General features: G+C 32.1%; 2 protein-coding genes across 2 annotated transcripts; one reads left to right on the top strand and one right to left on the bottom strand.

The window, feature by feature from the left end:
- The first annotated feature begins 35,904 nt into the window (after positions 1 to 35,904).
- On the top strand, positions 35,905 to 52,146 carry LOC114327013 (N66 matrix protein). The gene is made up of 2 exons (XM_028275507.2): positions 35,905 to 36,191; positions 51,390 to 52,146. Exons 1-2 carry the CDS (start codon positions 36,055 to 36,057, stop codon positions 52,063 to 52,065), a joined length of 813 nt encoding a protein of 270 aa, XP_028131308.1. The 5' UTR covers positions 35,905 to 36,054; the 3' UTR covers positions 52,066 to 52,146.
- An 11,137-nt stretch (positions 52,147 to 63,283) lies between these two features.
- Positions 63,284 to 116,505, bottom strand: LOC114327014 (myogenesis-regulating glycosidase). The gene is made up of 12 exons (XM_028275508.2): positions 116,260 to 116,505; positions 112,649 to 112,874; positions 110,567 to 110,792; positions 99,344 to 99,431; positions 98,626 to 98,780; positions 96,890 to 97,046; positions 86,786 to 86,973; positions 83,507 to 83,622; positions 83,291 to 83,410; positions 80,461 to 80,599; positions 76,500 to 76,662; positions 63,284 to 63,502 (listed from the first exon to the last, which is right to left on the bottom strand). The coding sequence occupies exons 1-12, from the start codon at positions 116,372 to 116,374 to the stop codon at positions 63,315 to 63,317; spliced, it is 1,881 nt and encodes a 626-aa protein (XP_028131309.1). The 5' UTR covers positions 116,375 to 116,505; the 3' UTR covers positions 63,284 to 63,314.
- Between the last annotated feature and the right edge of the window lie 27,674 nt (positions 116,506 to 144,179).

Raw genomic sequence — 144,179 nt, 5'->3', positions numbered from 1 at the left:
TTAACTATTTATAAATTATTTTGTTGGATTTCTATAAAAATAAGTTGTACTTCTATTTCCACTTTTGCAGATTGATATGGACTTTGGAGTGGTATTTGGAAATGGAAATGGACTTATTGATGGATGGGACAGCAATTTCGAAAGAATTATTTCGATTCTTCGGTGTGAAAGTCATATCAAGGATAAAACAAATAAATTTTTATTTGAAAAGATTACCCATGAAGACATTACGGAATGTAAGTACCTATTTCATTATTCAATCCTGCGCAGGGGCCGTTCAAGTATTACGTAACGCAGGTTGGGGGGGGGGGTCAAAAATCTTCAAAAATTGCGTTACGCAATAGTTAAACGCCCATTACAGTGCGTTACGTAGGGGGGGTCAAAAATCTTCAAAAATCGCGTTACGTAATACATGAACACTCCCATATCTAGTATTAATTAATTTTTGTTCTCTGTAAATTTTTTCAAAAGCTAATTCGACACATAAGTAAAAGAAAATAGGAACCATTTAAAAATATTTCTAAATGGCATAATCTTGTAAAAGATTAGTAAATTAAATCTTTAGGTGATTAAACCGTAAATAATGAAAAATATTATTAACTCTTGCAGTCGGTAATATCTATCAAAGTAAAAATAAACATCTCAATATCTAGCAATTTTTTTCAGAATAAATTAAAATATTTCTATAAAAAAAGTGATACCCAAAAATACAACTATGTTCAATATTTAGATTTATTTTTTATAATAATTATTAATATAAATTGTAGATGGCTAACATGCAGTTCTTCTTTGGGTTCTACATCGATATTTTGTACGAACTAATAAAATGGTTAAAAAAGAACTTAATGGACAACCAAATATATAATAAAATATACCATCAGAGATTTCCAGTAATCATTCTTACATCGAGAACACCCAGAAAGAAGTCGAAGATCATATTAGATTTTTGAAATCAAAGAAAATTGCCATTCAACCATTTGTTTTTTATATGGGTGGTGATAACTAATCCCAGATTTAATTAATTATTAAAGAATAAATTTTTGTTATATTTAGTTATTCAGTTTTTTTCAAATTACATTATAAAAAGTTGTTTGTGTTAATTAAAAATATATGTTTTTTTTTCTTTAAACTTACAGATACTTAAATTAGTTTGAGAATCGGCACAAAATCGTTGCTTCAACCTGTATATAAAATATTTATGTAGATTAAAATATATATATTATTTTTATTATTTTACTGTATATATATATATATATATATATATATATATATATATATATATATATATATATATGTATATATTAGATATTATAAAATGTAATTTTTTTACTTATTAATCAATTGTCTGGCTAAATAGGTCTTGAACCTAAGGCCAAAAAACAAAAAAAATATTTATATAGATTTTATAATATAGATATTTATGTAGATATTTTTTAATGTTATTTTGTTTACTTATTAACTATTTGTATGTTATATACAAATATACATGAAGATTACATTCACTAAACCAAAAAAGTACGTAAATATAATGAAAAAAACATTGATTCAAAAACAGGGAGCGTTAATTTTCGTCCAAAGGTCAGTATCGTTGGTCCAATGTAAGTAGATACATTAACTAATGCTCAAAAACATTAACTTCTATGAATTAGTACGTTTATTCAATGTACTTTCTAGTTAAGAATTAATGTACCGATACATTGATTCAATGTACCGATAAATTGATTCAATGTACCGATACATTGATTCTTAACTAGAAAAGTACATTGAATGAACGTACTAATTCAAAAAAATTAATGTTTTTGAGCATTAGTTAATGTATCTATTTACATTGGACCAATGATACTGATCTTTGGACGAAAATTAATGTTCCCCGTTTTTAAATCAATGTTTTTTTCATTATACCTACGTACTTTTTTGGTTCAGTGCAGACCGTATATTTTGACTCGATATCTTATTTTGTAACTTTATATGCCTACATTAAATGCATACAAAAGAAGTCCCATAAAATATATTTTCCATTTCACTGTAAATATTTGAAAAAGAAACCCTAAAAAAATAGACCCACTTCAAAATATTCGTTTCTCGGTCTATAAAATGTTTAGGGTAGAGGAAATAAGACATCGTTCGATTTTGTAAGTTTAACGATATTGATATGTTCATGTGTTACGAATACGAATGGGCCTTTACGATTACATTTATGCCGAACAAAGCCATAACTTCACACCTAAATGGAATGAGTTATAGACGTACCTGAACATTTAGGGTAAAACCGTAAATTTCTTTTTATTGTAGCGATAACAATCGGTCCATTCGGATGAGCAATTTGCGTAGATTTGCTATACAAGCCATTCTCTGGATATTCTGCATCTCTAAGGGACTTTTCCAAAGGTTTTATGGCTGAAACAATTGCGGAACTGCAAGCATTGAGTTTAGTGTTGTATGCCTTTGTCCAACTTTTGTCAAATCAAAACAAATGTGTACAAAATAGAAGTAATTTGTACAGAAAATAGATAAAGTTATAGTTTCTTCAGAGCCCAACTTCATTTAACCAAAGGACATTTTGTGCATAAATGGTCCACACTATTTTTTCAACGGACCCACACAAATAATAAAAATAAAATCAAATAATTTCATTTTATAAAATCTTAGAAAATTATTAAATATTATGACAAAATAAGTGTACATAATAATAATATATATGATACCAAATTTGCAATGAAGCATCTAGTATTGCTTCTGATCACAATTCAGTTGATGGTGAAGTCAGGTTTTGAATCTAAAAAATCTAAATAGATCTAAAATATTGTTAAATAATTTTTATGGGGAGAATTTAGAGAATTAATTTTATGTCAAAGACCACGAGATCGTAAATTTTCATCACCCTGTATATAGTCCAAATTTGTAAATCATAGAATTTAGCCGTAAGCAGTGTTTCGTGGAAAGAGGAAATGTTTAGTGGTATACAAATTAAACAATGAACTAAAATACGGTCGGATTAGAAAGTGAATATACTCGCGGTTGGAGTAGGCAATATAATGTTTCTAAATTGTTTCCTAACAAGAAATTATGATAAACAATTTTGTTTAGTTTTAGAATATAGGGTTTTTCTAGAATATAAGAAAACAGTTAATTTTAATATCTCCTGGAAATTTGACAAGGCAGAAAATTTGTATACAACACTATTTGTTCTTAAAAAATGAAAGTAGGGATGTAATGTGTAGAGAGAATGCTTGTGATTGGCGGAGAGATGGACGGAGGGAGAACAGAGTGGTTGAGTCTCAGATTGATGAAGAAAAAAGGATTTACTGTGTAATTAAGATCGGAAGGGAGCAGTCCAGTTTGAAAAATAGTAACTTTGTGTAAAGTGGTGAATTTGATGGCCGTGTACGAAGATTCCTGTTGAGACGGATTCGTGATCGAGTCGAGAAGTACAGTCTCCTCGTGTCCGAGTAGATTCCAGTTTCTGTCTGGAACGAGTAGCCGGTTTGTATCAATGTTGCATAAGATATCGAGCTGAGAGAAAAAACCTTGGAATTATAAAGATTGATATTGTGTGTATCGAGTCGGAGACTAAATAGAGGAGAGATTTCGAGCGAGTGCTGTTTTTTGTTTGTGAAACAGTTTGGAGGAGAAAGACCGTAGCAGCATCCAAGGAGCACCTGTGGGAGAACCGAGGATTACACAATCCATGAGAAGAAGTAAAGAAGATAAAAAAGGTTAGTCAGATTATTTGTGAAAAAGAGAGAGTTGTTGTATATTACATACCATATTTGTTTATTGTCAGTTTAACAGTTTTACACCATAATTTATTCATTCCTAAAATCATAGAAGATATAAGGAATCTATTTAAAAGGTGAAAATTAATTTTTTTTGTATAATAATAAGAACAGTCTAACGAATCATTTAAATGAAATTTTGTTAATAAAAAAAGGAAATGGTAGAATTAAAGATTAATTTATTAAATAAGAAAATTTTACAACAGAATAAAGATTTAGCATACATTTTGAATCTTATATTTATGGTATACTATATGAATAAATAATATTTATAAAATTTATATGATTTTGAGCATATTTAATTTCCCTGTTTTGTCCTGAATAAAGGGAGCAACGAGAAATACTAGAAGCCACAAACTAAAGGTGATACATTAAAATAAATTAACCCTGAGAATAATTTTTTTATTGGAAAGTTTTTATTTGATACCTTTTGGTTTTGTTTCCATGAGTAGCAATTAAAACAATTAATTAATTAATTGAACTAATAAGATGCTGATCAATCTCATAACAGAGAGAAAATACAGAGCATAATAATATACAGGGTATTTTATTAATAATTGTCCATATAGTAACTGGAGAAACCTTAGCACAAAATACGAAGATTTAACCTAAAACACTTAAATAAAATGTGGTTTCTTACTGAGTTACAGGGTGTTTTATCTAAAAATTTAAAAATTATTTTTGCTCAGCATTTTAAAACTAATCGACATATCCTTTTCATACTTGGCAGAAGGTATACGTAGTGTACATACTACTAAATTATGTTGAACCAACGTTTCTGTCTATTACCAGAGGCGTACGACGGGGGAAAGTGAATGGTTAACCCTTTCCAATTTCTACGTCACTGGCGGTATTGCTATTTTAGTTCAATTTTTGGATTCTCCAATACTTTCTATGAAAATAATATACTCTCCATTCGTAACGATAAAGTCATTAGTATTCGAGATCTTTGAAGTTAAAAATGAAACGACACGGTTATTTTGATTAATGTATTGTGTCGCTTCATTTTTAATTTCAAATATCTCGAAAACTAATCATTTTATCGTTACGAATCAAGAGTATAGTATTTACATAAAAAGTATTGGGAAATAAAAAAATTACACTAAAATAGCAATTTCGTCAGTGGCGTAGAATCTGGGAACGGTCAACCAGCCACTATCCCCTGTCGTACGCTTCTGGTAGTAGCTAGAAACGTTTATTTCTCTTAATTTAGTAGGGTGTATGTACAGTACCTACACTTTCTACCAAGTATGAAAAGGATACGTCGAATAGTTTTAAAATGCTGAGCAAAAATAGTTTTTAAATTTTTAGATAAAACACCCTGTAACTCAGTAAGGAACCACATTTTATTTAAGTGTTTTAGGTTAAATCTTCTTATTTGATGCTAAGGTTTCTCCAGTTACTATATGGACAATTATTAATGAAACACCCTGTATACAACATCAATCTTTCCACACTTTACACCAGGAAAACAAGCTTTAAGACCGAAAGAAGAATAAATCAAGAAATACTGCCAGATACTTACAATTGTTAACAGAAAAGGTCAGGATACAAACATCCAATAGAAGAACTTAAAAGGCACAATATTACAAATAAGTAAAGACTAGATGAGCGACGGAATACTTAATATCATGCAGTCTTTTTGAAGATGAGGAAATTTCTGAGTAACCAAAGACTCAATCTGCAAATCCGAATCGTACAGTAAAATGTTATATCCACTCTATTCTTCTTCATTATGCCTAAGCTTCAACTGTTAATGTTGAGTTAATAAGAAAGCTGGAAGCTTTTGAGATGTGGCTTTTGAGGATAATTTTGAAAATACCTTGGATCGATCATATTACGAACTAAATGGTGGAGAATGAATGGTGAACCATATAAGGAGAAGAGAAACAGAACTTTTGACCACCATTAAAAGGAGAAAGACAGCATATCAGCATATCATTGACTATAGCCAACCTTTATTAATGGAGAAGGAACTAAAAGAAGAAGAAGAAACCCAACATTAAAATTAAAAACCAAAGTGTAACAAACAAATTGAGTGAAATTATAAGACTAGCAGGAAAACAAGGTTTTAGATAGGGAAGATCATGCACCGATGCTATATTATTTATAATGAAGCAAGTTCAAGAGAAATCATTAAAATACAACAAAACGGTATCTTTATGTTTTGTGGAACTGAATAATGCAATTGACAGGGTCAAATTAAATGATGTTATCCATTTATTTTTCCTACGCAAGAGAGGTACCTGTAGGAATAATTTAAAACTGTTCAAAGCCATAACTGCACACCTAAATGGAATGAGTTATAGACGTACCTGAATATTTAGGGTAAAACCGTAAATTTCTTTTTATTGTAGCGATAACAATCGGTCCATTCCAATGAGCAATTTGCGTAGATTTGCTATACAAGCCATTCTCTGGATATTCTGCACCTCTAAGGGACTTTTCCAAAGGTTTTATGGCTGAAACAATTGCGGAAGTACAAGCATTGAGTTCAGTTTTGTATGCCTTTGTCCAACTTTTGTCAAATCAAAACAAATGTGTACAAAATAAAAGTAATTTGTAGAGAGAATAGATAAAGTAGTTATAGTCTCTTCACAGCGAACATTTAACCCAAACAATTGTATGCATATTGTAGACACTATTTTTTCAACAGGTTTACAAAGGTAATAAACATAAAAACAGATATTTTCATTTTATAAAATCATAAGATAGAAATTCTGTCAAATCCCCAATGACGTATCCAGGTGCTAATATTTGCTCCGAGCTTCGCTGGTATCGCCAACTAGCTGATTACTTGTCCGACTTCGCTGGAAATTTATTTAGTTCTTATCGTGTATTATTTACAACGCAAGAAGTAATTATATTGTAATCAGTGGTTAATATCAGTAAGTAATTTTCATGTCAAAAAATGAACATGTCAGAACAGAACATCAGCAAAGAGGAAATGAAAACTTTAAAAACTTTAAAAAATGATGACTCCATAACAATCCTACCAGCAGATAATATATAATGAACTATCTTCTAGTAAAGTCGTCCCAGGAACGCAACTCATAAATATTGGCGATATCATTTTAAAATCTTCTACTTTAGAATGTATAATATACGTCTGAATTGCCAATATAAATGAGTCAGATTAAAGAAATTATTAGAAGAATTTTTTTACTTAGCATCAACATTTTTGTTTATTTTAGTAGTATTTTGTATTTTGACAACGAAACCCGATTTGGGCTTCGAAACGTTAATAAAATCATGTTTTTGGTAAAATTGTGGCTTATTTCCCATTAAAAATAGTTTATTATAAAAACTCCACAAGGAAATAGCTTCAGAACAACATTAAAACTTATGAGAGTATCGAAAACTCAAAGAAATAACGAGAATTTCTTCATAAACGTAAACGCCCAATACGCGTATCTTGGAACAGTGATCTACTCCACAGGTGATTATTTCCAGTAAATCAAAATCAGAATAGAAAAGGCTAGAACAAATTTTAACAAAATGATAAAAGTGCTCTGCACAAGAGATTTGAAGTCTGCTAAGAGTTTGGTTGGCTAAAACTACGTTTTTTCGACTTGGTTTTATGGAATGGAAGCTTGGACCTTGAATGCGGGATCAACAAAAAAACCGGAATTATTCGAGCTATGAGTGTACAGACTACAGACGAATTCTGAAAATATCGTGTGAACAGAACACGTCACAAACAAAGAGGTTATGAGAAAGATGAATAAAGAAATGGAAATCCTAAATACCATAACAACAAAAAAATAAAATATTTCGGATATATTACACTTGAAGAGAGATACAACTTGCTCCAATTGCTTATACAGGAAAATTTTCAAGAAACAAAGAAGCATAGGGAGACGCAGAATATCGTGGCTGCGCAACCTGAGAGAATGGTACGGATGTACATACATCAAATGAACTTTTTAGAGCAGTCGTCTCTAAAGTCCGAATAACTATGATGATTGCAGACCTCCGTCACTTGGCACTTAAAGAAGAAGATATTAGGGAAAGTCTAGAGGTGGTACCAATTACTGCCAAATTGGGAGAGCATAAGTAAGTTAAAGGAGATGGGAGTTGTCCAAGGCCGCTAGTAATGAAAGCTGGTTCTAGGAAAGACTCTGTATCCGTATTATTTCAACAAAGGTGTTAAACACTGCATAAAAGGGATGGATGTTTCGTTTAACCACTTTTCCTTTTTAAGTCAATAAAAAATAGTTAATTCCAGATTACCCGCAATTCACTATTAAACGATTTCTTTGTTTTTGTGATAGAATAAATTAAAGACAGATGATTATTCTCCAAGATAGAACGAGACGCATTTTGTCGGGGCATAATTATTTGTGTCAACCTCACTCATTAATTTTATCCCGTCAAAGCAAAACAGAATCAATTATATACAAGTTGGATTGAACCCTTAAACTCAAAGTCAGTGGTGTACCGGTCATTTTGTTTGTTCTGGCATTTCTTTTTCGCAAGACTTATTTTTCGTTTTATCTCATTTCTGAGAGAATTTTCATTGTTAAGAAGTAAATTTGTTTACTACTTCAAAGCTAAAATTTTCAAAGGTAAAATTATGACTTATATTTTTGGCTCTATTGTGGAGCGTTGATGAGGTCTCATCGTTTTCTTGATGTATTTACAACCCCATATTTTTTGAGATAGTTAGTTAAGAAGGTTCTTATTGTCAATTATTTCAATTAAATATTTTCAAATCTGCACAACCTGCAGAGTTGTTTGTTTTGTACTAAAAGCAAAAAGTGTATTCATTAAAAAAATAATGTACCAAATAAAACTCCACCGCAAACCATAAAAAAGTCCATTTCAACTCAAACTGATCCTACAGAAACCCAAGAGCCTTTAGTGTCTTCTCATTCAAAGGTAAATACTGTACCACCTACCAAATACACTGTAAAAGAAAACTGGCATTATGTGGTTGTATCAAAAATTCCACCTCCTTATACTGCTAAACAGATTGCACACTATGTCAAGGAGAAACTTGGTACCACCGATTTTATTCGATGCTTCCCATTGCTGAGGGATACGGATAGACCAGACTCTGACTTTAAGATCGGTGTGCAAAATCAGAGTTTCATCAAGTTGCTGAAAGATCCAAGTTTGTGGCCGCCTGGTACTGTAGTAGACAACCTTAATGACAATCCTCCAGCGCATGCCAATTCAGCTTCAACGACCATAAAAGTAGCTGCTCCAGCATCCAGTACTCCTTACACGACACCATCAACACCTACTAAGGAGGGCATATCCATTCAGATTGGTTCAGATAGGGATGCCATTATTGCAAGTAAGTCCTTTAATAAACAAAATTCAAGTATTGTGGTTACGGAGAAAACTATGAAAAAGGATGATGGGCTTTGTATGGACCCGATGACTCCACCTGTAGTGCGGCTATCTCGTACTGCCGATGTGGAAAATAGTCGTTACTTGTTAGCTAGACTGAGGGACCCTGGAATTTTGAATCCTCTTCGACTCTTCCTTGCCTATCTCCATGATCAGCACCCGAGTACGTGTTACGATGGGCACACCAACACCACCATTAAGTTGATGCTGGCTTCAGAGGGACTTCCTACTGACGTGGATTCCCTGCGTAAGCTGTATCACAGATTCCATGAGGCTTATGGTATTAGTACTGCTGAAGTTGAAGAAGATCTTTCGGCTTTTGGAACCTTCTTTTCCACTGAGACACGCCTCCGACTCCAGAAAATTAGGGAATGTCAGAATAAATATTTTTCAAGTAATTCCCCATCTAGCAAAAATTTTTTTTAAATAAATTGACGCGTACAGAAGATCAAGCGCCTTCTGACAATTTGGACGATAGCAAGCTAAGTTTATTTCTTATTAACATTCAGTCCTTAAGACACAAAACTGATGAATTACTTCTATTACTAGAAGAGCTAAATTTTCCTGAGATTGTTGCCATAACTGAACATTGGTTAAATGTTGATGAACCTGTGTTTATTAAAAATTACACTATTATATCCAGATTTAACAGGAGTAGATTATCTCATGGGGGTACTTTGATTATGTCTACACAAAATGACTTTTCAGCAGTGACCAAATTTGATAATTTATTAATTGAAAAAGTTTTTGAATTCTCCATAATTTATCAGAAATCTTCTGACCTCTATATTATTTGTATTTATAGAACTCCCGATGCGGATGTGCAGATTTTCTTACAACAACTACTTAGCTTGCTAGAATCTATTCCTTCAAAAAGTAAATTAATTCTATGTGGCGATCTAAATATTGACTACTCCAGTGTGTGTGCTGCTCAAGAATCTCTTCATTCTATCTTTGATTCCTTTGGTATAGGTATGCATGTAAATTCTCCAACCAGAATAACTAAAACTAGCTCTAGTATCATTGACTATGTCGTATCGTCTTTAGCTCCAAATTCTACTGACTGTACTGTTTTCAACTCAGGTTTCTCTGATCATGAAGCAGTATTGACTACATTTTGGTTAAAATCAAAAAATAATAGTGAAAACACGCAACGAAAATTGTTCCGTGTCTTTGGAGAACAAAATTTTCTAACATTTAAATACCTATGTCAAACAACTGACTGGGACTTCCGCTCTGTTGATGTCGACATCGAGTTTTCTAGATTCATAAAGTTATTGTCTGGTCTGGCATACGAATCCTTTCCTCTTAGGCCCATCAAAACTAAACATCGTAAACCCTGGTCAACTAGAGGTCTACGTATATCTGCAAAGAACATGCGTTCATTATCGTACCTAAAAAAATTCTCGGACAACATATCCTTCCATGATTACGTTAGGCTTTACAAGAAAATTTACCATAAAGCCATAAAAGCCGCCAAGGAAATTTATTACAATGCGAGGCTGGCTAAATCAGGTAATGTTGCTAAGGAAACGTGGTCTATCGTAAATGAACTGAGAGATAAGACTTCTTCTCCCACCACAATCCCGACTTCTACTGAGACCCTGAACAATTACTTTGTAAATGTGGCAAAAAATTTAACAAATACTATACCTCCTTCTCAGGATCCGATTTCATATCTTTCTCATAGGAATGTAAATAGTTTCTTTTTTACACCCATAGTATTAGGTGAACTACGCTCTACAATAAATGCCATTAAAAATAAATCGTCATCTGGGACTGATGGCCTCACTCTTAAAATGTTTTCTGCTCTACCTGATTGCACTTTAAACCATCTTACTACCTTAATAAACAGGTCATTCGAAACTGGAGTTTTTCCAAGCTGCCTTAAGACAGCGATAATTATTCCTATACATAAAGGAGGCGATAAAGATCTTGCTTCGAATTATCGCCCTATTGCACTCCTGCCCACGTTGTCGAAGATAATTGAAAGTCTGGTAAAAAAAAGAATCTTATCTTTTCTGTTGAAATACAAATTGCTTACTCCACATCAATTTGGATTCCTGAGTGACAAATGCACGAATGATGCTATGTTCTTCCTTTTCGATCATGTTTACTCCAGTCTAAACAACCATCACTCTACAGCAACAATTTTCTGTGATTTCTCTAAAGCATTCGATTGTGTAAACCATAACATCTTGACTGACAAATTACAGCACTATGGATTTAGGGGAAATGCTCTTAAATGGCTTAAATCATATCTTAATAAAAGAAGTCAGTTTGTGAGGGTTGACACGAAGACGTCTTCTTGCATGCCATTAGAATGTGGGGTACCTCAGGGTTCAGTTCTAGGCCCTATATTGTTTCTGATATACATAAATGACATCTCTAGTCTGAACATTAAAGGTAAAATATGTCTCTTTGCAGATGATACTAGTATTACTTGGAGTAACATGGATATTATGGATCTTCGCAATACCATAGCTACAGACCTAGTCACCATTAAATCGTGGTGCGATTCGAATCTCCTGTTATTTAACTTTTCTAAAACCAAAGTCCTACCTTACAACAGTATGATGCAACCTTTAGTACTTAATAACAACAGTCTAGAGGTAGTTGAATCGGTGAAGTTCTTAGGGCTTATTGTGGATAAGTCTCTAAAATGGAACTTGCACATTGATGCCTTACACAAAAAATTAAGTTCTGCTTGTTTTGCGCTAAGATCAGTTGCTACGGAAATGAATTTGTCAACATCTAGGACCGTTTATTATGCCCTTTTTGAGTCTCATCTTCGGTACGCCCTTCCATTCTGGGGTACGTGTTGTGCGACTCAATTTGAGCGTATTTTTAAACTACAAAAGAGAGCTCTTCGTTACTCCCTGAGACTCAATAGCAGAGTTCATTGCCAAGAATTCTTTAAAAAATTTAAAATATTAACTCTTCCTTCTTTGTTTGTTTTTGAATCCGTTTGTTTAATCCGCAAACATGCATCAGAAGGTCCAGAGAGACCCACTCATAACTATCCCCTTAGAAACATGGATCATAATCTTTATCTGCCAACCCCACGGTCTGAGCTGGTTAAGTGCTCTATACTATACAATTCGAGAAAAATGTACAATCACCTGCCATCTAACATCAAATCTATTGCAGCATTTCCCGCTTTTCACAAGGCCTTGAAAGCTTATTTGCTGGAGAAAGCTTTTTATACAGTGAATGACTTTTTTATAAACGATTTGAATTCAGCAAATTGACTTGTAGGATTATTACTTTCGAGTACTTGTGTACATATTTGCAGCGGCATAGAACTTTTGATTTACTTTCCCTTTGCCCTTTCCTCGTTTGCCTTCTTTTTGCTCTGACGTTGTATACTTATTGTTTGCAAAATTTTTAATTTTTTAATGTGTACTTAATAACTGTAAAATTATATTAAGTAGTATAACTCACGCCATTTACTTGGTGTCTGTTTCTGTTTTTGTTTTGTTTGTAGTTTTTTACTATTTTTTGTTTTTTTATTGTATTTTTTATTTTGTATAAGCTTTGTCCACAAATTGTTAAAATTTTTTGACAATAAAGCATACCTTACTTACTTACTTACTGTTTGTAGGTACTTTGTACGCACGAATAGTTATAGTTACGTCTAGAGAGAAGTTATCTAAGAGTTCGATAAGAGAGGGCATTGCCACTAGGTTAATTTTTTTTTCGTTATGTTGGTACCATCTTCATATGATCGAATGTGAAGTGTCATTTCGATTTGTCAATCTATTCATTGTTTAGAAGCCATTTAGTATCAATGTGTCCTAGTATTTTTTACAATGGAAATAATCAAGTATTTTGCCGTGATTGAATTTTTATTTTTGGAAGGTTTAAATGCAAAGAAAATTTATAAACTAATGTTGAAAGTGTATAAGGACTCTTTGCCTTTAATATATTACAGTAGAAAAATGAGTTGCTGAATTTAAACGTAGCAGTACAAGACTTGAAGAGCATCCACGTCAAGAACGTCCAAAAACAGCAACAACATCAGAAATCGTAGAAAAAACATAGGATATGGTATTGCAAACTCGTCGAGTGACTGAAAGTTATTTAGTAAAACCCCTAGGCATCTCATTGGGCAGTGTAAGTGATATTTTGGCTGAAGTATTAGATTTCAAAAAGCTGTGTTTACAATGGGTGCCGCATTCGCTAACAATGAAACAAAAACACATTCGAATGCGACATTCTCAGCAACATTTATAACGTTTTAGAAAGATTAAAGTAGATTTTGTACGTCGATTGATTACAATGGATAAGACTTGGTCTATCACCATGATCGTGAATCAAAACGAAAGGCTAAAAAGCGGAACAACCTGATTTTTCGGCTTCGAAACGAGTTTGTGTCCAGAAATTGGATAAGAAGGTTTAGCATCAAATAAACCAGACAATGCGAATGATCTCAGGTACAATTAGATCAATAACGAACTACTGGCTTCCCATTCTTATTCTCATTCGGCGGTGGAGTCACATTTCACCGTCAAAACTACGAAGAAGTCGTTCTCTTCTCAGAGAATATTGAAAAACCCAGGCTCACCATAAACTACCCATACCCATCCACCATAAGCTTCATATCGAAATTAACAATCTGCGCTCTCATTGTTAAGAGACACCTCCTTACATCAGGAACATTTCGACCTCATCAACGCTTGCAGAAGATAATGGGAGGAGCACAGGAATCACATCAAATGGCCTGTATTGTTCATAAACCGCCAGGCTTTGAACTGCCCCGCAATACGCGGACAACGCTAAACAGATTAAAACAAGCAGCGGTAGATGTGCTGCCAGTTGACAGATGGGAAAAAGCTCTTAATCCAGAGTGTGACTGTGATTCGCAACGATAGACCGTCCGTCACGTTGTTGAAAGATTCGCCCGAAGGCGATTTCCTGGAGTTTTTGATAAGTTCCTGAATGCGACCGAAAATGTTTTAGACTATATATTAATACATTAAAAGATGTTCGTCTGTAATATTGCATGTAATTGACCTGGATCCCGCGTAACAAAAAAAAGTTGGTTAATAGTAAGCTGAAAATTTGTTAATAGCAACGGTGTCTAGTTGGACAAACTTTGATGTATGGGAACACTGGAACACGGGAATTTTTATTTGTGGAACATGTTAAAAATTTGGAACGTCAGACTACGAAAACGTTCCATGTATTTTGTCGGACAGAACTTCCAATTGATTTGTTACCATTTCATTAAACTCTCATGCAAAAATCAGACTGGTGTTTATCAACAACTGGGTATTTTAATGAGTGGAACACGAAGAACATGTCAAATGATAGAAATCATGTTGGTTAGTAATAGCAGTCTGATTTTTGCATGAGAGTATAATGAAAGGGTAACAAACCAATTGGAAGTTCTGTCCGACAAAATACATGGGACGTTTTCGTAATCTGACGTTCCAAATTTTTAAACTATTCCACATTTAAAACTTCCCCTGTTCCAGTAATCCCGTACATCAAAGTTTGTCCGACTAGACACCGTTAAGCTATTAACAAATTTTCAGCTTGTTAATAATCAAATTTTTTTGGTACGCGGGATCCAGGCCTATAACGTTTTATATAGCTTTTTAATTATCTGTTCTTATTGCATGCCATACTTACTATAAACCTAACAAAAATAGTAAATTAAATCCCACTTTTGTTTGTTTTGCACTTTTTCTGCTATTTTTCTACCACGTCACTGAAGAATCAGAAAGTAACTTCACCCTCTTTAGCCACCAGCCTCCGGATAGAAATTAAATTGAAGGGTGGTATCTGTACTTGTGTTCGTGACAAGAATGAAGAGAATAAATGAATGATGTTCAGGAAATTGCTCCCAAATTTTAGTCTAAAGGTCAAAACAGTTCAGGCGGAATCGTTAAGCCCAGCAAGATGATGAAAAATGGTTTGACTACTAGATACTATCGAGGAAAAACACGAAAATACGTTGATGTCAGGGTCTAAAGGGCTGTTCGTGAAAATAATACTGTGTGGTATTTCTGAAATAGTTTGCTATAAGCTATATTTAACAATGATCAATCATTTTCGTTGCTAATGTCAATTTTTATAGGCCTGGTGTATATTGTTTTATTTCTCCCATAAATTTATGGTTATCTATATTTATTAAGGATTCATAATTAGAATATAATGAGGGGTGTAAAATCAAAGGCGGTAATCTCCACTTTTTCTTGTTTTGAATTAGGGACGCCATCTGTTGCGTTTTTTTATTATCCGTTAGACAAAACTATTTGTGAGAACCAAAAACGATCTTAACTGTATACAAATCGCAGTGAAAAATTCATGTTGGGATCAAAAGCGGCAATTTTCATAGCTGACGGCGTACCAAACACGGCAATCTCCGCTGCGGCCAATAAGAGCCACGTAACGCTTGCATGTGATCAACTGTGAATATCTCGAACTCTGTAGAAACTAGGGATGGCGGTTTTTCACAAAACACCGGTTTTCGGTTATATCGGTTTTTTTTGCTTACGGTTTAACCTGGCGGTTATAACCGGCCAAAAAACGGTTTTTGGAAAAACCGGTTTTCGGTTTTTTTAATCCAATAGGTTACAAAGTTACATTTACAATACACTTTAGTTTGCGATACTCCATTCGACTCGATATCAATATGATCAAAATTAGTACTATCTAAAGAACATACTTTAACTTACTTTTAACACGTTTGTGTTAGAGGTACATTTTAACTCATTTATATTTGTAGAATAGGTACATTTTAACCCATTTAATACTTCCTGTACGAGTGTATCATTTTGAAAACGTAGCGAAATTATTGGAGATTCGTATTCGTAATCAGTAATTCGATATTCATATTCATAGCAATATTTTTGGTAATCAGAAAATGTCATTCACCTACTTTCAATGTCAAGAGTTAAGTGTGAAAAATAGATGATGTTTGCGTCTAATTCAACCAGATCACTTCTTATGTAAATATTATGATTACAAATACCTTTTCAAGGAAATATTATAATAAAACTTAATAATTGTTTCTGGCTGATGTGAGATTGCACTTTCAGTTTGCTTCTGTATTTTATAAAATAAAATAAAATTTGAATTATGGTTTTGTTTGGAATAATTACTTGAGAATTATAACTATGATTGGGATCCAAAATAATACCTAACCTAATCCTAATCACCGTAAAAACCTAATAACCGGTTTTTACTTTAAAAAGAAAAAACCGGTTATAACCGGGACAAAAAAACAACCGGTAAAACCAGTTATTGCGAAGTAAAAAAACCGGTTTTAGGTTTAAACCGGTAGGTTTTTCCCATCCCTAGTAGAAACCTGTGAATATATACCCGAACTTACGGATATTTTAGTTTAAGTGATATGCATATAAATTGCATTTACATATATTTTGTTCTTCTTACAGTAACGTCTCCTATCGGAGGTTGGTTACCATCACAGCACTCTTAACTTTGTTGGCTGCAGCTCTGAACAATTGTATAGAATTGCACCTGGACCACTCCCTTAAATTTCGCAACCAGAAAATCCTCCTACGTCCCACATTTCTCTTTCCCGAGATTTTTCCTTGGATTATGAGCCTTAGCAGGGAGTACATTTCCCTCTCATTATGTGGCCTAGATATTCAAGTTTTTTCGTTTGTATTGTTTTTATGCCAAGAAACTTTCATGGCTGCGTAATATTAGACAATGGTGGGGCTGCACAGTAGAAGAATTATTTCGCGCAGCAGCCGATAGAGAAAGGGTTTCAGGAAATTGTAAACATGATGACGTCCAACGTCTAAATACAGACACGGCACCTAAAGAAGAAGAAGATTGTTTTTATGATTTCGCATTCCTTCTCCAGCTTCAGCAAAACATCTTGATTTGTTAGTCTATCTGTCCATGGTATTCCCACATTCTCCTGTAGCACCACATCTCGGATCCCTTAATGTTTTTGATGTTTATATTTTTCAGTGTCCAAGCTTCCATGCTGTACAACAGTACGAAGAAAACATAGCACCTTAACATTCTCGATCTTAATTTCAAATTTATGTCCCGGCAGCATAGGAACTTTTTCATTTTGATAAATGATTGTTTCGCTATTTCTATTCGCCTCTTAATTTCTCTGGCCTGGTCATTAGTATCAGTGAACCGAACCCCTAAATTATATTATTGTTCAATATCAAAATATATTTTTCTTCACTAAGTAGCCGGCACAATGGTGATTTATTAGTTTCAAAACTAGCAATATCCTTATAAAGCATCTCATTCATATCCGTCAATCTCCAATCATTGGAAACAAAAGCGACAATCTCCAAACTAAAATAATAAAAAAAAGGAAAAGAAATAATTTCTTAAGCCCCTCTTTCTGGACATCCCATCACAAACCAAATTTTATATGATTATTTATCATTTTTATTGTTTTAATTTCATTTTGATAGTTTCTACAGTTTTTCGCGGTTTCCAAAAATTATGGAAATGGGAGATTACCGACTTTGATTTTACACCCCTCATCTGAAGGATTATAATATCATATATATTTTTATTAAGAGGAAAGGAACATTTTGACGCCTGTCAAAGTTTTCAATGTATTTTAAATGTAATCATTTTTTTCGAGTCCTGAGAAAACTAATAAATATTTTTGAAAAATTTAAACGCAGAATCAAAGACTAAATTATTACCGAGGGCCGAAAGTCCCTTAGAATAAACAAAAAGTTTATTTTGAATGAGATATTTGAAATTAAAAATAACACTAAATTTTCTCTTAGTTTTTCACCCCTGTAACTTATTAAAATAAACATTATAGAAGTTCTCAGGGACTTTCGGCCCTCGCTAATAACGTAATCTTTCATTCTGCGTTTAAATTTTTCAAAAATACTTATTAGTTTTCTCAGGATTCGAAAAAAATGAATCCCCATTTGAATACCATTGCAGCCGAAAATACGTACCCATCCCCTTAAGGAATGCAGGCTATTATTGCCAGAATTTGGTAATGATATATTGAATTAAGGGTTTACAGGCCATTATTTTAAATTGTCTTTATTAAAGGTAGGAGAGAGAATACTATTTTTCCAGTAATAGAGAAACGGAGATTATGATAGCGACAAATTGAAAATATTATGCACAAGTAAACACAAAACTTCTAGCAAATTGTATTGAAATACTATTAAACCTGTTGTGTATTTAATTGTTAAACTAATGATACCATTACACATGTCATCAAGATCAAAATACCAACTATCTTACATACAACTTCGAAATTCAAAGTCAGGCTAATTCATTTCAATGTTGTGCTTCTTTTTCCTCTTTATAAGTAATTTTACTTGTTCGTTGGTAGATTTCATTGATAGATTAGTGGATTTTAGAATATCGTGGCTGTGCAACCTAGTTGTGCGGAGTGGTATGGATGTATATCAAATGAACTTTTCAGAGCAGCCGTCCCTAAAATTCGAATAGGTATGATGATTGCCGACCTTCGCCGCGGAGATGGCACTTAAAGAAGAAGATTGGTAGATTGATACCTCTCTGGAATGTTGTCTCTCTAACTTTTTTCGCGGTCGTCCAATACACGGTCGTCTGAGGCTTCTTCTGCCGGTTGGTGATTTATCTCTTCTCATCGATGATTTTTTAAATAGGGGTCATATGGTAGCTCATTTCAAAGGTTATTTAATTCTCTATTCAGTAATATAAACATTATCATCATTATTTATACAGGGTGGCCAAAAAAATAATTTTTGAATTAAATTAATGGAGCAAAAAGAAGAATATGTAATTTATTTAACTCAAAATACATTTTAATGCTATCAGAAAAGAGAAAAAAAAATGCTTAATTCACAAATAAACATTGCTTTTCGCTTAAATTAAATATTCACACTGCTAAGAGGCAGGTGGGTGGCTGTTTGACATTTAATTAAAGCGAAATAAAATGTTTATTAATGAAAATTTTTTTATAATTTCTGGCACCAGTAAAATGCATTTTGAGTTAAATAAATTACATACATTCTTCTTTTTGCGTCAATTAATTTAATTTAAAAATTATTTTTTAGCTACCTTGTATAAGTAATGATGTTAGTGTTTCAAATGAGCTACCACGCTACCCTTATTGCCATTTAAAAAATCATCGATGACATCATCACGCCCAAATCGATGACGTCACTATTATGGGATATACAGGGTGAGTTTTTAGTGCGGGATCGGTCAATAACTCCATTATGGTATAAAATATCGAGAAAAGTTATTTAAAAAAAATGTAGGCAATGATACTCTGCACGCTTGGAAAATATGTCCATTTATACAGGATGATCAGTAACTGCGTGGTATATCAAACATATAATTTTTTAAATGGGACACCCTATATATTTTTTCATATTTATATTCCCCTCATAATTCTTGTTCATATAATATATGGTTTTGCATCACTATACAGAGTATTTAACAAGTTATGACCATTTTTATTTCGAAATCACTGTGAGATTAACACCCTGTATATAAAGAAGTAATTCGTAGACAATAATTTGTTTTATGTAATAAGATAAACAATATACTGTAGTTTTTAAATTAAGTCCAATTCACATCATTGACGAATATTTGTATACAGGGTGAACTACAAAACCAAATTACGATTTTCTCTATTTTTTTAGATGGATCACCCTATATTTTATTTTTCAACATTATTGTATTTAATATACTCTTTCATTTTTATATAGCATTCCCTATATCTAAAATGATTACTTTCCGAGATATTTTTAGTTTTCTTCAAATTTCGGGAATACATTCAATTTTTCTAGTAGAAATAAGTTAGTATTGAGTGATAATTAAACAAAATTATTTTTATTAGATAAATAACTAACACAAAATATAAACCATAGTAATACTCATTGAATATACCAATAAATGTGATATTAAGAAATTATCATATTTCCCTACTATACAAGAATCGTAAAATTCCTACAAAAAAAAAATTGTATTGTATATAAAAATATAACAAGATTATTTTTATTCAATAAATAACTTACATGAAACATAAATCAAAACAATATACAACTGATGTAACAGTTTTTAAATTGGTATATCAACAGCATTCTAAGCCAAGAACTTTTTAGTAGAACATTCATTTTTATAAGCACTTTTAAACTACAAAACAAAATTACGATTTTCTCAATTTTTTTTAATAGATCACCCTATATTTTATTTTTTTGAAATATTGTATTTATGATACTCTTTCATTTTTATATAGCATCTCCTATACCTAAACTTATTAGTTTCTGAGATATTTTTAGTTTTCTTCATTTGCCGGGAATACATTCAATTACATATTCTTATAAATGTAAATAACTTAACAAATAAGTATTATGTAATAATATAACAAATATTTTCATTCAATAAATAACTAACAAAAAAATAATAAACCATAACAAAATTTAATGAATGTACCAATTAATATGATGTTAAGGATATAAGTCTAAAGTAAATGTTGAAAATGACCACTTTCAACGTATATGCAATTTTGTAACCGATATTCAAATGACCGAGCCACATTTCTAACATTTTTGTAAGTCAATATTATTAAAACCTTCTTTTATTCCATTTTTCATATCATCAAGCGTTGTTGGATGCTTCTGGTATACAAGGTTTTTTATATAGCCCCACTTGAAAAAATCAATTTTGGAAGAACTGGAGCACCGTCGTATAAAAACCTCAACCGTCAAAAAATGTGGACCAATCACATAATCTCTAACAATATCACCTTAAACATTTATAGATCACCTAGTTTGAGTGTTAACAAAGTAGGGATTTCTTATTGATGCATATTAATGAAATTTAATATGAAAATTATATTATTAATAACTGCGGGTCACAATCTGCTATTAGGAATGTGTTAGTAAAATCTTCTTGGCTTAGAATGCTGTTGATATAATAATCTAAAAACTATTAAATTAGTTGTATATTGTTTTGATTTATGTTTTGTGTGAGTTGTTTATTAAATAAAAATAATCTTGTAATTTTATTGTACACAACATACCTATATTTTTTTGTAGGAATTGTATGATTCTTGTATATTAGGGAAATATGATAATTCCTTAATATCACATTTATTGATACATTCATTGCATATTGCTATGGTTTATATTTTGTGATAGTGATTTATTGAATAAAAATAATTTTGTTTAATTATCATTCAATACCAACTTATTTCTACTAGAAAAATTGAATGTGTTCCCGAAAGTTGAAGAAAACTAAAAATATCTCCGAAAGTAATAAGTTTAGATATAGGGAATGCTATATAAAAATGAAAGAGTATAATAAATACAATATTTTAAAAAAATAAAATATAGGGTGATCCATTTAAAAAAATAGAGAAAATCGTAATTTGGTTTTGTAGTTCACCCTGTATACAAACATTCGTCAATGATTTCAATTGGACTTAATTTAAAAACTACAGTATATTGTTTATCTTACTACATAAAACAAATTATTGTCTATGAATTACTTCTTTATATACAGGGTGTTAATCTCATAGGGATTTCGAAATAAAAATGGTCATAACTTGTTAAATACTCTGTATAGTAATGTAAAACCCTATATTATATGAACAAGAATTATGAGGGGAATATAAATATGAAAAAATATATAGGGTGTCTCATTTAAAAAATTATATGTTTGATATACCACGCTGTTATTGATCACCCTGTAGAAATGGACATATTTTCCAAGCGTGGAGAATATCATTGCCTACATTTTTTCTAAATAACTTTTTTCGATATTCTATACCGTAATGGAATTATCGACCGATCCCGCACTAAAAACTCACCCTGTATGTCAAAAAATCAATATTTGAAAATAAAAATCGGCCTGTCAGAGCTTTAACTCTGAAAATAATTAAGTCCTGAGATAATAGACCGTTTCCACACTTCTTTATGAATGCACTCTATTTGAATTTATATGCATTTAAGTGACAACAAAACGTTTGCTCAAATTTTCAACTTTTCGCAAGTTTCGACAACCCAAAAATACAGAAAACGATTTTATCCTGGGTGACATGATAGACGCAAATTTTCTTAAAAATATATATCCAAACTACACACAGACAATTAAAAAAATACTATTAACAAAGTATGATGTGACCATACAACCATGTACCATAAAACTACAGATCCTTAACTGCGTTATATTATGAGCCTATCAATATCACTCAAATGTCAACAGTAGATAAGTCTGACGCAAATTAAAATTTTCTTGTTTCTATTCTTTTAAAATGCTACGAAATTCTTAGCAAGGACCCCTTCATCTTGGTAATGTCAACTAATTCTTACATAAAGTAAAAAATTGACATGAACATAACGTCGGCTGTATACAATAGTGGCACAATACAAAAATTTACAAAATTGATTTAACATCACCAGAGGGCTTGAAAAAGTCCTATTTATGACCTGCAACCCTCGCACAATAATAGTAGCACGAATAAAAATGTCTGCTAAATGTCACTGGTGTCGCTATGACATGTCGGTCGAGATAAATTGTTTCTTGCAATACCGGCACTTTTGAGTTGTACCATTATATCAGACAATTTAAGATATTTTCAAACTGTAACATATTATCATGACCAGTTATAATGGCCGTACCGGTAATAACAATCTCAGAGAAAATATCTTAAACAAAAATCTTTGATAAAATTATTATACTGCAAACAAATATAAATTACTTTAGTATTCGAACGAGTTTCGTGATTCATAAATATTATTTTAAACTTCTGCGGGCATAAATATTATAATGTTTACGAACCCGCAGAAAATTTACTAACTTTTCAGCTCCCGTGTTAATGTATTATGTATAAGTTGAAACTAAAGTGCAGTGCAAGTTTCCACTAAAAGTGTTCCATAACGAAATACGGTAAAAGTAAGCATGAACTATATAATATGGCGTATTTATTTTAAAATAAGGCACTAAAGGCTATAAAGGAGCCGGTTTCACTTTAAGAATTTGGAAACTCCTTGAGAACTAAAAAATAAAAAATGTACTAAATGCTAATACCGAACAATGAAGATTTTATAACTGTTCAGTATCATACATTTTACAAAAAACCTAGTCTATTGGTTGAATTTAATATTTTAAATTAATTTTGACTTGATCTGCTTTCAAAATAATACCTACTCCTGAAGCGATATTTTGAAACTAAGCATTTATAGTGACATTGTATAACGTGTAAAACGAAAAATCATCATGACCAATATTGACACGTGAAATAGATAGAAGATTGAATTTACTCAACAAGGGGAGTCCGTTATATAAATGTAAACACTTCATTCTATTATAAAATAAAACTATAGATCAAAAATGAATAACCATTTTCAATTTCGTTGTAGCACGAAACTACAGCCGCATTATATGCTAGTTCAATCAGAGAGTGCAGCAAGCACCTCTACCGGTTTCGAAACTTATTAGCTTTTCATCAGGAGGCACATATGCTGCTTTGTCTGACCCAACCAGGACAAACCCCGGCGTGCAGTTACGGATTGCAACGAACGAAATAGCAGGGATGCCCTAGCGGCAACTACTAACAAAAGACTAAGTTTTCAATCTAATAGCACATAAAATAATATTAAAAATACTACTCTACATCCCACCAGATTGAAAACAATGGGAACCTTCTCTGGTTACACCTCCGAGGCTTCTAAGATTTGCAAGCCATAACGGATACTGAGACTAAAAGAAGATGAGGGAATTTTACAATTTATAATTCACGTTCCATCTGCTCATCGCGGTAAAGTTTCAACGAGAATGGTTCCCTTCGTACTCCAATCAGAGTAAACATGAAAATCAAAGATGAATAACCATTTTCAATTTCGTTGTAGCACGAACCTACAGCTGCATTATATGCTAGTTTAATCAGACAGTGCAGCAAGCACCTCTACTGGTTTCGAAACTTATTAGTCTCTCATCAGGAGGCTCATATGCTGTTCTCTCTGACTCAACCAGGACAAACCTCAAACTAAAAAACAAATTCTATAAAGCTGCCATAAGAGCAGCTATGATGCACGGAACTGAATACGGGGCAGTTAAAAAGAGAAAGCAGCAACGAATGAATGCCGACGACATCATCATCATCATTGGCTTTACAACTCATGATGGGTCTTGGCCTGTTCCAAAATTACACAGCCTGTATTCCTTTCTATCAGTTGCCTTGTATTTCCAATTTCGTACTCTTAGCACTTGTAAATCGTCTTCCACCTGGTCCCTAAATCGTGCTCTGGGCCCGCCTCTTCTCCTCACTTCATTCGGTGTTTGATTATAAATTTGTTTCGACGGCTCCATCTCGTTCATTCTCTCTATGTGGCTTAGTCACCACAGGTTGTTTATTTTGAGGTCCACCGAGAGAAAAAAATTCTTGACATAAAGAAACTTTATTTATATTTAAGAAAGATCGACTTGGCATGTTGCCTAAGAAATATACCTTTGTATGTAATATATAATTTTATAAAATATTTCAAATAAATTTTACTATAGCCAAAGAAATATATCTTAAACATGATTGAAATTATCACTTTCTGGCAAACTTCAAACCCATTTATCAGAAATAAATTACACTTGATTTTATAAGTCATATTAATATATTTTCTTGACATTACAAAACTATTCTTTCTGAGCAATAATATTTCTTAGTAACGAATATTATTATCTTACTATTAATAATTAATGTATTTTTAATGTTAAGAAATATATTTCGCAGATATAATCGTATATTTAGAATTAAGTTAATATTTCTTGAAAATATAGTGGTAGGACATACGGCGAAATAAATCATTGTGTTAAGGTAAAATCATTATTTATTAATAAAAACAAGATATAAAACGTTATTATTACATACAAATATTTTCTCCACCCTTAAACCACTGGCTTCTACAAAACAATAAAATGATGGAGAGGCAATCGAACTTCCTCAATTTTTCCATCTTTTGTTAATAGCACTTTGTATATCAGCAATTCACTAAAACAAAGTCGTTATGTAGAAAGAGTGAACTTATTTTAATAAAAAAAAATTTATAAAGATATAGATATTTATTTTGACAAATTTAGGAAACACATAAAACAAATACACGGCCACACATAAGAACCATTAATACTATTAATAATCAATCATATTTAGTTCAAACCAGGCATTATTTAAACTACACATCTTTGTTTATTTTTTTCTTTTTGTTAATGAAATATTAATTCAAAAATGAATAACCATTTTCAATATTAATTAATGTTAAAATATTAATTATTTTTATGTATAATATTAAGTCACAACAATAAACATTGTTTAGCTAAAACCAGAGGAAAAATACAACCAATGTAAAACATTGAAGCAGAAATATATAATAAATTTCCTTTATTTTTATAATCTAAAAGAGACAGCGTACTTAATCATTCAGAAATTTTGCTACGGTAAAGTATTATTAGTTTACATCTCAAGTCATTTAATACATATTAACTAATTCACAGTTTTCGGCAATAAAATTTCTTAACCATTAAAATATTTTTTTTATGCTAACTGATTTCTTTATCACAAATAAATGAACAGAAAACAATCTCAGCGTTGCACCCACTATGTTTGATATAGCGTTGTATTTTATATTTTTATAGAAGACGATACATCCAAGAAATCTATTATAGTTAATACATAAGTATGCACATTTTTAAAAAGGTACTTGGATGTATAAAGTTCTACCATTTCTGGAAGGCCCCGCAGTTGGTTAATAGCTCCTCTTTTAATATTGTTCTGAAGCTATATATTATTATCATTCTGTCCCAGCTTTAAATTGTGGCTTATTTCCCAGTTAGAATAATAAGCTCCTTTTTTTCAGAGTTGTCCACCATTATACCTAGAAAGCGTATTTATAAATATACTATTATGTTTCTTTTATAACAATTCGGATACGCAACAATATTATTATTACATCTTAAATTACTCAATTTACTTTTATTTAATACCTCTATATGTACGTACCTTTAAAATATCCATTAATTTTTAAAGAACACCAACAAATTCAAAATCCATCTATATGAACATGAACTAATATCACGGTTCTTAGATATTACTACGGTTGCCTAAATCGACTAACCAATGAACATTAAGGGTGAGATTACGTCACGAGGGTTTACTGTCATTTGAATCATAATATGATTTTTTTTCGAATCCTGAGAAAACCAAGTATTTTAGAAAAATTTAAACGCAGAATGCAAGATTGCATTATTACCGAGGGCGGAAAGCCCCTTAAAATAAACAAGCAGATTCTATTGAATGAAATATTTGAAATTAAATATCACACTTCTCTTTTATTTTCAGCCCTGTAACTTATTAAAATAAATATTATAGAAGTTTTCAGGGACTTTCAGCCCTCGGTAATAATGTAGTCTTTCATTCTGAGTTTAAATTTTTCAAAAATATTTATTAGTTTTCTCAGGATTCGAAAAAAATGAATACAATTAAAACACATTGAGAATTTTGACATGCGTCAAAATTTTGCATTCTCAATGTAAAATTCTGAACTGTTGAATTCCAGCTTCCCTAATAATTATTTTACATTAAAATACATTAGAAACTATTTGAAGAGGATTCAAATCTGTAGTGGAAATAACTGTTAAAATTGGTCTACGTAATTAAACATATTCCAAAATTTTGTAAAAATGTAATACATTTTAGTTTTCAGCCCAAACTTAGGCCACACATAATGCAATAATGTTCACATTTTTGAACTGTCAATATTTTTATTTTATCATCTATTGTTTAAAAACAATACAGTTGATAAGATACCCTCAGTTGCGGAGAAAGGATTAATAATAAAGATTTTTTTATTCAGTCAATGGTGTGAGCACTGTCAGTTAAATAGTAACGTGTGGCCTTACTTTTACACGCATACCTATTGTGGCAAATGTATCATATTTTTCAAAATTTTGGAATGCATTTAAATCGTAGAACAATTTTGACTTTTGATTTTAATACAGATTTTAATTCTCTACAAGTATTCTCTCATGACTTTTGATGTAGAATAATTAGGGAAGCAGGAATTCAACAATTCAGAACTTTACATTGTGTTTCCTATGGCCCTTTTTACGATTCGCCACCCGGTATAAGATAAAATGTGTACTATTTGTCTTATTATTTCATAATAACACAAATAATACACATATATGCACAATAACACACATTCAATGATCGAAAATAATTTAAAAATATGGGAATGTAAACTCTTGTGACGTAAAGTCAAAAATATAAGTCTCCCCACCACCGTCGGACAAGACAACCGTAATAAAGTCTAATGCTGGCGACTCACGGATATCGAAGAGACCATGGCATGCGGGCCAGGACCAGGACTGAAGGCCGTCATTTGAGTAGTTAAGTTAATGAACTGCAGTTGAGACGCCACACACATGCAGTTTTGTGATCGAGCGTGCCAACGCCTTTACGAAAACTGCGTGTATGTAGTGATTTTGGCTTCAATTAACTGCCTGTCAGTCACCCGGCCTCTTCGATATCCGTAAGTGAGTGGCCAGCATAATAACCGTGAACTAATATCACACCATTTTGACAAATATTGACAATTAAATCAAAAAAAGTTAATCTGCGCAATTCTTTTGCGGAAGAAAATCTCTTTGCAAGTAACATTTCGGCATTAATGATAAAGTTTTTATTTTATAACCACAGTTACTACAGAGGGTATTTCTGAAGAATTATTTCTTGCAGTTTAAAATATTTATTTGATTGCAAGAAAATTTCTTGTTCACAAATATAAATACGGCTTAACTTAACATTATATTTCTTATACTGCAAAATATTTGTAGTTTTCAATTTAAAAAACAAAAACTTTAGGATAAGAAAATCAAATGTAACCATTAATGCATTTCTTAGTATTGAAGAAATTATTTGAGTGAAATTATTTAGTTGTGTTTAAAAAAACTCGTTTCTTTATATGTAAACCGGTACGTTTAAGTTAATATGATATGTTAACTTTTAAGAAAGATGGCTCAAAGAAATCAGTGTTTCAGGAGAAAATAAATTGTTCTCTCGGTGTAGGTCCAAACAATACTAGGCTCACTATAAAAGTGGTCAAACTCAAAATTTTAGTATCTACGCCCCAATCTGTTTTCCTGCGCACCTTTATAAGCAGAGAGCTTTTAAAAATATAAAAACATACAGATTATTACCTTAAAGATAAAACAGTTGGACTATGCTTAACTTGCGTGAATCAATAACCTGTGCATTTAAATTCATGTTAAAAATGCGTAATTGTAGATACAAAAACTAAGGGTCTCAGCGTTTTTATAATTATTTTTTAAAACAAGAACAGAAGTATTCCATACATGGTTTTCACCCTATAAACGATTCATCAATAAAATTCAATGTAACTTAAAACATTGGTATTTTCTACGATTTATAATAGTATATTAGATAACAGTTGCATTAAAGGTCTTTAATGTATATAATTTGATTAGCATGTTCAACGTAATTATTATTTACAAAACAAAAACATAACAACTGCTTACAAATACTTCATTACGTAAATTATATATTTATGTATATCCAAAATTCAAATAACAAGACAGAGAGGGATTACTAAATTGGATAATATTATTACTTGTTTTATACAAGTTCCATATAATTGATCATCATCATTAACCCGTACTCGTCCACTGCTGGACATAGGTCTCCCTCAGCTCTTTCCATCTTTCTCTGTTTTGTGCGGCTTGCATCCAGTTGCCGACAATACGCTTCAGATATCAGATCGTCAGCCCATATAATTGATCATAGAAATGCTTAAGCTGAGCAAGGGCGGGATATTCAATAGTGGAAGCAGGTTTTCAATCAAATTGTTGAGTAGGACAAAGACATAGTTTCAAATAAGTGAAACGTCGATTATATAAGGCACTCTTAAGATCAGATATGTAAGGGCAGAATTAAGGGCAATTAAAAATAATTTAGAACAAAAATAATGTGCAATGTAAAATGAAAAGTTACGTGCAGCTGTAGATGTATATTTACATCATACTCGTTTCTCGTTTACGAAAAAGAATATATTATCATTATATAGTTTTTCATCAATGGTTATTTCAATTTTATCTATTTGTGAATCTGATGGTCACTGAAAAATGCCAGCAAGACACAAAGTGGCAAATTTGGGCCGTCGAATGAATACCGCTACAATCATATTAAATAGAAGTCCACAAAGAACAAAGGAACAAATCCAACAAAATAATGCAAATTTGTGTACGATCGTAGCTTAATTACGTGAATCACAATTACATGACACATGAGCTGAACGAAAATAACAACGACGATTGAAACAAAGAAAACCACAGGTTCGTATTAACCCATTCACTGCCTATCGCAGAGGATGGAACTCAGCTAGGAGCCATTCTGTTGAACAACACCTTACTGAAGTAACCATATCACGTGCTGGCGCTGGATAGACATGGGGACCACAGGCAGAGTCAGTGACAGCAACGCTAACAAGTACAGAGAGTATTTACATCCGATTAGTTCCTTCATCTAGTATTCGAGTATGAGACAGATAAGTATGAGATAAGTAAGGAATGTCCCCTATATCTTACGCTCAAATTAAAAAATGTGCCAATGTGTTGCGCGTCACAAAAAGGGCAACTGCCCTTTTGATTGAAATGACACCCTAACTATTTAAAGGTTTACTTGTATCTATGGATCCAGATTCTAATGTATTACTAAAGTTAATTAGCACAATAAATTAATGCTGAAAAGAGACATCGTTCGGAATAACAGAAATAGTCCAAAGTTGAACGTAGGTCTCCCCCTTATTTTTCCACTCTTCTCGGTTCAGTGCTAATCGTGTCCATCTGGTCTGGTCCCTGCGTATCTTTTTAGGTCCATCTCATCTGTGATCTGCCCTTTCCTCTTTTGTGGTCCCAAGGTCTCCAGTGGAATATCGCTTCATTCCATTTTCCGTCTCTTTGTCTGCTGTTGTGTCCAGCAAATTTTCATTTGAGAGTAGCTGCATGTTTGTTTACGTCTTTCACTCTGGTTTGATTTCTGATCCATGTATTTTTCTTTTTATCACTTAGCCTGATACCAAGCATTTGCCTTTCCATTGCCCTTTGAGTCTTGGCCATCTTTTCCATATTTTCCTTTGTGAAGGTCCATGTCTGTGTTCCATATATAAGTACTGGTAGGACACATTGATCATATACACACACCCAACCGTATATGGAATTATCTGATATTTCTTACTTTTTCGTCCGAATTTAAAAAAACGAACACACGAAGTCAAACAATATTTGTTTTAAAGCAATTTAATAACAAATATATAACAATTAATTAAAACAATAAAGTATTTAACAAACAAATTGAAAGTAGTTGTTTTAAAGTCAATAGCATACAGAATTTCAATTTAAAACGAATAATGTTTAAATTGTTTTTATTTATTTTTTTTTGTATTTTGTGATAGTCAGTGTTATCACCTCTAGTCCTTATGCAAGCTTCAGTTTGCGTGGGCACGCTCCTAATCAAATTATCAACATTTTGTTGTGGTAGGTTGCTTCATCCATTAAGAGCAGCTTCTACTAGCCGTGCGGTGTTTTGTGGATTATCCCGGCGAAGTCTAATTTTTCTTTTAAGCATATCCCACAAATATTCTATAGGACTAAGCTCGGGTGAGCAAGCAGGCCACTCCAAACAAGGGATACCTTCTGCTTCAATGATGTCTGTAGTCACTCTAATGGTATGTAGAGGTCCATTATCATGCAATAAAATTAAGTTTTCTTCTGTTGGACCTCTGCAGAGCCTGAGTACAAGTTATCAACATACCTGTGAGCAGTTAAAGTTGAAGCAGTCCCGAAATTACCATCTAAATCTTTGAAATTCCGACCCAGTTTACAGTTGTAACACTTTTGCTACGCCCTGTATATTGATCTTCCGCATAGTGTGAGTTTTGTCAATTCGACGTTCCCACAATGATGAATATTACGAATTTTATTTATCGTTCCGTTTCTTTGAAATGTGACGTAGTTGTTTTTGCTTGTACAAGTAATGCTTGCCTGGAAACTCACCGCCAAGAAGCTAAAGCTATAAATCTCCCAGTGGAATATTTTTATCGACGGTTTGTCCGGATTTGGTTTATATTATCTCACGCAAAGTGAAGACTAGAATCCTTTTTCCTAGATAGTCAAATATCTAGAGGAAGAACCCTGCAGTGTTGTAGTTTGCAAGATAAAAGGTTTTATGGCATTTGCAGACTAGAGTATAAAGGTTTATGATATTTACAGACAAGAAACCTATTGTATGTGTATTGGAACAAGAAAGCTCAAGCTAGATAAGCCGATGTTTTTAGTAGAACCATTAAATATTGCGTTCGCAAAAACTAACGGGATAGTATGAGTCAGGCATTCCGTGAGAACTTAGGAATCTTGTTATTGCAAAGATATCGAACTCGTAATTGGTCGAAAGAAAAATTGATTCATTTTCTAGGATGTCCTGAGTAAGTTTTCTTGCCACCTGATTGGTAGAGAAATCTTTGGTATGGCCGCTATTAGTCAAGGTAGGAGGTAACTTCTTTTTTTTGGAAGAAGGAGCCCAAGTTTAGAAGGATCAAGAGAGAGCTTAGAAGAGTCAGTTCCATGAGGGCCATCATCATGTTCAGTTAAGTTCCTGAGTGCAGCCATCGAGTTAAGTTTAGTTCTGAGTTCCAGTCAGTTTTTTTTTAAGATGTAGTTTCCAGTTCCCAGCCGGCTGAGTTGATTCAGCCCGGTGTATAGGATGGTGTATCGGGAGCTCCGGCGATTTTCTCGCTGTTTTTAAGCGAGTCGTCGATATAATTTCATACCACTTTTGGTATCAACAAATTTCTTTTATGCAGTCAGAACCAGGAATGATGTCGTATAATTTTTATATTTTTTTTTGTTACTAGTTTCAACCCCCTAGTTGAATACTAAGCTGGCTAGTAAATTTTATTCCAGTTTATTGAACTTTCAATAATTTTGTTCGAGTTTAACTAAATAATTTTGTTTGAGTTGAATGCTGAATTTTTCTATATTTTTTTTATAAACAATGGATAACCTTATGTACTGTTTGCTGTAGCTATTAACAGTGAAGTGTTTTTTTCGCGTAGTAAAATAGCGTTTTGGACTTACCAACCAACCAACAGAAGAAAACAGGACATTCATTGTAAAGGTATCATTTTTATGCTTGTAAAATTTTTTCGTTTCATCTTTGTTTATTTGATAATCTAGATCTCTAATTGTAACAAAGAGAGATCAGAGATTAATTTTTTTTTTGTTTTTTAATAAATCTTTGATTTTCAACATATAAATTTATTATTTCCTTCCTTCTCTCTTGAATCGTAAGAACAATAAAAATTGACTGAGTATATAATTTTGAGTATAAAGTAAAGGAGGTAAGTTACACTATAATATTTTGTATATTATGTTTATTTTTTATTTGACTATGTTTCTTTGTTTTATTTTGATTTATATTTCTTTGTTTTATTTCTATTTTTTTTTGTATAAAGTTTGGTTTCCCTTAGGTAACCAATGGCGCCCAATATTTTATTTTTTGTATTTTTTTATCTTTTTATTCTACATCCTTATTTAAATTTTTCTATCTTTTTAAATTCTTTTAAGCTAATAAGAGTATATCATAACACCTTATAAGAATCCACTCCCTTAAATCTCTGAGACAGTAGCAGCCGAGCTACTAAAAATTATGTAGCACGAATTTTGTCAAATCTAAGTATATCTTTATGTTTACCTAATTTGTCCTGTATCATAAAATGGCTTCCATTCGTGGGGCTGTATCAAAGTTGATTGGATGAAAGTTAAAGAAGGATCACAATTCCTATCCAGAACATTACAGTTCCTCTTGTATATTTGTGAACAGATCTGACAGTTTTCGTTCTTGCTTTTCTTCCTCGACCTCTAAGTACACGATTTCGTGAGTCATCTGATTTTACACAAATCATGACTTTTTTGAACATAGCAAATTTTGTCATTTCCCAATGTTCCAGTTTTGATGGTGAAGACACCAATTTAGGCGATCAATCTTGTGTTGCCTGGATAATTCGGGAACCCATAACTGTCTGCTGCTGTACACTTCTTAGTACGAACTCTTCTTCTTATCGTTTCAACTGAAACAGTTACCCCTGTAGCTTCCAAAAACTTCCTTTGGAGCTGCAGGTGAGAAATGGTTGGGTGTCTTCCAACTAATTGGACAATTAAACGATCGTGGAGAGCCGTTATTACTTATGGGGAATTTTTCTTGCTTATTTTTCAGCTTTCCTAGTTCCTGTTACCTAGCATAGGTTTTGGACAGAACGCCCTGTATTACGCCTAGCTCTACAGCTATATCCCTCTGATAACATTACTTTCTGCACAAGACCAATAATCCTTCTTCGTTGTAACTTCTTTAACCCCACATGAGGCATATTTTCGTTTTTGGACGCACAAGTTAGTTTATTTATTTTCGTTCAATTTGCAACTCAAGCAAATAACCTATACCGTACCGAGCTGTACTATGCGATTGTCTTATATATATGTTTAATTTCAATAAAAACTTTTATTCTTCGTAACAGTAACAACTTTTTTCAAAAGAAATAAATATTACTTTGAAATACATGGTGATTCCATATAAGTTTGGGTGTGTGTACTTTTGTGGGGAGGTATTGGGCATATTTCTGGTTTTTCAGGATATAGCCTATTTTTACTAATGTTACCTTTCTTCTTCTTAAAGTTCCCTCTCATATCGGAGGTTGGATTTCATAATGGCTATGGTCACTTTGTTTGTCATGTCACCCATGCGAGTCTTATTTTCCTTTTTATTTCTGCTGTTTGGTTTTCTTTACTCAGTTTCATTATTTGCCCTAGGTATATGTACTCCTTGACTTGCTGTATTGCACTTGTTCCTATTTGCATGGTATCGTTGTCCTCTTCTACGTTTTATACGTCATATATTTAGCTTTTGTGTAATTCATTTTTAGACCTATTTCGTTTGCCTCCTTGTCCAATTGTGTCATCATTTCGTTATCTTCCGTATTATCTATTATAACCGCTATGTCATCCGCATATCTCAGGTTATTCAGCAGTTGTCCATTGATGTTGATTCCTTTGTTGTGTCATGGAAGTTTTTTGAATATATCTTATGGTGGTTGTGTAAATAATTTTGGGGATACTGTGTCCCCTTGCCTAACTCCTACATTTATTTTTATTGGTTTAGTGTTTTGGTGTGGATGATTTATTGTAATTGTTGCTTTTTCGTAGATGTTTTTCAGCGTTTCTGTGTATCAATTGTCGATCCTTCCATTTATTAGCGAGGATTGTATGGCCCAGTGTTTAATACTGTCAAAGGCCTTTTTAAAATCCACAAAAGCAATATACATGTAGTGGTAATTAGCGCGTTCTCATGTATTAAGGATACAAAAAGGAAAAAAACTGTTAATTACAATCGGATACCTTGGTCACATCATGAGGAACAACGAGAGAACAACTGCTGCAGCTAATCTTACAGGGAAAATTAGAAGGAAAACGAGTAACAGGAAGACGAAGGATTTCTTGGCTGAAAATTCTACGTACGCCGTTCAACACAACAACCACACATCTTTTCAGAGCAGCTGTGTGCAAAGTACAGATTGCTTCGCCAACATCCGAACCGGATAGGTACTACAAGAAGAAGAATGACTTCTTCTCCACACATGTTCGTTTCCCTGCCTCATAAATTGAATACCTTAAAAAGAGAGGAAAGGTAGAAACGATGAAATAGTATATTAAGTATGGAGAACGGTAAGGGCTTTATACCGATCGAAGACAATTGTTTGGAGGAGGAGCGGAGCGACGACTCCAATTATTGTCTGAGATCGGTTACCCTTAACGTTCGACATGCTTATAACGTTTTTTGCACGATTGATACCATTATAAATTATAAAATTAAACATTTTCGTCATATTGACTAGTTTCATTCATTTTATCAAGATAGATACTTTGGTTGTTAGGTAGTAACTAGGGTGCATAACAACAATGGAGAATTGAGTTTTTATTTAGTTGTCAATAATTTTAAGTACAATTTTGATTATTATAAATTAAAATATGAACGAAAGTGAATTTGAAGAAATTGAACGGGCTTGGGAAGAAGGGTGTTCCGCAATTATTCCCGAAAAATCCAAAATCCGTTATCAAAATACCTACCAAAGTTTTAAAAAATGGTGCGAAGGCAAGAATTTAAGAATCGAAGAAAAGACTCTATTGGCATATTTCGTTCAAAGACATATGCAGTTGAAAGCTCCTGGAAGCCTCTGGGCAGAATATTCAATGATTAAATCCACAGTTTTTCTTTATGATGGCATTGATATTTCCAAGTTTTCAACTTTGATCGCGTATTTGAAGAGAAAAAATATTGGATACTACTAATGTATGCGATTCTGCAGGAGTTTGTGTTAGAAGTGAAACCACAGCCCAAACAAGTGGGATTTCATTAAATAATTTAACAAATTGTACCATAAGTTTCAATATTAATAAATAATTCGTTAGTTTTCTTTATTCTTTCAAAAAATAAATTAAAATTAAGAGATTTTTTAACTCGACGGTAAGTGAATTACTTACCGTCGAGTTGGATTACTTACCGTCGAGTTGCTAGTAAATGTCACTACTGACGTAAAATCTGTCACGGTAAACAGTCAAAAATGATCAATCGTGCAAAAATATTATTAATATAAAAAGTTTATCAAAGCTATTATTTCAGATATTTATAGTCCGATCCTGTACGTCCTTCACTTAAACTCATATTCTTGTCTCACCAGCTAATTCTCATTACAGCATTAACCTCTTAATCTTATTTTTGACCTTCTAATCAAGAGTTAGACACTAGAGACCCGAATTTTACGTAGTAGTTAATTAACTTAAACACACAGAGAAGACACACACACATTGTTCAAAAATTACAACAAAAATGAAAGTTTACGTATTATTTATAATATGTGCAATTACTTTGCTTCAATTTGCTGCATCTGATCGCGCATCTGACATGAAAGCCAGAATAGATCAACTTAATAGGCAGAATCAACAAGGATCCTATGGCAATCAACCGTATGTATTGTGTGTGCTATATAATAATTACAAATAATGTTTTTAATGTTTTTGAAAAATCACTACACTTTCCAATATACAAAGACATCACTAACACTAAAACACAAAATTTTCAATACTTGCACAAAAGTTATTATGTTAATGTCACTACAGCTTTTCGGCAGAGTGCAGGGCCCCCGCTACCATATTTATGTGCAAAGTGTGCAATGAACACGGGCGCCATCCTTTAAGGGCGCCAAAACCCAAGGTCAAAAATTGATAAATAATTTACAAAAAAAATAAAAATTAATTTTAAAACAAAAGTTGAGAAATTAAATATGATTATGTATAAATACACACGAAACATATTTAAATCAGGTGACATTAAGCGATATTTAAAAACGTTGTTTTTTTCTTGAAGAATGACTGACAGATCAGGCTAATAAGGATAGGTAGAGACTCCAATGATTTGTTCAATGAAATAAAAAAATCATTTTCATTACCTGATGATACTGACCCTTTAAGTATTTTACAATATATATTTGAAAACAATTTAATCTTCAACCTTCCAAACGTAAGCATTTCACTAAGAATTCTTTTGACATTACCTGTATATTTAGCTGCTGACGAGCGATCTGTTTCAAAGTTAAAAATCATTTTTATAAAAGTATAAATGTTAGACCTGTAATTGATAAATTTGCAACAGCAAAGTCTCAGAAAATATCGCTACTACAATAGCTATTTTTTATTTTTCTATTGTACCTATAGCCCACTAAATGGACGTGAAATACGGCGATACCGTGTAATTTTCAGGGTGGCCAACGAATTGCATGAAAATTTCGATGTAGGTTCTACCCTTACCCTCCACTTCAAAGTTGGACTTGTGTCGTTGGTTGCTTTTGCTCGGGGAGTGAATATTACTCCTTCTCGATGGTAAACAAATATAGGTTTAAAATAAGTCCAGAAGTGGATAAAATGACTAATTCTAAGCAACTTTTGTTCTATAGAGTTTTGTAACTGAATCAATACTTTTTGAGTTATATGCGAGTGAAATTGTTTATTTTTCAACAAAAAAATCACGTTTTAGACGATTTTTCGTAAATAACTCAAAACCTAAGTATTTTATCGAAAAATATTGTTATCAAAAATGTAGCTTATAAAAAAACGAAAAAAGTGGTGTATTCATGAAGTCTATAGACCCAATAAAAGCAAAATTTGAGCTCATGAGAAAAACGTTCGTATTCGTCAAATTCCAAATCGAATATTTCAACGTGAAATAACCAAAAAAATTAAGCACTTTTCGGGGAAAACTCATTAAAACTTATTATGACTTCTAAACTTCAGTTTTCTGCTTTATTTCAAGCACCTACCTATCGACCTACCTTCTAAAAAATAAATAAATAAACATGAACCAAAATGCCCAAGGGACGCCAAAATCCTCTTTTGCACACAGGTGCCAGCAGCCCTTACGGGGCCCTGGCAGAGTGCTTTTCACAAGTGATGTACATATTTTACTACGTGTCTGCACTTTAAAGTCTCTAACTGAACAGGTTGAGGTTTGGGGAGCTGCTTGTCCCAAGTTGGCCCTTCAAAATTATTATCTCTATCTTTATTTTTTAATTTGTTAATTTCCATAGATTCTAATAAACAAAGCTTAAGGCTTTTATTTTGAATTTGAAGAATTTGAAACGGTGATAAAAGGTGATTTGCATACGTAGACTCTTTTTTCTGTTAATGAAAGTCATTTTGTGTTCTGCTATGCGTTTGTCAAAGGTCCTGCCAATTTGAATGATGTAAGTTTTTGGACAGTCATCACCTTTCAGTTTATAATATACACCATTCTGTAATTACTTTTTCTTTAGACTCTTGTTTGTTCTGAAAGCTGATGTTATTCCTTTCTTTTTTATGTATTTGTCTATTTTGTTGGAAGTATTGAAAACAAAAGTCTTCAGTGTGGTATTCTTTTTCTTCTTCTTCTTCTTCTTCTTGTATAGATATGACTCTGTCTGTTTTTTCAATGTGCCTCTAGTAAGTTATCGTTCCATCGTTTTCGTGGTCTTACCACCGATGGTCTTCCTATGGGCGTGCATGATTTAGACGCTAAATTTAAAATTCGACGCTGAAAAATAAAATTACCTGTTTCTGCATACATGATTTGGACGCTGGGTCTAATTGAAATGTAAATGGAAAGTCAGGTAATAAAATTCTAGAGATTAAGCTTGATAAGGTTTATTTGTCACTTTGAAATAAATACGACATACATTTTACGAAATGGTATCGATCGATACAGTTAGTTTGATACTCATGTATCCTATCTCTAACGAACATAATTTTTGAAGTTATACTTCTTTACCGGCGATAGAGGGTGATTTTTTATATGTTAAAACCTATCAGCCCGGCGCATGCGCATTATAACTTTGTTCTGATTGGATGTTCAAATGACATGTCAAAAATTATCCGATATGGCAGCTGTGGTTTGGAGGTAAAGGTAAAGGTAAACAAATGTATAATATATTAGTTTTATTGTTTTGAGGACAGAAACAAAAAAGTTTATAATATTGTAGTGACTTTTAAATAGTTTTTAAAAGCAACAGGTACGTAATAATTGTTAATGTATCATGGGTATAAACCTACCTATTTGATCTGCCAAAATACATAGTATGTAATACTTTTATTTATATAATTTGATTACCATCAAAATTTCTATCAATATTCACCTAATATATTGTTTTTTACTCTATGTTTTGTTGTATTTTTTCAATTCTAAATCATTTCAATTCAAAATTAAAATAATTTGATCAATTTTCAAAATATCACAAGTTTAATCCGTTTAGTTAGTCGATCTTCGTAAATAATGACACATAGTGACCGTGGCTAAGCGGAGAAGGCGAATGAATTCCAATACCAACCGCTCTTATCAGCGCTGGTTCGAGTCCCAATAGAAACTTTCTTTTTTGTTTTTTTTTTTAATACATTTTATGATTGTAAGTATATTTATTATGTAATTGTATTTTCAGAAAATACGTATTTAGTTAAAAAAATTTTCGACAATTAATGTTCAGACATCATTTGTGGCTTGTTTAATGTGTTTGTGTGTGTTTTATTCTTTTATTATTTTAATTTTTGGCACTGTTCTAATAAAGATGTTTGAGAAGTAGTAAGTATAAATTAGTTTAATATTTAAACAAAATATATATAAAAAGTATATTAATTTCGTTTAAATCATATAATAGAAGTATAACTTCTTACGTGCGTACAAAGTACACACACATTCTTTTTTTTTTCTACTCTTTGGATCTTTAAGTCTATTACTTTCATGGACACTATTAATTTTAATGTAAGTTTCAGTTTGAAAATTTTTTAAAACATCAATAAAATGGAAAATATTTGGATGAGCATGGTAAAAATTATCATTAAAACGCGAGTGGAACGATTCACAAGCATTAGTTGTTAATTCTAAACTCTCACTCATCGTAGCCCACATCTCCGGCGGAAATGTTGCGTGATCGCCAATGTAGTTGTCCAATAAGTAGTCGGAAAACTTTTCAATTTTTGCATCCTTTGGTTGAATAGCCATAAAATCATATATGAAAGATTCTTCGACTTCTGAGGGAGGTAAAAATGGCAGCCCAAAAATATATTTCAGCCATTTAGATATTTCACTGTCTGCCAATTTATATTCCCGAATTAAGCCACAACTGCCGATATTACGATACCAAGATTGCATAAGATGAAAACGGCACCCTTTAATGTGCACATTTGGAAATTCAAAACGCGCAGCATTCTGGATAGCAATTTCAAAATCGGAGAAAATGATTTTTGGATTGAATTTCAGACCAATTACTTCACATTTGATTTTCAAAACATTAAATAGTTTTATATACGTTTGTTCCGATTTGTCGGGAAGTAAACAATAACACAATGGTATATAATGTCCGTTGATAAATACATGTATGGTAAAAACTTGCTTGAAATATTGAGCACTAAGCCCGACCGCACATCAAAGAAACATGAAACGTAAATTACGTTTCATGGAAATAAACCACTGCTAAACAAATATACGTCCGGCCATTTATGAGACTCTCCGAAAATAAAAATGTGTCATGAGCATTAATCACACTCGTTTCATTGGTAGGCGGACTTTGAGATTTGTTTAGCAGTGTTTTAGTTTCATGAAACATGTTTTTCGTTTCATGTTTCATGTTTTTCGTTTCATGTTTCTTTGGTGTGCGGCTTGGCTAACTAAATGTACCGTCCATATAAATTGTTTCACTGCCGCACAGAAAACGCATGTTAGTGTTACACGAGAAGATGATAATGTTAGAACTTGGTTCAACCGCAAATATAAAATTCTCGTCTTTAAGTGTTTTGATATTCATAATATTTACCGCAGCAATAGTTTCTTCTTTACTTTTGGGCAGTTTCGGTTGAGCCATTCGCCGTTCACTGTATATTTGATTTCGTATTAAATTAACGTCTTTAACAGTCATGTGGCTCAAGCAATCTACATTTTCTTTCAACGCACTATGTATGATTTTGGACGGCCTTTCGGTCAAATTATCCTTAGCCTTCCTTTTGGCAATGCTACGCACAATCTGTCTATTAAGCGTCTTGATATCACACTCGTGATTATGTTCTAGATTACTTCGGATCACTAACTTTTCTGGCCCTTTCGTGAATATCTTCGCTTTACACGACCGTTTTACGCACCTCGAATACCTACGTTTCTCCCGATTTTAGTACTTTATCTTGAGAAAAGTAAAACTGTTCAATTTGAGTAAAATTTTACCACGATTACTTACTAACGTTGAAATTTCCATATTCACTATAAGTTAATATTTCTGTCTAGTACATGAGTTATTGTAAATAGACACAGGTTTATGGATTACAAACAAATTACCAGTTTGTTTTTTGCGGGAAACGAAAGTAATTAGTTTCGGTAGTACCGTAAATAAATTATCAATATGTCATCAGATGTTACTATACAGAATGTCTCACCGAATAAATCCTATTCTACCTCTTACTCTACATCAGTGGAATTTAGACAACCCGTTGGATGTGCATGATTTGGACGCTAAATTTAAAAGACCCAAAGGAGGAACACCCAACCCTTCGGTCCTAACTTTACTTTCTGGCAGCGTCCAAAACACGGGTACTTTTAAGACCCTCAGGTACTTTAGCGTCGAAAACATGCCCGCCCCTTCCTATTGTGGAACCGTCTCTCGCTGTCCTGACTACCTTATTTGTTTTCATTCGGCTAATGTGGTCATTTCATTCTATTATTTTTTTTTCTTACCCAGTTATTAATGTTATACACCTTGTACCTTAGTCGTATATCTGTACTTCTAGCTCTGTCCCATAAAGTCTTACCATCGATTTTTCGAAGGGTTTTCATCTCTGCTGTTTCGAGCAATATTTTTGTCCTCTGTGTGTCGGGTCGTGTTTCTGCCGCGTATGTCATTATTGGTCTGATAACTCTTTTGTAAATTCTGCCTTTCATTTCTTTTCAGATATTTTTATTTCTCCATATTGTGTCATTCAGGCAACCTGCGGCTCTGTTTGCTCTATTCACTTGATCTTCCACTTCTGTTTCGAGCCTTCCGTAGCTAGATAGTGTGATGCCTAGGCATTTAAACTCCATCACTTGTTCTATTATTTGACCTTCCAGCTCCAATTTACATCTTATTGGATCTGCTGTTATAACCATGCATTTTGTCTTTTGTGAGGAAATGAACATGTTAAATTTTCTGGCGATTATGCTGAATTGATGCAGCATAGAATACGTTGTATCTCATCTTCACTTTGAGAGATTAGTATTGTATCGTCCGCATAGCAGATTATTTTAAGTTGTTTTTCTCCCATTTGGTATCCTTTTCTAGTTCTAACTTTTTTTATTATTTCGTCCATGAGCAGGTTGAACAATAAAGGACTTAAGGAATCCCCTGTCTTATTCCATTGCCGGCTTCAATTGGGTCAGTTAATTCATCTCCACTTTTACTTTTATTGTGTTGTTCTGGTAGATGTTTTCGATCGTTTTAATTATTCCTAGAGGTACCTCTCTCGAGTATAACATATGGATAACGTCCTTTAATGTGACCCTGTCAAATACTTTCTTAAGGTCCACGAAACATAAATTTGCCGGTTTGTTGTATTTCAACGAATTCTCTTGAACTTCCTCATTATAAATATAGCGTCAGTGCATGACCTCTCCGACCTAAAACCTTGTTGTTCTTCTGTTAATGTTATAATTTCATTCAAGTTGTTTGTTATCACTTTGGTTGTTAATTTTAATATTGTGTTTAATAAGTTAATTCCTCTTTAATTCTCCAGGTCTAATTTGTCTCCTTTTTTGAAGAGAGGTATTAGGATGCTTGATCTCCATTCTTGTGGCATTCTGTTTTGTTCTATTATTTTTTGTATCAGTTTTTTAATAGTTGTTTAGTTAGATCTTGTCCTCCGTACTTTAGGAGTTCGTTCGATATTCTGTCTTCTCCTGGAGATTTTCTATTTTTTAATTTTCTTAATGCTTCCTTTACCTCTCCCTCCTCGATGTTTATTCCTTCGTTTGTTGTAACTTCAGGTGTTGGTGGTTCATTTTTGTCGCCTTTAGCAAATAGAGATCGAAAGTAGTCTGCCCATGTTTCCTTCTGAATGTGTTTCGCTTTTATTAATTCGTTCATCTCCTTTCTTTGCTCTCTGATCATTCTCCATACTTCTTTTTGAGTTCCGTAGAAGTCGTGTTCCATCTGTTTTGAGATACTCTGCCAGTGCTCCCTTTTTATTTTCCTCACTAAAGTATTCGTTTCGTTTCTGATTCGTTTGTAGTGGTTGTATGCCTGTTGTGTTTGCTTTGTTCTGTATTGTAAAAAGGCTTTCTTTTTTTCTTCACATTTTATCTTAACTTCCTCTCTAAACCACGGGGTTTTCTTCTTTAATATGTGAGTTTTCGTTACTTTTCTCGCTCCAAGTGATTCTGTTGCAGCGCTGATTATGGCATCCTTGAGTTTTTCCCAGCTTTCCTCGATGTTATCGTTTTCTAGTATTTCATTATCAGCAATCTTCTCTGACATTATTTTTCTATATAAGTACTCCGTGGATTCCGTACTTAGTCCTTCGACTTTGATTTTTGTTTGTGTTGGTTCTGCCCTCTTGGGTGTGAAATATTTCATAATGATTCCTATGTTACATAATACTAGGCTATAGTCGCTACCTACATCTGCTGAGTTGAGGCATCTTACTTCCATTATTTTTGATGGATGTATATCTCCGTTGGTTACAACATAATCTGTCATAGATCTTTGTCCACGGGTGTTATTGAATGTATATTTGTGTTGGTCTTTGTGGTCAAAAAATGTGTTGTTTATTCTAAGTTCATTATTCGTGCAGAAGTTTATCATCAGTTCTCCATTTTCGTTTTGAACATTTTCATTGTGCTTTTGCTTAATTCCGGGTATTACTTGGTTACCTATTCGAGCGTTACAATTCCTCAGTATTATCATCTTCCCTCTAACTTGATCTACTACTTGTTGTAATTCGTCTTAAAGATTTCCCTTGTTGTTTGAGGCTTTTTATTTTCTGGGCCGTATACTCCGATGATGTTCAGGTCTTCCTTTTCCATTCTAATTTTTGTTGTGACAATTCTTTCCGATAAATATTGACACTCTTTGATGTGATTTTGGTATTTTTGATGTATTACTTACTAATGCTACACCTTCTTTGGCCCTGTTTTCTTTTGCTACTCCACTGTAGATTAGTATATATTCGCCTAATCTTGATTGTCCTTTTTCTTTCTTTTTTGTTTCCTGTAGAGCGCATATGTGTTATTGTTAAATAAAATGAGGTTTCATCAAGTAACGGTCGAATCCATCAAATAAATGACTATTTAGATGTATTTGTCTCGCATAAAATGTTATTTTCCTGTAATATCCATATATTTTTTTAAATGTTTATGACATTCATTGGCTTCACTTGTTACTTTGTTGATGTTAAGCCATTTGACAAATATTTATTTATTTTTGTAATTTATATTGAAACAAGTATATTCAAATGGGAAATAAGCCACAATTTTACCTAAAAATGATTTTATTAACGTTTCGACGCTCAAGTCGGGTGTCGTTGTCAAAATACAAAATAATACTAAATAAATAAAAATGTTGTTGCCTAGTAAAAAATTCTTCTAATAATTTATTTAATCTGACTCATTTATATCGGCAATTCAGACACGTATTATACATTTTAAAGTAGACGACTTTAAAATTATATTGCCAATATTGATGATGAGGATCCTACAACCTTCACAATAAATAATACGAGGAAAATATCAATATCATATATAAAAGAACTATCCGAGAAACTTAAAACAATAGGAAATAAATTCAACATATCAACAACATTCAAAACAACAAACACATTGAGATCTATTCTATCTAAAACTAAACCTAACAGTGAACAAGAAAGAACAAAGAATTGTATTTATAAAATACCTTGTGAATGCGAACAATTTTATATAGGTGAAACGTCAAGACCATTAGACGTTAGAGTAAATGAACATCAGTCTTATATAAAAAATAGAGAATTTGATAGATCTCAAATATGTCAACACGAATGGGATAATGAACATAGAGTTCAGTGGAGAGATTCAAGTATAGTCCTAAAAGAAGCAGATAGTAAAAAGAGAAAAATCAAAGAAGCGGCTCTAATAAATGAAACCAATTGTGTCGCAAATTCCTCGGTAGAATGCAGTAGGATGTGGTTACCCATATTAAAGGAGGAAGTCAATAGAAAGAAAATATCACAATTAGTAAATCAGTAACATATTGAGTTAGTACATATTTAGTATTTTAGTATTATTTAAAATTTAAAATATCAAGTCAGAATTTGGTATTAGTTTTGAGAGTAAACTAAATGTAAACCCAAATACTTACGATGTCGGATAGTATCACCAAGTTTTTCCTGGTTTTCCCTCGTGATTTACTATGGAATCTCTAACGCGAGAATTTCAGTGCCACCGTTGCATTTGGTTGTCTTTTTAAAGACAGATCACATGCTATGATTTTTTGTGGCGGATATTCTTAAGTTGGGATTGATTTCATGTAATCGAATGAACTATCTTTTAGTAAAGTCGTCCCAGGAACGCAACTCATCAATATTGGCAATATCATTTTAAAGTCGTCTACTTTAAAATGTATAATACGTGTCTGAATTGCCGATATAAATGAGTCAGATTAAATAAATTATTAGAAGAATTTTTTACTAGGCAACAACATTTTTGTTTATTTAGTATTATTTTGTATTTTGACAACGACACCCGACTTGGGCGTCGAAACGTTAATAAAATCATTTTTAGGTAAAATTGTGGCTTATTTCCCATTTGAATATACTTGATTATAAAAATGCCACAAGAAAATAGCTTCAGAACTATATTGAAACATGTGCACCAATTCGTACATATACGGCATTGAAATAGACTTTAAAAGAAAAACACCATATTTTTGTTACTGTTAATTTACAGATACCCATTTAGGGATCATGGAACTTACAATTTACTTTTTCTGTCATTGCACCAGACATTCAATATAAAGCCCAACATTATAAAAATAAAATAAAAATTTTATTTTTAATTCAGTTGCAATGCGAAGGCAAAACAATCTTACTTTTCAATTAGAATACGGAGCGCAGTCCAGTCCCTTGAATCGCGATTTTCGGCTCTTATTGGAGTCTTCATCGGAAGGAACATAGGCTTGTTCTCCATATCCCAATTGATCCGTACTGAGAGGTTTTCCCACCCATTCCAACTGAAGTGAAAATATTAGGCGACTAGCGTCATCTGGCAATTAAAAAACTTCATCTTCCCAACATTATACTTTCAACAACAAGTATATATTTATTTTCATTATGCTGTTGCGCGTCGAATAATATATCGGCCATAGCATTTCGGTGGCTTTAAAATAGCACTTTCGGGTTTAATGTTTGAGTTAAAAACTTTTATTCGACACCTCAAATTAATATTCTAACTATAGTCTGGGCTGATTATCGGAGAATAGGCCATTTTTGGGAAAAGTTATTTACCAGCAATATTATTGCTGGAATCGAATTATAAGATCCTATATATTAATAATATAGGTATGCAAAGTCCTCAGATAGTGTGCTACTTTTTTTATAAACAAAATGGCGCCCGAAAATCTTGTTTTTTTCAATTATTGCTCTAGAACTCCGAAGATTTTAAATTTACAACAAAAACACTCAAATAAAAATTCACCGTGATTAAATTATGCATAGAGACGTGTTTTTCCCGATCTGCTTCGACGAAAATTTTCCTCGGAAAATGCGGGCTTTCCCAACAAAATCTTTAATTTTCAAATAAAGTTTTAGATAAGTAATTATTTACCAATAATTAAATAATTTGGTGACTTAAAAGCCTTCTTGGTTTAGATTATAGTTCCAGAAGCTGGTGAAAATTAAACGAATATTTTAGCAACAATTCAATTGTTAATTAATAATTTACGGTCGCAATAATAACCAAAATAATTATGATGCACTGATCAAACTTTGAAATCTTATAAAGATGAGATGTATATTTAACATTTTGTCAACAAAATTTAAATTTTTAATTTTTTGCATTATCTTTAAATGTTTAAAAAAAAATAGTTATAAACAAATTAACGTTTCTCAGAAAGTTTTTATTATATTATAATTTTAAAAAATAGCTAAAATGCGCATTTCAAATATCTTGAAAATGAATGCTTTAAAACTTTTTTGCAACCATTTGCAAAAAAGTTATGAAACAGCAAAATAAACATACGATTACTACGGTGTTAATAATTATTTTTAATTCTTTCAAAGCGTAGAAGTGAGTTTAAAGTACAAGCTAATTATTTATAAAACAATATCGATTATCAGCTTAATGGTTATATTTTAATTAAAGATTATAAATATATTTTTTTGTAATTTACACGCGCGAAAGTAGAATAATACAGTACCGTAGCTACCCGCCCACATACACAACTCGCGCGAGTTTAAGCGTGTCAGTCGCTTCGAGTGAACATTTTATCTCCGGCTCTGTATCAAGCCTACTTTCGCGCTAAAAATTACAAAAAAAGTATTTTTCATCTTTGATTAAATTATAAACATTGCACTAATTTTTGACATTCTTTGTGAGTAATTAGATTGTACCATACACTCACTTTTAAGCTTTGAAACAATTAAAACAAATTATAAACAATGGAGATATCGTATATTTATTTTGCTGTTTCCTAACTTTTTTTCAAATGGTTGGAAAATTTTTTTAAAGCATTCATTTTCAAGACCTATGAAATACGCATTTTAAGTATTTTTTAAAATTAGAATATAATAAACAATTTCTAAGAAATGTTAATTTGTTTATAACAATTTTTTTAAACATTTAAAGATTATGCAAAAAAATGAAAAATTTATATTTTGTCGACAAAATATTAAATAGGCATCACACCTTTATAATCTTTCTAAGTTTGATCAATGCCTCATGATTATTTTGGTTGTTATTGCGACTGTAAATTTTTAATTTACAATTGAATTGTTGCTAAAATATTCGTTTCATTTTAACTGGCTTCTGAATTTATAATCTATACCAAGAAAGCTTTTATTTCACCAAGCTATATAATTATTCATAAATAATTACTGGCCCAAAAAATTTATTTGAAAATTCGAGATTTTGTTGGGAAACCCCACATTTTCCGAGGAAAATTTTCGTCGGAACAAGTCGGGATAAACATGCCTCTATGTAAAATTAAATTGGAGTGAATTTTTATTTGAGTATTTTTGGTGTAAAGTTAAAATCTTCGGAGTTATAGAGCAATAAATGAAAAAATGCGATTTGTCGGCGCCATTTTGTTTATAAAAAAAGTAGCACACTATCTGTGGACTTTGCATACCTATATTAATAATATATAAGATCTTATAATTCGATTAAAGTAATAAAATTGCTGGTAAATAACCTTTCTTTGTACTTTACTAATTAGACCAACGTATTATAACAATTTTTTTTTCAAAATTTAAAGATTATGCAAAAAAACGAAAAATTTATATTTTGTTGATAAAATATGAAACAAGCATCTCATCTTTATAATCTTTATAAGTTTGATCAATCAATGTATCATGATTATTTTGGTTATTATTGCGATCGTAAATTGTTAATTAACAATTGAATTGTTGCTAAAATATTCGTTTAATTTTCACTGGCTTCTGGAATTACAATCTATACCAAGAAATCTTTGATGTCACTAAGTTTTTTAATTATTGATTAATAATTACTTACCTAAAACTTTATTTGAAAATTATAGTTTTTGTTAGGGAAACCCGCATTTTGCGAGGAAAATTTTCGTCGGAGCAAATTGTGAAAAACCTATCTCTATGCAGAATTTAATTGCGGTGAATTTTTATTTGGGTGTTTTTGTTGTAAAGTTAAAATCTTCGGAGTTATAGAGCAATAATTGAAAAAAATACGATTTGTCGGCGCCATTTTGTTTATAAAAAAAGTAGCACACTATCTGCGGACTTTGCATACCTATATTATTAATATATAGGATCTTATAATTCGATTCCAGCAATAAAATTGCTGGTAAATAACTTTTCCATGAATTTTGCTAATTAGCCCAGAGTACTATTCTAATAACCGAGGAGTTATGTTGACGGACGTACAAACACATAAATAAATAATTTTCATAATATTTGAATGTTGTAAAATGGTTGAAAAAAAAATGGCTTAATTGACAGCATCCTGAGTACAGTCGGAAAAATGAAAGAATATCCATTTTTTTTTTTCGTTTTTTTTATGGCCTTGGTATAGCCAATTAGCCAGAGAAAAGAATATCCATGAACGATCACATAAATCACTTATTTTGTATTTGCTGTCTTTTTCTATAAATAACAAACGTTTGTTATAGAATTAGACAGCAAATACAAAATAAGTGATTGATGTGATCGTTCATGGATATTCTTTCATTTTTCAGACTGTAGATATTTTCATAAGTTGTACAGGGTTATTCACTATATTTTGCCCCCCTCTAAACTGCTTTATTTACCGAATTAGAAAAAAACTGTAAAATACAAAAGTTATGCGAATTTCAAATTATGATTTACTATGATACTGATATCTTACTAGTGACGTCATCCATTTGGGCGTGATGACGTAATCGACTATTTTTTTAAATGGAAATAAGGGTCGAGTGCTAGCTTATTTGAAAGGTTGTTCAATTCCATATTCAGTAATATAATCATTAACATGATTAATTAAACGGGGTGTCCAAAAAAATTTTTTTTATTAAATTAATTGACACAATGAGAAGAATGTATGTAATTTATTTAATTCAAAATACATTCTACTGCTTTCATAAAAAAAAAATAAAAGTTTATTGAACAAATAAACATTACTTTTCACTTAATTTCAATGTTCAAGCTGTCACCCATCTGCCTCTTGGCAGTTTTAACATTGAATTTAAGAAAAAATAAATGTTTATTTGTGCAATAAAATTTTATTTCTGTTTTCTAACAGCAGTAAAATGTATTTTAAATTAAATAAATTACATACATTCTTTAAAATAAAAATGTATACCATTTTCACCAGGAATTCACCTCTTGTTAGAGGCTCTTCAGAGAATGCATAGGTTGTTTTTCTCTAATCCAGTAAATTTTTCGACATATATTAGTCCCACACTGCAACTGACGTGAATGGATTAGGTGACTCGTCATCTGGCAATTGAAAGATAAAGTTTTTCAATCCTAATAGCAACATTAATAATATTGAAAAATATTAAAAATATTACTAAAAGATTTTTAAATTGAAAACTTATTGGTACATTTCCCTGGTGACACCTCCAAGGCTTCTACAATTTGCAAGCCAAATGGATGCTCCAGTGAAGACAAAAGGGAAGGAATTTTACACTATACAATTCACAACCCCCGTCTGCAACTTGGTAAAGTTCCAACGGAAAATGCACCTAGTTATTCCACGGAGTAATACTACTATAAAATAAAAGTGTATACTATTTTTATTCAGTTGCAATGCGAGGCAAAAAATGTCTTAATTTTTACTTAGAGTAGAGAGCGCAACCAGCACTCTTATCGACGATTTCATCTCTTGTTAGAGGCTCTTCAGAGAATGCATATGTTGCTTTTCTCTAATCCAGTAAATTTTTCGACATATTATTATATTAGCCCCACACTGCAACTGACGTGAATGGATTAGGTGACTAACGTCATCTGGCAATTGAAAGATAAGGAATTGCATAGTGTAGAATTCCTTCCCTTTTGCCTTCACTGCAGGATCCATTTTGCTTGCAAACTGTAGAAGCCTTCGAGGTGTCACCAGGGAAATGTACCAAAAAGTTTTCAATTTAATAATCTTTTAGTAATATTTTTAATATTTTTCAATATTATTAATGTTGCTATTAGGATTGAAAAACTTTATCTTTCAATTGCCAGATGACGCTAGTCACCTAATCACGATAAAAGTGCTGGTTGCGCTCTCTAATCTAAGTAAAAATTAAAACATTTTTGGCTTCGCATTGCAACTAAATAAAAATGGTATACATTTTTATTTTATAGTAGTATTACTCTGTGGAGTAACTAGGTGCACTTTCCGTTGGAACTTTACCAAGCTGCAGACGCGGGTTGTGAATTGCATAGTGTAGAATTCCTTCCCTTTTGTCTTCACTGCAGCATCCATTTGGCTTGCAAATTGTAGAAGCCTTGGAGGTGTCACCAAGGAAATGTACCAATAAGTTTTCAATTTAAAAATCTTTTAGTAATATTTTTAATATTTTTCAATATTATTAATGTTGCTATTAGGATGGAAAAACTTTATCTTAGATACATTCTTCTTTTTGTGTAAATTAATATAATTTAAAAAAATTTGGGCCCCCTGTATAATTAATCATGTTATTGTTTATATTACTAAATAGAGAATTGAATAACCTTTCAAATGAGCTAGAACTCGACCCCTATTCCCATTTAAAAAAAATAGTCGATTACGTCATCACGCCCAAATGGATGACGTCACTAGTACGATATATATGTCAAAAAATCATAATTTAAAATCGAATAACTTTTGAATTTTACATTTTTTTCTAATTCTGTAAATAAAGCAGCTTATAGAGGGTCAAAATATAGTGAATAACCCTGTACAATTCAAATTTAATTTTAACTGATTTTATTTCTACCGTCTCAATTTTATTACATTTTTAGGACTACAAATAAATATGGACAAAATGGTTCATATAATAATGGATACAATAATGGCCAACGTTATCCTAACAGTAACCAAATTGGACAGGTGAATCGCAATGCTTCCAGGGACCTGTACCCCAATCTACCACAAAATAATAACGGAAATCCCAATTGGGCAAATCCTAACTACAATCCAAATGGAGGTAGCTATGGTAATAATAATAACAATAACAATAACAGGTATCCTGCTACTGGTTACAATAACGGCCAGTCAAACCCCAATGATCCGTATAACAGAAATAATGGATATAACTCCAACCAAAACCAACCCGGATCTCAAGGATACAATTCAGGAAGCAATGGATACAACTCCGGAACTAAATATCCCTATAATCAAGGTCAAAATGGTGCAAACCAAGGATATCACAACTCTGGAAGTCCAGGATATCCTATCACTGGAAGTATGGGTTATCCCAATACTGGAAGCCAAGGCTACCCCAACACCGGAAGCCAAGGTTACCAAAACACTGGAAGCCAAGGTTACCACAACACTGGAAGTCCAGGTTACTCAAACACGGGAAGTCAAGGTTACCCCATCACTGGAAGCCAAGGTTACCCCAATACAGGTTACAATCAAGGCAATCAAGGTTATCCTAACTCATACAATTCTGGTAATCAGGGGTCCAGATATTAATTAAATACTTAATATAATACATACAGAGAAGGTTTATATTTAAAATAGGATTATTAAAAATAAATATTTATTCAAAATATATATATTTATATTAATTATACCATAGTTGTAACCTAAGGTTTTCTTCTTCATATGCTATTCCCATCAATGGAGGTTGGAAACTACATATCTCAAAGTTTCTCCCTAATATTTCTAACCATGAGAATTTCTATCTACCTATTTAATTTCTTCTAGCTATTTCACACTACATCTGCAGGAAAATGTATTTTTTTTTTCGCAGAATGAGTCTAAGTTATGCGGTCTTGTATATTTTTTATTGTTCTTAACGTCATGTTGCTCCTACTCATCCTTCTCAGTCTTCCTCGTTGGTGACCCTGATTGGTTATGGCATTCTCAGCATTTCCCGCTATATCCAAAGTTCAAACGTTTCGATCTTCTTAACTATTTGCGCTTTTAACGACCATGTTTATTATCTATATAGTACCTCAGTCTTAACGCAGTATTCAGATTTCTGTCATATAATAATAAACTGAATTTAAAGTGTCAAGAATGCCAATTCAGAGTGGATGTGGGTTGATGTGTGATGTAAACCTTTTTTATATCTAAGTTCGAATATAGACCTCCGTCTCTTACTTCCGTTTTTCTGTCCATTGAGATTTTCATCGATCTTGGACCAGCTCTCTTTAAATCATCTACCTATCTCATCTGTGATTTTCTTTTGGGTCATTTTGATCCCCCGGATCTCCAGTCCAGCACTTGTTTGGTTCATCTGTCGCCCTTCTGCCTGATGTTACACCCTGCAAATTTATTTCACTTAAAATGAAGTAAAAAACAGAGGTACTGTCAATCATTTATTGTAACTTCCGACGACCGGTTTCGCTCTCTATAATATGCAGAACATCTTCAGGTCAACTGAATGAGCTTTTTTTCTGCTGGTATTATGTAAAATACTAAAATAGAAAAATTAATTTTACCTTAATTACCCTAATCGTTTTTAATACCATAATCGTTTTTCGTTTTAAATAATACCCTAATCTGTGTTTGTTTGTTAGTTATGAATATCACATAATATATAAAAATATGCAATGCCGCGTATAATTCTTAGCATGTACTAATATAATTTATTGATCAAAGATATCATATTTCAACTAAACAACTTTGCTCTTAAATGAGAATGCTTTGTTTATATTCTTTAAATTCCTTGCAAGTTGTTAGTTTTGTATCAGCAGTTATGAGAGGAAATGAATGATTTCTAGTAGAATAAACAAGATTGTGATACTGCTTTCTTGCCGCCTGCGCCTGTCTAATTTAAGTATTATATACCTATTAATAGGTATCAAGTTATGTATTAATCCCATAAAATCCCACATACCGGGTGTCCACTTAAATTTTCTCCCATTTTAACTGCCTATAACTTCTAAACGACTCAAAATACAAATTTTATTTTAGTAAAAAAAGTTTTGTTTGAATGGATTGAATTTTTTATATCGCTTTTAAATAAAAAATGGCGGATTTTTGAAAAAAAAACGTTGACTTTTTCATTGAAACACCCAGTATATTATTTTGTAAATTGAAAGAACAGTCATTTACCAATCCAGCGATATAACGTTTTTTAAAATCGGTTGTGAATGACTGAGCATTTAATTTTTAAAATGCGAGATGTAATGTGGAACTCACATAACATAATATACAGGGTGCGCCAAACCTCTGGTCTTCTTTAATTACGACTAAACTATGAGATATACAAAAAAATGTTTATAACAAAACTAATGTGTATCAAAGAGGTCTATAATTTAAAATTATTTTCAATTATACAGGGTGAGTCAGAACGACGGTATGAACCAAAGTTGTATTTTTTTAAATGGAACACCTTGTATATTAAATCATTTTTGAATATATTATTTAAAAATATGAAAAATTTGTATAAGGTCTTATAGGCCTAAAGTTAATAATTTTCGAAATATTTACATTTTTATTGAGAAAATTGGTAATATTTATAGGGCTGTGGATTATGTTTCCAAGGAAATAAAAATTTAGGTGATAGGTCAAAGTTTTTAAAATATAGTGTTATTTTTAAATAATTTAATATTTTTTACTTTTAGCCATAAAATATACAGTGTGATCACTATTTGCAAATAGAAAATTTTCTCATTTTTTTTTAATGGGACACCCTGTATATTAATTTTGCGTTTTGTAGTAAATATTACAACCTTTCTTTTGGTATAAGGTTGTATGTACCTAGCATGTTTCGTTTTGTAGATATTTTAAAAAAACTATAGATTTTACGTTTTTGCGGATTTTTTATTTAAAATTTTTTTTGAAAAAAAAAATGATTATAATCTGGTTTCTAATACACTAAAATATAAAATATGAAAATAAAAACGTAATTAAAGATTAAAATAAATCGTATGCTAGTACAATTCAATTGAATTTAATAACTTTAAATTATTTTACAAAAAATGTTTTACCATATTAATGAATGCATAAATTAGTTACTAAATTAAATAAACAACCAAATTTTAAATCAACCGTAGTAATTTTTCTACTACAGCAACTTTCCTGTACCAAATTAATTGTTAGTTAAATTGTATTTAGTTAAACTTTTTATTTACCTTTTAAATTTACTTACATACATCTTGAGAATATAAAAATTATTATAAAGTATGCTTTGAAACAAATGAATGTTAAATGTATCAGCCAAATTATTTCTTAATATAAATAGTATTTACTGGTGTCACAAAAACTGGTAATACTTTTGAAGTTGAAATTTTTGTAACAATTTTTTATATTTTAAATTTTAATTTTTTAACCAAAAAATTTTTGGATATGACATTTGTTTTGGGCGAAACCATTAGAAATTATTACCAGCTTTTTTGACACGAGTAGGTACATAGATACTATTTACTTCTTAATATACTTCCATAACGTTCATTTGTTTCAAAGCATACTTTATACGTTCTCAAGGTGTAGGTAAATTAAAAAGTTATTAACTGATCTTACTCGTAAATACAATATAACTAACAATTAATTTGGTACAGGAAAGTTGCTGCGGTAGAAGAATTACTACGATTGATTTAAAATTTGGTTGTTTATTTAATTTAGTAACTAATTTATGTATTCATTAATATGGTAAAATATTTTTTGTAAAATAATTTAAAGTTATTAAATTCAATTGAATTATACTAGCATACGATTTATTTTAATCTTTAATTACGTTTTTATTTTCATATTTTATATTTTAGTGTATGTTTCTAAAACCAGATTATAATTATTTTTTTGCAAAAAAAATTTTAAATAAAAAATCCGCAAAAATGTAAAATCTATAGTTTTTTTTAAATATCTACAAAACGAAACAGGCTAGGTACATACAACCTTATACCAAAAGAAAGGTTGTAATATTTACTACAAAACGCAAAACTAATATACAGGGTGTCCTATTTAAAAAAACTGAGAAAATTTTGTATTTGCAAATAGTGATCACACTGTATATTTTACGGCTAAAAGTAAAAAATATTAAATTATTTAAAAATAACACTATATTTTAAAAACTTTGACCTATCACCTAAATTTTTATTTCCTTGGAAACATAATCCACCACCCTATAAATATTACCATTTTTCTCAATAAAAATGTAAATATTTCGAAAATTATTAACTTTAGGCCTATAAGACCTTATACAAATTTTTCATATTTTTAAATAATATATTTAAAAATGATTTAATATACAGGGTGTTCCATTTAAAAAAATAAAACTTTGGTTCATACCGTCGTTCTGACTCACCCTGTATAATTGAAAATAATTTTAGATTATAGACCTCTTTGATACACATTAGTTTTGTTATAAACATTTTTTTGTATATCTCATAGTTTAGCCGTAATCAAAGAAGACCAGAGGTTTGGCGCACCCTGTATAATATCATCAATTTGTTTAGTTATGTGATATCCACGTTGCACCTCTCAATTTAAAAATTAATTACTCAGTCATTTGACAACAGATTTTAAAAAACTTTATATCGCTGGATAGGTGAATAACCGTCCTTTAAATTTACAAAAAAATATACTGGGTGTTCCAATAAAAAAAGTAAACAAAATTTTTGGCAGAAATCCGCCATATTTTTTTCGTAATTGAAAGCGACATAAAAAACTCAATCCATTCTGACAAAACTTTTACTAAAATAAAACATTTCAACGAAAACCGTATATTTCTATCTTGAGCCGTTTAGACGTTATGAGCAGTTAAAATGGGGGAAAATATAAGAGGACACCCGGTATTTAAAATAAACATTTTACATAAAATTTAGTTTAGAGCTCTTTTATTATGTATTTCATGTGATTATAATACAGAATAGTTTGTCAGTTGTACTCTGCAGTTAAAGAATCTAGCGTTCAATTAATATAAAATTATATCTGTTAAGTACTCAACATTTTATTAATTTAAAAGCCGAAAAAGAAGAAATGACACAAAAAAACAATCTTAGTTCTCTTAACCAATTTCTTAAAAAAGTTAAAGTGAAGTTGTTTTGTCAGATGATGGGTCCAATAAAACTGTAACCGAACTTTATTTACCGGGGACATTTGCGGATAGCGGGACACCGATTTAGTCGGTGCCTCGCTGCCCAGAACACATATTTTTAGGACACAAGGCCCATAATCAAGTCATTAATAGTGAGAAAAGCTCTTCTAGCTACCCCTAAAATCAGGTGGTTTAACCACAAAAATAATATAGAGGATCTTCCATTACCCAGGGCATCCAAGGTAACGTTCAGTATAAAGCCTCCTTATTCGTTATGTACTTCGATGGGGAGGTGTGGTGGTACAGCTTGAGGGTCAGATAGATACGGAGTCAGGTTACGCAGTGTGACCGGTTTGATCTTCGGACATCTGGGTCTCATTGTTCCATTTGAACACACATAATGTTCCCGAGGCTGGATTTGTATGAGTATCTGTGTGTGTATGTGTGTGGGGTGGGGGGGGGGGGGCGCCTGTGCTAGTTTTGCAGGCGGGCTCCGTATACCCTAGCGCCGGCACTGGGTCAACGGTTACAAGTCACTAAATGATTCGGCTACAAGGAGCTACTTCATGAGTATTCATTAACGTGATATCTTGGTCAAGTTATGCTAACGGGATATGGTGGAGTAAATGGAGAATGTTGTAAAGCAGTGATTCTCAACCTGTGGGGCGCGCCCACCTAGGGGGGCGCGCTTTTAGCAATGGGGGGGCGCGAAAATATAAAAAAAACACCTAAAACATTGACTAATTTACTAAAATCAAAGCAAAACAAAATTCTGCCAAAAAAAAAATAAACTACCCATGAACAAGAAGCTATACATAGTTATGAGCACTGAATACTAAATCAACAACTTTAATGTAAATTAGTGACTTCCTTGGGCCTGTTTTGCAGAGCAAAGCTTATCGAAACAGGGTGTAATATTAGAAATAGACGCTCTCAGTTATTTCTCTATATTTAGCTGCGATCTATATTTGGTCTTTAAAGCAGCCATCGCGGAAAATCCTGTTTCGCAAAGGTAGGATGGTGAAAACGGTAATAGTATACGGAACGCTCTGATTTTCAGTGCAGAAAACTCATCATTTACCCCTGCCCAAAATTCAAAGAGGGCTCTAATATTAAACTGTTTCTTGATTTGAGCATTTGCTATGAAGTCTATGAAGGTTTCTTCTTCTGCAGTAGAGAGCTCTTCGGGTGTAATTTGAAACGGATTCCCGACCCACTCATAACTATTAGGTACGTATTAATTGGTCGTCGGCAAAAAAATATCTTTTAAAATTTTTTGTCAGCATTGCTAAATGATTTTCAATGGTTACAAAAACAACTTTCACGTGTTGTTCTTCAGCCTGGTAAGTTTTAAAACATTCATCCACATTTTCAAATATTTCTAGGTTTTTTGCTTTAAATTTCTGCTCCACAATTTCAATTTTCTACATAAAGCGGTAACTTTATCATTCGTATCAAATATATGTGTATTGGGCCCTTGAAGTTGTAAGTTCAAAATATTTAGTTTCTCAAATATATCAACCAAGTAACTCAATTTCATCAAAAATAAACCATTGTGAAACATCTAGGCTTGCGGCCTCTTTTCTTCTTCTAGAAAAATGGCGATTTCATGTCTTAATTCAAAACACGTTTTAAAAATTTCCCACGTAATAACCAGCTTGCCTCACAATAAAATAATAATGTTGAATGTACTACATCCATATCTTTTCAAAGTACAGAAAAGATTTCAGTTTTCAAAGGTCTCATTTTTATGTAGATAATTAACTATTGTTACAACCGTAGTTAGCACAATATTCGAGCCAGAGCTTCTCTGTTGATCATACAGTGTCTCTATTTTTGTTGAAAAGTAGTTCTACTACTGATCTGCCATCACAAAATCGAACGTAGGCAATAAAATGAGCATATTTATTGCTACTGTTGCCTCATCAAGCTGAATCGAAAACAGCTTTTCACGCAACTTCCTGATTAGCTGATCCTGTACATATTCAGCTATATCACCAATTCGGCGGGCAACAGTATCATTTGATAGAGGTATACACCCCAGTTTTTTAACAAAATTATCTCCAAACACAGTTTCTACAATTTTTATTGCAGTTGGTAATATAAGATATTCACCAATAGTGTTAGACTTTTTAGATCTGGCTATTTAATATCAGACTTTATAAGAGGCAAGTAAAGCTATTTCATTCATAGTCAAAGTTTTTATTAAAACTAATTTTAGCTTTTCACGCCATTTTAATTTTAACTCGAAGAATTCTCGGGGTTTGCTAATATACTCACTATGAAGCGTTTCCCAATGTTTTTTTAGTTTATTAGGTTTCATGCTGCTCAAGGTATATTATTATTGCATAGATATATTGTTATTGAACGAGGGGGGGGGCGCGGTGAATATAATTATGGAAAATTGGGGCGCAAATGGTAAAACGTTGAGAAACGCTGTTGTAAAGGTTAACAAGTTTATGGAAATTTTTGAGGGAGGTGGGATAATTGGTGAGAGACAACCAAAAAAATCTGTGCCTGCTATTTTGTTTGTGAAGTAGACTGAAGTGAATGTGGTATATACTATTTTAATATGTGATGGTTTTTAAAGATTTTTATTTATATTTATTAAAGATTTTTATTTATATTTATTAAAAGATTTCTATTTATTTATATATGTGTTGGTGTAAGTCTGACAACGTTTGGATCAAAACGGGTTAATATCTAATATAGATGTTAGCTCTGGATGTGCAATTGTAACCCAATTGTTAAGGTCAATACTCCTTGATGTTCTGATCAGGGGAGTAATGGTCGCAAAAGGGATGATGCATGAAATAGTCGGAAAGCTTAAATATTGTAGCTAAATGATTGTTATAGCATTCATGTAATAAAATAATAATAAAATGTGAGTTTTTAGACAACAATGTAGGTACTTGAATTGAGATATACATAAAATAAAAGGTAGAAATAGAAAAGAAAGTTAAAACTTTCTCCTAGGAGAAAAAATAAAGAATTTGAACTAGAATTAACAGTTAAAAATGCAGTGCTCCTGACCTATTTCACCTCCAAAATTATTTGTTTGTTTTTCGTCTTTGTGTCCATTGTAATTTGTTTTCAATGTGTGTTTTACTTACTTATTTATTGACGAATTTAAACAAAAAGTAGGTGCTCCATTTTTATCATTTCCTTTCTTTTATCTGATTCAACAGTTTACTATCATTTTTTTACTGCTTAAACCATTAAAACATAGTCTCAATTTACAGTCAATTAACTTTCAACTTTATGTTAATTTTCAAGTTTTGACTTTCTTTTCTATTTCTACTTTTATTTTATTTATATCTCATTTCAAGTACTTACATTGTTGTCTAACAATTTACATTTTAATAATATTTTATTACATGACTGCTAATACAATCATTTAGCTACAATATTTAAGCTTTTCGACTATTTCATTCATCTTCCCTTTTGCGACCACTACTCCCCTCATCAGAACATAAAGGAGTATTGACCTTAATAATTGGGTTACAATTGCACATCCAGAGCTAACATAAATATTAGATATTAACCCGTTTTGATCCAAACGTTGCCAGCCTTACACCAACACATATATAAATAAATAGAAATATTTTAATAAATATAAATAATAATCTTAAATAAATATAAATAAAAATCTTTAAAAACCATCATATATTAAAATAGTATATAACACATTCACTTCGTTCTACTTCACAAACAAAATAGCAGGCACAAATTTTTTTGGTTGTACCTCACCAATTATCCCACCTCCCTCAAAAATTTCCATAAACTTGTTAATCTTTACAACATTCTCCGTTTACTCCACCGTATCCCGTTAGCATAACTTGAGCAAGATATCATGTTAATGAATACTCATGAAGTAGCTCTTTGTAGCCGAATCATTTAGTGACTTGTAACGGTTGACCTGAAGATGCTCTGCATATTATAGAGAGCGAAACCGGTCGTCAGAAGTTTCAATAAATGATTGAGAGTACGTATGTTTTTTACTTCATTCAAAATGAACTCTCACATGCAGCCCATTCAACATTTTATAACACTTACTTGTTGGATGCCATCTTTTACAATCATAGCAGTCCTTATTCACTCGATACATTTTCTTTCAAGCCTTTTCAAAACATTTGCCTTTCCATCGCTCCCTGGATTTTCGCTAATTTATATATTCTGGACCCTGTCGTGGTTTATGTTTATCAATCGTCATCCCCTTCTTCTGTCGGTGTCATATTATTATTAGGGCCCCTAACGTTGTTTGCGTTTACATTTACTTTCATGATAAAATGAAGAGTTCTCTACCAGTCTCCTCTAAGTTTATGATTTTTTCTTATTTTATTCCTTTTCGATAACTCGTGAACTACATCTGCTCTATTTAACACAGCTTAGCTGGTCTACATCGCTATCTAGGGTAATCTGGGCCTTCTTCTAAGCAAACACATCTCAAAGGCATCTATATATAGCGATATGCTTTAATTACTATTTTTTCTAATTTTATTTTCTTAATTTTTAATAACTTTTCTCTAAACGAAACAACATTAGTCATTTAAAACTCACATGTAATATACAAACCATATGCCAACAAGGTCCGTTGATTTCGAGAAACCAAAATGTATCCCTAAACAGATTGTATAAAATTAATATTTTTTTCAAGGAAACACTAATGGATTACAATGTCAGATCGCCACACTCTTTATGTCAATTTCTTAAAATACAAAAAGGTTCTCATTTTTTAAAAGGCAGATGCAGTAATTTATGGCCCTTTCTGGCCATTATCGCATAACTTGATCATATCTGCCTTCAGAGTCCATGCCTTGGTGCTATGTAAAAACACTGACCAAATGTAGCACTTAATTATTCTTCAACGCAATTTTAGATCTGAGCTACAGGTGTAGAAGAATGACTTCATTTTTAGAAACGTTATGCGAGCTGCTTCAATTATTCAGGATTTGATGTCTTACTTGGATGTAGTTGGTCTGTAATGTAGCAAGCCAAAAATTTAAAGTGAGTAACTCTCTCAATGTTTTGTTTTTCTACATGTAGTATGTATTGTCGTGAGTTTGGTGATAAATGCGCCAATGTCTAAATATGATGAATTTAGGAATAATTTCCATGTTTTCTCAATCTTTCCGGTTGTCCTCATTTCTTCTTCTTCTTCTTCTTCTTCTTCTTCTTTTTGTATAGGCACGACTCTGTCTGTTTTTTCAATGTGCCCCTAGTCCCTATTTGTTGTCATTCGGCTTATGTGGTCATTCCATTCTATTCTTCTGTTTCTTAACCAGTTATTAATGTTATCCACTTTGCATCTCCGTCGTATATCTGTGCTTCTAGCTCTATCCCATAGAGTCTTACCATCGATTTTTCGAAGGGTTTTCATCTCCGCTGTTTCGAGCAATTTTTTGTCCTCTCTGTGTCCGGTCGTGTTTCTGCTGCGTATGTCATTAACGGTATGATGACTGTTTTTTAAATTCTGCCTTTCATTTCTTTTCAGATATTTTTATTTCTCCAAATTGTGTCATTCAGGCAACCTGCGGCTCTTTTTGCTATATTCACTTGATCTTCCACTTCTGTTTCGAGCCTCCCGTAGCCATATAGTGTGATGCCTAGGTATTTAAACTCCATCACTTGTTCTATTATCTGATCTTCCAGCTCCAATTTACATCTTATTGGATCTGCCGTTATGACCATGCATTTTGTCTTTTTTGAGGAAATTAGCATGTTAAATTTTCTGGCGGTTATGTTAAATTGGTGCACATACGTTGTAAATAATCTTCACTTTGAGAGATTAGCATTGCATCCTCTGGGTAGCAGATTATTTTTAGCTGTTTTTCTTCCATCTGATATTATTTTTTAGTTTTTACTTTTTTTATTATTTCGTCCATGATCAGGTTGAACAATAAAGGACTCAACGAATACCCCTGTCTTATCCCATTTCCGGCTTCAATTTGGTCAGTTAGTTCATCTTCCACTTTTACTTTTATTGTGTTGTTCTGGTTCATGTTTGCGATCGTTTTAATAATTGTTCCTAGAGGTACCTCTTTCGAGTATAACAAATGGATAACGTCCTTTAATGTGACCCTGTCAAATGCTTTCTTAAGGTCCACGAAACATAAATATGCCGGTTTGTTGTATTCCAACGATTTCTCTTGAACTTACGTCATTATAAATATAGGGTCAGTGCATAACCTTCCCGACCTAAAACCTTGTTGCTCTTCTGCTAATGGTATATTTTCATTCAATTTGTTTGTTATCACTTTGGGTGGTTAATTATGTTGTGTTTAATAAGTTAATTCCTCTGTAATTTTACGGGTGTGATTTGTCTCCTTTTTTTGAAGAGAGGTATTAGGATGCTTGATCTCCATTCTTGTGGTATTCTGTTTTTTTCTATTATTTTTTGTATTAGTTTTAATAGTTGTTTAGTTAGATCTTGTCCTCCGTACTTTAGGAGTTCGTCCTGTCTCATTTCCTACTCTCCTCATTTCCTTTATGCAAATGTTGACATCATTTTAGATTTTACTTTTGTTTACATCTGAAATAGTAAAATTGTTTTTCTGGTGTTTCTTCTCTATTCGTTTTACTCTGACTATTGCATCGTCGACATAAATGATTTTGATCAGATCCAATATCTACTCCAGGTATTTCGTTACTCTTCTAATGGAGGTCCTAAATCTTTTGTTAATGAAAAAGTAATATGTAACTAAATCATGTAAATAATATATTTATTTATTTATAGTTAATCAGTTTTAACAAAATAAGGTAGTACATCAATAGGCGCATCATAGTTGGTTACATTTAGAGGACCAACGAAAGTTTCCCCACTGTTTCCATCTTTCCAGTTACCTTTTGGTAAATAAATGTTTCTTGAAGTGGCTCCTTCCACTAAGACAGGAGCAACTAAGACATCTTCCCCAAGGAGAAACTCTGAAAGAAAAGGACAAATTATTTTAATCTTTTATATCATAAGTACATATTAAATTATTTTCTTCTTATCCTAATAATAAGCTGAAGTATGTTTGTAGAGTTATCATGTACCCTATTAATGTTAAATCTGTTCTTTGCTATTATTATTATTAATGCTGTAGGTATTAGATGATGATAAGCGAGTCATACTTCTAGGCTGATATTGGTGCTCTGTGATGTTGAAATCGGGGATAATTGCACTTAGATACCCTTTAGTCGATCTATGAATGTCTGTATACCCATTTGTTCTCAGAAACTCTTTACTTGCCTGAATGTACCTCAATTGTAATAATCTTTTAATATCGGCTTAAAATTGTTGCAGGCTTTCGTTGTTTTAATAACGAACTTTCAGCTGATTTTGAAAAACCTGCTTTGGATACTGCTGGCCATATTTTGTCTCCAAATCATGATAAGAGAGAGATATAACTGGGCGGATCCTGAAGAAGAAATTCCAAAACGGTCGCTGCCTGTCATTGAAGAGACACTACCAAAAAATCTGCCATTTATTTCTCGTCCAGCCATTTGCTCTAGCTTCAGCTTTGAATTAAAAACAATAAGTTTCCCATACTTCTTCTTTTGCTGCGTATTCGTTTTGAATATTGACGATCATTCTGGCTATAATTATTTTATTAATTGATTTAACAGGTTTTTTAACCATAATATTCTTCTTCTCCCAATTCCTCGCTTTCCGAATACTTTGCCTTGCCATACTGACTGACCAGTTTACCATTGATTTGGGGTGGTTTCTTTCTAACCCAGCTATTTGTCTTTATGAAATAGATTTTAAATCGTTCTGTTGTTATATTTTATTTTCTAAATCGGTTTTATTTTTGTTTTGTTTTTCTTCTAATTTATGTAATTTGACTTACCTCTAACCTAAAATTTTTATGAATTTGAGAGTTTCTGATTTTTAGTTCTACTTTTCTACGCATCTCTTTCTCTTCTTGTCTACGCTGGCCATTCATCTATATTCCTTCATGCCTTTCTTTGTTCTTTTCATGCCGCGTTTCTTTGTTCTCTTTCTTTTCGTGTCTACGCTCGTACTTCATACTACACTCCTATATTTTTAAACAACAAAATTTCTACTGTTGCAACTGTCCACTTCCTATGTTTATATACGTTTGAGAATAAATTCATTTTCTCGAGAATGGGCAACTCTGAACATAAATCCCGAAACAGGTCGATTTTTATCTTAAAATTTTAATTTATTGGCATATATATCATACTAGTGACGTCATCTATCTCGGCGTGATGATGTAATCGGTGATTTTTTTAAATGAGAATAGGGGTCGTGTGATAGCTCACTAGAAAAGTTATTCAATTCTCTATTCACTAATATAAACATTAACATAATTATTTATACAGGATATCAAAACAAATTTTGTGAATTAAATTAATTGAGACAAAAAGAAGAACGTATGTAATTTATTTAAGGCAAAATACGTTTTACTGCTATCAGAAAACAGAAAAAATATCAATTTCAAAAATAAACATTGCTATTCGCTTAAATGAAATGTTCAAACTGCTAAGAGGCAGGTGGGTGGCAGCTTTAATATTGAATTTAAGCGAAAAACAATATTTATTTATCAAATAAATATTTTTTCCTGTTTTCGGATAGCAGTAAAACGTATTTCGAGTTAAATAAATTATATACATTCTTCTTTTTGTCTCAATTAATTTAATTAAAAAAAATTTTTGGGCACCCTGTATAAATAATTATATAAATGTTTATATTAGTGAATAGAGAATTGAATAACCTTTCAAATGAGCTATCAAACAATCCCTATTCTCATGTAAAAAAAATCATCGATTACGTCATCACTTCCAGGTAGATGACGTCACTAGTATGATATATTGTGCCAAAAAAATATAATTTAAAAATAAAAATCGACCGGTTTCGGTATTTATCTCCAGAGTCGCCCTTTCTCGATAAAATGAATTTGTTAACTCAACGTCCTCACTGTATATTTTCTGACGTTCAAATCCATACGAGCCATTTTGGGATTTTTTTACGACACCTCTAATATTCTAGATTCTTCATACTTCTTCTTTTGGCACAAAGAACGTTTCCTTAAATGGAATAAATCTTACGGAACTGTCAGAACAATACTTCACGAAATAAATTGTTTATTTGCCTGATTGCTTCATTATTTAATTTTTTTGAGAATTCTGCTTGACATAAAAAATATTCTTTTTATCAATTTTAGCAGAAAAATCTAATTAGTCCTACGGCCCACATATAAAATTATTATTTATGACCACACCGTCGAAACTTTTTGTACTTGTTATTTGGGTGGAGTCGGACAAATTTGGAGCTTGGCGCATTATGGTAGTGGGGCGTTTGTCTGTCAAGCTGTCACGAAGTTGTCAATTTTATGCAAGAAAAAAAATTATAATCAGCATAGGGATTACGAACACTCGATACGAATCGTATCGAGTGTTCGTAATCCGGGCCCAGATTGGTCATTTTATTTTAATCAATGGTTTTTATCATATAAACAGCGAAAACAATTTTGTCGGACAAAAATATTGGGCCATATGAGGCGTCGGACACGCTAAATATGTCAAATTTATGAAAATAATAAATTATTACCACATGGCTAATTTCGGCGGGTGTAATTTCCTCACCAAAATAATCTTTTGCCTGCGTTTATAAGGTTATGTCATAATCCCACAGGTATTTTCCTCACCAAGACCAAAATGGTTATTTCAGTTATTTCAGGTAGCTTTTACTAAAAGGCATTCAATTGAATTATTTATCTACTATTAAATTACAGTAGGTACGTATTATTATAATAATTAATTAATTAATTATAGTATTTTATTTTTAGTCACAATTGGAATTTTGACAAAAATGGCATGTTTAATAGAAAGTGATCGCGGTAAACCTTACGCGGTATTGGTATTTGAAAATTTTATTTTTTATAAAGTGAAAGTTTTAATAAGTGAAGAAGTGTTCTGGAGGATAAAACAACTTGTAGTGCGAATTTTTTTACTATTGGTGCAACTTTTACAATATCTAGAAGTAGCCGACAACATAATCATGAACCAGATTGTCAGAAGTTAGATCGAAAAATTGTTTCTAACTATTGTAAACGTAAAGCAGAAGAGAATTGAAAAACCAGCAAAAATTATAAGCCACGCACTTGCAGCTAATTTGTCTGAAACAATTACTACGATTGTTGTCAATTACATAAGAAAAAATATAAAATTATCGACGAAAAATGATGCCTGGTTGACTTCCTTCCAATATTGATGAGGTTCAAGAATTTGTGACGGGGTGTGCTCAAAAAACAACCAAAAGGGAAAATTTTCTCTTTATAAACTGTGTCAAAAGTAGGATAATTGTATTTAGTTGTGAAACAAATATAAGACTTTTAGCCACATTGAATTTTATTATATGGATGGAACATTGCAATTATTCATTATTCATGGGCTAATTAATGGGCATTAGGTATATTTCTTTATTATACTGTTTACTGCCAAACAAAAAAGAGAAATTTACAACAATATTTTTTATTTGTTATAATCAGAAATTTTTAAAGCTCTCAAAATTGAGTTTAATGTTAGTAAAATTTTTGAAGATTTTGAAAAGGAATGCAATCATTGAAATGTATCTGAACACTAAAATACATGGTTGTAAATTTCACCTACACTAAGCTTGGTATAGAAATATCTTGGTCTCTTGATTTAATATCAGAATATAAAAATGATTCTGAAAGAGGCAAGTGGCTCAAACATACTTTTTTCCTTACATATAAAACCAGAAGACGTATCAGATTGTTTTGTGTTTGACTTAATGTCATGCAAACCAGGAAATGAAATTTAAGATAGATATGTTGATTATTTAGTTGAAACTTATATAGACGAAAATGCCATATTCTCCCCATATTTGTGGACAGAGGCAAATTCTTCTGTTATTCGTATTACGAATGCTTGCGAATCTTTTCATTTGCATTTTAATTTACCGTTTTGTAATACGCATCCATCCATATATATTTTCTTTGAAAAAATTAAAGAATTTCAGGTAGTTACGTATGTTAAATTTTAAAGTTTGCATATTGCAAAACCTATCAAAGATAAACAAGTTAAACTGAAATTGAAAAATGTAGTAAATTTATTAATAAGATATCAGTCTAATCAAATGACTAGAATGGATTTGTAAAGTGTCTGTCTTATTATAGTAAATATTAAATAATTATTTAAACAGTTAACAAAATTTTAAGCCAAAAACCCCATAAGAAAGCCCTGAAATTAGTGTATCCACCACCACAGAAAGAACCCAGTACCTTCTGCTCTCTCACATATACTGGCAAGATAACAACAAAAATATCCAGATACATAAAAAAGAAAGGAATAACACCAGCTTTCAGAACTAACAAATTGCAAAACCTATCAAAGATAAAAAAGTTAAACTGAAATTGAAAAATGTAGTTAATTTATTAATAAGATATCAGTCTAATCAAATGACTAGAATGGATTTGTAAAGTGTCTGTCTTATTATAGTAAATATTAAATAATAATTTAAACAGTTAACAAAATTTTAAACCAAAAACTCCATAAGAAAGCCCTGAAATTAGTGTATCCACCACCACAGAAAGAACCCAGTACCTTCTGCTCTCTCACATATACTGGCAAGATAACAACAAAAATAGCCAGATACATAAAAAAGAAAGGAATAACACCAGCTTTCAGAACTAACAGCAACTTAAGCAAATATATTAAGAACAATAAAAGCCGAAAGAGAACGCACTTCACCTTCTAGATCAAATCATTCTTTCAATGAAGAGTTTCAAATTCTGCATATTCAAAATAAAGGCCTTAAGCTATCTTTTTTAGAATCTATGGAAATTAATAAACTGAAAAATACAGATATAATTCTGAATGACCAACTCGAGACAAACAGCTCCCCACTCCTCAACCTCTTCAGTTGAAGACTTAAAAAGGCAAACACATTGTAAACTATATCACTTGAGAAAGGCACTCTGCCGAAACAGCTGTAGTCACTTAGTTATAGTAAATTTTGTGGAAGTAGAGAAAACAAACGTTTTCAGTGTTTTATTGTTAAATAATTTATACGTCTTGCTTATTATCTATATTATAAACTATTATTATAATGTAAGGAAATTAATGTCTTGTATTCGGATTTCGGATGCTTTAATAATAGACATTCTTAAATTAAACCTATATTTTTATTTTATTACCTGAGTGAGTTGGTGAGGAAAATACCTACCGGATTAATAGGAACCTTTAAGTTTGGTGACGAAAATACCTGTCGGATTATATGTTTTTACTGGTTGGTGAGGAATTTACCTCCGCCCGCTAATTTTAACAGAATCTACCATAAAACATTTTTACAATAATGTGGTAACTTTGTCGGACAATTTTAACGTGGCTTATGCGCAGACGGATGCGCCGAAGATGTCAGTCTACTGAAATTTTTTTATTTACATCCATTTTTCCGACAAAAATAGGTTGTAAGTAATTATATTCTAAATAAAAAAATCTAAGTGTCCGACAAAAATATTGGGGCAAATCGACAGTCGGACAAAAAATTTAATTTTTATTAGTAAACTATACTTTTAAACTATGCTGAGTTCGTGCATCCCGAATCTTCACAACCATTTTTCCGAGAAAATTAGTAGGTTACAAATAATTATATTCTTAAACAAAAAATCTAATTGACAAAACTGTTGGGGCAAACGAACAGAAAACTAAATTCTTGTCGGACAAAAATATTGGGCCATATGACGCGTCGAACACGCTAAATATGTCAAATTTATGAAAATAATAAATTTATTACCACATGGCTAATTTTAACAGAATCTACCATCAAACATTTTTACAATAATGTAGTCGGACCTTGTCTGGCAATTTTCACGGGGCATATGCGCAGTCGAATGCGCCGAATATGTCAATCTCCTGGATTTTTTTTATTTAGTGCCATAGATGTCATTTTTATTTTGTACTGTTTTTTTACATGTGTAATGCATATGGGATCACTTTTCGGACAAAAATAATGGGTCCAAAATTTTCAAAACATTTTCCGAAATTTTCCTTTTTGTCGGATTTTTTTTTAATTCGAGAAAAGAAACTACAAAACGATGTTTGTCATTGTTCAAGGAGTATGTACACAACTTTTCAGATCAAAATTTTTCCAAAATTTTGCCCCTTTTCGGAAATTTTTTTGGAAAATTTTGGGTACAACTCTACGGCACGCCCTTTTAAATGTTGTACTTAGTGTGTGTACCAATTTTCAGCAAAATAGATTCAAAAGTAACCGAGAAAAACTGTTTCAAAAAGTTTTTTTGACAATGCTTCCTCTTAAGGGCGCCGATAACCTAAAAGAATTAAGTTTTCTGTTCGTTTGCCCCAACAGTTTTGTCAGACAATTACATTTTTTGTTTAAGAATATAATTACTTGTAACCTACTAATTTTCTAGGAAAATGGTTGTGAAGATTAGGGATGCACGAACTCAGCATATTTTAAAAGTAATAGTTTACTAATAAAAATTAAATTTTTTGTGCGACTGTGCGACTTTTGTCGGACACTTAGATTTTTTTATTTAGGATACAATTACTTTTAACCTCCTATTTTTGTCGGAAAAATGGTTGTAAATAAAAAAATTCCAGGAAACTCACATCTTCGGCGCATCCGACTGCGCATAAACCCCGTGAAAATTGTCCGACAAGGTTACCACATTATTGTAAAAATGTTTTATGGTAGATTCTGTTAAAATGAGCCATGTAGTAATAAATTTATTATTTTCATAAATTTGACATATTTAGCGTGTCCGACGCTTCATATAGCCCAATATTTTTGTCCGACAAAATTGTTTTCGCTGTTTATATGATAAAAACCATTGATTAAAATAAAATGACCAATATGGTTATAAATTTTTTTCTTGCATAAAATTGACAACTTCGTGACAGCTTGACAGACAAACGCCCCACTACCATAATGCGCCAAGCCCCAAATTTGTGCGACTTCATCCAAATAACAAGTACAAAAAGTTTCGACGGTGTGGTCATAAATATTAACTTTATATGTGGGCCTAAGGACTAAATACTTAGTAGTTACGTAAATATTATAGTCGACGATATATCAAGCCTTTGACCAGTGCACGGTGTTCCAATTTTGGTTTAAATTTTTATTGCGGATGAACGGTTTTACGTTTTAAAAGCTTATATCCGGTATAGCCACTTAAATTTTTATTTCAAAGTTTCAGTTTAGTGGTCTGTACGTCCGTGATATTACTGCTTAACCATCCAAAGCTTGTTACTCATTTAATCGGCTGTTTCCACGTTTAGGTCAGGTCAGCTCTAAAAGAGTTTTTTAACAAAAAGATATTATATTGGAGATTGTTAACGGACAATGTAGAAACTTTACTTAAAAGTTATGTCAACTAATAAAAGGATTATATTAGTAGTATAATATAAAATGACTATTTAATAGCGGTTATTATGATGCATTATACAGGGTGGTAGTAAATAACTACTATAGACCACAGGGGGTGATTCTAAAGGAAAATATAAGTTTGCTATATAAAGAGTATGTCCGCAAATGCTTTGTTTTCGAGATACGGGGTGTTAAAATTTTTCTTACAAACTCACGATTTATTTATTGCCCTACTTGTTGAGGTATCCAAATGAAATTTGGTGGACTTTAGAAGGTAGTTATTGCCCATTTAATAATAATAATAATAATAAAGACTTTTTATTCATTTGGTATGTAAAAACAAATAAGCATATAGTTACAGCACATTGAAGAATATAGAACAAAAGCAAAAAAGTTAAACCCTATTGGGATAACATCTGGCGAAGTCTAGCTAAAGCTACTCTTACTTAACCAAATGCTAATCCCCGACGCTTCTAATTAATCTAAAAATAAACCTAAACTAACTAATTAAAACGAAACCTAACTTAAAAAAAAGGTGGAGAAAAAAACTAAATATTAACCAAATACTCAAAAAAAAATATTTTTTTTCAAACTCATCATTGGGAAAAAAAATCTTTCAAAACAGCCCAACCAAAAATATGTCCATGAAGCTCAATGCACAACAAAATTGTTAAGCAATGTTATTGTTTATCAAAAATATATAAACGAAATTTATACTTGAATTGATTAATTGAATATAGTTTAATATTATGAGGAATTGAATTATACAGCTTTACTGCGTTGTAGGTAAAACTCCTTTGGAACCAAGCTGATCTGTGTTGTGGCATTGTGAAAGTGTCTTTCAATCTCACGTCTCGCATATGGATTTCCTTTCTTCGGACGAACTTTTGTTTAAGGATAGTGGAGGTGTTTGGCATCAGAAGTAACTTGTGAATAAAGTTACCCAGATGATATGTGCTTCTATTTTTCATATTAAGCCAACCGCATTCTTTTATTTTATGTGAAATGTGGTCATATTTTCTAATCCCGTAAATCAGTCTACAACAGGAGTTTTGCATTTTCTGTATCCTATTCTTCTCCGCCTCCAGTAGACATGGCATAAAAATAAAATCACCATAAGAGTAATGAGACAGGACAAGGCTCTCACAAAGAAGCTTTTTTAAGTCTTTACTTAAAATGTGACGATTCATAAAAATGAGTTTCAATGATGAAAAAGCTTTTTTGTTAATGTTTTTGACATGTTCCTGAAATCTTAGATTTTCGTCAAATATAATTCCAAGGTTTCTAGCTGAGGCTGTGAATGGTAAACTAACATGATCGATTTTTATGCTTGAATTGTTTTTTACAAGTTGACGTTGGACTTCATTTGCGATACATAATAGTTTTGATTTGGTGGAATTAAGTTTTAAGTTGTGTTCGTCAGAGAGTTCTTTTATTATTTCAAGATCAGAATTAATTTTATCCAAAGCATTAAATAAATCTTCTTTATCGAAACTAAGGTACAATTGAGTGTCGTCAGCGTAAGCAACTATGCTGCAGTATTGTAAAGAGTTAATAATATCAGTAGTGTAAATTGAAAACAATAATGGAGAAAGAATTGACCCTTGGGGTACACCTGAAAGAATATTTATTGGGGTAGATTGTTTGTTATCTACAGATATTTTTTGTGTTCTATTTAATAAAAAAGATTGTATTAGGTTTACAGACTCTGCCTCAAACCCATAGTATCGCAATTTTGAACATAACAACTCATGGTCTACGGTATCGAACGCTTTGGAGAAATCTAAAAGAACGAGCAGACTTATTTGACCTTTATCAGATGCTCTTAGGATCTCATCCATAACCGTTACCAAAGCAGTAGCTGTGCTATAGTTTTTCCGGAATCCACATTGTTTATCAGACAGTATTTTATTGTTTGTAAAGTAAAGATATATTTGATCATATAGAATCCTTTCCAATACCTTGGAAAGGGCTGGAAGTATACTTATAATTCGTAAATCAGAGAAAGTCTGAGGATTGTTGTTTTTGGCTAATGGTTTACCAATAGCCATTTTCCATAAATAGGGAAAATATGTTTTTTCTATACAAGAGTTTACTATATGGAGAATATAAATATCTATGAAGGGGCTACAAAGTTGAAGCATTTTCGCTGATATGTTATCTACTCCGCAAGAGTTTGTTTTAATGGAATGCAATGCCAAGTTGATGCTATTCAGTGAGGTGAGCGAAAAAGCGAAATTTAGATTATTATTAAATTTGTTACTATTGTAAAATTGTACTTTATTTTTACCCTTATTAGAAACATTGGACAAATATTGTTCAAAATACTTATTAATAGCTTCGGGGTCAGCTAATTTAGGAGGAAGATCGTAGTTTTTATTAGTTCGAACATTTAAATTTTTTATTGCATTCCAAGTTTTATTTGAATTTTTTTCATAACATATATTTTCTAAGTAGTTCTTTTTGGCAGTTCTAGTTAAGTTTACAACTCTATTTCTTAGTAGTTTATAATTATCTCTATCTTCCTGATCCTTACTTTTTTTAAATTTTTGCAACGCCTTTGATCTCTGCTCCTGCAAAAGTCTAATATCATCCGTCAACCAAGGTGCTTTATTTTTTGTTACTCGACATCTTTTATAAGGGGCATGAACACCAAAAAGTTCAATTAATAGTGTGTTAAAGTACTCGATCTTTTTGTCAATATTTGATATTCTAAAAATGTTATTCCAGTTAAGTTCGATTAAATCATTATAAAATTGTTGATAATTAAGATTTTTGAAGCAGCGATATTCTATAAATTTAGGTGGTGGTTTGTGTGATTTAAGATTAAGCGTTAGATACACAAGATTGTGATCAGAAATATTATCTGTAGGAAGAGTACCTTGGTTAACAACAACGTCCGGACAATTTACAAAAACAGGATCAATAAGTGTGCTCGTTGTCCTTGTTATGCGGGTTGGTTCATTAAGAATTTTCTGTAGACCATAAGACTCAAATCAGTTTAAAATAGGAGAGTTTAAATTGAAAAAATTTATGTTTAAATCTCCCAAAATAACGATTTGATCAAAGATAGGACAAATATATGAAAAAATATTATCAAAATCAGATATAAAAGAGTTAGGATTTGAGTTAGGCGGTCTATAGAACGCACCAACCACAATTTGTTTCATATTAAGTGAAATTTGAAGAAACAAGTACTCCAAAATTGGATTTATTTGAAAGCTGAAATTTATAACTTGCGTTTGTAATGTATTTCTTATGTAAGCACCTACACCACCCCCTCTAGTTTGCCTATCCGCTCTAAAAAAATTATAACCATCAATGTTTACAGTGTTACTATCGATGTTAGAAGAAAGCCAAGTTTCTGTTATTAGTACTACATCATAATCTTGACTACGAATTAAATTTGAAAGCTCATTGAAGCTTGGGAGTAATGACCTAATATTAATATGTGCAAATTTCATAATATAATTTTACTAATCAACTCAAGAATAACAAAAAGGAGAAATCATGATAAGCTAATGTTCTGTTCTGTTTTGTACATCTTGCTGCACGGAGAAACGTTAAGTAGGTAAAACTTTATTGTTGCAAGGTGTAAGAAACTCGACAAACATAAACTACAATCAACACTGCTGCGCAATTCAGCCACACAAAATACACAATTCGGATGGGCTTAGCTTCAAAAGAATTAAGAAGAACTAAAGAGTACTTGGTTTTAAGTGTGTTTACGTCTTAAAAGAATAAAAAAACTGCAATATAAAAAAGAAATATAAAACAACAGATCGCACTGTCCCTTATAGCACAATTAGCGGTGTTCCAAAGTAGTATCTAATAATAAATAAACCCAACATAAGTAATACAGACCAATATAAATATACTAAAAACAGGCAATTATGTTACGAATTATTTTGCAGATCGAACAAATGAGTTTTAATAATGTAGTGATGCAAAAAAATGTTATTTATAAATATTCACGTATAGACCTTGATGGTATTATAATCCAAACTTATACTTTATGGCACATCACTCGCGTACACAAATTTACGCACACAAATATTTAGCCACCATTGTTGTTTATATTGTTTTAGTTGCGATAAACATCAAGTTCTGGAAATTTGCGAATTAGTTTTTTCGATCCGACAGAATCTGAAATATATACCAGTCCATTATACGACCATGCCGAATTTTTAAATAATTCCCTAGCACTTTTATAGATTTCTAAATTTTCTTTTGTGAGTAGCTCCGTAATTAACATTTTGGAACCTTTCAGTCGCCTTTTGTTTTGAAATACCATGTCTTTAGTGTGTCGTGACACAAACTGAACACATATTGGATCGTGTTTGTCCACCTGGGCGGTTTTTTTTGAGAATCGTTAGCAGTAATTTAAATCAGATTTAGATAAATTTATATTTATATTTTTAAATATATTTAAAACTGTAGAATAAATATCTTTCGACTTATCTTTAGGCACTCCGTGAAGAACAAGGGAATTCAGGTTTTGTTTTCTTTCAGCTTCTGCCATGTAGTCTACAGTGGATGACAGTTTACTCTTGACCTCATTTAATTCTTTAACCAGGTTGTCCAAGGATGATTTCATGCTATCTTGGAATGCATTTAAGCGGGCTAAGAAATTATCGCTATTTTCTTGATCGGAGGTTTGTAAATTCTGAGGATCACTTTTGAATTTTACAAATTCTTGTCGTAATAGTTCAAGTCCGCCATTTAATTCTGATGAGAGATTATCAACACGAGCACTGAGATCTTTCATCGTCAAATTCTTGTTTGCCATACTCTTTACCAGTTTAACTGCAGTTACTCTTGCACTAGACACCAACTATAGCACTTAATATTACCACTTTTTTGATTAAAACGGGCTTTAACTTTGAAAAATAGTAGTTTTTTGAAACACCGAACAGAATGATGCCTACTCAGTATACAGCGCCATCTTTCATTTGCTCAATTCTGCAAATTTGCTCATTTCTGCAATTCAATTAAAAATTTTATAGTCATTATATTTTTAAAGAAAAAAAATAGTATGCCATTGTAATATTTTAATCAAGAAATTATTTTCAATTCCTCTTATTTCAATAACTCATGCAAAAAATAAAATATTTGTAACTGAAAAGCTAAATCATCCTTTGACCGATTAGGTGACTTCTTTAGGAGCCACAACCTCTTTCTAGATATAAAAGTAAGAATTCTACGATGCTAGGTCGTCGCCAGAACTGAAAAAGTCACAAATTAGGAGGTCCTTAGTAGAATGAAGATAAACCGAGAGGTGCCGACCACCATCAAATCTCGAAAGCTACAATAGTTTTGATACATTATAAGAAATAAATCCGATTATGCTCTCCTACAAGCTACCTTATAAGGAAAAATATATTTAGAAAGCGCGGTCTGTGAAGAAGAAGGACATCCTGATTAAAAAACCTCAGAACCTGGTTCAACATGGTATCTGTGCAGCTTCTCCGAGTTGCAGAAAGCAATGTAAATATTTCTATGATGAGAAGAAGAATATTCTTATTATTACATTCAATTAATACGAAAATATAAACTTACCATCATAAATAGTATACGAAAATGAGTCTGTTGGGTCGACCCACCAAATTGGAGGATTTACGGGCGTTCCTTTATCCATGCTTGCTTTCATAGCTTCAATAATTTTGTCACCGTATTCCTCATGAAAGTTGGTGTACTTTCTCACTATTTCTGTAGTATCGAACTAAAATTGTCATAGGAATAAAACTGTTAGAAATATCGAATACCAACGAAAATAAATTTAAAACATATAAAGTGTACAACAGTGATAACCGTGGAAGCGACTAAAAACGTAAGAGTTACAAAACTATTATTCGATAACTATATAATCGAATCGATATAGTCCAAAATTTCTACAATTAGTAAATAACTATAAAAGGTATAAAAACCTTCTGCAATTAATAAACTGTATCTAGAAATTAAGAAAAAACCATGTGCTTATTTTCAGCATTCAGCATCATAGCTGGTCTTATGGCTGTTTTATAGGATTTTTCCTTCTGCTTGATTGAAAGTCACACAACTCTTTCTTCCACTTCATCCATCCAATCCTAATTCTACTGCATGCATCTCCATTTATTTCTCCATCATTACTTTGTAATATCTACCGATCTTAGATACTACTACTACTTAATACAATCCTTTTATTGCCTTATACAATCACAACGAATACAATCCTTAATACCTTTCACAATCATGTAACCATCCAGATGAATTTTATTTCGAGTTACTCCATCTTTTAATGAAAATTCCAATTATTCTGTGATTGTCACAATCATTTCACCATGCAAAGATATGACTTGATTTGTATTAACAATAGAAATGGATGAATGAAATACTCTGCTTTTGTCTTACTAAATTTTAAACTTTTTCCTCAAGAGCTTATGTCCACTCTTCCAGTTTTTGTTCTAGCTACCAGGAAATATTACCCTGTACTTTCGCTGTTATCTGAACCAAAACTAATCAGAATAATTAAGGACTAAGTAATGAGCCTTTGTGCAATTCTACTTTCACATGATATTTATTAGTTATTGATGGATTCGACCGTTACTTAATGGAAGTTCATTTTATCTAACAATAAAACACTGAAAACGTTAGTTTTCTATACTTACACAAAATTTATTACAATTAAGTGACTACAGCTGTTTCGGCAGAGTGCCTTTCTCAAGTGATATAGTTTACAATGTGTTTGCCTTTTTAAGTCTTTAACTGAAGAGGTTGAGGAGTGGGGAGCTGTTTGTCTCGAGTTGGTCATTCAGAATTATATCTGTATTTTTCAGTTTATTAATTTCCATAGATTCTAAAAAAGATAGCTTAAGGCCTTTATTTTGGATATGCAGAATTTGAAACTTTTCATTGAAAGAATGATTATGATCTAGAAGGTGAAGTGCGTATGTAGAAGTGTCTGTTTTTCTATTGTTGAAAGCCCTTTTGTGTTCTGCTATCCGTTTGTCAAAGGTTCTGCCAGTTTGACCGATGTAAGTTTTCGGACAGTCACCACAAGTTAGTTTGTACACACCACTCTGTAGTTGCTTCCTCTTTCGGCTTTTATTGTTCTTAATATATTTGCTTAAGTTCTTGTTAGTTCTGAAATCTGGTGTTTTTCCTTTCTTTTTATGTATCTGGCTATTTTTGTTGTTATCTTGCCAGTATATGTGAGAGAGCAGAAGGTACTGGGTCCTTTCTGTGGTGGTGGATACACTAATTTAAGGGCTTTCTTGTGGAGTTTTTGGTTTAAAATTTTGTTAACTGTTTGTTCGTTATAGCCATTGTTTACTGCTATTTGTTTAATGATGTTTAGTTCTGTCTCGAAGTTATTTTTTGTCATGGGAATTTCTGTCAGTCTATGTATCATGCTATGGTTGGCTGCTAATTTGTGTTGTGTAGGATGGGATGATGAATTGTGTATAGTTGTGTCAGTATGGGTAGGTTTATGATATATGGAGAACTCATGTTTGTTGTATAGTCTGGTAATCGTTACATCTAGAAAGTTTATGGAATTATTCTCTTCTGTTTCTATTGTAAACTCAATATTACTATGAAGTGAATTAATGTATGATAGAAATTGGTCAAGTTGTCTGTTAGTTCCTGTAAAGCATACTAGTATATCATCCACGTATCTCACCCAATATAAGAACTGTTTAAATACGGGATGTTTAGAAATTTTTGTTTCAAGTTGGTTCATAAATATATCTGATAACTATGGGCTTAGAGGATTACCCATAATAAGTCCTACACTGTTGTTTGTGTATATTTGATTATTGAATTCAAAATAGTCATGATCTATGCAAATTTCAAGAAGGTGTAAAATTTCAGATGCAATGATCGGATTTGTAATCTTAAGGTCTAAAAGATTTTTAACTAAAACAAAAGTTTCTCTAGGAGGAACACTAGGAAAAAGATTTTTTACGTCAAATGAAATTAGTCTGGAGTTATTGGGCAATTGAAAATGTTGTTTTTTTTTCTCTGATTCTGGCATTGGTTTAGAACTAGAACCTTTAGCCACGTAATTGTATAACTTATCCTTATCACTAACTCAGGGGAGTAATGTGTAGTGTGTGTGTTGATTAAGTGTCTTATTACTTTGCAAAGTCGACGTCATTGTCTTTGCAAAGAGACGCTAATTGTATCCGAACGTCTGCGGTCCCTTCGGTGAATACCGATCCCACAAGGACAGAAACTATTTTCATTTAATAACTTATAATAATTGAAAAATTTCTGACCCTGGTGAGATTCGAACTCACTGAAAATGTTGTATTTTATTAACTAGTTCTAGTGTATTTTTTACGGTGAATATAGGTGAAAATTTAGTGTATTCTGTAATAATATCTGACATTTTTTGAATGTTTATATGACGGAGCTGTATAAAAAGAAACTACAGGCCTTATTGGGTGGTCAGGTTTGTGTAGTTTAATAAAAGAGTATAATTTAGGAGGTTGTGGGTTCATAATATTAAGGTATTTCTGTTCTGTTGGATTTAGTATTGATTTTGAATTTTCAATGGCTAGTTTAATTTGTTTTAGGTATTTTTCTGTGGGGTCTTTGTTTAGTGTTATACTATTTTGGTTATTTAAAAATTCTATTGTTTTGTTATTATAGTCTCGTTTGTCGATAGCAATAGTAATGTTACCTTTATCTGGTTTTGTAAATATTATGTCATGTTTTATTGATTTATTTCTAATTGAAACGGCTATTTGGTTTTCTTTGTAACAGGAATTATTAGTTTCACTACATACTTTTTTCTGTGTTCTTGGAAGTTTTGTTTAGTCTCTCCTACACTTGCCTTAATAACACTTGTTATTTTTTCTTCATACATATCTGTCACAATCTTTACATATTCACCGGGTACTTATTTCTATCTTTTTGATTGCCCATCACAGAATCTCTCGAGTAACTCTATCAGATGCTTTTTCAAGATCAGTGAATACCACATGCCCGTTTGTTTCTTGATTCCTGTATTTTTCCATCAACTTCCTTGTAATTAAAATTGCATCTGTTTCTGGTATTATAATATTGAAACCTTGTTCTACTACTAACTACGATTTGAGGACAATTTGACCCCTGACGACATGCCAAGATGGCCGCCGATCGTGGTCACAATCCTTCGAGTATAATTCGTTTCGGCTGATACAAATCAACGTCAAAGCATGACATTGTAATAGCTGAATAAATATTTTTTTGCGTGAGGGAATGGGAAAATTGCATCTGTTTAATTTTGAAATTAATTTTTAAATAAAAAATATTTTAAAACTTAAAGTAAAATTATTCACTCATTAATCATAATGTCTGTTTTTGATTTATTTTTGGACAACCTTGTTTCCAAACTTACTATATATTTTGTTTGAAACAATATGTGTAAACTATAATTAAATTATATTGTATTGTAAATTATATTACATATAAATTTTATATGTAATACAGGGTATATGGTCCGAACTAATTAAACATTAAACAAAAATTAAGATCAATCTTTAGTAATACTTACTTTATCACTAGGATAATCCCAAGGTAGAAATCCAAACTGTAATGCTGGCATTAATGCATTAGCTTGTGTCCATCGGATTATTAATTCAGCTGTTGGTGCTTGTCTATAAGAATTACCTCCAACCATATCCGGTAAAACTCTAGAGAACATTACACTAAGTTAAATTAACTCTAGTATAGTGGCACACTTTTATTCCCCTTTTACTTTTTGAGTGAAAACAGATTCAAACATGTTCAAATAAAAGACATACAAATTTAAATTTTGTATTTTGCTTTTAAATTAAAAATAATGGACGGTACAAATAAGACCAGCTCATAGGAAAGAAATAAAAAAAATTATTTCAATTTTAATAGAAACTTACCCTGGATCATGAAAGTTAATATATGTTAAATAAATTAGAAACCTTCGAAATGTGGTCATAATCGATGAATACTCAAAATATCATGGGTTCAACGCATTTCAAACATATAGTGGTAGGGGAGCCCGAGCGGGGATTTTTGCAGTAACTCGAGCGCGTCAGATTATTATATGGAAAGAAACCTGGTACCCTGAAGATGTACCTCTACCATATATTAGCTCTAAACTCAGGATAGTTCGTTAAGGGGGGCCGAAAAAAATCTATCCTTAGAAAAACTCGAAATCGTCAGATTGAGATAAAGTAAGTTAAGTACATGCAAAACAGTGTATATTTCAAAAATCTGACGATTTGGGAGGGGCTTAAGGAAATGGGTGAGTCACAAAATTTCACAAGGAAAAAGCGAATATTTCGCGAAATCAACGATAGATCTAAAAACTAAAAAATACGTGCTCAATATTTGTCAAAAATCTATCGAATGATACCAAACACGACTCCCCACGGAGAGGCGTGGGGGGTAAATTTCAAATTTTAAATACGAGTCCCGCGATATTTCGTGAAATGAACATCAGGTCGAAAAACTGAAAAATACACTTATTCAGTGGGTTTGAAAAATCTATCGAATGGCACCAAACACGACCCCCCACGGAGGTGTGGTGGGGGTTACTTTAAAATTTTAAATAGGAACCCCCATTTTTTATTGCAGATTCGGACTCCTTACGTAAAAATAAGTAAGAATTTATAATAATATTAACAAATTTGTTTAATAATAATTTTATTAAAAACATTTCTTCGAATTATGGATAAATGGCGCTATAATCGGAAAAAACGATTGTTGGAAATGGAAAATTAAATTAAAAATGGAAAGTCCCCACTAAAATGGAAAACTTTACTTAACTTTTTTTGATTTTAGAACCTACTTTTCACAGCCCAATAGGTCCTCAAAGCGCTCGAGTTACTGAATCTTATCCAGAATATATCAAGGAGAAGGTGACTTGACGAATATGATAAAAAAGAGAAAACCTAAATATATTAATGAGAGGTAGCAGATAGTGGATACTGCAGGTAATACTCAACGGGCAAATCGATGGAAAGAAGGAATTGGTAGAAGGAAATATTCATGGCCCCGAAACCTTCGTTAACGGACTGGCTTATTAGCAGACGAATTTGTTACGAATTGTCGAGAATGATATCGAAAAATACTCAAAGAAAACGAAGAAACTTTTGGTGGTTGCGACATCGCATATTTTCAACGAAAACTTTTCGTTTATAAATTCGCAAAGTCTGTGTGTTATTGCGTCGTCGCTACTGCAATACTTAGAGTAGATTTATTGATGGATTCTTATGTAGGTCTGTCTTCTGAATTCAAATCTGAAAACGGCATTTCGCTATCTCTAACCGTCTTCGAGATAATCGACCTCAAAATCTAAAATGTGACGTCACAATCCTTTTTTTTTCGCCGACACACTAAACGTCAGCCGAAATCGTTTATATTAAGTAGGCTAGTTTTTTTAATCTGAATTTGTTAAGCAAAGCATAGGTTATTAACAATTAAACTAAATTTTAAATTAAGTGTTAATAAAATATCAATGACATTTGATAGTGAATTTAATTATTATATAAAATAAATAAGATGTTCAAAAATACAATTTGCGTATATTTTGAAAGCAATAATTTACTAATAACTTTACAAAGGTTTGTACGAGTATACGGCCTCCCCTTTCATGGGACTACCTAATGATAAATGGACTGTTCCATGTGTTATGAAATGAAAATTGTTATTATAGTCGGTTCGCTAAACTCACACACAACTGGCTAGTGATTTTAATAGGTAATTTTTTTGTTTTTTGCCAATTTTGCCGAAATTGGCACAATTACTAATTATTTAGTAATTATTAACTATTTAGTAATTATTTTTTTGTCGAATTGGCAAAATTATTGACTAAAATCACTAGCCAGTTGTGTCTGAGTTTAGCGAACCGAATATATGAAATGTTGTTCTGAATAAAAAATTATGATCTTATATGTGCAATTACACCCTTCTAATGAAAGAAAATATTTAAAGATTTTTATCAAATTATGGATACCAACAACATTTTTATTTATAACTCTTTTATTTTTAATTGGACGAAGAAAAGTTATACTTCATAAACAGTTCTTCATGGTCTAAGATTTATGATGCAACCATAACATATCAAATTTTATTAATTTTATACGAGGTATTTAAAAAATATGAATTTCGATCAAGAGTAAAGTACTTTTATAATTCACAACATTTGAATTAGAATGATATTATAATTGCACATTAATACATAATTTTTAATTCTGAACAACTTTTCATAATAGCAATTTTTCCATATTATGAATTAAAATACGTAAATAAACAAAGTTTTCGTTATGATAATGTTGCATTTTCAGCTTGTTTATAATATAGCTTGTTTCATTTGCTAATATACGAGAGGGGTTTGTACTTACAAAGGATATCCGTTCAGATTCATCTGTATAAGTGTTGTTACAAGAGATTCCAGTCCATCATCCATGGTCCAAAGAGAATCTTTGTCAATCATTCTAAGAAAAACAGGGAGATTCTGTGTCCTAAAAATGAAATATACATAGTTTTATAGCATCAAAATATACTAATAAAATACATACTTCATATTTAAGACTATTTTCGTTTTAATAAATCATTACCTCCATGCAGATCTAACTTCAATAAGATCTCCAAACTGCGCACAAGTTTCAACATATTTTTTGGTGAATATATTGGGAACTTCTTCTTGATCTTCGACATGATCAAACTGGTGTGGCTAAAAAGGTTTTATGGATGTTAATATAGACCAGCGTTCATTTAGTATACCACCACAAAAATAAAGTTTCAACGTCATCAGAATTATTGAACAATGAATTTATTCCAAAAAAGAACCACAGAAAGAAGCAGAAACATGTATACCGTTGAAACTAATGAAGTCGATAAAGTTCCTCAAAAATTAAAACAAATATAATATACTCAAATAAGAAACTTATTGACGAAGAAAAAATAAATAAACTGTTACCAGCACAAAACATTTTATGATTCTGTATAGGATTGAAGAAAAAATGTAACAAAAAAAAATTCACCTGACATACACGAAAATACGAAAAACTTTGAGTTTGTGTACGATAATTGTTAATTAATTGTTTAAACAATAACAATTCTTTTGTATAAATAATTTTAAAGATATCTTTGAATTCATCATTTTACTTTGATCAAATATGTTTCTATTTTTGGTTATGCTGAATCCGAATATGGCATTGGAATTTGAAAATTCTTATACAGAAGCTCTTATACAGTATGTTTGCGTAGCTAGGTATCACATGGAAAACTTTTTATTATCAGTTTTACGAAAAAAAGTTATTCTTCATAAAATGCTCTACCTGGTCTAGACTCTAAGATACAATCATCAGATATCAAACTTTTTTAGTTTTATACGAGGTATTTAAATAATATGTTTTTTTCTTATGAGTATGTGACTTTAATATTTACAATATTTTAATTAGAAGGATGTAATTGAACACTGAAACATGTGTTTTAATTACAAACAACTTTTCTTAATAACAATTTTCGATATTGTGAATTATAACGGTACTTTACTCTTGAGTGAAATTCATATTTTTTTACATAACTCGTATAAAATTAATAAAATTTTATATTTGATGGTTGCATCTTATATTATATACGATACAGAGTATTTTATAAAGAATACCTTTTTTTTCCTTATAATAAAAAAGTTATCAATAGGTTCCAAGTTACGCAGACATACTGTATAAGAACTAAAAAAAATTTTTTTTGTTGAACATGTATTATTATTGAAGCTTATTAATAAATGTATTTCAGGTAAGTTTTACAGAACAAAGTTTTGATCACTTTGTATAAACATTTTGTTAGCTGGTAATTTTCGGATTTTGTATTACATTTTTTTATCTTTCTTAATTTTCTTAAAAAGAAATAGTTTATTTCATTTCTAAAGTAAAATAATTCAGTGGATTTTAAAGACTACATCCTAATCTTAAAAAAAACACCAACAAAACTGTAATAGATCTGTTTAAACTTGAGTAATACCGTCTTAAGTGGTGTTATATCTGTAAAACTATAAAATTTTCAAAAATTACATTTTTTGAGAGGTCGTATCATTTGAATTAAATTTTTGAGATTTTTTCGACTAAAACATAATTTAGTAAGATGTTTGAAAGGTAAGTTGTGCAAAATTGAGAGTTATATAATAAAAATTGTATTACACATTTTTAAATCATTTTTAAACAAAATTCATGTAAGTCTCATTTTGAGCCCACACCGTACTTATGCCCATATGTTTTATTTCTTTTTATTATAACCATAAGATAGCTTAATTATTCTTATTTCATGTCCAATTTGTAAAATTTCATTTGATCGATTAGTTAAAGAATTACATTAAAATAACTCAACCGTGCACTTCGCCGTACGCTAGTTTACAGTGCGCCAATGTTTGTGAGAAGGGTGACTTTAGCGTTAAAAATAAAAAATTATATCAGCTACAGATATAATTTTAGAAAAATCTTTATACAAGGTTTTTTGGGAAAATTTACTGAATTTTGCAATGGTCAAGTCAGTTTTTTTCTAAAATTTATATCTTCGGAGGTATTTAAAAAAACATCTAATTTCGCAGTTCATTTGTTTAATAAAAAATGAAGCACCTACCTCTCGAGTAGAACTTTTTGATATGTTGTTTATTCAAGATTTTTTAATGAAATTACAAAAAGTTCTATTTTGTTAGATTTTTTCCGAAGTGAAAATCTATATGCACTCCCCTATTTACAAAATATAGTATATCCAATTACAGCTAACAATATCCTGGTACTTTATGCTTCTATCGCTGACAAACCAGACGACATAAGTTAAGGGAAGTCATACGACAGTTTGACCTTGAAGAAAGAAATGAGGGGGGATACCGATTCGATAAATTTGTAACAGAAGAGTTTACAATTACTAACACTTGCTTAAAACTCCCATCATCCTAATTCAATTTTCGCTTGTCCACTGCTGGACATAGATCTCCCCCATAATTTTCCATATATTCCTATATTGTGCCTCTTGCATCGAATTCCTATGGCAACGTTTTAGATGATCAGTCCAACGTATTGGTGCAACATTACCAGAACCCAGAAACCCTGCTAACCAGAAGCAAAACTCCCATACACAAGATTAGATACATGGAAATCACCTCAACATACTCCAGGTGGCATGGTGAGAATCCAAATTATGATTAATAAAAGATTCCGTAACAACAGATTCAACAGAGCATCAGTTAAAATATACCCATGAGCCGATATTATGTCAGACCACAACCCACTGATTGACAAAATTAGGCTCATGTTAAAGAAGATTCGATATAATAATAGTGTCAACCCAAAATACGACAGTAGGCTGCTGAAAAATTTATTCAAACGGATGTAACGGACAAGGAGCTGAAAAATGTGTATAGAGTTCGAAAAGACATACCTACAAGAGTAATTTGTCAAACTACTAAAAATAAAAAAAAAAACATAGATGACAAATGAGGTTTTAGATATGACGTATAAGAGGCCAAAGTTCACAGATTTGAACACGACATAATACAAAAGGATAGAAAAATAGATCAAAACTCTCAAAATCTGAGGGTATATGGCTAAGAGAATAATCTGCGGAAATACAGCTATTGCAACATAAACACGATCCATCCAATATGCATACGAAAGTTGCTTCAGGCTTATACAAACGTATACAAGCCTAGAAGGGTTGGGTGTTGGGCAGACAATTAAAGCAAACTACTATTAAATATGGAAAAGAGACTAGACACTTAGAAGAAATATGTGGAAGCAACTTATGCAGATGAAAGGCAGAAAGCCATTTTACTTATTACTATAGCCTTACTATTTATCTCTTAGCATCTAATAAGCGGATAGTTAATATTTTACCGGTATTGCGTAATCTGTTTCTCCTGCATCAAACTTGAAACCATCTAGGCCAGGATCGTCAGCTAGTGCTTTGATTTTGTCGGAAAACCATTTGGCGGCATCTGGATTTGTAAAATCTACCTGATGAGCATTAGCACTTTCCCACCAAATAGCTCTAGTATCACCATTGACATCTTTAACAAAGTATCCTAAAACATGAAAGTATTGTAGAATATTTAATATACAGGTAAGATGTAAAGACGTAAGTAAAATATAAGATCAGTGCTGGCAGATCTAAAAACGACTCTTAAATCCATAGTGCGCAGTACTGGAAAAGTCAGTCAGTACAGTTTAGATTTTATATTAGTACTTAAACTTTTTTTTCCTACAGTTGAGATCTCTCAATCCAAGTAGCAAGCAATGGAAGTTTGGCCCTAAGACAGAAGGATGAAAGATGGACTAAGACGGTTATACATTGGAGACTGTGGAACCACAAACGAAAAAGGGGAAGGCCACAGATTCGATGGTCAGATGGCCTATAGAAACACACTGGGTCAAAATAGATGCAAATTGCCCTAAATAGAGAGACATGGTAGAAGGAAGAGGAGGCCTATATCCAAAGGTTAGGGCTGATTAGATAAATAGATAGATTTAAATCTTTGTTTTTTGGTCGCAACCATGAACTTACTGGATTATTCACATTTAATGGGATGCTCAATGGATGCTAATGCTGGCCAGTGCCAACAAACCGATCTAAGTAATCTTAAAGATAAAGGTAAAGTTAATCTAAAAGGTTACTATGCAGTTAAACAAGAATCTCTTTTAAAAGAATCTCTTTTAAAACACGAAGAAGACATATTATACTCCCTTAGAGTCAAACATATTAGTAGATATGAACAAGGCATGGGAACCAATTAAGCGGACACTAACAAGTAGCACAGGAGGACATCTACCACAATAAACAAGGAACGCTTAAAAGGGTTTGATGACGTCAAATATCCAACTTTTTGACTTCATTCTTTACTGGAATAGATTAATTTGTTGTTGATTTGATGACTCAAGTTTTGTCTAGTTATTCGTGCAGATTTGAAGCGTCTGATGAAATTTCGTTCCACTATACGCTTCAGGAATATTGCCAGATCAGTTAGGTTGAGTATTAAAAGGGATCCCAGGGTTTGGCTATACAGGGTGATCAACTTCTGTGACAAAGTCCAATATATCTGTTATTATACAATATATGAAAAAAAGTTGTGAATAAAAGTTATAGACACCTTTAATTTACACATTTTAAAACTAGTGAGAAATATACAGGGCCCTCCATAACACGGTGCCAAACCAAAGTTATGTTTTTTTAAATGGAATACCCTGTATTTTATTCAAAATCTAGTTTCTCTATATTTTTCTGATTCTAGAAATATAACACTTGTCGAAGGTTATACTGAGTGTTTCAAAGTTACGAGCACTTTTATTAAAAAATCATATTGATTTGATCGCCCTGTATGTTTCTAACGGTGTAATATAAACTTATTTTTTTAATGCTTTTGACTATTAATATTAAAGTAGTTTTGCAACAATGTACAATTTTTTATACCTACACAAATTGTATACAGGGTAAGTCAAAATGTAAATACAAGATTTTCTTCATAAGTTTAAATGGATCACCCTGTATTTTATATTATTTTCGAAAAGTTATATCACTATACTTACATATCTTTTAAATATTCCCTATACCTAAAGTTATTAGTTTTCGAGATATTTTAGTTTTATTGTCGATAACAGCATGTATTACTTAGTTATTAATAACAATACTGTAATTTATTCAAATTTATTAAAAAAACTAAATTAAATAAAAAAAATGTTCAACGTACAATGCGACAAGCGAGAACTGGCGGCTGACCTTCTCGTATTCTGCATTTGTCGCTGTGTATTTTCGCTCAAGGTCACGCGCCACCTCTGGCTTGTCGGATTGTACTTCTTATGTTATAAAAGGTGTTCAAAATGACCTTCCATAACGTCTACACAAGCCTGGAGACGCGTTTCGAAAGACCTACTGATGTTTGTAAGCATTTGTTGTGTGACACTTTAAAAAGCGTTTTGAATCCGTATTTTCATATCGTCAACTATTGTTGGATGTGTCCTATTCACTACGTATTTAATATAACCCAAAAAAAGAAGTCAATTTCGTTTAATTCTGGTGATCTGGGTGGCCAGCGAACTGACCCATCTCTTCCTATCTATCTTTCAGGAAATAGTTCATCGAGTTCACCGTTGACAAGTACGTTGTGGTGAGCAGGGGCTCCGTCGTGGAGCTACCACATATGTTGGCGGATGTTTAAGGTACATTTTCAAGTAGAATAGGTAAATGATTCACTAGAAAATTTAAATGAACCTCACCATTTACCGATACCTCAAACAAAAAAGGACCTATAACGTAATTGCCTATGCTTCCACCCCAAACATTTAAGGACCATCTCGTTTGACTATGTGTCTGAGCACAGTACGGATTGGTTGTGGAATAATAATGAAAATTGTGTCTGTTTACACTACCATTTTTGTGGAATGTTGCCTCGTCTCCAAAAAAAAAGAACAAACTCAAAAAAATCTCTCTGCATAACTATTTGTTGTTGTGACCATTGACAAAATTGTACTCTTCGTTCGAAATCATCCCCAACAAGTTCCTGATGTAATTGTATATGATATGGGTGCATGTCGTTTTTCTTGAGTATGTTTTGGATAGATCCATAACTTATATCTTGCTCTCTTGTAATATTTTGAATACTTGTATGAGGATTTTCTCTAACAGGCAGTAAAACATTTATTTCATTTTCATGCGTAATAATGATTTTTGTTTTTTCCTTTGCTTCATAAACAGAACCAGTACGATTAAACGTGTCTAATAAGTTGTCAAATACCCTCTTATTTGGTTGTTGACGCTATGGACACCGTTCCTTATAAATTCTTGTGGCAACTAATGAGTTTTTGAAACACTCTCCTAAATCCATATCATGTCTGTCATTTCTTCACGACTAAAATTCATTATTAGGTACCAATTATAACAATATGGCAAACAATTATAATCAATAACAAAAATAAAAACGTACAGATAATTAAAATCTTACATCTGACAGTTCTTGTGTCAATTATTTCAAAGCCACCTTAAACAAGAACTTGCAGCAATTTATAGTTCCCATTTCTTCGCGTAAAATTAATATCACTTTATCAGTAAATAGAAAATTGTCGTTATTGTATAGAATTTACCATAAACTTGGAGAAAAATGAAATGCAGTCTAGTTTTAATTATCATTAACAAATTGATTGGAGGTTTCTAATATTAAGGGTAATTAATTTACTGTAATAAACGTATCTATGAGTTATCAAAAATAATACTAAAATATCTCGAAAACTAATAATTTTAGGTATAGGGAATATTTAAGAGATATGCAAGTATAATGAAAGAACTTTTCGATGGTAATATAAAATACAGGGTGTTACATTTAAAAATATGAAGAAAATCTTTTATTTGCATTTTGACTTACCCTGTATACAATTTGTGTAGTGACAAAAAAGTTGTACGTTTTTGCAAAACTACTTTAATATTGACAGTCAACAGCAGTAAAAAAATAAGTCTATATTATACTGCTTGAATCATACAGGGCGATCAAAGCAGCATAATTTTTTGATGAAAATGCTCATAACTTTGAAACACTCAGTATAACCCTAAACAAGTGTTATATCTTTTTAATCAGAAAAATGTAGAGAAATCAGATTTGGAATAAAATACAGGGTGTTCTATTTAAAAAAAACATAACTTTGGTTTGGCACCGTGTTATGGAGGACCCTGTATATTTCTCACTGATTTTAAAATGTATACATTAAAGGTGTCTATAACTTTTATTAACAACTTTTTTTCATATATTTTATAATAACAGATATATTGGACTTTGTCACAGAAGTTGATCACTCTGTCACAGTTTAAACAAACTTCCAATGAAAACTTCTTATGTATATTTTTATTTAAATATTAAAAACTATCCAAACAGATTATAATTCACTATCTTCAAAACGTTTTCGGTGCAGTCGGATCATCATCAGTAACACCTTTAAAGGTGTCATGTCAGGTTAAAATGATTAGTACAAAGGGGTAAAATTTGGAATGTTAAACTAAGTATGAGGCTAGTTTAAACTAGCCACATATCTAGGTATAAACACCTTTAGATTACATGAAACATATGTTTTGGTTTTTTCTACAAATCCAAGCTCTAGTATAAACTATATTTTTTCTGGCGTTTTTTTTTAAATATTTTTTGTCGTGGTTACGTAGTCTTGACATAACTAACAGACAAACAGATATTACACCCTTATCCTGTAAAACATTTTATAGCGTTTTATAAAATTAGTCGAGAAACCTAAAAAACCAGGAGGTCATAAAAGTTAATTGTACAAGTTAATGGAGAAAGATACGCAAATTATTCAACAACCGGAACAGGAAACGTTGTATTTTTTAGAAAATTGCTTAATAGAATCAGTTAAACCTGAAAGGAATTAAAAATCACATTACTTTTGTACATTACCGTTAACATTCAACCCTTTTCGATTAAAACAACCTTATTTATTTCGTATTCGGGGAAAATTAAACTAACTGGAATATTTGTTCTCGAGCCTTTTCGTTTCTAAATTTTTATTAGTGTAATGATTTTACCTTTAAGTGCCCTGTAGAGATATTTTTGTTTTGCGTTATTTTAAACACTTAGCATTTTTAGAGGGAACCCGCAATGATTAGATTCAAGCACTTGTTTTTTACATACTTTTAGACTTTTTGTCCAAAATTTCCTCTAGATGGTCGTAATCATGAATTTATTAAAGAATAATTTAAAAAATAATTGACATTTAAAGTAAAGGAGAAATAAAGAAAATACGTATTATTTTTCTCTTTCCTAAGATAATCCTAATATGATACAGTTTGGCCATCAAAAAAGCCGATTCCACGCTCATAATGGCATTTAGCCTAATCGCAACATAGGGGATTCCGTGGGCACTTTTAGTTCTCCACGATTTGATGGTAGTATTATAGGTTTTTGGGGTCGCTGAATCCAATGGAGGTGGTCTGGAAGCCCAAATGTGGTGCGTTTAATTGTTATTAACAAATTATGGTAAAATTAGGTGTTTTTTCAGAAATTATTAGAAGTCCTGTAAATAAATTGATAGTGTTAAGGCCTTATCTGGTGTATTTTTGGTCGCTGAATCGAATACGACTAGTCGCGATTACTCAAAATATGTTCTTATTTTGTTAATAACAAAATAATTATTTATTCGCCGCAAAGCTCGAAATGCGCCATCTACAGCAAGTTTGTAGTCTTTTTCATAGTATTTTTATACGCTAAATCGATTGCTGCCAGTCGTGATTTACCCCGAAACGAGGTGAAACTCACCCCCAGGGTAAAAGCACATATCGGCACAATATCACTTGTTTTGTTTGACATGTTAGCTACGTGCATGCCAAATTTCATGTCATTCCAATTGGTTTTTTTAGAGCAAAAACCGTGAGTAAACGTACTATACAGAGAAGACCTTAACACTATCAATTTATTTACAGGGCTTCTAATAATTCCTGAAAAACACCTAATTTTACCATAATTTGTTAATAACCATTAAACGCACTACATTAGGGCTTCCAGACCACTTCCATTGGATTCAGCGACCCAAAAAACCTATAATACCACCCTCAAATCGCGGCGAGCTAAAAGTACCCACGGGACCCCCTATATTGCGACTAGACTAATTTGAAATGAGGGTCTATCGTAGAATGTTGCGAATACCATGGACAGCACATCGTACACATAATTCAATACTGGAGAAATTTAACTTAAAAACTAGACTCACTACAACTATCAATCAAGGTATTCTGAGATATTTTGGACATACTATAAATAGAAGAAGAGAGGGACTATAAATGGAACGAATGATAGTTGAAGGGGAAGCTCTCCATTACGATGGTCGGACCGAACAAATAACATGACTGGTTACTCATTCTCTGAAGCAAAACAACACGCACAGGAGAGAGATAATTGGACAGAAAGAATCAAACAAATTACATGACGCCACTAGATCCTTACGAAGGAGAAAAGATAGAGGAGGAGGATACAGTTTGTAGAGTAGACTCGCGATTATCCCGGGTAATTGTGACCGTGACCACCTCGGATACACAAAAAACTCGGTTCTATACTGATAGACAAACGCGTAACTAACGATACTATGTAACAGTCCATTCCTCACTAGCACAAAAGTTTTCTCCTCCATACATAAACTACTTGTATAATTCCATAGCTTTTGCTTGGAGTATTGGAACACTTATCAGGTTGTACAATCCTCCTATTTGTAAAAATCACAACAACTCCTTAGAAGTTTGTTCATGGTGTCCTTTTTTCATGGTTTTGTTGACCCACTGTTCGATTTCACTCCGCTTAGGCTTCCAATCTCCAACAGTTACTTATCCAACACCTAAATCTGAAGCAACCTTCTTTTTTGATTCGCCCTTATCTAACCTTTGAATTGCATTCACCTTTGTTTCCAAAGATACAACTATTCTCTTCCGCTTTCCATTCATATTGCACAGTAAGATGCTATCCTACACTCACAAAAATCATCTTATGAAAAACTTGACATAATTTGACGATCTGAAAGGCAGCAAACAAAACGGTAGCTCAAGTCAGACTGATTAAAATATAGGAACAACTTTAGATAAAGCACGATACAGAAATTTTTGGAAATAAGTTAGTGACCAAGTTCTGGGAATACCGGCTCGAGCTCAGCAGCTTATATAAATATTCGCAATTGTGACTCACCAGCTACAACTTTAGCCTCGGCTCTAGACTCGGATCATCGCGAGTCTACTGTATATTATTCTTCTTATATTTTCTACATCAAATATAAAAAATATATATATCAAAAAAATATATGTAGGTATATACCGACTCTTGGTAAAGTATAGGTCGCTCAATATTTCTTGAGCTCTTTAATCCATTTAAAGCGGTGAATTAGTCGTCCTAACATATAACCTTTAGGCTATCGCTTAAAAATTAATATGTTTTTTTGGTTTAAAGACTGATAGGTTTTGTACACACTTGAAATGAATGAAAGAAGTGAAAGAAGTATATTAAAGTGTGTAAATGTATTTTAATTTCCTTAGCTAAGCGCTTTCGACATAAAAGTCATCTTCAGGCTAATGGTCAATATATAAAAAGAACCGGCTACTTAGGAATGTATTTTCTTGCATCGCATTAAGAAATTTTTAATTCTGGTCCACTGTACAACTCCGGCTGATGAAAGCTCCGGCTAGTTTTAATTTTTAATTTTTCAATGGTAAAACAATAAGAACAACCACTGGGACGATACATACATATAAAATTTTTGGCATGGTACAGGTTTTACCCAACCATTTTGAAGTGATAGCTCTGAAGATGACTTTTATGTCGAAAGCGCTTAGCTAAGGAAATTAAAATACATTTACACACTTTAATATACTTCTTTCACTTCTTTCATTTTTTTGGTTTGTCTGCTATCTTTTTCCGCTCTATCCTGTCCTGAATATTTTGCCACCAGTTTGCAATTTCCATCTTTAACACCGATGCAGTTCAACACCGAAAAATAATGGATGTTCTAACAAAAGCTCAAATGGATGATAAAAACCGGCATACAATATAAAATTTACATTGGAACCAATCAGCCACAATAAGGACAAATCTTGGTGATGAACAGATGGAAGCAAGGCGTTAGACAAGGATGTATACTTTCACATATATTATTTAATGTATTCAGAAGTACACACACCCAAACTTAAATGGAATCACCTGATATTTCTTATTATTTCGGGCGATTTTAAAACAACGAACACACGAAGTCAACCAATAATTATTTTAAAGCAATTTAATGGCAAATACATAACAATTAAATAAAACAATGACGTATTTAACAAACAAATTGAAAGTGGTTGTTTTAAAGTCAATAGCATACAAAACTTCAATGTAAAACGAATAATGTTTGACTTGTTTTTATTTATTTTTTTTGTATTTTGTGGTAGTCAGTGTTATCACCTCTAGTCCTTATGCAAGCTTCAGTTTGCACGGGCACGTTCCTAATCAAATTATCAACATTTTGTTGTGGTAGGTTGCTCCATCCTTTAAAAGCAGCTTGTACTAGCCGTGCGGTGTTTTGTGGATTATCCCGGCGAGCTCTAATTTTTCTTTTAAGCATATCCCACAAATACTCTATAGGATTAAGCACGGGTGAGCAAGCAGACCACTCCAAACAAGGGACACCTTTTGCTTCAATGATGTCTCTAGTCACTCTAATGGTATGTAGAGGTCCATTATCATGAAATAAAATTAAATTTTCTTCTGTTGCGCCTCTCCAGAGCCTGACTACAGGTTATCAACATACCTGTGAGCAGTTAAAGTTGATTGGATGAAAATTAAAGGAGTTTTTTTACGGATCACAGTTCCTCTCCAGAACATTACACTTCCCCTTGTACATTTGTGAACAGATCTGACAGTTTTCGCTCTTGCTTGTCTTCCTCGACCTCTAAGTACACGATTTCGTGGGCCATCTGATTTTCCGTCTGATTACATTAAATTCTGACTGTTTTTGAAAATAGCACATTTTGTCAATTCCCAATGTTCCAGTTTTGGTGGTGAAGACACCAATTTTGGCGATCAATCTAGTGCTACCTGGATAACTCGGGAACCCATAACTGTCACCTGCTGTATACTTCTTGGTACGAACTCTTCTTCTTATCCTTTCAACTGAAACAGTTACACATGTAGCTTCCAAAAGCTGCCTTTGGAGCTGCAGGTGAGAAATAGTTGGGTGTCTTCCAGCTGATTGGAAAATTAAACGATCGTGGAGAGCCGTTATTACTTTTGGCGACTTTCCCTTGCTTTATTTTTGAGCTTTCCTAGTTCCTGTTACCTAGCATATGTTTTGGACAGAACGCCCTGTATTGCGCCCAGCTCTGCAGCTATGTCCATCTGAGAACATTACTTTCTCCACAAGACCAATAATCTTTCCTCGTTGTAAGTTCTATAACCCCACATGAGGCATATTTTTGTTTTTGGACGCAAAAGTTAGTTTATTTATTTTCGTTCAACTTGCAACTCAAGCAAATAATCTATACCGTACCGGGCTGTACTATCCGATTGTCTTGTATATTTGTTTTTTTTTCAATAAAAACCTTTAATCTTCGCAACAATAACAAGTTTTTTCAAAAGAAATAAATATTACTTTGAAATACATGGTGATTCCATATAAGTTTGGGTGTGTGTATTTACTGAAGCCTTGGAAAATTGCAAACATGGAATACTCCTAAATGGAGAAAGCCTAAACAACATCCGCTAATATACAAAGTAAATGAAGCAAGTGAAAGATTTGGATTACAAGTAAATATATTAAAAACTAAATTTATGATCATCAGCAAAAATAAAATAAGAGACGTCCAACTGCTTATACAGAATACACCAGTGGACTGACTAAAACAGTCTACCTATCTTGAAACAATAGTAAACGAATAATGGGATCACTCACAAGAAGTAAAAAATGTAGAATAGAGATAGCTAGAAGTGCATTCAACAACATAGCCAAACTCTCTGAAAGCTACAACCTTAATCTGGAGATAAAGGTAAGTGAAGCAATGGAGAAAAAACTTAAATCCTTCGAGCTGTGGCTATACAGGCGAATCCTTGTGACCAAAAGGAGAAGAGAATCTTTGGCATATCCTGTAGTTGTTAGTCTTTCTATCTTATTTTTATAGTGTTCATCTTGGTCTATTTGTTACTGTTTTCCAGTATGTTATCTTCCTAATTAGTACGTCTTATTCTCTTCTTTGTGTATCCAAACCATCTCAGTCTTTATTTTTCAATAAATTTTACTATCTTCAGTTACATTATTTATTATTTCATGGTTACTCAGTTTTCTAGATTGTACTTGTTTTGTCTTTATTGGTTCATGCCTGCTTCTCATATTTTTTCCAATTTTCGGAAACATTACTTCCGCTCCATAATCTATCACCGATCTAATTACTGCTTTATTTATTTTAGTGTGTAGTGTTAATGAAGTGAAAAATTGATAACATACCTTTGTCAAGTCCCTCGTTAGAATAATTCTGACAATCATTGTTAACAAACGGATTAATCCACAGGGCAGTTTTAAAGCCTTGGGATTTTATGGAATCTATTAAACCATTTGGATCTGGAAATTTGTCCTTGTTAAATACGTGGGACCCAAAGCATACCTTAAACCAGAAGTAAATAATATTTTAACAGATTGTTACATGATTTAGTAATTGAAATACAAAATATAGTTCACAAGGATAATTGTGGGAGGGTTATCCATCACAAAATTTAAGAAGAAAACAAAAAGATCTTGCTTTTCATGATGTATTGAAAACGTTTCATATATCAGTCCAAATACATTATCAGTCCATCTAAAAGTAAATCAATCTTAAAACTTACAACCATAGAGAAAATTACAAAGAATAACTTACAGCTATCAATATGATGGAAGTGGAGCATAAATAAGTTTAGCTTAGGAATCGTAGAATTAAACCTTTAATGTTTTTTAAGATAAAAGCTCAGTTCTGTTTTTTCTGCAAAAAAAAAACAGTAAACGTTTAAATATACGGTTCCTGAGTTATGGGACTAACAGGAGTTACACTTCCATCATGTGAATAGCTGCAAATTATTGTAAATTATTCTTTGAAAATTTTGCAATAATCGCAATCTTTTAGATAAACTGATGATGTGTATGGATTAATATAAGAACCGCCTTCAATAAAAGATGTAGCAAACTCATTTTGATTTCTTCTTCAATTCTGTGATTGATAACTCTCCCCAATTATCATTATGAACTACATTAATAAAAATATACAGTGTACTGGAATAAGTGTTACCCCTCCCATTAACTTGTTTATTTTTAGCACGTAAGCAAAACGCTTGGACAGGTCGATTTTTAAAATAATCATAGTATATTATAGCATCAATGTTTCGTACTTTACGCGATCCCTCTTCAGTTAACAGGCATAACTTTTATTTTTTTTAATAGGAAAATACATCATGTGACACCTTATTTGAAAGCTTTTCAAATACTGATTACAAAAATGTATAATAATTTAATACTTTAAAGAGCGTATGCGCAAAATTTCCGTTCTAATGCTTTTTAAATGTAATCATTTTTTTCCGACTCCTAGGAAAACTAATAAGTATTTTTGAAAAATTGAAACGCTGAATGAAAGACTACAATATTATCGAGGGTCTAAAGTCCCTGTTAACTTCTGTGACGTTTATTTTAATAAGTTGCAGGGGTGAAAAAAAAAAAGAGAAAATTTAGTGTAATTTTTAATTTCAAATGTCTCATTCTAAAAAAACTTTTTGGTTATTCTAAGGGATTTTATGTCCTCGGTAATAATGTAATATTTCATTCTGCGTTTAAGTTTTTCAAAAATACTTATCCTTTTCTGAGGATTACTTCCGAAAAATACTTCCGAAATTTTGCGCCTACGCTGTTAAACATGATTAAAGTATTATACATTTTTGTAATCAGTATTTCAAAAGCTTTTAAATGAGGTGTCACATGATGTGCTTTCCTATTAAAAACAAGCAAAGTTATGCCTGTTAACTGAAGAGGGACCGCGTAAAGTTCGAAACATTGATGCTATAATATACTATGATTATTTTAAAAATCGACCTGTCCGAGCGTTTTGTTTATGTGCTAAAAATTAAAGTTAATAGGAAGGGGTACTTAACACTTATTCCTGCGCACTGTATATAAATTAAAAGTCGAGTTGCTTTTAAAAAATGCTTGTTTCTACTTACTTCCCAGTTCTCATCGATTTCTATCTGTCCTCCCAAAAAGTTATGGTCGACAATACTTTTCACAAACTCATTTACTTTGTTTTGATCGACAGGCTGTTTATATTTAGGCCAAGTGGTCCATATTGGTTTTCTTATCATATTTTCATTTGGGTATCCTAAAATAATATATGTATTAAATTTAAGATATTTTTTTCTAAATATAGTTCAAATAGGTTCGTAATCAGAAAACATAATAATTAAGTATTGTACTTTAAGATTTTTAAGTAATTGGTATCAATAAAAATCGAGGAAGGTTCATTTATAAATTGAAAATATTTAAAACATGAAAGAGATTAAAGCACTAAAATCGCCTAAATATCTAACTTACATTTTGGATTTTTTGACTTAAATTTCTGTTTAGCTGCTTGTTTAGCTCAAAATAATATTATTTGTTAGCTAGCAGTATCCTTCGTTTTACTAATTCAGATATGTCATTGTCGCTTATTATGAGAGAATCCAGATAGATAATAGTATATTATGCAACGAACATCTAATGATGGTCATTATAATGCGAGTACGAGGGATACGACATGAGCCGGGTAACGGCGAATATAATACGAGAATCATAATGGCAATTAAATCCGAGTAGTTTCGCAATAAATTAAAGTAAATTAAATCTCGAGATATTACAAATTTAAGAAGACTTTAATTTTAAATTTAAAGTTTAAAGTAAAGTTACCTGTTGGTTTTCCTAGGTAGTTGTTGACGGCATGGAGGTGAGCTTCTTTGGCGTTTTTCTTCGTAACAAGATCGTACTTTAGAATGTTCTAAAATAGATATAAACTATTATTGTCAGTTCAATGTTAAAACATAATAGTCTAAGATACGATATAAGGTCGATTTGAACCGATCTGTTTAATGGATAAAAATTATTGGATATGTAATTTAGCATGTTAACAATTACAAAAACAGGGTGGCCCGATCTAATCTTGTTCTCATTATAATTAATTAATAATTAAAAAATAACATTTTTTTATAAATTTGAAAAAAAATTCAACCCGGGCAGATATTATTTCTGTTTTTTAGCCATTCTACACAAAAAAGACCTTTTGTAATTTTTCTCTGGAGTTGATCGTTTTCGAGTTATAAACAATTTAAAACTGAAAAAACAACGAATGATGACGATTTTTACGGCTCAAAAACATAAGTATAAAATATCATTTTTGAAATTATGAAGTACCTAAATTCAAGTTCAAACCTTATTCTATCAGTTCTTGATAAGTCTTTTGGACCTATTTCATTCTGAAACATTATTTTTTAGTTGTTAATGCCCGCCTCCCCATAAGAAACCTTCTTCATTGACAATTAAAAAAATATATTTTAGAATAAAACATAGCTAAAATTCTTACCGAGGCCTGATAGAAAAAGGTTTGATCTTGAATTTATGTACTTGATAATTACAAAAATGATATTTTTACTTGTGTTTTTGAGCCTTGAGAATTATCATCTTTCGTTTTTTTTTCAGTTTTAAGTTTTCTATAACTCGAAAACGATCAACTTTGGAGAAAAATTACAAAATAAAATTTTTGATTAGAATGATCCAAAAAATCTTAAATAATATCTGCCCTGGCCGATTTTTTTTAAATTCATAAAAGAATTGTCATTTTTTAATTATTAATTAATTATAGGTAGAACAAGATTAGATCGGGCAACCCTTGTTTTTTGTAATTGTTAACATTCTAAATTACATATCCAATAATTTTTATCCATTAAACTGATCGGCGCAAATCGACCTTATATCGGATCCTCTACTACAGGGTGTCCCGAAAAGATTGGTCATAAATTATACCACAGATTCTGGGGCCAAAAATAGGTTGATTGAACCTCACTTACCTATATACAATAGTGCACACAAAAAAAGTTACAGCCCTTTGAAGTTACAAAATGAAAATCGATTTTTTTTCATACAGGGTCTCCCGGAAAATAGTGCGTTCCTTAAAGGTATAGGTAGAAGGCACCATGTAGAACAAAAAACTCTTATAACATTTTTTTCTAAATGCAACCGTTTGACCAAAAAATTAAAATGTATTTTGGTAGGCAAATTTAAATCTGACAACTATGTGCGGTACGCAAATTTAAGCATAGACAGTCCCATGTAAATAAATAGAGATAGAAGATAGATAGTAAACAGATAGTTTTAAAGAATCCTGTTTAGTGTCAATGCCGAAAATGTTTTCGAATAGTGAGTGTATTACCTATTATGTTATTACCTATGAATGGTGTTTGTGAAAGGTTACTTGAAACATCTATTCGGTATAATAATTATTTTCAAGTAAGTACAACTTAGTTATTTCAGTTCACAAGTAAACAAATTACTGAGAAATTATCTGGTGTATTTAAGTTCCACTGTAAACTATTAAAACTATGTAATTCAGTTAAAGCCCTCAGCAATACTCAGCATTCAACCCATTTAAACCTTACTAAATACATAATACTAGTTCAGTTAAAAGATATGTGTTTTTATGTTAAAAGATGTGCAATTCGTTTAAAATTATGCAATAGGTATTTCAATACATTTCAAAAGAAAATAATTTTAGTAAACAAATTAATAGTAAATACATAAGTATTACCTACTATTAGGTTGGATTATTTTAAATACTGTTAATCACAATCACAAACGAGTTCTTATTATGTTATTATTCCGTAGTGCGTACGATGTTGCCAGTTTATTAAAATTTCCAAACATTAAAATACAGTTATATGGAAAACAATGTTAACTTTTTTTTGGAAACGGCTAACTTTAGAAAAAAATGGTATAGGACTTTCTTGTTCCATATTGTGTATTCTCTCCATACCTTGAAGGAACGCACTATTTTCCGGGACACCCTGTATATCGAAAACTCTCAAAGATTTTTTATTGAAAATGGACATGTGGCATTTATATGGCAGCAAAATCTTAAAAAAAATTTAAGTAAAATTTGTGCACCCCATAAAAATTTTATGGGGGTTTTGTTCCCTTAAACCCCCCCAAACTTTTGTGTACGTTCCAATTAAATTATTATTGTGGCACCATTAGTTAAACACATTATTTCTAAAACTGTTTTGCCTCTTAGTACTTTTTCGATAAGCCAGTGTTTATCGAGATATTTTGAATATTTGTCGAATCCACCACATATTTGTATATGGTTAATTACGATTATAGAGACCTGTTAATAATCTGAAAATTTATTTATAATTTACATTTTTAGGTATGTTTTGAAAAAGAAGCTACATCTCGATAAAAGGTGACTTATGAACAAAAGACTAAGAGGCAAAAGTTTTAAAAATACTGTGTTTAACTAATGGTACCACAATAATACTTTAATTGGAACGTACACAATCATTTGGGGGGTTTAAAGGAACAAACCCCCCATACAATTTTTACGTAAATATATTGAAAAAGAAGCCGCATCTCAATAAAAACTGACTTATCGAAAAAATACTAAGAGGCAAAAAAGTTTTAAAAACGTCGTGTTTAACTAATGGTACCACAATAATCAATTAATTGGAACGTACAAAAAAGTTTAAGGGGGGTTTAAGGGAACAAAATCCCCATAAATTTTTTATTAGGTGGACAAATTTCACTAAAATTTTTTTCAAGATGTTCCTGCAATAAGAGTGATACATGTCCATTTTCAATAAAAAATATCTAATAGTTTTCGATATATTGAAAAAAATCGATTTTCATTTTGTAATTTCAAAGGGCTATAACTTTTTTTATGAGCACATTTGTACTAAGGTAAGTTAGGTTAAATCGAACTATTTTTGACCCCAGAATGTGTGGTATAATTTATGACCATTCTTTTCGGGACACCCTGTATAAAATAATTTGTCCTTATTAATTATCTTAATTAAAAACGGAGAGAAAAGTGAGAGTAGGTATTTAAATCGTCAGGACTAGATATGCTTTTGCGTTTGCTGACCACCACGTGTGAAGTTCTGCCGTCCGATTAAGACGAACAGTTTTCAAGTAAAAATCAATCTTATTTAGCACAGTAGTGACTTCCTTAACACAGTTCCAAAACCGTGTACTAGTTGTATTATATTGGTTTTATTAAGGAAAAATAAACATAGGGAGACGCAGAATATCGTGGCTGCGCGTCCTGAGAGAATGGTACGGATATACATCAAATGAACTTTTCACAGCAGCCGTCTCTAAAGTCCTAATATCTATGATGATTGCCAACATCCGTCGCAGAAATGGCACTTGAAGGAGTAGAGTTTTATCAGTTATATTATTTTCTTACGAAGTGGAAGAGAATCATCTATTCTTAACTCATCACAACTCATTTTCAGTGATTCTAAAAGAATTTTATTTTAATAGGATTGTTTTCTTTTATTTTTCTTTTTGTGTTTTAATTAATTTTAGGAAAATGATATTAACACATGGGTCAAGAAATATCCCAAAACAGATATTTGTCATGTTTATCGAATTTGAACCGTGTTTATTATGGCCAGCTTGTAGAAGAGCCATTCTCAATAAATTTAATGTTCTTTTTATAGTCCCTTTCTTCTTTAGGTATTTCAAATATGTAACATGTCGAACACCCTTAGAGATGAAGGAAACTGTGCTTTTTGTTTTAATTAATCTCTTCAAACGGTTTAAGGAGTTCCATTGTTCCATTAACTCCCACTGAGCAGATGTTAAATTATTTAAAGATTCGTGATCTGTTGTGTGGCAATGACCAGCAGTAGATATTCCCCGGATTGAATTATGATTATCAGATCTGTTGTGTACAACGAGACAGCTAGAGCTTTGGCTCTAATAAAATCTATCCATAAAATAATAGGTACAATCTTGTACTAGTTGGTGGTTTTGGCAAGTTAAGTTCTTGATTAATTGATTTGAACTTTTGTTCTAAATGTTCTTCTTATGTGCTATACCTGAATGGTTAGAATGGTTAACAATTAAATAAATTCATACACCTTTTGTCATACTGGTCCCACTGTCATGGACAAGTAAATGGATCTTGTTTTGAGAGCTATTCCATCTTTCCGCAATACCATTGAGCTCTTTTGCGAGATTGGTACCCGTAATGTGAACTAGCAAATGGCTTCATCGTTACAACATCAGAAGAATTACTATTCTAGAAGGAAATGGGAAAAATATACGAAGGTAGAAATTAAGACACAGGAAGAGAAAATTTTGAAAAAAAGGAAAAAGGGGAAGTTCCATTATGGTAAGGCAAGAGCAATAGGACGAGATGAGGATGGTGGTGCAGTGAACAAGTCACTGATTCCTAATCCGAGAAGATGAGGGTGGACTGAGTGCATCGGCGTTTGGATCTTTTCCTGGCGCAGATGTTCACAGGATATGGTTGTTTCAGGGTATATCTTTAGAGATTTATGATAGCATCTTTATATAATTAGGATAACAGAGGGTAGCCTGCAGAGAGGGCTAGAAAGTAGGGTGCAATCAGTCAAGGAGCTGGTGCAGGAGATACTTAGTTTTATATATCTGTGGTGATCAGTTCAAAGATATGTGAAAAGAACGATGGAGAGAAAGAATTAGGAAGAAAGGCAATCCCAATGAAGGCAGGGTATCCATGAGCAAGAAAGAAGATAAGGTAAATTAAGAGGTGGCGTGATTGAACATGAACAGGGAGAGGAGAGAAAGATTAAGCAGTCGTAGTGAGAAAGTGCGAGAATGCATAAGAATCGTGCGTGAATGAGAGATCGGGTGAATGCCATGCCGAGTGTGCCGAATGTCCAATCAGAGCGGTCCGGCCGGCAATTCATGGTTGAAGAGATAGTTTTTTTTAGCAGATATGTCTCAGCCATTGACGACGATGGTGTCCTAACAACCCCTGCGTGAGGTCTCGGATGTCATTACGCTGGGGGAATCCTGTATAAATGAGTCTAGAAAGCGGTTCTGCTTACTTTTTAGGGCCAAGGTATGTTTCAGACATTTTGATTATCTCCCTATCATTATTGAGCATTCATTTTTTGCCGAAATGCACAAATCATTTGCTGAAAATTTTCACTTCAGTCAAGAGCTTAGTCAAATATTTGGTATTCGGTATTCTGTCAAATCACTATTGGCTGCATCTCTAATTAAAATTAATATCTATTTACTATTTTAAATATTCTATTTGCAAATATTAGCAATAACTGAATAATAAATGTAGGTGTAGCAATTATATAACATAATTTAATAATATTAAAACACTTGAACAATACTATAAACCCAATTACACTCTATTCGATAAAATCAACATGTTTTCATTATATTTTGTTCTAAAGGGTTTTTATATACACACAACCAAAATTATATACAGTATGTCCCTGTAAGTTGTATCCATATGGAAAACTTTTTTATTATTAATTTTACGAAAAAAAGTTATTCTTCATAAAAAGCTCTGCATGGTCCAAAACCTAAGATTTAACCATCAAATATCAAATTTTTTGAATATTATACGAGGTATGTCAAAAAGTTTGAATTTCACTCAAGAGCAAAGCAGCTTTATTTTTAACAATATTAAAAATTGCTATTATAAAAAGTTGTTTGGAATTAAAAACTATATTCTAATATGCAATTACATCCTTCTAAGTGTAATTTTTTTTTTTTGAAAAATTATGGATAACTTACATTATTTTCAGTTATTTCAATTCTGATAACTCTTTTATTATTAATTTTACGAAAAAAAGTGATTCTTAATAAAAAGTTCTGGCTGGTCTAAAACCTAAAATACAACCATCTTATATCAAATATTATTAATTTTATACGAGGTATGTCAAAAAAGATAAATTTAGATCAAAAGTAAAGTACCTTTATAGTTCAGAATATTTCAATTAGAAGGATGTAATTACATACTGAAACATAGTTTTTAATTCCAAATAACTTTTCATAATAGGAATTTTCGATATTGTGAAAAATAACGTATGTTACTATTGAGCGAAATTCATATTTTTTGACATACCTCGTATAAAATTGATAAAATTTGATATAAGATGGTTGTATTTTAGGTTTTAGACCATGCAAAACTTTTTATTAAGAATCACGTTTTTTTCGTAAAATTAATAATAAAAGAGTTATCTAAATTGAAATAACTGAAAATAATGTTACGTTATCCATAATTTATCAAAAACTTTTTTTTCAATTAGAAGGATGTAATTGCATATTAGAATATAGGTTTTAATTCCAAACACCTTTTCATAATAGAAATTTTTAATATTGTTAAAAATAAAGCTACTTTACTCTTGAGTTAAATTCAAACTTTTTGACATACCTCGTATAATATTCAAAAAATTTGATATTTGATGGTTAAATCTTAGGTTTTGGACCATGCAGAGCTTTTTATGAAGAATAACTTTTTTCGAAAAATTAATAATAAAAAAGTTTTCCATATGGATACAACTTACAGGGACATACTGTATAATTACCATATATTTCACAGCAATATTTATTTCTTTTGAAAAAACTTATTATTGTTGCGAAGAATAAGGGTTTTAATTGAAAATATTCAAATCGATAAGACAACCAGTACAGATAGTATAGCTCGGTACGGTATAGGTTATTTGCTTTAGTTGCAAATTGAACGAAAATAAATAAACTAACTTTTGCGTCCAAAAACAAAAATATGGAGCAAGTAATGTTCTCAGAGGAACATAGCTGTAGAGCTAGGCGTAATACAGGGCGTTGTGCTCAAAACCTATACTAGGTAACAGGAACTAGGAAGCTCAAAAATAAAGCAAGGGAAAGTCGCCAAAAAGTAATAACGGCTCGCCACGATCGTTTAATTGTCCAATTAGCTAGAAGACACCTATTCATTTCTCACCTTCAGCTCCAAAGGCAGCTCTTGGAAGCTACAAGTGTAACTGTTTCAGTTGAAACGATAAGAGAAGAAGAGTTCGTACCAAGAAGTGTACAGCAGAAGACAGTTATAGGTTCACGAGTTATCCAGGCAATACAAGATTGATCGCCTAAATTGATGTCTTCACCACCAAAACTGGAACATTGGGAATTGGAAAAATGTGCTATTTTCAGAAAAAGTCAGGATTTGTGTAAAATCAGATGACCCACGAAATCGTGTACTTAGAGGTCGAGGAAGACAAGCAAGAATGAAAACTGTCAGATCTGTTCACAAATATACAAGGGGAAGTGTAATGTTCTGGAGAAGAACTGTGATCCGTAAAAAAAAACTCCTTTAATTTTCATCCAATCATTTTTAACTGCTCACAGGTATGTTGACAACCTGTAGGTTGTCTGGAGAGGTGCAACAGGAGAAAATTTTATTTTCATTCATGATAATGAACCTCCACATACCATTAGGTGACTAGAGACATCATTAAAGCAGAAATTATCCCTTGTTTGGAGTGGCCTGCTTGCTCACCCGAGCTTAACCCTATAGAGTATTTGTAGGATATGCTAGTACAAGCTGCTCTTGAAGAATGACTTTCAGTCAGGTGATAATACTGACTACCAAAAAAAAACAAAAAAAAAAAAAATAATTTAAAAAACTCAAACATGAAGTAAAAACCATCTCTATGTAATTAGTATATTTATTAAAAATTTTAAAAATCCCAATAAATTGAAAAAATGTGTCCAATCCAGAACGTTTTCGGACCTATCAGTCCATCATCAGTGAATTCGAATACTTGCTAAATACCCCGGAACCAAACAATGGTTGAAATTATAATTCAATATACATGATGTTGTAGTGATATTGAACAGGCTAAACGCCGATGTTAAAAGATATAACCTCCGGGAACATGGTGAAACTCTACCAGGAAACTTAATCAACCATCTTAGGCCAACGTTGACTACCAAGTAGACTTTTTTCCTGGTAGAGTTTCACCATGTTCCCGGAGGTTATATCTTTTAACATCGGCGATTAGCCTGTTCAATATCACAACAACATAATGTATATTGAATTATAATTTCAACCATTGTTTGGTTCTGGGGCTATTTAGCAAATATTCGAATTAACTGATGATGGAATGATAGGTCAGAAAACGTTCTGAATTGGACACATTTTCTCAATCCATTGGGATTTTTAAAAATTTTTAAAAATATACAATTACATAGAAGTGGTTTTTATTTCATGTTTGAGTTTTTTAACTATATGGTATACAGCCAACCTAGGGATCTATCCTTTTTAAAAATAATTTAAACATTATTCGTTTTACATTGAAATTTTTTATGCTATTGACTTTAAAAAAGTAGTTTCAATTTGTTTGTTAAATACTTTATTGCTTTATTTAATGGTTATGTATTTGTTATTAAATTGCTTTAAAATAAATATTGTTTGACTTCGTGTGTTTGTTTATTTAAATTCGCGCGAAATAATAAGAAATATCAGATGATTCCATATAAGTTTGGGTGTGTATATTTCCAAATTTGATGAAATAGTTTAATTATATATCTCACACATGCTTGGGTTTTGTGTAGGTGTTTACAGTTAGAACAGAAAGGTTAATGTTTTTCAATTTGAAAATGTGTTTGAAAACTCTCCAGGTCAATTTGTTTTTAATTACGCCCCGTTTAATGTAATTGGAAACGGTGGCGAAGTCACAACTTTTTGATAATTGCCTCTTTATGCCTGAAGTATTCTCTAAACGATATTTAAAATAAAATTCTACTTTTTATAGAATTTTAGAAATGTGTAACGTCAATGATTTTGGGTCAAGCGGATAGCTGCAACTTCAGATTTTTTGACTGTAAGTTATACTTTTTATACTTAGTACTGGAACCACTCATGAACTAACGAGAACAATCGGAGAAAATTGAGCTGCCCACATGCCCATTGTCTTAGCAGCGTATCTAGCTACAGCCTATGTAACTTGTCTGATTTTACGATGTCTAATATTATAGTTGATGGCGAATCACCCTGTTACACTCCTTTTTCTGTTGAAATTTTTTTATTCTACCCTCTTTTTTTATTTTTTAATCTGATGTATTTGATCAGTGATCAGTACGTCATCCCAGTCTTGACAAACGGAACAGAAACACTTACCTTAACAAAAGTTTTGGCTACCAAACTGAGAGTCATGCAGAGAAGAATAGAGCTGTTATTAAAAGCTATTAAATGTTAGGAATAACTCTGCTAGACAGAATAAAAAATCTTCTACTTCTCCTTTAGAATAAAGAATTCTGATGTCTTCGACATCAGAAAGGTGACTAAAGGTAGAACACAAGATCTTTTAAAAATCATTAAATGAACAGAATGAACTAAAACTAAAGTATTCGTTAGATATTTATTTATAAAACAATAAACATCATGCATATTTATTATAATTGCATAAGTAGAACACCGCTAAAGTGCACGTTTTGCTTACATCAACAAGGCTGTGTAATAAACTGACACAGTAATGAATAACTATAGACAAATATATTTACATAACGATGTCTTGATAAATAAAGGTAACATGTTGAGATTTAGATGAGATTTGAGTCATTAGTGGGTCAGACGAGTTAGTTAGTGAGGTTTGTGGTATTGCTACCGTTTGGAGCAGAATAATGTAATCACCTATCAACTGAATACAAATATTTCAAAAGCGTAGTAAATTCTTCTATGTATCTGGTAAATAGTAGCATATGCTACAGAGGAAAGTAAATGCTTTGTAAGTGTAGTAAAAACTTCAAAAGTGTAGTACATAATTGAAGCATTAGGAGATACTACGTTTTTGCATCTACGTAGTAGGTGCTTTTGCTTCAGCAAATAGTATCTACTTTGTAGCATTTTCTTTTACGTACAAGTATTTGCTTTTGTTGAGAAGACCATAACACACAACAAAAGTACCTACTACTGACCTGAAGTATCTACTACTAACCGTGGCGCCAGCCGTGTCTGCATTACACCAATCGTGATGGAACTAGTTTTCCATGTAGGTACTTGTGATTTGTGAATTCATATTTTTACGTACCTAATAATTATTAGAATAATTATACATGAGCAAAAATGAGTGACTCAGATTACGAAGCGAAAAAAGAGTTACACGAGGATAAAAATGAACAATTGTTGTTTATTAATCTTTTTGAAACTTTTTAAACTTTATTTGATAAAAGAATGACCCCAAAAATTCAGTACCTTTGTCACAGTTTGTAAATTTTTCTACGAATAATCCATAAATGCTGCCATATTGTAACAAAAAAACACCTACGCCCAAGTCGTCCTTCCACCAACTTCCCTTAAACTGAAGCAAATACTACCAAACTGGCAAATACTTCAAAAGTACATTCTTCTACATGTACATTGTATGTGTCTTGTAAATAGTAGCATATGCTATGGATGAAAGTAAAGGCTTTGTAAGTGTAGTAGATACTTCAAAAATGTAGTAGGTACATACTTAAAGCATTATCAGATACTACGTTTTATGCATTCCACCTTCCACCCATTGTCTTAGCAGCGTATCTAGCTACAGCCAGTGCTGTTTTTGTAACAATAGAGGTTCCGCTACGCAATTTTCCGGGGGGACTGGAGAGGGTTCATAAGGGGGGTTTGCCCTCGGGAAAACTTTTTAAATTTAGCCTCAATAAGGGCGTCTTAAAGCTATTTGGGAGCAAGGAAAAAATTCAGGAATTTGTCAATAATTTGGTTGTTTTTTATTTTTTGACCCAAGAGGTGCCGGTACGGCATACCGGCGCGTACCGTCACAAAAAGAGTACTGGCTACAGCCTATGTAACTTGTCTGATTTTACGATGTCTAATATTATAGTTGATGGCGAATCACCCTGTTACACTCCTTTTTCTGTTGAAATTTTTTTATTCTAGCCTCTTTTTTTTATTTTTTAATCTGATTAGCTTTTCCTGTATATCTACTTATATTCGTAACATTCCACGAATGGCAATAATCAATATTTATTTGTAACACTGCCAAAAAAAGTATCTGCGAAAACTTGCGAGAATGTCCTGATCACTCCTATAGAAAACCGAATCAAAATATTTGCAATACCTTAGAAAAAATTGAAGAATTTTCTTACCCTCTGACGATTCACATAGGGATTTATACACTTAGCTATCAGAAGTAGTGCTCCGTTTTCGTTATTATTTTGGTCAATGAATAGCGGTACTTTATCATCAATAAAAATAAAGGTACCCTTACTATTTAACCAGTATCTTTCAGCTACAGCAAAATTGTCTGCCTTTTTGATTACATACGGATCATTTCCATTTAATACTAACTTCTCCAACGGGTTCTGTAGGTACCTGTAATACAATTTAAAAAAAGTTAACAAATACGCTTAAGTGCACAATATAGATTGGCAATATTCCTTTCCTGTATTAGCGTCAGATAGCAAAATAAGAATTAGGAAACAGGAATGTAAATTTGCAAAACAACTGAAATTAATAAATTAAAATTATTAAATTTCAAACACACAAAAAAAGGAATTTATCTAAAATAAAGCAATCAAAGCATGGGCACTCCTAAATTCATCTAAGCGACAGCGAACTGTTTGCTAATCTTAGACTTTTCGTAAATTTCGATAGCTCAAACTTTATTTAGATTTTATCAAATCGTGTTTCGTTTATGTCCATCAGAGTAGATGGCTCTTTTATGAGGTTGTATCATCCCGAGCCTCTGACGACGCAGGGACGTGCTGAAAAAACGTTGTAGGACTCTACTGATAGCGGTTCATATCTGGAAGGTTTAAAGAATTTGCCAGTTGTTACCTAAACTCTCCCATGTTAGGTTCTACCTACAATTTCCCAACCAATATGGTTGATGTCATATGATGGCAGGGGTTAATCTGGAAATATCTTTAACATCCTTTAAAATCGGATAATATAATGTAACCCCAACTGTTTAAAATCAATTTAAGGGTTCTTACCCGTACATTTTGGTGGTTTAAAGTATGTAAACCTGTGATAACACTGGTGATGGAATATTGATTCAGAAAATGTTTTGTTGTGATACAGCCCTTTTTTGAATTGTGTTCTGGCGCCATATAGTCCTGTCGCCAGGGGGTGTACAACGGCCTCTTAATTCAGATGGACTTACCCAAGTTTTTTTTATATATTTTGACCCGTAGAATACGATTTTTTTGGGTAACAGTTGATCCGGATGTCGATAAGATTGTTATAGACAAAGAACTTGAGGAATCACATAACAGCGATTTCTCGCAAAACAAAACATCTTTTTGTATTTTTTGGGTCATTTTAAGCAAAAAATATTCCTACAAGTTTTTTCGTAGAATGCATAGTTTTCGAGATAACCGCGGTTGAACTTTCAAAAAATCGAAAAATTGACATTTATGAACCCGAATAACTTTTGATTAAAAAATAAACTAGCAATTCTGCTTACCGCATTTGAAAGTTTAAGTCAAATTATATCGGTTTTGATTATTTGCATTGCTAAAAATTAATTTTTTTATTGTTAAACTAATCTGTAAACACATAGTGTTTCCCGTGCCTAATGCATACGTTTTAACGCATGCTACGTAGAAATTGCCTCGCTTGCACTTGTAGCTACTCTACCTACTCGTTCGATTTTAAATGAGAAATCATAGAAAACATCACTCACATACTAGGTGTTTATAGCTTTGTTTAACAATAAAATAATAAATTTTTAGCAATGCAAATAATCAAAATCGATATAATTTGACTTAAACTTTCAAATGCGGTAAGCAGAATTGCTACTTTATTTTTTAATCAAAAGTTATAAGGGTTCAAAAATTACAATTTTTCGATTTTTTGAAAGTTCAACCGCGGTTATCTCGAAAACTATGCATTCTACGAAAAAACTTGTAGGAATATTTTTTGCTTAAAATGACCCAAAAAATACAAAAATATGTTTTGTTTTGCGAGAAATCGCTGTTATGTAATTCCTCAAGTTCTTTGTCTATAACAATCTTATCGACATCCGGATCAACTGTTACCCAAAAAATTCGTATTCTGCGGGTCAAAATATATAAAAAAACTTGGGTAAGTCCATCTGAATTAAGGAGGCCGTTGTACCCCCCCTGGCGACAGGACTAATATATTTGGCTTTAAATGCATCTAAGTGACAGCAGTGTGTATGCTGAAATATATATAAACGAAAATATAATTGAACGGGTTCTTACCTTTCTGGACCGCCAAACCAGTAACTGTTTCCTGAATTCAGTTGAAATTTATCCACAAACTCACCATCTGTATAAACAGAATTCCAGACGATTTGGTAACCACTATCGACCTCATTTATTGATAGTGAGGATCCGTTAAAAGCGCATTGAGTATAGTGGTTCTGGCAGTCACTTACTGTAAAATCTATGCCAAAACCAATTGTTCCTTGCAACGTTACTTCATTGTCTGCAACATAAAAATTAAATATTGTTACATAAAAAAGCCACTTATGTTTTACTAGCACATTTCTCAAAGGTATAGTGCTTTTCATGACCATTTTTCAGTGCGTAACAATTTTCCGATTTCTCTCTAACGCATTAAATTGTATGTGACAGAAAAGAACGCACGTCGCTGATTACAGACATTTATAACATTTATTCTAGTTATTCTAGTTGTCGATAGATGGCGCCATAATCAAAAAATAATTATTTATTAAATAAAATAATAATATTATTAATATAATCTGTACAATTTATAAGACTATACAAATCAAAGAAAATACCATTTTATAAATGCAATAGACAAAATTGATTTGTTTTTATTCCAAATTGAAAATAAAATGTGACAACTGTCAGATTGAACTAAAACGTCATGTTAGATTAAATGTCATAAATGTGTATTATCACGGACTTACCTTTTTTTCTATAATTTGTGACGCACTGAAAAATGGTCATGAAAAGGAGAATATCATTCAATAATATCTGTAATACCAGTACTAGTTAATCACTCAATATGTATATGAATATAATATATTGTCATCTTCAAGCAGTAATAAGACACTCAACCTGACCAGTATATCTGATTAAAAATATATTTAACGTATTCTCTATTACGTCTTCGAATATAAAAAATTTGTGAAACCAATTTCTAGTTATATCCTTTATATCTGCCTTTTACCATTTATAAGGCAAGGAGACGACGAATAAAGGAGACGTAAGGGACTCTACAATATGCAGTCACATTCCGCCTACTCGTGTAGAAAATAAGTCCAACGAAAGTTAGTTTCGTGTACTCACAATCTGAGTAAACTGAGACAATGACAGACAGCTTATGTTTCATTTCAGTTCAGAGATGATCAATCATGTCCTTGCGTATGTTTCAGTCTTCCCGGACCTCATCAGACGAGCTACAAAATCACCTCTGAATCGAAACGATACCAAACTCTCTATCTAAGACGAAGTAGAGAGGAGAGACACTTCCTATCTCGCACAATGAGAGACAGGAAAATAAAAGATGGAATGCTGAAATAAAAAACTGGAGACCATGGACAGGAGGAAGAGGAAGAGGAAGACATCAGATGCGATGGAAGGACAATATTGTAAAATCTGCAGGAACTCACTGAAAAAGCGCAACCAAGGACAAGCAGATATGGAAGGATTCTGTCCAAAGTTGGACAGAAATGGGCGAAATGGGCTAAAGAAAAAGAAGAAGGGGAGCAGACAACGGGATAATATAGACTGCAGGTGAACCTTCTGTGTTCTAAAATTAAAGATACCTTATGGGATGTCTCTTCCGATAATATTGTAACCAAATATAGTCTCAAGATACTTTCCCAGTTGAACATCCACAGTCCACGAGAGGAATGTCTTCTTCTTCTTCTTCTTCCTATTTATAAGCAATTCTGTGGCAAGGTTGTGGCTCCATCTTTTGCGCGGTCGGCCGATACTTCTTCTACCGATTGGTGATTTATTTCGTGCTATTTTGACCACACGTGTCTCCTCCATTCTGGTTATGTGGTTGTTCCATTCTTTTTTTTTCTATTTAGTGTCCATTCGTTTATACACTGTACGTTACATTGTCTTCTAATATCTTCGCTTCCCTTTCGATCTCTCACCGTATTTCCTGTAACTCTCCTCAGTACTCTCATCTCTGCCGTTTCCAGTAGTCTTTGTGTTGTGGCTGTATCGGGTCTTGTTTCTGATGCATATGTCATTATTGGTCTTACACTGGCTTTATAAATTCTTGACTTTATCTCAGTGTTAATATGTCGGTTTTGTCTAGGTCTCCGTAATTTGACAATGTTATTCCAAGGTATTTTACTTCCATTACTTGTTCAATACTGATTAGATACCATCAATTTCTATTTTGCATCTGATTAGTTCTTCACTGATTACTATTGTTTTGGTTTTCTGAGATGAAATTGTCAATTGAATTCTTTTGCTTTTATGTTAAATCTGTGGACTAATCTCTGCAGACTATCTTCATTTTGGGCTATCAATATTGCGAGGTGTGTGTAGCAAAGTATTTTTACTTCTTTGTTTCCCATTCTATATCTTCTTCCTTTGATGACTTTTTGATGATTTCATTCATGATTAAATTGAAAAGCATAGGACTCAATGAGTCTCTCTGTCCTATTCCGCTGTCTATATCTATTGTTTCTGTAAGTTGTCCATCTATTCTGACTTCCATTTTGTTGTTTTAGTAGATGTTCTCAATAGTTTTTATGATATCTAGAGGGACTTCTCTATTATACAGAAGATGGATTATATCTTTGAGTCTTACTCTGTCAAATGCTTTCTTTAAGTCAATCAGACATAGAAATGCTGGTCTATTATACTCTAGTGATTTCTCAGTAATTTGCTTTATGACGAATATTGCATCTGTATACGATCTTCCAGTACGAAAACCCTGTTGTTCATCTGCTAAACTTATCCTCTGATTCATTACGTCTTGTAAGATTTTAGTTGTAAGTTTTATGGTAGTATTTAACAAGTTGATACCTTTGTAGTTTTCTGGCTGCTTTTTATCTCCTTTTTTGAATAGTAGAATTAGTTCGCTCGTTCTCCATTCTTCCGGTATTTTATTGTATTTTATGATTTTGTTAATTAATGTTGTTAATTGTTCTGTCATTGCTGCTCCACAATATTTCAGTAATTCGTTTGGTATTCCATCTTTACCTGCAGCTTTTCTCTTCTTCAGCTTTTCGAGTGTGTTTCGTACTTCCTGTGCACTTATATTAACATCTTCATTTGTGGTAATTTCTGGTGTTTCCGGTTCTAGCATCATTTGTTCTTCCTCTGCATAGAGCTTTTTTAGATAGTCAATCCATGTATCCTTTTCTATGTGTTTTGGTTCTATTAGTTCCTTTACCTCCGTTCTTTGACCTCTTATAAAGCGCCATATTTCCTTTTGAGGACCATAAAAATCATGTTCCATTTCTTTTGAAAAACGTTCCCAGTGATAATTTTTAAGTCTTCTTACTAGAGAGGAATGTAACAGAGTGAATACAAAATTCAACAAAACAGAGGTTGCAAAATTACACTTGGTATAAACATATGCAGCCAAGATAGGTCTAAAACTGTAGAAGGTTCATGTGGATGAATTTATACTAATGTAATGCTGTAAACAAGACGAAATTATGGTGATTGTGAATATCTTCAACAAGATAAGCATTCACAATGGTGATCACCAACCTCGGACAATTCTGATATGGCTCCTAAAGAAGAAGTAAATACCTTCTCTATATAAAACTAAAAGAACATCTGTGTCACTGTATTCATGTCCAACTTCTGATTTAGTAATTGTACCGTTTGAAGATTAGTTATTATATGGGAAGTTATTTCAAACTTACCATCATTAAAAACAGAAATGCTCAAGCCATTAGTTGTTGGCTTAAGATCAATCTTAGCTTCACCAAAACTAAAAACTAATAAAGTTAAAACATTAAAACATATTTTTAGTTCCATTATGAAGTAGGTATACTACACGAATCTGATGGCTGCAAATCTATTTATAAACACTTGATTTTTATCGATAACAGCATATATCAACTGTAGAAAAAAACACACTTGTAGATTTCGTACCACTTGTAGATTAAAACATGTGCCTCAAATATTTTGTATAAAAAATAATATAATTTAATCAATAATAAAATTTGTTACTAAGAATCAAGTATTTTGGATTGCATTGTGATGTTTCGATGAATGTGGAAACAACCATGTTGGTCTTAAGGCGGAGATAGATATCCGCGTCGCGAACTCCGCGCCGTGTGAGCGCCGTGCGTTCGTGGCGCGGTTAATGTTCGTTAAAATTTTTCAATTTTACGAACCTTCCGCAATCCAGGGGAAACTTACGAACCTTTAGTAATTGTAGATAATTAGTATTAAATGTGGGTGCCTACATTGGATCAGATCAGATCCGATATCGGCCGACGTCGGGAGTAGCTTCTTCTATTCTCATCGAGAAGTGTTTGGTTTCATTCCGATTGGTTGCAAGTTGAGTTTCAAGTTGGTTGCAAGTTGCAAGTTGGTTGCAAGTTGGTTGCAAGTTGGTTGCAAGCTGGTTGCAAGTTGGGGGTTGCAAGCTAACATGTTTAAATATATTCAATGTCATCATCTCTTTAACACATCTTCATCGGAACTCATTGTCGGTGGTCGGTGGTCGGAAGTTAACGGAACCAATAGGGCTTTTCATCGATTGTCATTTGTTTCGAGCTTCTGTCATGTGCCACATAATATTAATATATCTACGTCATACGTCTTTGGTTTGTATCTTATTTGTATCATTGGTATATATCAATAACGTATGACGTAAATATATTAATATTATGTGACACATGACAGAATCTCGAAACTAATAACTGTGAATGAAAAGCCCTATGTAGGAACCCTCGCCGGAAAATCGGTCTATATCGGATCTGATCTGATCGGAGAAATATGGATTCAATGTAGGTGCCTCCTATCGGATCGGATCGGATCTGATCTGATCTGATCGGATCGGATCGGAGAAAAACGGATCCAATGTAGGTGCGGTCTAAGACCAAATGTTTACCTTGTCAAAATCGTAAAAATTCTCGAATTTTAAGGGATTGTTTCAGTCCTGAAAATTTTAGGGACTACCTTTTTCGCTTTCCGGTGACACAATTATAATACATCTGCTTGTTCCAACTGCATTGCTTCACCAGAAACAAAGTTAAATTTTTAATTTATGAATGTTCTTCTTATATTGATAACGATTTCCAAAGTGAAAGTCGAAACGTCAAGTAAGCTTTATTTCAAACTCGAGTTGTGGATTATGTCCAAATAAAATAGTAAATCTAATTTTGTATTTCTCACGCCCATAAAAAGACAACAATGAAATGACCTTTTTTACATAGGTCCGCATGTATATTTTCTATTTCAGCTTCTATTTCCCTTCAGATATCGGCTTTAAGTTGTTTTTTTAAATGGGCCTTTGTTGAGAATCCCACAATAATGATTTTCCACGGTAAACATCAATAAGTTTGATATTTCTTCCGACCACTCCATTACTAACAAATATTCAACTCAGGCGCCCAGAACCAACAAACCACCCGCAAACCCGTACAAATACGTATTGCGAACCATCAAAGCATTTGTTGAAAAGCCGACAGAAGTTAGATCGTGGTGCGCCGTGTGCGAGCCGTTTGTGTGCCACTTGAAAACACGTACTAATCTAACAAACATGCTGCGCGCGAACGGCTCTCACACCGAGCGGAGCGCATATGTATACCCGCCTTTAGACTGTGAGCCTGAAGCTCGTCAGAACTCCACGAAGGAGATACTAGATGAAAAAGTTCCCATCTTCGTCACGGCGCATCTCAGTAGCCAATTGGGAACGTACAAATCGCTTATCGAACCATGGGACAAAAAAATGTGAATAAGGTGTAATGAAATAAACATGACATAGTCAAATCATTAAGTGACAAAACACCAAGTGTAACACCATTATCCCCAAGGGATGCATGGTACAGGGGTAAAAGAGATCCCTAAACGATGCTCCCGATGAGAAAAAAGCGGTGAAGTCTAACTCAGGACATTCAAGAGAAAGACTCTGAGAAAAGTATATGGCCCGGTACAAGAGAAAAACGGCACATGGAGAATCAGGAGAAACCACGAGGTTGAGGTTAATAAAATGAATGAAAGGTATGATACTGTAAGTTTTGTAAAAAGAGACAAGTAGATGCGAAAACAGCGAAGAACATATTACAATAAGAGCCGATAGGAAGGACCAAAGCGGAAGCCCCAGAAAGAGATGGTTGGATGACATAGAAGATGACCTGAAAACCATGAATATAAGACAATGTTGGGAAAGACACAAGATAGATCTGAATGAAAGTATATCGCCAGACACAGGGCCGGCGTAACGGGCCTGCAAGGGATGCAATGCAGGCGGGCGCCCCTGTTTGGGGGGCGCCAGAATGAGCTTTTTTATGCTGGTGTTATGCAAAATACTAAAATAGAAAAATTCATTTTTTGAATGTGATTTAAATTTTAAATTCGTCATAATACCCTACTCTGTGTTTATTAGTTTTTGCATATCAAACATGTAAAATTTACAGAAATATGCAATGGCGCATAGAATTCTTATACCATGTTAATACTAATATAATTTATTGGTCAAAGATATCATATTTCAACCAAACAACTTTGCTCTTAATGAAAATGCTTTGTTTATTTTCTTCAAATTTCTTGCAAGTTGTTAGTTTTGTATCAGTAGTTATGAGAGGAAATGAATGATTTCTAGTAAAATAAAAAAGATTGTGATACTGTTTTCTTGCCGCCTGTCTAATTGTATTATGTATGACTATTTTTTACCTATTAATAGGTATCAAGTTAAGTATTAATCCCATAAAAACAGAATGTTTAAAATAAACAATTTATATAAAATTTCGTTTAGAGCTCTTTAGATTTAGTATTATTTCATGTGATTATAATACAGAATAGTGTGTCAGTTGTACTCCGCATTTAAAGAATCTAGTGTTGCATTCAATTAATATAAAATTATATTTATTAAGTACTCAGTACTGTTGTTAAATTACGGGTTCTCATTACTGCAGAAACATAATCTTGAGGTTTTAAAGCTATTATTTTTATTTGGTTAAAAATAAATGGATTAAAAAAAATTATCTGGTGCACAAATCGAAAAATAAAAGCCGAAAAAGAAGAAATGACAAAAAAAAAACAATCTTAGTTCTCTTAGCCAATTTCTTGAAAAAGTTAAAAGTGAAGTTATTTTGTCAGATGATGGGTCCAATAAAACTGTAGGTAACCGAACTTTATTTACCGGGGACATTTACGAATAGCGGGACACCGACTTAAGTCGGTGCCTCGCTGCCCGGAACACACATTTTTAGTCCAAAATCAAGCCATTAACCCGGCATTGGTCGCTAGGTAGCTTGTTACGCGAGTGTCGCTCACATATCCAACTTTTGCTTTTCTTTACAAAATTTTACAAAAAAGATGAGGTTTCATCAACGATAAAATTATTTGCTTTAAAAAGACACGATGTTTTTCATATTTATTATTATTATCTTTATATAAAGTGTGACTATTGAGCCCGCCAATATTTAACATTGAAAAATATATGGTAAGTAACCATCTACAACTAACCCGTGAAACAGAATATAGGATTTTCATATCATCGACCACATCCACGGGGCCTTTTATTACTTCATAAAATGATATTATTTTAGGTTTTACGGGGAAAAATAAAATTAATTTTTATACACAGTTGGTGACGCCGGTGGTCGCTTGATGAGAGAATCTCTCACATAAAGCGCAATGACTCAACAATATGGTGATACTAAGTAAACTGAGTCATTATCTGAGCCGACGAGTCTATTAGATTGTCGAGGGAGGATAGTTAGGAGACTAGAAGGAACTACAGCGCGCATAATTTCCCAGAAAAAAAGTTGTGCGCAATTTTCTGAAACCGTGAGAGAAAATCTCATATAGCGACCACTGGCGGGTTAATAGGAAGAAAAGCTCTTCTAGCTACCCCTAAAATCAGGTGGTTTAACCACACAAAGTAATACAGAGGATGTCCCATTACCCAGGGGATCCAAGGTAACGTTCAGTATAAAGCCTCCTCATTCGTTACGTACTGCAATGGGGAGGGGCAGTGGTATAGCTTGGGACTTGGGGGTGAGATAGGTACCACTCCAGGTTACGTAGTGTGACCGGTTGGATATTCGGGCATTTTCGGAATATTCGGTATATTCGGTTGGGTCTTACTGTTCGATTAGAACACACGTCCCCGAGGCTAGGATTGTATGAGTATCTGTGCGTAGATGTGTGTGTGTGGGGGGGGGGGCGCCTGTGTTAGTTTTGCAGGCGGGCACCTTATACCCTAGCGCCGGCACTGGCCAGACAGACAAAAACCCATCCAGGGTTATGATGCCAAAAGAAGAAGAAGAAGAAGAAAAAGAAGAAGAAACGATGTTCGCCTTAGCCTTTACGCAGTATTGGTGTCCTACAATGAATAACAACATTTAGTCTTAAGTATATTGCAAAAAATGTAAATAAAAAAATCAGATTTTCTGATTGAAATATTTTTTTATTTAACTTTTAAGTGTAAGTTTACTCTTTTTCTTCTTTAAGTTTCATTTTCTATCGAAGGTTGGAAATCATCATGGCAATGCGAGACTTGTTGACTGCCGCTCTAAATAGCTCTACACTACTGCATTCGAATCTTAAGTTTACTCTACGTCACTATTTTTTCCTTGATAATTTTTATTTGTAGCAATATTTTATTTTTATCTTAAATTTACTTGGTTTATGTTTATTGGAAGAGATAAAGGAATAGTTTAACAGTTTACGTATCGTTTGTTAAGTACACAGACTACTTGAACCTGTTTGAAGGTAACTTCTTATTTAGAAAGTCTTATACTGGATCTGTAATTTGGTTATGCGAAATGATTGCTCTAAATTTAGAAAACACTACTTGTAGACCAGGGCGGATCTGTTTTGAGGTAGATTTGAGAGGTGGCATTCGGATTTTTGCAGACAAAGTTAGGTGACAACTTCAATAATTTAAATTGACTTATGCTACTTCCCAAATATGCCCGGAACATTAATAAAAAAATTAAAATCAAGTATATTCAAATGGGAAATAAGCAACAATTTTACCTAAAAATGATTTTATTAACGTTTCGACGCCCAAGTCGGGTGTCGTTGTCAAAATACAAAATAATACTAAATAAACAAAAATGTTGTTGCGTAGTAAAAAATTCTTCTAATAATTTATTTAATCTGACTCATTTATATCGGCAATTCAGACACGTATTATACATTTTAAAGTAGACGACTTTAAAATGATATTGCCAATATTGATGAGTTGCATTCCTGGGACGACTTTACTAAAAGGATATTTTTTTGTGGCGGATATTCTTGAGTTGGGATTGATTTCATGTAATCGAATGAACTATCTTTTAGTAAAGTCGTCCCAGGAACGCAACTCATCAATATTGGCAATATCATTTTAAAGTCGTCTACTTTAAAATGTATAATACGTGTCTGAATTGCCGATATAAATGAGTCAGATTAAATAAATTATTAGAAGAATTTTTTACTAAGCAACAACATTTTTGTTTATTTAGTATTATTTTGTATTTTGACAACGACACCCGACTTGGGCGTCGAAACGTTAATAAAATCATTTTTAGGTAAAATTATGGCTTATTTCCCATTTGAATATACTTGATTATAAAAATGCCACAAGAAAATAGCTTCAGAACAACATTAAAAATTAAAATATTTAAAAATTTCGAAAAACATTGATTTTTTTCTGCTTTCTTTGCTTTTAACTTTAAAACGGTTCGTTTTGGAACAAAGTCGTACAGAAATAAAATAAAGATAATTGAATTTTGTATAATATACGACTGGTTTCTTGAATTGTCTTGAATTATTACCCTTTCTGCAAAATAGTAATAATTAGAAAATAAGGGGACAAAAAATACTGTTTTTATTCAATGTTTTTCAACCAATTTTGTTGCACATAGAACCTTCATAATTAGCTTAGGAAATTCTTATAACCTACTTAAACCGTCGTCCAAACTTCATTAAAATCGACCTAATAGATTTTGCATAATCTAATGCATAATCTAATTTTGCAATCTAATTTTTTTTTAAAAGGTTCAAGTTTTTTAAAACCTTTCTGAACAAAATGCAGACCATTTAGAAGTTTGCTAATTTTTTCACATATAAAGAGGTTATCTGCCTATCTAATACACTTTACATAATTAAAATCGGATTACTTAAGCGGCCTCGGCATTGTTTTAAAGTTATAAACAATGTTTTGGCTTATAAACAAATACAGTGAATACGTTTGAGTTGGAATAAATTCATTCTCTTGAGAATGGGCGACTCTGGAGATAAATCCCGAAACAGATTGATTTTTATTTTTAAATTATAATTTTTTGGCATAAATATCATGCTATTGACGTCATCCATCTGGGTGTAATGATGTAATGTAAATATTGAAATTAATTTAATTCAAAAAAAATTTTAATTCAAACCCTCTATAAATAATTATGTTAATGTTTATATTAGTGAATATAAAATTGAATAGCCTTTTGATTGAGCTATCACACGGCACCTATTCTCGTTTAAAAGAATCATCGGCTTTGTCATCACGCTCAGATGTATGACGTCACTAGTATGATATATATACCAAAAAATTAGAATTTAAAAATAAAAATCGACCTGTTTCTCGATTTATCTCCAGAGACGCCTATTCTAGAGAAAATGAATTTATGCCATCTTAAACGTCTTCACTGGATTTGTTTCTAAGCCAAAAAATTGTTTATAATTTTAAAACAGTACTGAGGCCGGTTAAATAAACCGATTTGAATTCTGTAAAATGTATTAGATAGGTAGAGAACCTCTTTATATGTAAAAAAATTAGCAAACTTCTAAATGGTCTAGTTTTTCTTCAGAAAGTTTTAAAAAAATTTAAACTTTAAAAAAAATTATATTACAAAATTATTCTGCAAAATCTATCAGGTCGACTTTAATGATATTTGGTGAACGATTTAAGTATGTTGGTAGAATTTTTTAAGCGAATTACGAAAGTGCAACCAAAGTGGTTGAAAAGCATTGAATAAAAACAGGCTTATTTTGCCCCCTTATTTGGTATTTATTGCTATTTTGCAGAAAGGGTAATAAATTAAGACACTTTTAACCAGTCGTTTATCATACAAAATTCAATTGTCTATATTTTATTTTCCTACGGCTTTGTTCCAAAATGAATCGTTTTATAGTTTTAAGCAAAGAAAGTAGGAAAAAATTAATGTTATTCGAAATGTTTAAATATTTTAATTTTTTTATTAATGTTCCAGGCATATTTGAGAAGGAGCATAAGTCAATTATTATTGTTGAAGTTGTCATCTAACTTTATCTGCAAAAATCCGAATGCCACCTCGCACATCCAAAAATAGACGTTTTTCAGAGTTCCGTCCTGGTCAATAAAGCTGAATTGTTTTTTTTTTGGTTTTAATCAAACTCATGCAAATGTGCATATTATGTACGTCAAATATGCATATGTTTGTGTATCTATTTGAACAAAATGTGCACTTTCGAATGAGATGTTTCTTGTTATTCCTGGTTATTATAAAATAAAACAAAACTTGTTCAGAAAATAAAGCAATTTTGTTCTTAACGACCCTCATCATGTCATATTCTTCGATCACGAGCCTTTTTTTGTAAGTGGAGAAACCTTAGCACAAGATACGAAGATTTAACCTAAAACACCTAAATAAAATATTCCTCATTACCAAGATACAGAGTGTTTTATTACAAATATTCTAAAATTATTTAAGCCTATTATTAAAGCGCCTTTTAATATTTTTTGTTTAAATTTGATATACAGTTTACATACACTAAGTAAGTTTGATATACACTTGTTAGGATACATCAGCTAGTCTTAAAATATAGTTTTCCGCTGTTACCAGAGGCGTGCCGTAGGGATATATACTTCATTTTCGCCTCTTTCTCCCCCTCACAATCTACGCCACTGTCCTAATAATTATTTCAGCTGTTTTTTTGATTCCTTTTTTTGCTTCTTACATAAATATCATCGTTTTCTTATTGCGATAAAATAAGTAGTTTTCAAGTTATTTGCGTTTAAAGATAATGGATTCCATAAAACTATGTACTTTAAACTACATTCAATAATATTATGTGTTATACATAATCTTATTTTTTTGGCTTGGACTGTAGTCGTTCAGCCAGTCTCAATCAAAAGTAAATATATTAAAGATATTGCCAATTAATGAAACATGGTTATTATAATAATATTACAATTTTTTACTTCTTATTTTACCTACTCATTACAGCTAATGTACATGGTATGTTAATAAATATTATAAATATATTATACTTAATGTTTATCAAGAACACATAGTGTATACATTCTACAAATAAAATTATTAATGTTAATATTTAAAATAAATGTATTCTTTTTTGTATTTTTTTGTTTTGTTTTTTTTTTGTCACTACGATAAGATGTCAACCCGGTTCAACCCCTCGGAGATTTAAATCCTCTTAGTGATTTTTTTTTCTTTAATTTTTTTTATATTTTTTTGTATTTTTTTAGTTACTAGAATAATTTAGATAGTAGATTTTTTAATTTAATCATTTTTTTAAATTCTTTTTTTTTCATTTTTTTATTATTTTTTTTTTCAATTTATTTTTTATTTTTTTTAAACATATTTTACAAATACCTATAACTAATTACAATAATATTTTACTATCAGACAAGAAAGATACCAAACAGTCAAAAATTTTCTTTTTATTCAGTGACAGAATAAAGAGAATATTCTGGTCTATAATTCATTTAATTAGGTGATTGGTTAGGTGTTTATGCTTCTTGCATTTAAAAAATATGTGGTTCAAGTCACTTTTAACCTCACATTTTTGACAAATATTCGAATCTAATAGGTTTATTTTAAATAAATGTGCAGGATAACATGCATGTCCAAATCTAATTCTTCTGTTGGTGGATTTGCGAGGGAGGACATAATCTTATCGAATCCATTACATTAAAACACAAATAACTTGAAAACTACTTACTCTATCGCATTGAGGCAACGGATAATATTTACGTAATAAGTAGCTAAGATTCAAAAAAACATGCTGAAATTATTATTACGACAGTGGCTTAGAGTGTAAGGGGGGTAAAGGGGCGAAAAAGAAACGCCTCTGGTAACAGCAGAAAACTATATTTTAAGACTAGTTAAAGTACCCTAGCATGTGTAAACTGTGTGTCAAGTTTGAACAAACAATATTAAAAGGTGCTTTAACCATGGGCTAAAATCATTTTAGAACATTTGTAATAAAACACTATGTATCTCGGTAAGGAAGAATATTTTATTTAAGTTTTTTTTGGGTTAAATCTTCGTATTTTGTGCTAACGTTTCTCCAGTAACGATATGGACAATTGTTAATGAAACACCCTGTATATGTATTTTCTGGGATTTGACGCTATCAATCAGCTGACGAGTAGCTTCTACTCTATTCAGAACTGCTAGGTTGGTCTGCGTAGCCATCCACGGTGTTTTTGGTGTCTGTCTATACAATATAACCATATATCAAAAGCCTCTAAGTGATTAATACTAGACACTTTCAAGGTATGTAATCACTGCTTTCAAATTCCTCTTTGGGCCAACACATGGGACTGCGTTAAACTTCAACTTCAACAGGATATCTCTGCCATTAATGAATGGTGTTTCAATAATCAGCTATCCTTAAATATAAAGAAATGTAAAGTAATGTCCTATACCCGAAAGGTCAATAACATACATTTCGATTACAAGGTCAACAACATTTTACTGTCTTCTACCTCAGAGTTTAAAGATCTTGGTGTTATATTTGACAGTAAATTAACATTCTCAGCTCATATTAATACCGTGGTCTCTAAAGCAACCAAATGTTTGGGATATATTATTAGAAGCTGCAGAAATATAACGTCTGCTGAAGCTTTGCGTAGTTTATATTTTGGACTAGTTAGCACCTAGTAAACTTAATTACTGCAGCGTGGTATGGAATCCTAATCATGCAGAACTTGTCTCTAATCTTGAATTTGTTCAAAAAAGATTCTTAAGATATTGTTACCTCAAAAAATATAACAGATATCCGGTTAGAGGCTACATCTATAATTTACTCCTTTCTGAGTTTGGATTCCATTCACTGCGTAAGCAGCGTGAAATAAACGGCCTAATATTCATCTTCAAAATTGTCAATTGCCTAATTAATAGCGATGTTTTGATTAGTCTTATAGACTATAATGTAATGTACCACGAGCTGTGTCACGTTCAGGTGTAATTTTTCATATTTCGGTGCCTAATTAGCAACATAATTTCTATTGTGCGATAAAAAGTATGTGCAGAAGTGTAAATAACTTAAGATCAGTGGACATTTTGTTTTCTTAGTTTTAACATATTTAAACGCGAAATACGCAATAGCTTATCGAATTGATGTCATGTTATTTTTCTTTATTAAGTTCTCTGTTTTTTTTTATTACTGTGTATGTGTATTAACAACATTTTTGGTTATTCTTTATTTTATTTTATATTTTGTCATCAAGTGTTCAGTCAATGTAGTTTTCTTATGTACATGTTTATGGGTTTATACCTGGTATTTCAGTAAATAAATAAATAAATAAACTCATCTTGTCTAGCGATTATTTTATTCTCATTAGTTTGAATAAAATGCTGTCAGACTCGGTTCTCCAGATATTCGAGACGCATATGCAACACCATGCGAGATTGCCGTCACAAAACAAATAATCGCAGTAGTTTCAGCTATAGGTTGCCCTACGAGACGTTACAGTCATAAATGTATTCTTTTTCTTCTTGTAGTGCCTATCCGTTTCGGATGTTGGCGACCATCATGGCAATCTTTACTTTGCACACTACTGCCCTGAAAAGAATTGTGGTTATTGTGTTGAACCAAGAGAAAGAAAAGTTGTGCGAAGAGAAAATCAGCCGTACACAGTTTGATTTTCGGAATGCATTCTCTCTTTAGTATAAAAGTGCTATTTCAACGATGTAGAGACGTAAATTGCTATATTAATGCATGCTTCATTGATTAACATAAAGCGTTCGATACAGTAAAGCACGACAAGCTGATGGAGATACTAACCAATATTGGAATAAACACCTGTGATTTAAGAATTATCAGCAATCTGTACTGGAATCAAACATCAACTATCCGGACAGAGGCAGGAGAATCAGATGATATCAAAATCAAACGTGGGGTCCGTCAGAGATGTATATTATCACCACTGCTGTTTAACATCTACTCTGAGCAAATCTTTCAAGAAGCAGTGGATGATGTTGAAGCCGGAATTTGAAATAACGGAGAATGTATCAATATCATAAGATACGCAGACGACACGGTGGTATTTGCTGACAGTTCTGAAGCTCTCCAGGAGTTAATGAACAGAATGACAGAAGTCAGCCAGAGATACGGACTTTCACTAAACACTAAGAAAACAAAATGTATGATGATCTCTAAGAAGGAACAGCAATTTGGACGAATCAGTGCGAACGGTCAACAAATAGAAAGAGTAAAAACATACACCTACCTTGGTACGAACGTCAATAAATTAAATGTAGGATAGAGAAAGCAAGATCTGCATTTCAAAAACTGGCTAAATTATTCAAATGTCATGATTTATCATTGCCCATAATGGTCAGCTTACTGCGATGTTATATCTTTCCTATACTGTTGTACGGAGTTGAATCGTGGCCTCTCACAGGCGCCACCTGCAAGAAAATTGAGGCTTTTGAGATGTGGCTTTATCGTGGTTACCACGTTACTAATGAGGGTGTTTTGCTGAGAGTGCAAAAAGGAAAGGAGCTGATAACCAAAATAAAAGCAGCCAAAATCGAATACCTCGGTCACATCATGAGAAATAGCGAAAGATATGGACTACTGCAACTAATCTTGCAAGGATTTTTAGAGCAGCAGTGTGCAAAGTACAGATGGCCATGATGATCGCCAACATCCGAAACGGATAGGTACTACAAGAAGAAGTGTTGAACCACGTACGTAGATTTTTCAGCCAGGAAATACTTCGCTTTCCTGATCCCGTTTTCCTTCTACTTTTCCCTGCAAGATTAGTTGCAGCAGTCTATGTATTTCGCTGTTCCTGAATATGGGACCGAGGTACTCAATTTTTGCTGTTTTTATCGTGGTTAACAGCTCCTGTTCTGCATTCAAAACAAAACATCCTGATTAGTAACGTGGTCGGTATAAGATATCTTCAGGATTTGACGACAAAGACATAAGACATATTTCGAAAGCCTCACATACACAGAATTGTATTAATTTTGGATAGTAGATCGAGATAAAATTTCGATATATTATTGTTTTTCGGTTTACACAGTGTTAACTATTATGCCTAAATTATTTGTCATTGGTTTAAATATAGATACGTTTACTTTGAACTTCATTAATTTCCCGAAACCTGCAAACATTGAATATATAACACAATCTACAAATAACATTAAATACAGTCCACTTGTAACATCAAAGGATACAACAAACAGGTTTACCCTCTAATTGCTACAAGCGATTTAATTGCAGCAGAGTGTAAACAAATATGTTGGGGAGATCAGTAATTAATCGTAATTGTTTGAAAATTTCAGGTGAGTTTTTTGCAATTTTTATATCCTATTGTCTATGAAGTAGAAGTACCTTTTAGTAGAAAATATTCATAAAACATAAAAGTTTAGTTTTAATGTGCATTTTTCACATGAGTTTTTCATCCAGATGAAATCCCAGGTATTTGACAAACTGGTTTTATGGGAATCGGGGTATTATTTATAGAAATTTCGGACATGAAGATTTCCTTGTAAAACTAACTTGTACTGATTTGCTGACATTAACATTTATCTTCCATCGCTTAAGCTATTTGTATGTCTAAGTGATTTTTTACTTTTTGTCATACTACAGCCGACATCTACTGCTAAGATTCCCATCGGCCATCATCGGCAAAAGTAGCTAAGCAAGTATCGTTTCTGGTTGGAACGTCGGCTGTAAATATCAGATAAAGAAATAAGACAAGAACACTACCATAAAATAGGCCAGATTTTATGATGTGGTAATTTGAGTAGTTCTTCAATTTTGACTTGGAAGTATCGGTCAGTAAGATATATATAAGTTTAAAATGAAAAAAAGTGAATTCATTACCGTGAGAATATATTAAAAAATCTAAATAACAAAAATGACGACAAAAGTAGAAAAATAGTGGTATATAATAGCTTATAATCAACGTGTAGTAGTGGTAATACACCATTGTGTTCAGGCATTTTCTTTACGTATTTTTTCTGAACAGATAACAATATAAATCCACTACAATATTAGTAGATTCTTAAAATTGACGTATTTTAATACTCCCTGTTTACTTTTCGATTATGTACCTGGTTAAAAGTATCTTCAACCATATTTTCTCTTATGAGATGCTAGTAACTAAAAATAAATAGACTAAGTTTTCAATCCAATGGCATATAAAACAACATAATGTTACTCTACATCCTACCAGACTGAAAACAATGGGAATCTTCTCTGGCAACACCTCCGAGGCTTCTACAATTTGCAACCCATAACAGATGCTGAGACTAAGGAAGATGAGGGAATTTTACAATTTATAATTCACATCTCATCTGCTCAGCGCGGTAAAGTTCCAACGAGAATGGTTAAAAATGAATAGTTCAACTGCTACGACCCACATGTACCGGTTTTGTTTACGATGTGATGGAATATTCTCTCCTCTCTTCTATGGCACTACAGCCCAGGTCGGACCCTGGCCTCCCTCAGCATCCGCATCCGCCTCCAAGTATCTCTGCCTTGGCTGCTCTCCTCCGGTTGTCCACCCTCAATATCTCTTTACAATTGGTTCTCAGCTTCCTGCTTTCCAATGTTCCACCATAGTTCCGCTAAACGTTCTACTAGGTGTTCTGTCACTATCCATTCTTATAAGGTGACCTGCCCAGCGCAATCTTTCTATTTTTGCATAATTTCCTATAGGGGGTTCATTTTAATATTGGTATAACTCTTGGTTGAACATTATTCTCCATATGCCATTGTCGCAAATGGGTCCCACTATATCCTCCTTAATATCATTCAAAAAGTATTAATAAGGTTTATTGTCTTTTCAGTCATGATCCATGTCTCTACGCCATATATTCCTTATTCCTATTGGCTGTATGATGGTTTTATGTATTTTATGGATGTCTTTGGATCCAAGCACCTGCAATAGAGAGAAGTATGCTTAGCAAACATTATCCCTTTCCGTATTTCTGCATCCTCGCTGTCATTCTCAGTTATCTGTACACCTAGGTATGTGAGCTGTTACTACTTATACGTTAACGTCGTCTATTGTTACATTGTGCAAGTTTCGTTGGCTCCTTGCTTGTATTAGGGCTTCAGTTTTTTCAATGTTGAACGGCCAGCTCTTTTTTTTCAAAAAAAAATTAAAAAATCCACGAGGGAAAAAATTCCTGTAGTTGGCTGTATACCATAAATCACAAAAAATACAAGATCCTTTGTAAAAGGTATATTTAAAACACCGCAATAAAGGTTACATCACAAAACAAAACGTTTTCGGATTAATAGGTAATCCGTCACCAGTGTTAAGCTCTAAAATAGTAAGTATAACCTAATTAATAATAGACAATGTTATAAAAGTTGACTAAGGTTAAGAATTGACAGATGCCCTACTTATAATAGCATGCATGCGTAAGCCACCAAGAAGTTATGGGTAAGAAAACTTTAAAAGTTTCAAGATCTTAAATGATGCTACATATTTTTATTAAAACAGATGGATGTTGCAAATATTCCTGGATACAACCCAGGGCAACCCAGGACTGTAACTCACGTAGATGTGAAATGCAAGGAATGAACCTCACATATTGAAAATTGAGTGTCAACTGAACTTAAAGGTGAAAGAACTTTAAAAGTATGCCAGTTACAGATTTTCAATGCGACGTTATGAACTATTTTGTTACTTCAACCAACAAATTAAAAAAAAAAACATTATCAAATATCCATAATATTGGTGTTAGAAATATTCGAACATAAATGTAAAATTGTGAAATATTTGATGATTAAATATATGAACATGACAAATGATAAATAGGTACTAGGAGTTATGCAGTCAGCAACACATTAGGATCTTATAGAAGTGGTAATAGACTTAGAATTATTAAAAAGGCCTTTTACGAAATACGTCTAGGATATCAGAATTTGTTTAATATGTACATTTTTTTATTTTTTTTCTATTTTTTTTGCATTTTCTTCAAGTTCCACAGATAGTTTTGTGATGTCTCTTGCGGTTATTTCATCAAGTTTACATCATCTGCGTACATTGCAATCTGGTTAGACTAACTAAACAGTAAACTTTTTGGGTTTACGGAGATTTTTCTTATGACATATTCCATACCAGGGACCTATAAATAAAGATTTCCATAAAAATACCTCCATGTTCCATACAGTCGAAAAAATGAAAGAATACCCACGAACGATCACATCAACCACTTATTTTGTATTTGCTGTCTTTTTCTATAAATAACAAACGTTTTTATAGAAAAAGATAGCAAATACAAAATAAGTGATTTATGTGATCGTTCATGGGTATTCTTTCATTTTTCCGACTGCACATATTTAAATAGAGTCGGTGACGGCCCATCTCTCTGTTAGCCCTTTAGGTATCTGGAAGGATCTGTCAATTCCTTTTGAACTCGTACTTGCGCTTCTGTGTGAGTCATGGTGGCTTGAACTAACTTTACCAATTTCCGTGGTATACAAAATTCTTGCATAATTACATATATATTTTTTATCTCTTTGCATGTTATCATACGCTCGTCGAAAACCATATAGTCAAAGATTTGGTAGATATCTATGTCGTGCTCCCAGGCTTTAACTAATATTTGTTTTACGTTGAATGAATAGCTGGTCAATAGTAGATTGTCCTGGTCTGAATCCGGCCTGGTATTCTCCTATGATTTGTTCTGTGGTTTAGTCTACAGTTTATTATCTACATAAACACCTCGTAACTCATATAGAGTAAGGATATGCCTCTATAGTTTTTGTAGCTGGGTTTATCTCCCTTTCCACTTTCACAAGTATATGAGCTGCTCTACTACTTCTATGTTAGCGTCGTCTATTGTTAAATTCTGTTAGTTTCGTTGGTTCCTTGCTTGTATTAGGGCTTTAGTTTTATCTACCTTGACGGTCAGCCCTATTTCTTACGAATTTTATTCAAGCTCCACATATATACTATTGTGTTTTCAATTTTATCAATCAAGGGCAAAATAAAAATTAAATTAAATTTTTTTTAAATAACGCGGGCACATAAATTTGGTACACCCTGTATATTGATCTGTAAATATTTATTAGAATTTAGTTTGGATGTAAGTGGATTTCTTTTTTTTTATGAGCTTTCCGATGAACCATTAAAGACTTTTGTGAATAATTAAAGTGAAAAGAACGATGTATTTAGGTTTAAAATGGAAAAAGACTGTTTATTACGGGAACTATAGAATCCACAGGTAGAGGTAATTATCATTGTCTAGAAAAACGGTTTAAAAGAAAGTTTGGAATTTTAATATCTTTGTTTCACCCCGAGTAAATGTTGTAGAGTTCCCCGAAAGTAATTAAGATGGTCGGAATAATTTTGAAAGAATGACTGTTTGTTTATCGAATGGAAAAGAGAAATGTGTCTGATTCTTGGCAATTTGGAAGGGGAAAAGTGGTTGGAATGTTTGAGTGAGTTTGAAAAAGAAGGCATTATGTTATTGGCATCGCTGAGGAGCAGTTCGACGTTTTCGTGGATAGATAGTTAGCAAGTACCAGTGGTTGTTTGATAGTGGAAAATAGTGCTGAAAAGTGGAACGAGAGACAGATCAAATTGAGACGAAATACCTCTTTGATTCTGTATTATTGTGAGAAGGAGAGCAGAGAATTTTTGGAGTTTTGTTTGAATCGAGTACTGGTCAAAAGAGGCCTGGCTTGTTGGAGAATTGGTGCTGGTATGCTGATAGTTTTGAAGCTGGAGAACGGAGAGGGCTTTGATGAGTAGCCTTTAACATAGTCAACGAGGGAGAGCTGTTTTGGGTCACGAGAAGACATCAGAGTGAGTGAAGCAAAAGGTCAGTCAACTTATGTGAAAGATATTTTTATGTTCGGAAACTAAAATTTTGTGTAAAAAGCGTAGGAATTAAAATTCCAATATTTCAGAAAGTAAATAAGGAGCATAGCTAATCTTGCGAATACATAATTTGGTTTTGTTTATTTTGTTGTACCAAAGTCATCGGGAACAAACCGATAAATTGTTTTTTTTTTTAACTAGAATAAATTTAAATGGTAGAAATTTCATTCGGACATCTGTGTCCACAGGTTTTAGATTTGATAGATTTTTAGAGTATCGATTTTGATAAATAAAAGACAATTCTGTATGTTTATTTTATATTTTGCTTTATTTCTTTTCCCTATTTTATCCCGATTAGGATCAACTAAGAGATACTGAACCCACGAGAGAAGATAAGTATAACGTAAGATAATTTAGACATTTTCTTGATATTATAAAAAGGCACCCTGAGATTTTTTATTCATTTTTTATGTATGATTTGCGACAATTAAATAATTAATCAAATAAATAATAATTAATATAAAATTAATAAGAAGCAGATCATAACAACATGGCGAGCCAACGTAGGACATTAAAGTATCTCTGGTTGTGAATTTGAAGGGAATAGGAAACGGAAAAACAGGTGGAGAAAAATTTATTTGCCCGTCGGAAAAAGTTGATATATTTAAAATTTTTGAAATATTTGTTTGACTTAATTTTTTTTATCTAGGTACAGTTTTTACATATTTATTTTATTTTTGATTGATTTGAATTTTGAAACATTTAAAAATTTGTGGGATAAATTGATTATATTTGGGGAGAGAAAAATTTTCATCTCGACAGCATAAAAGGTATTTTCGGATTTCATATTAGGCGGGGATAAATTTTAAATACATGTCGATAACAACCAGGAGCAAAAGCAAAGAAAACAAAAAACAAGAAGAACATTTGGAACAAGAAGAACATATAGAACAAGAAGACATTTTTGAAACAACAATCATGGCATCAGAACAACAGGAATTATCAGAAATAGATAAAGTAATACAACTGATGCAACTCCAGTTACAAAAATGGGATGAAATATTAAATTGAAGGGATAAAAATCAGGAAGAAACATCAAAGAAGATGGATAAAATGGACAAAATGCAAGAAAATTAGGAAGAAACAAAACGAGCGATGAAGGAAACAAAACAAAAAATGGATAACAATCAACAGGAAACAAAACAAGCAAAAGAAAAAGAACAGGACATTCTGGAAATGGACAAGGAACATGAGAAACGGAAAAAGGATAATTTTGACAAAAAACAAACGGTGGAAATGAATTTGGCAATGAAGCAAGGACAGAGAAGAAAGAGGAGAAAGCAACAGAAGATAAAAAAAACAATGAAGCCTGGGATTCCTCGAAAAAAAGAGATGAGCCCAAAAGAAGAAAAAGAAGAAAAAAGAGTGACAAAGGAAATTGACGATTGGAATTCCTCGAAAAAAGAGATGAGTCCAGAAGAAGAAAAAGAAGAAAGAAGATGGATAAAAGAAAATGAAGATTGGGATTCCTCGAAAAAAGAGATGAGCCCAGAAGAAGAAAAAGAAGAAAGAAGATTGACAAAAGAAAATGAAGCTTGGGATTCCTCAAAAGAAGAGATGGGCCCAGAAAAAGAAAAGGAAGAAAAAAGATTGACACAGGAAAATGGAGCTTGGGATTCCTCAAAAGATGAGATGAGCCCAGAAGAAGAAGAGATCAGAATAGAAAAAGAAGGCGGAAAAGATACAATTGAGACTGCGGTATTTAAAGAGGAAGTATGCAAAATGGAGAAGACAGAATACACAATAAACATGTGTAGAGAATCGGAGGAAAAAGAAAGAAAATTGATATGTGGAGAAGAAAAGAAGAAGGAACTGCGTGTAATATTGAGGGAATGTGAAAATTTAATAAATGAAAAAACAGAGTAGCCAAAAAGTATGAAAATTCATTTGAGACTAAAGACTTAGGAAATTTTCGATCGAAAACTTACCCTATCCCATCTAAGTACAGACACTGGGAAAGAGAAAGCAATTGTTTTTCAGGTGGGACTCAATATTTTGACACAATAGAAAAGTGTTGTTGTCGAGAGAAATTCATATTTTTGTTGCACTTATTAATACTGATTTTATCTCAAAACAAGGCGGGGATGTTATTGTGTTTTCAATTTTATCAATCAAGGGCAAAATAAAAATTAAATTAATTTTTTTTTAAATAACGCGGGCACATAAATTTGATACACCCTGTATATTGATCTGTAAATATTTATTAGAATTTAGTTTGGATGTAAGTGGATTTCTTTTTTTATGAGATTTCCGATGAACCATTAAAGACTTATGTGAATAATTAAAGTGAAAAGAACGATGTATTTAGGTTTAAAATGGAAAAAGATTGTTTATTACGGGAACTATAGAATACACAGGTAGAGGTAATTATCATTTTCTAGAAAAATGGTTTAAAAGAAAGTTTGGAATTTTAATATCTTTGTTTCACCCCGAGTAAATGTTGTAGAGTTCCCCGAAAGTAATTAAGATGGTCGGAATAATTTTGAAAGAATGACTGTATGTTTATCGAATGGAAAAGAGAAATGTGTCTGATTCTTGGCAATTTTGAAGGGGAAAAGTGGTTGGAATGTTTGAGTGAGTTTGAAAAAGAAGGCATTATGTTATTTGCATCGCTGAGGAGCAGTTCGACGTTTTCGTGGATAGATAGTTAGCAAGTACCAGTGGTTGTTTGATAGTGGAAAATAGTGCTGAAAAGTGGAACGAGAGACAGATCAAATTGAGACGAAATACCTCTTTGATTCTGTATTATTGTGAGAAGGAGAGCAGAGAATTTTTGGAGTTTTGTTTGAATCGAGTACTGGTCAAAAGAGGCCTGGCTTGTTGGAGAATTGGTGCTGGTATGCTGATAGTTTTGAAGCTGGAGGACGGAGAGGGCTTTGACGAGTAGCCTTTAACATAGTCAACGAGGAAGAGCTGTTTTGGGTCACGAGAAGACATCAGAGTGAGTGAAGCAAAAGGTCAGTCAACTTATGTGAAAGATATTTTTATGTTCGGAAACTAAAATTTTTAGTAAAAAGCGTAGGAATTAAAATTCCAATATTTCAGAAAGTAAATAAGGAGTATAGCTAATCTTGCGAATACATAATTTGGTTTTGTTTATTTTGTTGTACCAAAGTCATCGGGAACAAACCGATAAATTGTTTTTTTTTTAACTAGAATAAATTTAAATGGTAGAAATTTCATTCGGACATCTGTGTCCACAGGTTTTAGATTTGATAGATTTTTAGAGTATCGATTTTGATGAATAAAAGACAATTCTGTATGTTTATTTTATGTTTTGCTTTATTTCTTTTCCCTATTTTATCCCGATTAGGATCAACTAAGAGATACTGAACCCACGAGAGAAGAAAAGTATAACGTAAGATAATTTAGATATTTTCTTGATATTATAAAAGGCACCCTGAGATTTTTTATTCATTTTTTATGTATGATTTGCGACAATTAAATAATTAATCAAATAAATAATAATTAATATAAAATTAATAAGAAGCAGATCATAACAATACTTACTTAGTTCTGTGATGTCCCTTGCGGTTCTTCCCATCAAGTTTACATCGTCTGCGAACATTGAAATCAACTTACACTTATTACACAGTAAATATTTTGGGTGTAGGGACATTTCTTTATGTCATATTTCATACAGGCTTTAGCTAATGATCGTTTTGCGTTGAATAGCTGATCAGTATTAGACAGTTCTGGTCTGAATCTGGCCGAAATTCTCCTATTATTTGTTCTGTGAAGTGGCTTAATCTCCGGTTTATTATCTACGTAAACACCTTGTAACTTACATAGAGTAAGGATATATCTCTATAGTTGTTGTAGCTGAGTTTATCTCCCTTCTTCTGGATTAGGTACATAATTGGGGGGGTCAGACGTAAAAGGGTTTAAGTGCAGTTTTGGTAGTTCTGAGATGATCAGCTTCAAAGTTGTTTGAGTTTTATAAATTCTAGGAGTCATTAAACTAAAATATGTCTAGTGTACAATGGACTATAAAATGATAAAAATATAAGGGTACATTATTACTCTTACTATATCCTTCCTTTTTTTTCAATTACTAAAAAAATGTACTTGTATCGGTACATGGTGTTGATAAATGTTACTGGTAAAACGGTTTAACTGCAGATGTTAACTACATATTACAAATTATTTTTGTCCCAGCTGTTATTCACAGTGTAACGACAACTGGCACGTTGCATAATTATACTTAATTAGTCTTCAAAATTGATCACAAATTTAATATTTATTTACTTGAAATTATTCCTGTATTAACATGTATTTACACATTACAGAATACTAAAAATAGTTTTGTGGTAAAAATGGTTCAAGCGCACTTAAACCTGTTTATTACTATTTATTTGTTTTTATAGAATACTAAAAATAGTTTTGTTGTAAAACGGTTCAAGCGCACGGTTAAACCTGTTTACTACCAAAGTAAATTGCAATTGTTTTCAGTGATCTAAATGTAATGGCGATAGATGGGGACTGTAGGACGAAATATGCTTAAATCGTTTTACCACCAAGTTCTAATACCATTTAAGTATGCGAATCTGTACTTAGAGTAGAATTTAAAAAAAGTGCACTTAAACCCTTTTACTTCTAACCCCCTCAATTGCTCTTTTCCAGTCTCCTGGAATTTCTTCTGTTATTATTTTTTCCACACGTCTGTTATTAGTTTATGGAATCTATTTATCAGTGTGTGTCCTCCAATTTTGAGAATTTCAGCTGGTATGTCGTAATTCTTGGGGATTTATTATTCTTCAGTGCTTTAATGGCATTCATTATCTCCTGTCTTGCGGGTGGGTTTTGTTAGTTTATTATTTTTGCTCTGATCTGCTACATCGATATCAGGTATTGCACAGGCTGTATTTGCTCTATTAGCAATCCCTCTAAATAGTTTTTCGAACGTACTTTTATTGCTACATCCTCACTAATACTGACAAAACCAAAAAATATGGTAGAGTAGTATCGTATAATACTCCAGGCTGTGGGTGAAAAAACGTTATATAATTCAGGAATTTTTGAAACCTATCAGGTGTTGTAAAGAACGATGCCAGGAATAACTTCTACTAAAATGTAACCAAAAATTTTGTGCGGTTTTTATTTATGACATTTTCCATTTGTTAAATTTGCCATTTTTAAATATTTTTAATTTTGCAGCTTAGGATATTCATTTTAGAGAAAAACTTTTAAATAGAAAATTTTAGTAAATATTTCCCTTGGGGTGAGTCTCACTCCTTATAACAGGTGAAAAAATATACGTTCAAAATAAGTTCGGAAATGGATAAAAGGTCTAATTCTCAATACCTTTTTTCTATAGCATTTTTTCACTAAGTTAATACTTTTCGAGTTATTTGCGAGTAAATACCTTCATTTTTCAACAAAAAAAAAAAGTTTTAGGTGGTTTTTGACAAATAACTCAAAAAGTAAGTATATTGTTGAAAAAAACATTCTCAATCAATTTATAGCACATTAAAAATTAAAAGAAATGATATACGCATGAACTCTCTAGACCCAGTAGAAACAAAACTCTAGATAATGAAAAATAGGTTCATATCCGTCAAATTTCAAAGTGAATTATTTCAACGTGAAAAACCCAAAAAACCGTGCACTTTTTAAAGAAAAATCATTATAACTTTTTTAAAGTATTTAAAAAAATATGTGTATCTGTTTTTTAATAAAGTTTGTAGCATCAAAAGCAAGCAAGTTACGCTCAAAATACAGTTGGTCAATTTTTTTGGTCAAAAAAACTCGGGAAATTCACTCCCTAATTAGCATCAAAAACGAAATTAATCCTTTTTACCTTATAAATTGTTTTACTCGTGTATGTGTCGTATATGTCTTTCAGTTTAATCGGTTCAAAGTGCTTATTTTTATAGCGGCTGTAATTGAAAATACTTGCGCTAGTCAATAATCACGAGTGTATGCAAATTTTGAACAGCAATCTTAACCACTTTTTGACTTACAAAAAAAAAATAAAAAATTCAAAATATTCAGAAAAGCAAAAACTACATTTTTTTAATCTTTGTAAATTTTTGGTCACACTAATCAAGTTTAAGTTATTTTGAAAAAAAACATTTTTTTCAAAATAAAAAATTAAAACAGATTTACTTTAAAACCATTTTTTTTTAAATAAGCCCTTTGAACCGATGATACTTACAGATCATATAAATAATACATCGGCAAAGTAACTTATGAAGCGGTCACGATTAATTTGATTTAAGATGGTAATGAGGAGGTGATTATACCGAGTTTTTTTGCCAAAAAAAGAGATCAACGTTATTTTGAGCGTAACTTGCTTACTTTGGATACTAGAACCTTTTTTAAGAAACAAAAAATAATATTTTGTTAAACTCTTTAAAAAAGTTTTATTGAGTTTTCTAGAAAAAGTGCATCATTTTGGGATATTTCACGGATTTCATGGATATGGATATTTCATGGATATTTCACGTTGAAATATTCACTTTGAAATTTGATGGATATGAACCTATTTTTTATTAGCTAAAACTTTGCTTCTGCTGGGTCTAGTGAGTTCGTACATACACTATTTTTTTATTTTTAATGGGCTATATTTTTTCTAAGAATGTTTTTTCAATAAAATACTTACTTTTTGAGTTATTTGCCAAAAACCGCAAAAAAACCTGTTTTTTTTTTGTTGAAAAATGAACATATTTACTCGCAAAGAACTCGAAAAGTTATAGCATAGTGAAAACATGCTATAAAATAAAAGTTGCTTAGAATTATCCTTTTTATCCATTTCCGGGCTTATTTTGACCGTATATGTTTTCACGACTTATAAGGGGTGAAACTCACCCTCGGGGCAAAAGCACACAGAGGCTCAATATAATTTTTATTTTTTGACTAGTTATCTATGTGTTTGCCAAATTTCATGTCAATCCAAGCGGTGCGTTAAAATTTGGAGCAAAAACCGTGATTCAATGTACTATAAGTTGCTAACCGTTGCTAATAAATCACATTCGTAATGAAAAATAAACCTTTATTACACTTTAAAAATCATTTTTAATAATAAAATGTAATTTTACACATTTTGCCTTTTTTCGTAAATTCCGCCTATTTGTGCCTTTTTTAAAATTTCATGGTACCACCCATGATATTATTCTATTACTAAACCATTCTATAATAAAATTTTGGGTCAATAATAAAATATCAATGGTTTGTTTATACAGTGAGCACGTAAAGGTTGGAATAAATTAATTTTCTCGAAAATGGACAATTTTGGAAAAAAATCCCGAAACAGGGCGATTTTTATTTTTAAATTACGACTTTTTGGCATATGTATCATACTAGTTACGTCACCCATGTGGGCGTGATGACGTCACAGATAATTTTTTTAAATGAGAATAGGGGTCGTGTCATAGCTCATTTGAAAGATAATTCAATTCTCTATTCAGTAATATAAACATTAATATAATTATTTATACAGGGTGTCCAAAAATTTTTTTTTCAATTAAATTTATTGACAAAAAAAGAATCTGTGTAATTTATTTAATTCAAAATACATTTTACTGCTATCAGAAAACATAAAAAAAAGTTTATTTGACAAATAAAAAATGTTGTTTTTTCAATATTAAAGCAGCCAACCACCTGCCTCTTGACAATTTGAGCATTTAATTTAAGCAAAAAGCAATAATTTTTTTTCAAATAAACATTTCTTTCTGTTTTCGGAGAGCAGTAAAATGTATTTTGAATTAAATAAATTACACATATCTTCCTTTTATGACAATAAATTTAATTCCAAAAATTTTTCTTTTTAACCCCTGTATAAATAATTATGTTAATGTTTATACTACTGAATAGAAAATTTAATTACCTTTCAAATGAGCTATCACACGACCCCTATTCTTATTTAAAAAAATCATCAATGACGTCATCACGTACAAATGGCTGACGTCACTAGTATGATATACATGCCAAAAAGTCGTAATTTAAAAATAAAAATTGACCTGTTTCGGTATTTTTTTCCAAAATCGTCGATTCTCGCGAAAATGAATTTATTCCAACCTTTACGTGCTCACTGTATAACAGATTTCTAGGAAAATGTACCTGATCGAGACTTGAGGGTTAACTGTTTGGAAATCCCTAAGCTTAATTAGTTTATTATCAATTGTACAGTCGGTTACTGTATCAGAGTTTATTCACAAATTGCTATATCCTAGTTTAGTTTTGTTGCGTATACCGAAAAGCAAAGAACACGTTTTAAAACGTTTTAGATATTTGTGTGAAAATATGACATCTAAATTAAGGCTATGGATCGCACCTTATTCGGAACTTTCTCTAGAAGGAGATGGAGCATTTTGTAAACCATGCGGCAAATCGGTAAGTTTTATTTTTTCTCTTTTTTTCTCGTCCTACAACATAACTAAATTCTAAAGCGGTTTTAGAATTCTAATTATTTTTTTTTTAATTCTCAGATTTCAAGTAGAAAAAAGTACTTTATTGACCAGCATTATGGAACCCCACTTCATAAACGTAATTTGGAAAAATTAAATTCCTCTAAGTTAGCCCAAATATCTCTGCGGGGTAGTTTAAGCAGTTCAAAAAAAAAGGAGGAAGACTCATTTAAATTTGATTTATGCCAGATGATGATTGCATCCAACATGCATCTATATAAAGTTAAAACCCTAGTTTTAAATGCTTTTTCGAAAAATATCTTAATAAATCCTTACCGGACAAGAGTACATTGAGAAAACATACTGTGGAAAAATGTTATGTGGAATGTATTTCAAAAATTAAGCGGGAGTTAGAGGGCAATTTTTTGTATATTATCGTGGATGAAACGACAGATGTATGCGGCAGGTATATAGCTAATTTAATGATTGGAATTTTGAACGAAAACTTTGCGAGAAAACCTTATTTAGTTGCCGTTAAACAATTGAAAAAAACAAACAATTTAACAATAAGTCGATTTATACAAGATAGTTTAACAAACCTCTTTTTACCCAACCCTATACCAGTGAATAAAATAGTTTTAATGCTTTCAGATGCTGCGGCATATATGTTAAAAGCTGCTGTTAATTTAAAGATTTTATATCCTAATTTAATTCATTGCACTTGTGTAGCCCACGGGGTAAATAGAATTGCTGAAGAAATAAGAAATCTGTTTCCGTTGGTAAATAATTTTATAAATTTTATGAAACAAGTTTTTGCAAAGGCTTCGTTGAGGGTGCAAATATATAAAGAAAGACTTCCCGGTGTCCCTTTGCCACCTAAACCAGTAATTACAAGGTGGGGAACCTGGCTCGAAGCAGTTTTTTTTACTTTGAACACTGCAATGAAATAGAATTAGTTAGGTCAGAATTTGATGATGATATTTCCGAAGCCATTCGAGAAGCAAAAAAAATATTAAAAAATCCCAAATTGAAACAGGAACTCGCTTATATCAATGACAATTATAAATTAATAGTTACCACAATTACCTTACTAGAAAAATAAGAGATAAATTTATGTGAGTCTGTAAAATTAATAGATAATTTAAAGACGAAAATTAAATCGGCACCTGGAAGTAACGGTCAATTAATTTTTAAAAAAATTAAATATGTTTTCGACAAGAATGAAGGTTTTTCGTTTTTATCTAATGTTGCTAAAGTTTTGAATGGGACATTTTTCGAGGAATTACAAATTATGCCAGATTTGTTATCCGCTCTGAAATATGCTCCAATTACATCTGTCGATGTCGAACGTTCGTTTTCAATGTACAAATTAATTTTAAGTGATCGAAGACATAGTTTTAAGACCGAAAATATTGAAAAACATTTAGTTGTTTCTATTAATGATAAAATTTTAAGTGGTTATAAATAATAAGATATATTCCTTTATTGCCTATATTTTGCCTAAATGTTAATATTCCTGCCTTTTTTAATAAAAATCTTTGCCTATATAGGCGCCTTTTTCTTCAATTTTTGTTGCCTATAAATCCGAGCTTTAGTTATAAATAAAGGCACTACTATTTAAGAAATCAAAAACAATTATCTCGGCTTCAGTTGGTTATAGAAAATTTTTTATTTTATTTTGAATCTTTATTTTGTCTTCAGCAACAATAATCTGCAAGTTAGAAACTCATTGGATGTACAGAAGCGGCTTCAGTTCTAAATGGTTATAACGAAATTTGCCCCCTTAATTTCAAACCCGAAATAACAGATTGAAAAATGTTTTACGCATTTATTTACATTAGAATATGCAAACATAAGTCTTTAGAAGGAGAGGTGATCTTGGATTAACTCTCTACGATTTTTTTTTTTCAAACAGTTATAGTCTTCGACATTTGACCCCTTTTGATAAACAAGTTACAATATCTAAGCAACAAGTTCACCAATCGGGTTCTACAATTTTTTTTATGTTTGGTATTGAAACTTCTTCATTTTAAAGCCTTAAAAAATTAATAAGAGTTATTTTTTATAATAAATAATGCAATTTCAAAAAACGGCCATTTTGGACCTCTCGCAGGCGGTTATGCAATAACGTATTAACGAAATTAAACTTGACATAGCTCAAATTGTAGGTTTCTGAATTTAGTACAATTTT

The sequence above is a fragment of the Diabrotica virgifera genome, chromosome 1 (assembly GCF_917563875.1).
Source record: "Diabrotica virgifera virgifera chromosome 1, PGI_DIABVI_V3a".
NCBI classification, from domain to species: Eukaryota; Metazoa; Arthropoda; class Insecta; order Coleoptera; family Chrysomelidae; genus Diabrotica; species Diabrotica virgifera.
The sequence above is the reverse complement of the archived record's forward strand: the minus strand, read 5'-3'. Positions and strand labels throughout refer to the sequence as shown.

Bases quoted from the DNA above. Each gene is read 5' to 3' on its own strand.
- LOC114327014 (XM_028275508.2), bottom strand. From the start codon at position 116,374: ATGGAACTAAAAATATGTTTTAATGTTTTAACTTTATTAGTTTTTAGT. The intron at 97,047-98,625 runs GTAAGTAGAAAC...TTCTGGTTTAAG, and splicing joins AAATCGATGAGAACTGGGAA to GTATGCTTTGGGTCCCACGT. The intron at 63,503-76,499 runs GTAAGTTTATAT...CTTTTCTTTCAG, and splicing joins TTCGTATACTATTTATGATG to AGTTTCTCCTTGGGGAAGAT.
- LOC114327013 (XM_028275507.2), top strand. From the start codon at position 36,055: ATGAAAGTTTACGTATTATTTATAATATGTGCAATTACTTTGCTTCAA. The intron at 36,192-51,389 runs GTATGTATTGTG...TTACATTTTTAG, and splicing joins GGATCCTATGGCAATCAACC to GACTACAAATAAATATGGAC.